Here is a 144,179-nt window from a genome sequence, read left to right as displayed (position 1 = left end):
CCTTGGTTTTTGGCTTGAGCCTCATCTAACTATGGAGCTCCAGTCTAAAAAGGTTTATTCTATGTGCTTTGGCCTTTTAAGATCTCTTAGGAAGATTTTTAATCTTCTACCTCCCATGGCTAGAAGAATCCTTATTCAGGCGCTGATTCTCTCTTGCCTTGACTATGGCAACTCTCTATTCCTTAGCTCTCCAGACTATGTAACAAAAAAACTTCAAGTTGTACAGAATGCCACAGCCAGATTGCTCACTAATCTACCTAGGCATCTTTCTGCGAAGCCAGCACTTGTAGCACTCCATTGGTTGCCTATAAAACAACGTATTCAATTTAAAGCCTTATGTCTGGTCCACAAAGCCCTACATGATAAGGGTTCCTTTTTTTCAGACATTGCTTTTTTATTTATGCCCCTGCCAGATTTTTACGTTCGTCTACCTCCCGGCAAGTCCACATAGCACGATTTAGGAGGCAACTCGTTCTTGGTCAGAGCTGCTCGGCTCTGGAACTCCCTTCCCTCAGAGCTTCGTCATGAACCCTCGGAACGTCAGTTTAGGAAGAATCGAAAAACGGTTCTTTTTGCTGCTAACTCTTTGCCCTAATTCCCCCTTTTCTCTTTTCTTTTTTCCTTCTTAGGAGTCTTCACGTATCTCAGCGGTGGGACGCCCTAGGGTAGCTACCCGCTTTATAAATTCATAAAACTAAACTAAACTAAGCTTAGCAAAGGAAGCCAGGCTATTCCTTAATTGTGACAGAGAGCAGAGATCTACATGGCCCAGATGATTTAACTCTTACCTAGAACATTGCAATCCTTGACTTGTGAAAGACAGCAGGGCTACTCCTCCCTCAGATGATTTACAATGAGTCATCAATCATTGACTGGAGAGCTACCTGTCACTTGTCACAGACAGCAGAGTTATCCTTTGCTCAGCTCATTAATCCCACATTCAGCACAGGCACCACAGATGTTGCCAACCTGCAAACGCAGCCGAGCAATCTATGGCTCAATGAAACCAGCAGAGCAGACGTTCACTTGACAAACAGCAAGACAATCCCTTTGTCTGCTGATTTATTTCAGTTAGGTTTGTATGTCCATCTTGCCTTTGTTTCTTCATATACACATCTTCCCTTTGTTTCCATTTGATTGTCTGCTGTCAATAAATATCCCTTAATCCATACAAGGTCCATGAGATGGCAAGTCCGATAGCTACACCTATTAAACCACCAACTTGGAGAACTGGAAAACTCACAGGCAAGAAACCAATGAGGAGGTAAGAGAGGGAGATGGGCCTGTCTATGGTCAGGGAACCCTGCGACATGACACTTCAGGGACAGGAATAATGAGGGACAAAGAACCAACAAACAGGAAGCCTTTTGATAAAAAACGTTTGATGTAAGCATTGCTGCGAAGAAAGGAAATAAAGAGACAGGGAGTCACAGTGACCAGGAACATGGGATCAAGATGACCTCATCACAGTGTAGCGCTAGCTCAAGAAATACCATACACAGGAGCTCAAGGTTTAGGGAGATGGAAACAAGAAAAACAGATTTACTTGAACCCAAAGAGTGAGGGCAATTAAGGGTTCATCAAAATGTTGCCAAACACCATAACAAGAACAGGAGAGTCTGAAAAACCACACTACAAACATATTAACACAAAGCCACTTTTTTGTGTGAAGGGTCACATGTCGTCATAAACAAACAGATCCAACGGAAGCGAAATTCCAAGGCTAACATGGGGTCGATGGAGGACTGCAAGACCTAAATGTCCTGTGTATTACCCCGGAGAAATCTCTCATTCCCTTCCATGCAAAAATCAGGTCCTCAACCCCCTCACTAAGCTGGGACCTTCTGCCAGGTCAGTCAGTGAGCCTCTGTTTAACCACAAAATTTCTGAGATAGCACCAGGCCCTTGTTAACATTTTCCCTATTAGAGGCAATGCGGAGATTTTAGAGAGGGGAGAAAGGTAGAAAACAGACTGAAGGCAGCTGGACACATGGCTATGGTCCAACAAGCATTCGCAAGAGAGGTGAATGCTGGTGGCAGACATCCTGGTAAGTGTAGCAATAGCAACGTCATCACAGCACATTGTCTACTAGTCTGCAATAGTTCTGTTATTTAATGTCAATGCATACTCTAACATCGGTGTCATATACACTGGTCAAGGAAATAAGGGCCAGATGTAGCAAAGGGTTTTTCCCATTCTGTGTCAATGGGAAAATGTGTTTGTACATATGGCCCTAAGAGTGTAACCAGAAAAGATAGCAAAACCCAGCAGCACAAGCTACTACTCTTAAAAAGGTTTAGCTTTCAACAGGTATGCAATTATTCCCGTGATTATTTCACAGCTTTGCCAAATCCAGGCAACAACTAATTATAATTACAGAAGGGTACCTTCCAACCTAGAATAGATCAAACACTGGTACTTTGAAGCAGTCCTATCAGAAAAGTATGCAACGTTTTGGGCACTTGTGGTAGAAAAACTGTGAACAAGCATTTAGAACTCTGACCAACATAATGGGGGTCATTCTGACCCTGGCGGTCATGGACCGCCAGGGACAACGACTGCGGAAGCACCGCCAATAGGCTGGCGGTGCTTCTGGGGCCATTCTGACCGCAGCGGTACAGCTGCGGTCAGAAAAGGGAAACCGGCAGTTTCCCGCCGGTTTCCCGCGGCCCCAGGGAATCCTCCACGGCGGGGGATTCCGACCCCCTTCCCGCCATCCTGTTTCTGGCGGTTTTCACTGCCAGAAACAGGATGGCGGGAACGGGTGTCGTGGGGCCCCTGGGGGCCCCTGCAGTGCCCATGCTACTGGCATGGGCACTGCAGGGGCGCCCTAATAGGGCCCCATTAAGATTTTCAGTGTCTGCTTGGCAGACACTGAAAATCGCGACGGGTGCAACTGCACCCGTCGAACACCAGCAACTCCACCGGCTCCATTCGGAGCCGGCTTCCTCGTTGCTGGGGCTTTCCCGCTGGGCGGGCGGGTGGCCTTTTGGCAGTCGCCCGCCAGCCCAGCGGGAAAGTCAGAATGACCTCTGCGGTCTTTTGACCGCGGTATGGTCTTCTGGCAGTTCACGCCAGGCGGGCGGCTTCCGCCGCCCGCGGGGGTCAGAATGACCCCCAATATCTGTTGGTCCTGCACTGGCATTCAAAGACCATAGCAGGCCCTGATTTCTGCACGGTTGTGCTTTATCAGAGAGAAAAGAAAATGGTCCTGATCAGTTTGCCCTGCTAGCTCACCTTGACAGGATAAGAAGAGAACTACTCAGAATGCAAGCTTGAATTGCACACTTTTAAGCGGGTAGTATCCACGAAATCCCACAGCAACATATACAAGTCAAATTTACTCTTTCAAAACAACCAACCACCGATAAAGATGGTTGCAAAGTTGTATACTATTGCCCACTGATGATGAGCTGTTTTGTCCACATATAAACCAAGCCATCCATACAGGCTAGGGAGGGTGCCCCGAGATGCTAAGACCCTCTGCTCAAGGTTCCAGAACTAACTTTGGTGAACACTATAAGCAGCATGAGTGAAAGACCTCTGCAGAGGCAGATACCACTCTACACATGTGGTGGCCAACCACCTCAAAACAGCAGAGAGCCTGGGTACCAGTCCTCATACCCTTCCATTGGCATACAACAAAACCTCCAATGTGGATCTGATATCTCTTCCTCATTTGCATCACAAAGACTTCCAAATGGGTAGGATAAGGAACCTCAGCATAACGGTAGCCCTGAGTGCCAAGAATCTAGGGAAACCTATGACAGCCATGTGCCACACTGAGACTTTCATCATTCTCTGTGTCCATGAAAAACTAACTTACCTGGGAAGGCCCTGCACAGAAAGTTATAGAATCATGTGTTCCCCAGATTTCAATGTCCTGTGCCTCTCCAGAAGAGGTGCTGTTCAAGAGACATTCATAGGTGTTTGGGTATGACATATTATATTATCCAGTCCATGGATAACTGTAAAAGCCTCATTGAGCCACGAATGTGGAGCAACGTTACAATCCTGCTCATGCTCCATTATCAGTTACACTCAACTCAAAAAAGCAAAAGAGCTGATGAAGACGCTTGAAAAGAGAGGTTGTGCTTAACCGACTGCCCAGAAGGTAACAATGATAGTATAGAAGGTAGAATCCATGTCTAATTGGTGGGTAGAGTTAGCAAAGATTGACATAAAACAGATAAGGACGATGCCACTTATGGTAATATATAATGCAACACTACCAAGATGGATTTTGTGATTAACTGCATTGAAAGTAAAGGGCAAATACTGTTGTATCAGGGCACGTTTGTTCTTGGTCTCAGGAATTGAGTAGCTATTCCCTGACCTCAGTAGTGTAGTTTCTCCTCACATTTGTGCCAGACGCATTCATGACTTGGTCATTGATCAGAAGCTTGTACACCTTTATGTGGCAGACCATTGTGCTGTTAGAGCCACAGGCAGTTGTGTTGCCAGTGCTTCTCTGATGCAAAGGAGTCAACAAGGAGCCCGTACTTAGACTGTTTATACAGGGTTTGCATATGTTTTTAGCAAATGGGTGATGATGGAATACTTTGGTTTACTGGGCCATCTCAGCTAGAAAGTACTTCACTGATGGGATCACTGATAATCAGCGCCAGACTCAGGGAGCCAGGTTGAAAATTCTTGTTTCAGATGTCATAAGGTGGGATTTAACATGTGACAGGGTCTTTATGGTTTCAGACATTAGGCTAGGAACAATGGTTACCAAGGTTAGATGATGGAGTTTTGGATTTGGAGAAACAGATGTTTTAATAGGGTTCTAGAACTGGAATAATTCTCTAGTAATCTTTTTCCTTGTAAGGACTGAGCCTGGAAACTGACCTTATTTGCTCTGGTTTGAGTTGCCTTCAAGACAGGACTATATATTCAGAACATTTTGACCTCTGACATTAATTCTGACTTGCTCCGGCACCGGTCAAGAGCAGTGCCCCTCAATTTTGTTGCGCTGGGTCCACTGTTGAACCAGGTATTTACTTTATTGTTCCATTTTATGGGTTTCTGGTTGTGACTGGACCAGTTGCTTGAGGGTGATCATCTCTGTCTTTTACAGTAATCTAGATTCATGCCTTTCAGCCAGGAGTTGTGGTTTAGAGTTAAAACAGCATTTTAGTCTGAAATTTGGTGGATTAGAGTTAGAAAGATCAGGCCTTCCAGGGTGTGATTGCGTTGAATGAGTAGACCTTAGTAGGAAACCCAAGGTGTTCTCATGCTCTATAACGAGCACAGGTGTTGGGCTGGTCAGGGACCCAGACATCCCAGTGCCCCAGACAGAAAGCACCCTTGTTAGCGTGTCAGACCTTAATAAGTGTACTTACGAGGGGACCCGAATAGGTTGATGAGCCCTTTCACTCGCAATTAAGAAGTTCTTACCATAGCTCCAGTACATAAACAATAAGCAATACACAATATTCAACAATCAATAGTAATCAATAAAATCAATAATCAATGGAGTCAGTAAATGTCACGCACCATGACCTTTCAGCCATGAATAACCATACCTTAAGTAAAAGTTTAGTATGTTAATTTCCCTATATTAACAATGCTAAGGTCATGTAGATTAATCTCAAAATCAGAGGAAACACATACAAAAACAGCACTGGTTGTCCAAAGCAGCAGAAGAAACGTAATCTAATCAAGGCTTGAACCACGATACATTCTAGATTTACAGTGCATATCAGTAGCAGAGTCATCTGCGTTAATGAAATGATATACATGTAGTTAAGCAGAGAAATCCATCAAACATCTGTCTTTTTCGTCATCAGTCAGAGTCCTCAACTAACATCAGATTAGCATCAGCATGCTAGACAATTTAGTTACACAAATTTGGAAAACATCTAGCTATGAATCTATTAAGGAAGCGCAGTTGGTACCTAGAAAGAAAAAGCAAAAATGCATAATAATCACATTTCATTCTTATACCAATTCTCGGTATGGGTCATCAAAGCAGAATCAGTCTTCGTCCTCAGGTCATCAGTCGATCAGCAAAGCATCAGTCTCTCAGTCAGCGAATATGAGCCCAATGTTGAAATGAATGTCTCTCTCCTAAAATCTCGAATTTCTCCTAAAGTTCTTCTTCTCTCAAAATCTGAATAAGTCGGAAGTCTTTTCTCTCTGCGGTGTTGTTATATCAAAGTCACCTAAACTATCCCCTAATTCCCTATTGATCAATCATATGATCATTCTTTGTCCAATAATATTTCTATACCAAATCTATGAATTCTAATATTTCACCATTCACATACAGTTGATTGGTCCACTTTACGATGTTCTCTTCATCTGGCTTGTCAGGTAACAATATTGTTGCAGCTTCCACTCCAGTCAGTATCTCCATTGTCCTTGTCCTGGGAAAGTCATTCTCAAACATATTACACATAAAATGTTACATTAGCAGGATCATCATCTCCTAGCAGTCGGTTCTCACGAAAAGCTTCTGTTAAGCACTTTTAACAAGACAATGGACATTTCACAGTTTAATTCACTCGGTCAGCATTTCTATTAAACGCTAAGAAATACAGCTTCTGCATGAGGCCTGGCAAAATAGGCCAAGACACTCGCTAAGTTGAGGCCTACAATTAATAAACTAAAGAATACTTCATAACCCTTTATGTGAAATATTATTGCATTAATACTTTACTTTTTAACATTTCATATGTATTAATCATTAATTAGTACAATTTGTTAAGATTGGTGGCCATTCTTAGAGGTCACATTTTCAAATGTATGCGTTATTTTTCTATGTTATTCATTTTCTATATAAACTCATTATTCAAACTACAGAAACACTCATTAATAAACTTTATTAAAGACACCTGCACTAGCATCCTTGACACAATTTGGATGCAATTGAGGACTGAAGGTCAGGTAGGATGGTGTTGAGGCACTGTTATTGGGAGGTGATTGACGAGTGGACCTATGAAGAATGTGTATGGTGTAAGTGTTGACCTTTGCCAGAATATATTCTAAGGATTTCAAAGGCAGACCTTGCATTTCCTTGCTGGGTGTGTTGTGATACATGATGGTTCACCCAACTATACTTTCAGTTTGGTTATGGGCAAAAAATGAATTTGCTTTTGGGAACGACTGCAGGGGCATGCATTGAGGGGTCACTGAGATGGCTGTCTGTGCCTTCCATTGGCTGATGGAAACTTCTGCACGAAAGATTTGGTGGTGGTGACCTCAGTGCGTCCTCAGAGTGGGAGATTACACCACTAAGGAAGTATTTAAGGATAGATTGCACTGGAGTACAACATAGTAACTCTTCTGAGCCAGGTCAGGTGATCCATTTTATGTGAACGAAATAGCCATTCAGGTGTTTTAGAAGATACTAGGAACCTTGCTGTAAAAAGATCTTGTGTTGAGGTGCAGACATTGTTGCCGAAAAAATAACTGAGCCCTGTTGTGTAAAACACAGTAGGCTGATCTGCTCCTCAGAGTTATCATAGCAGGGCCTCGAGTTACAAAAAACAGAAGGGTATTTAGGAACTATACTATTCGTGTAAGAATTTCCTTTTGAAAAAAAATACTCCATCATTACCTTGCTATATTGCTCTAGTGTACATTAGTGTAAAAACCTTCCTACTGTACAAACGTTCCATGTATTCAAATGCTGGGAAACCCCAACAAGAAGTGCAAAGAGATGGGGGGAGGAATAAAAATGCGTCCAGGCTCACATTACAAGAGGCCCATGATAATCGAGTAACAATAAATACGGGTCATATCAAGATTTACACATGACTCAGAGTTATAACCATGCACCCGTTTTTACCCAGACATTTCATCGGCTCAATGCAGGTGAAATATTGAGGTGAAATGGCCCACAAATGAGGACTAACATGCAAGAACCGAAGTTGTCCTTGCAAAGTGCCTGCATTCCCACAACCCAGAATTACTGTTACCTGTGGTATGAGTAATTCTGGTTGCAGGACTACCGATGCAGGTCCATTAATGGAGTCTTCTGATTATACGTTTAATGAATTCAAGTACCTTGCATGTTATTACAATGAGAATTAAAGCCAACACGTACCTGACCCTGCAATGGGAGTTGACGTGTTTCGGAAATTCATTAGGACCTGTGTACATTCATTAGGCCTTGAGGATGCTTATAATTTATTTGATGAACTAACCTGACTTTCAGTGCCTTGCTGATACTGTCAATGATTTAGGGTATGCACCAGTGTCATAAACAGAATTCTGTCTTTTTGACAGGAGGCTCACACTTGTGGAGAAAGTTTTAAAGTCATGGATCCATGGATTCGATTAAAATAATGTCTGGTCTCGCTGGCTGCTTGTCCCGCTGGAATGGCGTCAGGATAAATAGGCCTGTAAGAACTTTGTATGTCGGGAAGTACCCAGCAAAATACACAAAATTACCTGAAATGCGTTTTCAGCATTTTGCTCCTTTTTAAAAAAGTTCTGTTTATTATGTTTATTCTTATTGTTTCCGTGCTCCCAGGAAAGATTCAATCACGCGATGTGGTGGAATGGCGTAATGTTATGCATTTCACCCAACAACACCTGGAAATGCTAGAAATTACGCAAGATTACACAAGCATAATTGAACTTTTGCTTGGGCCTAGTGATGAGGTCATTGACATATGCAGCATGTGTGAGATCTGACTTCAATGTGCACTATAGGGAACCCACAAAACAATGTGGCGGAGGAGGTGACAGGTAGCCAACCCCGCTTTCAGTTGTTGGTTTTAAGGTAGTGGGCAGCGTGGTGGTAGGACAACAGCGGTAGGCCGCAGCAATCTGTGACTATGACAAGAAGCCTCTCAGGCAGAACCAACTGGATCCAGGCCTTCTGCCAATTTCAAACTCTGATGAAGTCACGAGCCAGTTCTAATCTGGCCATGCCAGTGGTTAGCCGCCAGCACAGATGCCAGTCATATAGTGGTCTGTCTCGGCTTTCAGCTTTGCGCAGTTATTAATCACGCTGCGAGGCCTGGAGAAATAATTTCCTAAATTGGGCACCGTTTTCAGCTCTTGGGTCATCATTTCATTCATCATTATTTATTGCTCTTCGTAATTTCAAGGTCTGGTGCTCTGTTTAGAAATTAATTAGCAGCAAATTACTGTAGGAGTGTAAACAGATTAAAACATCCACACGGACATGCATTTTGTGACCTCGGCTCTGAGTGTCTTGTTTTTTTCTCTGCAGCATCCTCGGGTTCAGTCCAACTATTGTTTAACATCTCTCAATAAGGTTTATCGGTGGCTGTCAACGCCTCTTATAAAGCAAAGTTGGTTTTACATTACGACAGCTTTAGGTTTTGTTTCGAATCATTGAAGCTAGAAAGTGGCAATTCATTAGTTAAACATGAAATGTGTTTTCCCACAGCTTCCATTTGTGTCTTGAATCTGGCTGAAATCGTTGGATAACTGCCAGAGATCGCAGTGCGAAAAGTGACTTTTCTGCCGCCAAGTAGGAGTATGTCACAGCTTTGTTTCCCTCGGATCCCTCCATATCACTGGCTCTTTTGAAGCCGTAAGAATGCAAAAACACAGAGACAGAAAGGCCCTCGGGATAAAATAAAACATTCCATTTCAATGGAGTGAGCAATGCCTTAGAAAACAGGAAGGAGATACCATGTCATTGCATGTATCATATATGCAGTAGTGTCACTAGCATGGATATGAAGCATCGTCACCAGGACCACGATGACGTACATGAGACTGCATATGTGGATGGCAAGAGTGCGGATGGTACAGCCTATGTGTGTTCAGCAGTGGTAACGCGTACTGAGCAGTCCAAGGCTTTTCAGGGTGCGGGCTGAGGTGGGAGCTGGGGGGATGCGTAGAGGGAGAGAGTGGTGAACACTGACAACTCAATATACTTATAGCAGCAGCAAGAAATGATTGTCGTGTCAAATATGTGCTTTTATGAAAAAAGGTGCATTTACATACCAACACAAAACAAAACAGGGAATTCACAGAAAATAAACAGTCCCCGAGATCACAGCTCTAGTGCTTTCAGAGGTGGGTTCGTAAGTCCCACTCTCCTCTCGATAGGGGTTATTCCCCATCAACTATAGCAGACATTCGGGTTAAGCCCCACTAATAGTCTGAGTCTCAGGGGTACCACTATAACTTTTACTAAAGTCAAAAGTAGTCCAGCACTCTACGGCATGCAAGTTCCCCCGGGGCCATCTGACCTGTAAATCTGTACTGAATCAGCAGGACCTCCATGACTGAAGTCTCCGAGCAAGGCCCCTTAGAGGGCACTAAAGCTGCTGTGGCTGTCTCTGGTGATTTCTTCATACACAACCCTGGAGAGGCAGTGGGTGGGTGTCCTCGAGTGCCTCACAGGCAGTTCTGCAGAGTCAGCGGCTGGGGTTTGGATCATCGATCTTCTCCAATGCTGGTAATTTTCCTGAGATTCTCCCAACATATGAAGGTGGGGATTTAACACTTCTGGCGCTGGTCGGGGTTTGGGCCTGTACTTCTCACCACAATGGGCTCCTCCTCCTTCTGATGACAGTCTCAAACAAACTACGTTCTTGATGGTACCCCCGGCATACAGGGCCACAGCCTCACTCTGTACACAGGCTATAACCCAATCGGCACAGCAGCAGTCTTCACTGCAGGCCCGCCTGGCATTCGGGGCCACCCACTTCACTCTGTACATGGGCTATGGCCCGATCGGCACAGGAATAAACTTCACAGTGGCCCCCTTGGCATACGGGGTTGACGACTTCAAATCTGCATAGGAACAATGACCCAATAGGTGCAGTAAGGTTCATGGTTCACTTCATGGTGGTCCACCTCTGGCATACAGGTGTCACTGACTTAAACCTGCACACGGCCACAACCAGATCCGTGCAGCAGCTCTCTCCTCATACAGTGCTACCAGTATCTAAGTCACCAGGACTCGCCAGTGGTCCAGCCCCCTCTAACACTCTCCTCTTCCTCACATGGCCCACTGGTCTTGGCAAGCAGCTAAGCACTGATGGTCCTGGCTCCAAGGGTGATGTCCCCTCACCCATCTGGGATACTGTCAGGCCTTGGCCCCCAGTCCTGGTCACAGGCAGGAGTCTTGCAGAGCTTCTCCTCCTCACATAGCCTGAATGGCTGCCTGACAGTTGACCGTTTTGGGGGGGCATCAAGCTCCAATTCTTTTTGTCCATTTCCAGCCACTAAATGTGATTTAGAGTCTGAGTCTCTGAAGTGTATGTACGTGGGAGGGGCAGAACTCACACTAGACACCATGGTTATACAAGGCCAAAATTGCAGCACCAAATTTACAAAGTGGCACAATGCCGTCCCCTTGTACCACATTTTGCCTGCACCAGGCATAATGTAAGCAAGGGGGGTATTCCCCTGTCTGGGGGACCAAAAAAATAGCGCAAAGAAACCTAAAAGGTTTCTTGGTGTCATTTTTTCGGCATTTTTAATGCCTGCTCAGAGCAACACATTTGAAAGAAGCAAAATGAAACATACATCTACACCTTAAGTACATTATTTTATCATCCCTTTCTTTTCTATATCCCTTGGTTTGTTAACCTTCCTTCCCTAACACATACTTCAAATGATTTTCTTCCTGATTTATCCTCATTTACTTCTTTTATCCATTAGACTGACTGTTGTTTAGGTTGGTATGATTTTATCTAAAGTAGAATCACCCTTCGCCCATGTTTCCTGAATCTTCCTGGAATTACCCCTATTACTCCTAACCATAGGTTAATCTCTAATCATCTCATTCAATGATGCCCAATAACTACGCATTGTTAGAAATGGGGGGTATAGTTGGCAGTGGTTTACACCCTGTCCCAGTAGTTGCTAGCTTAGCACAAGCAGTCAGGATTATCTCAAAGGCAACGTGTAAAGTATATGTACACACACACACACACACACACACACACACACACAGTAACACAGTGAAAACACTACAAAAGTTTAGAAAATTTATCAATATTTATCTAAATCAAACAAGACCAAACCATCAAAAGTTCAACAAACACATGCAAAGATATGAATGTTTATGTTAAAAAGAACCTTAATCCACAGAACTCAATAGATGCGCTGTTTCAGCACAAAGTACCTGGTATGCATCAAAAATAAAGCTGCACTTGCGTCAATTCCTTACTCGCAGCTGAGGCCATGTGTCAATTCTTTCTCCACCAGGTAAGCAATGCGTTGATTCTTTCCTCACAGAGATGACATGTGTCTATTTCCAGACAAGCAGCCCTCAGGTCTGTGCAGTGATGTTGCAGGTTTTGATGCCCGGGGACAATGCATGAAAAATCCGGATGTGCAGCAGTGATGAATCCATGCCGAGCTGGCGATGCATTGATTTCGCCAGTGTTGCGTTGATTTGTTCAGCTGTGGTGCAGGCACTGCGTTGATTTTTCTGCTGCTCGTCTCCAGTGCGTGGATTTTCATCTGGCACCACTTGGCAGGGTAGGGGTCTCAGCAAGAGAGCCCAGGTCCTGGTAGATGAAGTATTTGATGGCCCTGAGACTTCAGAACAGGGGGCAAACTTAGTCCAAGCCCTTGGAGAATATTCACAAGCAGGACACAGAGCAAATTCCAGTCTTTGTCCTCTCTAAGGCAGAAGCAGCAACTGCAGGCCAACCCAGCAAAGCACACAGAGCAAAGGGGCAGTAGTCCTACTCCAGTTCTTCAGCATTAGGGGAATGGTGTTGGGATGCTGGGGGGTTCTAATCAAAGCTTTGCATTCAATTATGGCGATTAGACTACACAGGCAGGCACTCCTCTGAAAGGAATACATGTCTGAGGAATGTACTACTTTGCTTCTCGGCCATGATAGAGTACTAAGAGAGTCTTGAGTTAAGTTTATTTATTTTAATGTCCTCCATGACTGGTACTGCTCTCACGTAAGTCTTACTGGGCACGCCTGTTGCCACACAATCAGTGTTGTACCTCTTTATGGCCTTTACCATATCCTGTGGGGCTCTAGGACTTTACAGTCCTATTGTACATCTGTATGGGCCCATCTACTCCACCACAGTTCCCTGTCACTGACACTGTCTTCTCACTTTTACGTGATACAACTGATGTTCCTAATATTGACCTGCATACTCTTCGGTGGGAGGGTATGGCTCTGACAGTAGCCAAGATATGTATTGTCTATTTCACTCCTTTGTTTGGCAATGGACTGGCTGTGCTAGTGCGGTTTTCCAACCTCTTCCAGTGGCTCATGGGGATTTCACCAGAAAATCTAGTTGAGATGCCTCACTTGGCTCTTGGCAGCGGTGTTCTACTTTTGTGACTCCACTGCGAGTTAGGGTGGAGGAGGCCCTGCCATATAATGGTGATGGCTTTTTTAGCGTTGGGATGCCTATGTGGCTGGGAAGAGGATCGTAGCCTTTCCCCAATCCCATCTTATTGTTTTTACCACCCTCTACTGTTCTGTTCCTCAGCTGCCAAATATTTACACACTCAGCTGTACACCTGCACTGACTTTGTCCATACTTTAGGTCAGTCTATCTGCCTTTTGAGCCCGGTCCATGCTGGGATATGTTCTATTTTGTACTACCTCTTGGATAATTTACCATGAGGGCCGATATCTGATTTTCCAGATGTATGATTACATTTCTAGATTGTCATATAGTTATTATGCTGCTGCTCCCATTTATCACATGGAGAAATATCTGTTTATTGCTAGTGGATTACCTATTCCTTGTTCACTCATTATCCTTCCTACACTTTCGCACTACCAGAAGCCCTCTCTCCTTTCAGTCCCTTCCCACTCCCTTCACCCCTTCCACTTCTCCTTCCTGAATCTTTGTTTAGGTCTCAGCTTAGATGGCAGGCGTACGCTGTCTCAAACCAAGAAATGCTGTATCTACATTTCTGGCTTCGGTATTCTACTATGTGGCTGGGGAGAGGGTTGTACCCTTGCCCCATTCCCATCTTATTTTTTTTACCATTCACTACCATTCCTCAGCTGCCAAATATTTACTCACTTGGCTGTACTCCTGCCCTGACTTTGCCCATAAAATAGGTCCCTCTTTAGCCCGGTCCATGCTTTTTATGTTCTGCTCTGTTTTGTACTACCTCATTGATAAATTACTATGGCGGCTGAAATCTGATTATCCAGTTGTCTGATTATATTCCTAGATTGATATACAGTTATTATATTGCTGTTCTCATTTGTCGTGTGGAGAAATATCTGCTTATTGCTAGTGGATTACCTATTCCTTGTTCTCTCATTATTATTCTTATCCTGTCTCATTACCAGATGCCCTCTCTTCTCTCCCTTCCATCCCTATCCACTCCTTTTGTCTCCCCACTTTCCCTTCCCTTTCCCCTTACTGTATCCTTGCTTAGGTCTCGGCTTAAACAGCGTGCATGCACTGTCTCGCAAGACAGTGCATGCTGTATCGACATTGTGTGCTTCAGCCCACCCATAGCCCTCCCATTTGCTGGCACCATTGTCAATCCATTTTTCAGTATCTCCATTCGTCAAAGGCATGCATAAGTCATGCCTTTTCTGGTGTTTAGCCCTCCCGAGAACATTCCCCAACCACTGTTAATGTTTGCAGTGGCCATTTTGTAACCAGACTACTTTTTTATTTTGTATTCAATGGGTGACTAAGCCCACCACACATGTTTCTGCCACTCGGTTTGTTTCATTTGGCTGCTTTTTTTTCATGGCTCTCTGCCAGCTTTCAGATTATTTCTTGCCCTCTGTTTGTGCCTCTCTGCCCTTTTTCTGCTTGTTTCTTGCCCTTTGTTTGTGCCTTTCTGCTTGTTTCTTGTCCTCTGTTTCTGCCTTTCTGCTCGTGATGTGGTTAAGGCAGTCTTCAACCATTGCTGGCTTCCAATTCATTACAAACCCCAGAATACCCATCAAGCCTGCAGCGCAGGCTGGTGAGGGGAAGCCAGGCAATTGCAACACCTGGCACCAGAGTCAGCACTCCCAGGAGCCACCTTCCACATCACTGAGCGCCAGGAATGGGGCTCTGTGCATTGCCTGGACAACGGGCTCTGGCTTTGCTGCTGCTTTTATTTAGTTTCACTTACTACAGGGAAATCTTCAGTTCCTTCAGTAAAATAGAGGCAAGCCTCCGCTCTGTGAGGGCCCTCATCCCTCCCTCTCCTAGAACCTTTCCCAGTCTGCACAAATGTAATCTCAGTCAGGGGCATAATGCAGGCCATTGCAGGTCAGGCACTGGGGCATTCCATCAAAGCCCTGTAAATATCTGTGAGGTATAGGGTTCTCAGGGGCCCCTTGCCACAACCTGGCACATTATGTGGTTGGGGGTCATCATTTTGTGTTACAACACTCTGGACTCATTCACCTATGTCTCCTCAGATTACACTGCACATGATTCAGGTTCTTGAGCTACTCAGCCCCGCCACCAACTCCACACACACACAAGAATGGCCTCACAGCAAACTTCACGCAAAACTGTTTCCCCCAGTATTCAAGTCTGCCCTCCGAACCCATCTCTTTAATCTGAAAGGCTTGTGCTGCTGGCATGCAGCCCTCCCACCCTCACTACACTGTTATGGAAACACACATTTAGTAATACACTGTTGCTGTCCAGGCCCTTTCATGCCCCTAGTCATGGTTCTGCGTAGCCTATGCTACCACTTTGGCCCCACTTTGATTTAACGTACTGCATTTCTGTTAAACATGCCTCATTACAGACAACATTCTCTAGAAACAGACATCCATTTCTTTCGCCCTCAACACTGCAGCATTGAAGGTCATGGGCCACCAGTTTCTAACTCCCCATCCGCCTTCCTATTCACCACCCCAACCCCCACCCCATTGCTAAAGGCAATAGGTCGCCCATTGCCGAGACCCGCTGGCTTTGCCAATGGTGGTTTTATGATGGCGGGTGGGCTGACTGAACTGTTTTGCTTCTACTCTTTAATCTGTTTGAAAGTCTTTTATGATGCGCCATGAATACAATTTTTTTACCCTGCCTGTTCTTCATTATTACCTGCTGTTTCCTCCTAGTTAAAATGAATAAACAAATGGCAAATAAGGGAAAGAGGAAAGAAAAGAGTGGCATTATGCAACATATGTTTAGGCAAGCAATTTATGGAAAACATCTGGCCCAAACTTGTTATCACCTGGGAAGAAGCCCATAGAGGGTAATATCAGCAGAATGCATATTAACAGGCAAGCAGCAGGTAATCCTACCACATCTACACTTCTGCCCATTTATGTGGAAAACTAGTGCCATGTGGTATTAATATGGGTGATGAAAGTGTGTGTTGTAGAGTGACTATAGGCTTTGACGATGAAGTTGAAGACTCTGAATTATAAAGCTAGTGGAGATGCCTATTAATTGCTTTTGTTGGTGTTGGACATAAAAATGTGAAGACCAGCAGGCACAAGAGGAGCTTGATCGACTTCAAAAAAGAAAAAATACTTGGACTGCATTCCAGTCCCTTGTTTATTTTGCCCACTATGCCATTCTATACGTAAAGGGACCAGTCAAACTGCGACTCGCTCAGATAAGAACAGTGGCACCCAAACTATAGGTGGGAACATAAGGAACCTCAGACGGGTTTCAATCTTGATGGGCCTCATCAGTGATGTGCTTTTTGAGCTCTATGGCACAGTGCACATGTGACTCAGATCTGGGTATTTTCATCTTACATACGGTATCTCTTTTAGGAAAATCAGACTTTCCCTTTCTCCACTAGGAAAGCCACAGCCCCAATTGTTGGTCCCAATACCCTCACAATGTGCCTGACCACCAGGCAAAGATGCTCTGAGTAGATGCAGCGTCACTATCTTAATTAGAAAACAGCTATGGTGTTGTCTGTGTGAACGAGCACCACTCTGCATCACATCACTGGTAAGAAGGGCTTTAGTGCTAGACAAGTCCTCTTCATCGCCATTACGTTTATGGAGGGGGATAAATCTGATGTCTGCCACAAGGCAAATATGAAATGTTGCCCACAATAAGCTGTCACTCATTCTATGAAGAATCAATTATTTTCACGTTGTGTGGGGGCAGGTGGACGTAACATCTCACCAAAAGGTTGGGACTGTGAGTTCACCCTTCCAATGATGGGACCAAGAACTGTAGTATTAAGGCATCTTTGGGTTTCTCATCTATTAACTGGTCCAGTGTTTTCGGCCAGACAGAACTGCACAATGCAGGTAAGGATCGGCATGTATGACCACATAATTGAAGGAAGCATGTAGCTTTGATAACGTGTCAGAACCTTGATAAGTAAACTTACAAGGAGACACGTCTTAGGCCAATGAACCTTTTGACCACGTATGGGGACTTCCCAGAACGAGATATCCATTTAGCATGGCAAACAATAGATCAATAACTTCATTAATATGCACAATGACTAATCAATAGAGCTAATCAATAACGTTAATATGGATCAATACAGCGGACGCACCATGACCTTTCAGCCATGAATAACCACAACAAATCTAGTAAGAGTTAGGATATTTATTCCCTATTATTTACAATCTAATATCATGTTTATTAGTTTCAACATCAACAAGCACATCAAAACCACTATAATTTGGCAATTTGAGCAAAACTTAATCAAAGCATAGATTATGAACATTAGAACAAAGCACGACGTTAACATGAATCAACCTTAGCAGAGTATCATTAGTACATTATTCAACAAAACAAGAATACAGTCATTTGTCCATCTGCATCCGTTACTCCTTAACTAACCTTGAATTAGCATCAGCATGTTGGGCTTCATGCAAAACAATTTAACATGAATTTGGAAAACATCTAACTATGGTCTCTATCAAAAGAGCAGTTGGTACCTAGATAGGAAAGGCACACAGACAATTACAATTTATCATTAGACAGTTACCCATCCGAATGGGTCAGCAAACAGCGTCAGTCTTCGCCTCAGGACATCAGTCAATTCACCATCTGCCAGGATAAAATAGGTAAGTCTCAGTAGGGCATAGTAAGAAAGGCTCTTCCCTCATAAGGAGGAGAAGTGCATATCGGACAAGGGGTAGGAAAAGGACGGTTTAAAGTATCAGACAGCTAAAGACAAAGTCTCTCAGAATGGCAAGGGATGATGAAGAATGGCTTCAAAAGTGGCAAAGTAATGGCTACTTTCTCCCCGGGTCACGCTGTTATATCAAACCTGTGGAACAAGTCTCTAATTTCCCATTGGGCAATATTTGGTGCATCATTATCTCTGTCCATTAATCCTTTACACACCTTACTAGAATTTTCACCTAACATGGTTCTCATGCTGTCGATTGGCTCCTGTGAATGACGTCTTCATCGGGTGGATTGTCAGGTAAGAAAAGTTACACTTGTCGCTCCAGTCAGTAGTTCCATTGTCTTCTCCTAGTCCAGGCAACCTTGCACCTGTTGCGAATTACACTGTTGCACTTGGCAAGAATGTCTCCTTGAGCAAGTCGGGTCCCATGAGAAATAATTTACTACGGCTACACACATATCTCTAGCTTCTGGAAAAGCACAGCTTTGTGTCCTTCAGGAAAGCAGCACATTGCACGTTAGAAAACACAGTTAATATGAGACCAGGCAGCTAGGCCCAGACCTTTGCTAACTAAGGCCTAGTGATTAGCTTAATAATTCATTATTAGTCAGTTTCATTAATCATCGTATAGATTGGTGGCCACTCCCCATGGGCACATTTCAAACGCGTACATTACTTTTTCTAGGTTGAGATATCTTCTATGCGACTTCATTACACATTATATTGCAAGCTTTTCATGTTCATATTAATTTTAAAGGTCACACTCCAACAGCTTCAACTGAGGCTATTGTTCTGTAAATGGCATATTCACTTTCTGGTTGGTTATATGTTACCTTTTGTGCTTTAAGAAAGGCATTCGTAGGACTGGAGTGCATAGTAACCCTGATATAAATTGCCTTAAAGACAATAAGGGAGATATTTAAGAAAAGTGGCACTGCACACAGTGCAGTGCCACTTTTCTTGTGCCCCTTAGCGCCCCCTAACGCCACCATGTGTGTGCTGTATTCAAAATATGGTGCACCATGGCAGTAGTTAGGGGAGTAGTGTCAGAATTTTTTACGTTAGTCCGCTGCGTTGCAGGATTAGCATAAAAAATGTTGACACTAATCCTGCAAAGCACCCAGAGGCCCATTGTAACCAATGGAAGCCTCCTTTTAACACCTGCCTTGAGCAGGCGTTGAAAGTGACAAAAAAGTGATGCAAAGAAATCTTTTAGATTTCTTTGCAGCATTGTTTTTGCACCCTAACGGGGAACGCCCCTTTGCCATTCATTATGATTGGCATGAGCATAATGTTCCACAAAGGGTTACAAAGTGGCACAATGCATGCATTGTGCCACTTTGTAAAAATGGCAAAGTGTTTTTGGCCTTCTAACGCCACATACCATCTATTCCCTTGCTGCTCCGATGTAACAACCTTCTTGGTTAGTATAACAGTGAACCTTCTGCATTGCTGTCAGACTCTTGGCAAAGACACCAAGGACAGTACTGATAGTGATGGTTTCACACCATGCATCAGAGGTTCATTTTCTCTCTTCACCTCAATTAAACAGATTACTTTGTTTCTCTCTTTGACAATCTGAAATACCCTGTCAGGTAACTTGTCGACATCCACTCAGCCCACTACATCAATGTGTAAATCAAAACTACCTAAAAATCAAACACACATACCTGCAGGATAGAGACATGAAAGTATGAATCACCATGAAGCAAGAACAAAGGCTGTCATTGTTGTGGATCTCAAATAAAGTTGTCTCCTTGACATTTTGTAGGAGGGGGTGACCAATTCAAAATTTAAAGCTCCAGAGTAGTGACGACCCTCTGCTCTTTTTTCCATTCATAGAAATAGTGGGTGTTATAATGCTACCACTGATGAGATGCAGCAAGTCTAAATCCTGTGTGGGGTTGCTTGTGTTCCTATTCAGTGTAGAAATTCAGAATAGACACTAACTGTTGAAGTAGGTCAGGTACTCATTTGGGGCCCTACAGTAATGAGCTAAAATGATGGAGTAATTATTAGTGATTCAGATTATTTCAAGTACTTTGTCAAGGACGTTTTTGCTCAGGCCTGTGAATCACAGAGCTGGGTAACAAGGGGGTCAGGCACACTTGAGCATAACATTAAAGCACACAAGTACAGAATGCAAACATATAGAATGGCATCCCCGCACAGATTTGTAATAAAGCATGGGGGGGTGCCAGTCCCCGAGGCTGCGGGGTGGGGTCCACGCTTGCTTTAAAAAAAAAAAAATGCCTCTAGTCTGCATATTTTGCATATTCATGGCAATTTTTTTTAAAATGCTTTTTCGCCCTAGCGGGGTCCCTCTGGGACCCCAGCACCAGAGCTGAGGGGTCAGGGTGTCTCAACCTTGGTCCCTTTTGGTTTTCTTCCCACATTGTCCTAACTATATCCACCTAGTAACAAATATATATTTATATATATTACCTAGTAACAGTCGCCACTAGGTAGTTATACTTAGTACCATGTTTCCATAGAAAAAGCATTTTTGACTTGCCCATATCTTTGTCACCGTTTGACAAATCTTCATGAAACGTTCCAAAAAAAGTGTCCCAGTGATTCTTGTTGTGCCCGGAAAGATTCTGGGTGATCTGTCAAGCGGGGGTGAGAAAAAGGGGGGTTATTCCCGTATGACCTTTGAACAAGTCTACAGTTTGAACCACTGGATGGAATAACACCAAATTTGTCAAAACGCTAGCTGTTGGTACACAGATTGTGCTTTTGCGGGTTTGTTGTAAAACCATTCAGTAGTTTTTGAGATATTACATGGAAAATACATTTGTATATATGAGGGCGCAAATAATTCACAAATACTCGCAAATTTTACAGAATGCGAGTGCAAATTTAAGTGCTGTAATTGGTTGGCTACAGCCTGAAAAGAAAGTTGCAGTTGCTATTTTATGGTCTCGGGACATGGTCCCTGAGGCTGAGAAACAAAATGAAAAGTAGCATAAGGGGTCATGGTGGAGGTACCCTGGCCTCGAGAGTGTGATATAGGGGCGTTTGAGGGTCAAATTATGGGTTTAAAAGGATTTTTCTTCATCATGCACAATATGGACAATTAATCAAGATTAATCAAGATTAAACATGAATAAGCAAAACAATTAAAAAACTTTCACAGACTCATTCACACACTAATTCATTCACACATACATACACTCAGAGACTCATGCGCCCACTCACACACCCACTCGAACCCACTCATAGACTCCCACACCCACTTTCAGACCTACTCAGACACTTCTGATCCCACTCACAAACCCACTCAGACCCTCGTGTACCAACTCGCACACCCACTCAGACACTGATGCACCCACCCACTCAGAGACCAACTCAGACACTGATGCACCCACTCACAGACCCACTCAGACCCTCATGCACCCACTCACAGACCCACTCAGACACTAATGTACCCACTCAGAAATCCACTCAGACACTCACGCACCCACTCACAGACCCACTCAGACACTCACACACCTACTCACAGACCCACTCAGACCCCCATGCACCCACTCACAGACCCACTCAGACACAGATGCACCCACTCACACACCCATTCAGACACTGACGCACCCACTCACAGACCCATTCAGATCCTCATGCACTCACTCACAAACCACTCAGACCCTCATGCACCCACTTTCACAGCCAGACAGACACTCTCACACTCAGAGACACCATATCACACCTATTCTCACAGGAAGAGAGACAGACTGTTTGGCTGTGTACGGTGCGGGGTTGGTGGTTATGGGGGTTGATTGCAGGTCCTGGTCGCAGGCCAGGCCCTGTGGTCAACCACCACTGCACATTGTTTTGGGTGGTTATAGGGGTAGGCCTGCTCGGCCCTGCAGCCAACTCCTGGTGTGCACAGCCAAAGGCTGTGCGCAGCATGGGGTTGATTTGTTACAGGGGTTGGTGGCCCGGCCCTGCGGCCATCCCCCTCTGTGCACAGCCGAAGGCTGTGCACGACAGTGGTTGGATTTACTTATAGTAATGCAAATTACTTTACATTAAAAAACCTTAGACATTCACTGAAAAAACAAAGGTTACAGGGATGTTATAGTTAGGAAATACAATTAAAACACCTTAGAAATATACTGAAAAAAACAAAGGTTGCAGGGACGTTATAGTTAGGAAATAGAATTTAAAAACTGTAAAAATACACTGAAAAAAACAAAGGTTACAGGGTCAATATATGTAGGGTCTGAATTTAGTCGTACAACACAATAGAAATCCAGCAGTTATAGTTAGAAACTGTAACTCGCGCCCTAAGGTAACTAGAACTCGTGCCCTCGCCATGCATTGTTAATTACCCCAAATATTACAGCGATCGTGACAACCTCTATAACATCCTTAAAACTATAAATGAAACATTAGCAGTCACATTTTTGAAGAAAAAGCTGTGCATGGCGAGGGTGCGATTTATAGTTACCGCAGGGTGTGAGTTATAGTTACTTGAAACAACTCTAACTGCTGAATTTCTATGGTTTTGTAAAAGTAAATTCAGAACCTAACTATAACTATAAGCACCCAACCTTGTGCTGTGCCTTTACCCATGCACAGCAAAGGTTGCCCACAAAAACTGGCCTGCAGCCAGACCCTGTGGCCAACCCCATAACCACCCAACACCATGTTATGCACGGCCTATTGACAATGAGCAGCTGGAGTTGGCCGCAGCCTCTTTGGGTGTGAGAAGAGATGTGAAAGGGTTATCTGCGGGTGAGAGTGGCTGTGAAAGTGTCTGAATGGGTGTGAGAGTGCGCACATCACTGTTTTAGTGGGTGCGTCAGTGTGTGCGTGGGCCTGTGAGTGGGTGCATGAGGCTGTCAGTAGGTCTGTGAGAGGGGTGTGTGAGACTGTCAGTGGGTCTGTGAGTGAGTGCATAAGTGTCTGCGTGTGTGAGTGGGAGAAATTGAGTGAAAGAGACAGAGAGAGAGAGAAAGAGAGAAAATGAGAGGGAGATAGCAAGTTTTTTAGGCTTTGATATATGATAGAGTTAGAATGAGATATTTCTGCACAATTTAAAATAAAAAAATATATCTGTCATTTTTTAAATTTAAAATGATTTGTACTTTAAAAAAAGAGGGAAGCAAATTTGCCTGTCCTCGAACCCTGAATGCTCAACATGAAGATCTGCGACCCACATACTGAGATATTGGTTTCTTTCTTTTCAGCTGTTTATGGGCTATCTGGGGCTGCGAGGGAGCTCTCAAGGGCTACCCTGCAGTCCCAACATATTTATTTATTTTGTATTTTTTAAAATATTTTCAAAATGCCCTTTACGGGTTATCTGGCACTGCAGGGGAAAGCTTAAGGCTTCTCTTGCGGTGCCATTGATTCAGTAAGCTGGGAGCTGCTTTAACAGGAACTCACTGCTTGCTAAAGCAGTTCATCTCTGTCCTCCTCACGCGTACAGGGGACAGAGATGAAAGCTCCACTGTTTGACAGCAGAACCTGCTTTACAGGTGTGGCTCCCTCACTCATGATTCAAAAAGCCCTGGGGAGGTGGTGGTCCCCGGGCTGTGGGGTAGGCCATCGGGCAGATACAATATTGCTCCCACACGGAGACCCACTTCATCCATCTCAAACTTCATAAAACCATACTGTCACCTTACAGATAACCCACATCAAGTAGGCAGGTATTTCTTCCGGGTTTGATTACTTAGAAACTTTAACAACGCAAAAAAAAAACCAATGATTCTAAATATTACTAAAATATGTCGAAAGATTAATGAATTAGCTCTCCACATCGCCACTGGCCCTTGCCATATAGAAAACTAAACCATAAAACCTCACAGTGGCCAAAGGGCAAAATGTAATCACATATCCCATTAACAGTGCACCATCAGTTAAAATAAAACTACCAGGTTAAAACCGTAATGCCATTCACAAGTGTTCAAAGAGGCATTACATCTAGTGATCATATCACAAGTTAGGGACCGACAAAAATGCATTAATTTGATATACTGTAAAAGTAGACAGTAAGTTTCAGCCATGTGAAAATCTACTGCCTCTGGGAATTTCTCCTATCTGTGGACACGTTTCACTGACTTCCCACTCATGTTAGCAAGCACTGCAGCCCTGCATCTGTCTACTCCAGCGTCGTCATACTCTGTCCATAACCAGAGCCTGAGGTCAACATTCAGAACTAAGCAGATGCATATAGCGTGGATTAATGACTAGCTGGCAGAGACAAAGGTAGCATTCTACTTTTCAGGAGAGACCTTTGGTTAATTTGCTTTCTAAATTCTCCTTGGTCAATTTGCACGGGCCACAGACATACACACTTGCTTTTGACCATGCGTGTTATAGACTTACCAAATGATCCTTACGATCCCACTGAATTATATGTACTTAGGGCCAGATATACGAGAAAGTGTTGCATCAGCTTTGATGAGACACTTTTCTTGCACCCACTAAACACCATATGTGTGCCGTATTTACAATACGGAGCACCATGGTGCACATTAGGACAATAGCGTCAAAGATTTGTTATGCTATTGTGGTACTTTTAAGGATTAGCACCAAAAATGATGATGCTAATCCTGCAGAGTAAAGGGAGGCCCATTGAATGTAATTGGTACACCATTTTAATACCTGCCTCAGGCAGGCGTTAAAAATGACGCACAAAATTGTGCAGTGAAATGTTGTAAATTTCACTACACCACTTTCATGGGCTTCCCTGCATAGGAACATCCCCTTTGCATACATTTTGCCTGACACAGGCATAACGTGGCACAAAGGGTTACAAAGTGGGGCAATGCATGCATTGCGCCACTTTGTAATTATGGCAAAGGAGAATAACTTCCTTAACGCCACATTAGCGTAAAAAAATATATAATTGCTGCATGCCAGCTACATCTTATTGGAAAATAAGGTGGTGGAATGGACAGGAAATATCAACCTAATGTTAGGCACCCAAGACAACTTCATCACTAAGGTACAGCTGCAGCAGTCACTCATATGTTATTCACTAAGGCAGATATAAGCGAGACCCAGACTGACGGATTAATGTCCCAGGCAAGAATTCCAAGCAATTTATAGATTTATAGATTCAAGGTGTGGAATGAACCGTAAACTCAAGAGTGACCTTTATCAATAGTTACATTTTAGCATAATACAAATATGAGATGCAATATCATTTTGCCAGTCTGATATGAATGTTTAGAGGTAGCTGATCACAGCAGATCAGTTCACCGCCGTTCAAACCACGCGCTTGAGCCTTTTGATACAGTGCTCTATGCAGAGAGGGAGCAGTGAAACGTATTATTCATATTGTAGATGTGAGCAGGCCAGCTGTGTGAGCATGTGTACATGCATCTCCTGATAGGGAAGGCTGCAGCAGATGTTGCGGGGGAGGACAGGCCGTTTCTTTATGAAGCTTTATTTATACAGCATGCTTTTCTAGAGGCACGTCGTAACAAAACATCATACGTTGGCATCACGAGAAAAAAAGCACTGCATGGGTTAGATGTCTCTCAGTACTTCTAAAAAGTGTCACTGGAATGAAACTGAGACACTTTGCAACATTTGTTTGTCTCTTATTCGTGCTTTTTCAGGCCCAATCCTGGTTAAAAGGCAGATTTTCCTGATGTTTACCTTATCTGCAAAGTAATTACAGACCTTTGGGGCCATCAGTACTGCCAGGTCCCAAATAAAAAGCCCCGTCTGCTCCCCACTTCTGAAGACCCTGAGGCCACCAGGTTGTTACACAGAGACAGACATCCTTCTCGCTTCTCCAAGAAGCACCTTCTCCTAGATAAGATGTTTTAAAGAGCCAGGGTAGGGAGGATCTTAAAGCATAGCTCATTGAATTGTGACTTATAAGCCAGTGTTTTTTCATAAACTTGAATTCCAATCCACTTTGGGCCTTTGAATTCGACTTTGAAGGCCAAAACAGAGACCGAAAAGCTGCGCATTGTGCAATTTAAGACTATCCCACTGGTCAAACCACAACCCCAACCAGTTGTAGAATGGCACCCTCTTAATTTACATTTTGTCTAATAAAAAGGAACCAGCTTTACAGGTTATTGGACCAAAATGTAGAATGTCTGTTTCATTAACGTTTACTGCAGGTCTGTTTTTCTCTATAATAATCTTCAAGACCAGCAATGATCTCCTTGGTCTGATTTAGGATAATCATATCATCAGCACACTGCAGGATACATAGGTGCCTCAGGACCGGCTTTGGTGGAAATGAACACGCTTTGCCCAGGCAAAGCACCAACATAACGAGATTGCAATATCTTTAGGGATAGATTTAGATTTAGGGACAGGGATAGGGTTAGGGTCAGTGCTAGGCTTAACTCAGGGTTAGATTTAGGGCTAGAGTAAACTTTAAGGTTGGCATTAGATTATGGTTAGACATCACTGTGCAGCCATATTTTCAGTGTTTTCTGTTTTAACATTACATTGTTTACAGTTGTATGGGACATCCATGTTAAAAACAATATGTGATATAAGTTATAAGTGTAAGTGATAAAGTGGTAAAATATATGGCATGTAATGAAGATAGAGTATTTTTCAGGCCAGAGTTCCCCAAAAGTGTACAAGGATATTCTGATACTCAATGCATGCATGTCCATTAACTACCTGCCTTGTGCAGGCTAAAATTAAGACGTGCCAAAATGTACCCTAATCCTAGGGTGCAATTAGTTGAAATCCTTTCAAAGTGGGATTAGTTATGTACGAACTTTACACTGACCCAAGTTTATTTTTTGTTATTGGAGATTCAATGGCTCACAACGAAGATTGAGATATACCCCATATTTCAAGCCTCTGCATAGAATGTCTCTGGCTATGCCATCGAAGGCACGTAGTCAGTAAAACAGGCATAAATGGGGGGTTCTAGTCAGGCGGACCAGCTGATAAACTTAAAAGGATTATAAATATTGTCAATTGTGTCAAATGCTGCTTGCAATCCTGTCTCACAACAGGGGCTCAAACCAGAGCGTGCTTCCTATTTTTCAAACTATCTCAGTAGGACCCCGGAAAGAGATTTGTGTTCATTGTCAACTGGCAATCAGACAGGGGTTGCATCATACAAAGGGGTTGTCCTTTTTTGAGGGGGGTGTGGAGAATTAATCCTCTCAGATTGTTTGAAAAACATAGAAAAAGACTGGAGAAAGCCAAGGAGCCCAGTTAAGTGATTCAAACAGCAAGTCATGAGCCCATTTCACCCAGGAGCCCCAGTGGTGCTAGTGGGTTTTTGCAGATTGATCACTGAATGCATTATTAGCACTGCTGCCTTATTACAAGCCTTAGAAGAAAGAAACATGATTGCGTTTTCATCAAAGTATGACGTCAATATATATTATGTTCTTGTTTAACAGGCATGTTATTCCCAGAGAATGTTATTAGGAAAAGAAAATAAGTTGATAATAAAGGTAAATAGCTTTTTTCTGGTCCTGGTATTTATGGTCTATGAACCCCTTTGACGTATAACAATCACACTTGGAGGCACCCACCCAGAAAACTGTCAGGCATTCCCTGGTCCAAGCAAGCTAGACTACAGGACCACCCTCACTGCAGGGAGAAACAAAAACTCACCTGAAGGCTGGAGAGCACTCAGAGCTTGACAGCCAGAATCACTCTCAACCTCCCACGCCACCCTCACATCACATGACACCTGAAGAAGCAAAAACTGGCTTTTCATTCACAAAACGAGTGCAATTCAAACTCCTCACCCACACTTTGAAGACACTACATAATACTATTCTAGCATACCTTAACAATCACATCTACTTTCACAAACCTTCCAGACGCATCCGCTCATCCAAACTCCTATTTGCCCAAATCCCATGCATACAAAAAAACAAATCTGGTGGGCGAGTCTTCTCTTTCATTGCTTGTAAGGCATGGAATGACCTGCCCCTGCACATAAGAGACACCTACTCACTACTTGAATTCCGCAAGAAGTTGAAGACCTGGCTTTTTGAGGATTCCCACTAGGCTGTAGGTATGGCTAGACGCATACCTGTGCAACGTCAAGACAAGATAGTTCACTCTACAGATCTACATAGCATAACACAACCTTCTTAGATTAATTTTATTAAGATTGTGGCCTCCATGTCAGAAAACAATCTTCCTTGGCCTAAAGACTCCTCTCTCTGGCGACATCCACTTCACCCGTTGCACAATTATGAGCAAGAAGACAAGTTTTATTGTCTTTTGCCTCTGCCACATAGAATAATAACTTCCTCCATGTGGGACTGCCCCTCTGACTCTAGTACTTCCAAAAAAGACCCAAGACTCTTTCAAGTCCACCTTCCCTCCTCCAGATCCTTTAGCGCTTATCCTTCTTCACATGACCAGCATTGAACTTTCGGACTATATCCTGGCATATATTGCTGATTCTCCTCATTCCTTATGATGGGGTGCTGTATAGATCCATTATGATGCATTATTTGTGTAAAAGTGATATAGCTGTTTTTCTGAACGTAAGCAAACTCATAATTTGGCTAACTTAAGGAAAACTCAGCCTCTGACTCCATCTTTACTGTGATGTTTCATTATACCACATGAATAAATTAGTATTTTCATGTCTGACTAGAATAAAAAAATTAAGGCCCTCATTATGACACTGGTGGTAAATCCCGCTTACCGCCGTGGTGACAGCCATCAACATACCACCATCCATTCGCCATATTATGACACACACACACCAATCCGAAAGAATACTGCCACATACAAAAGTCTCCAGCCCAAAGGTCAGTGCCAAAGTGGCGGTACGAACACCCATACCGTTACACCAACTGAACAACACCCATCACACTATGACCCACGAAACACCACAGCGGACATTCAACGGCGGTAAACCATTGGCGGTACATACCGCCATGCTCAAAATGGACACCAACATACAAAACACCACATTGACCAATACTAAACACACAAACCTAACACTCATACACACACCACACCCACACCACTATAAAACACACACCCACATTACCCACAGCCTTTTACGAATACAAATAATTGCCACCAGAGTGACACCAAGACCACTGCAACAACTAGACACACACACCACTTACACCCATACATCCCTCATGCCCCCCCACATCACACACCCCACCACAGTTCTCAACACACTCTCATCAACACACACCACACATCACCCATGTCCCCACAAAGGCACCCCTGTTTCACTGATGAGGAATTAAGGGTCATGGTGGAGGAAACTGTCAGGGTAGAGCCACAGCTGTCTGGAGCACAGGTACAGCAAATATCAATTGCAAGGAAGATGGAGCTATGGCGGAGAACCATGGACCGAGTGAACGCCGTGGGACAGCACTCAAGAACAAGGGATGACATCAGGAAGAGGTGGAACGACCTACGGGGGAAGGTACGTTCCATAGCAGCAAGGCACAGCTCGCCATAAAGAGGACTGCTGGGAAACCCCCACCTTCACCCTCACAGCTCACAGCATTGGAGGAGCAAGTCTTGGCATTACTGCATCCTGAGGGACTCGCTGGAGTAGCCGGAGGACTGGACACTGGTAAGTAAACATTTAACAACTTATCACCCGTCATGCCTGCATGCCATCTCACACCCTCACTCCCATCACTCCACCACATCCCACATACTGCACCTACACGTATGACTAACCCCAATGCCAAGCCCTGCATACTGTACCAATGCATGGAGAGCCCTCCGAGCCCTGCTTGGACACCCATCACAAAAGAATGCACAGCATAGGGAAACTAACAATCACACAATACGTCACCATACACAAGCAAAAGGTGTCAGGGTAACACCAACGATAAAGGGGAAGCCAGGGAGGTACAATACGTCACATACATGAAGCATAATGCGTCACTTACATCCCCACAGGTACCCCAGCCGATGTCAGCGGAGAGGAGGTGCCACGACTATCCAGTTCCCCAACAGAAGATGCCCTCAGTGATGACAGTAACTCTGGACTTCAAGATCTGGATGACCTACCTGGCCCATCTGGGACCATTGGACATCCGGTAACCCAAGCCCACTCACAGTCCACCACAGAGCCTCCCCCATTGGTATCCAAAACAACAGCACCCACCCAGCGTACCCACACCTCTGTCCCCAGGACACATAAATCAGCAGTGTGCCCACCTGTACAGGGGCCCCATGCCATACCTCGCCCCCAAGACAATCAGGGACCTGGGGTCAGTGGCAGTGAGCACATCATTCAGGGAACAAAGGCATAGGCCAACAGGGACACTGGGAGTACTGCTGTGTGCCAGGGGGAGGACAGAACCAGATCCTGGGAGCCTACCAACATTCTCAGGACACGATGGGCCAGATCCTTGACAATGTACAGGAGAATAGGCGGCTGCAGGAGGGACAGTAGCAGGGGATCAGGAAGGACTTGCAGGCCATTAACGCCACCCTGATCTCCATAGCACGGGTGCTGGCAGACATGGCCAATATCATGAGGGAGGCAACAGCACACCATCAGGCCCCTACCACTGGCCAGTCCATTGACCAGCCCCCCACTTCCACTGCAGCTAGTGGGCAGGAGGCCCCGCCACAGGACCCACAGGCCACCAGCACCCCTCTCCCTGCAGAAGGGGAACAACTCCGCAAACATTCCCTGCAAACCAGACAGAAGCCAGAGACACTTGCCAAGACCACCGCCAGGAAATTAGACTCTTCTGATTGTCCCCCTTGTGTCCCACACTGTCAACTTGTCCACTTTGAATTGCCTTTCCTCCCCGTCCTATAGCCACTTGGACACTGCACGAGTGCTACAAACAGACTGGAACAATACCCTGGACTTTCCTCCATCATCACCCCATTCCATTGCACTTTCCCCTCAATTTCTTAGCACTACAATAAACACCCTTCAACACAACTTGACTACTAGTGTTTTATATAATGAAAATGTGCATTTATGGAAACGGTCACATCTAGCCCAAATGAACTGTATACTGTGAGAGCATAGAAATAAGGACCTATAGCTGGCTGTAGTCAGCACATCAGTACACAGTTGTTATATCACCAACATCTGCAAAATGATAAGCCATAGGTAACAGTAAGTTGAGATAAGGACCTATAGCTGGCTGTAGTCAGCACATCAGTACACAGTTGTTATATCACCAACATCTGTAAAATGATAAGCCATAGGTAACAGTAAGTTGAGATGCAAAGGAAGTTAATGTCATCATGCTACAGCACACAGAATACACTAATAGTCATAGGAATGTGCAGTTGCACTGTCTCACCTGTGTGTCATTGGAAGTACTGACGGATAACTGATGTTCTGTTGTCCTCATCCTCATCCTTAGCCTCCTCATCCTCACTGTCCTCAGGGTCTACTGCTGCCACAGGGGCATCTCAAGTCTCCTCCTCCTGCAGAAAGGGTACATGCCATCTGAGGGCCAGGTTGTGCAACATGCAGCATTCCACTACTATCTGGCAGACCTTTCCGGGTGAGTAGCACAGGGATCCACTTGTTAGATGGAGGCACCTGAACCTGGCCTTCAGGAGGCCGAAGGTCCTCTCGATGATCTGTCTGTTTTGCCCATGTGTCTCATTATAAGGTTCCTCAGCCCCTGTCCTGGCATTCCACACAGGGGTCAGCACCCATGCTAGGTTTGGGTAGCCAGAGTCACCTGCAAGTGTTGAGGGATAACATTTAGCCTCACACAATCCTATGGGAGAAGACCTGAAGGCATACACTAACATACAGTGGGTGGGGACCAAGGCTCAAGGGTGCCTCTGTAGTTGGGCCATCACATTTGGGATACTGCTATTCCTCAGAACAAAGGCATCATGCACCTATGCAGAATACGCAGCAATAACGTGGGAGATGTACTGGTCCGCCAGACACACCATCTGCACATTCAGTGAGTGGAAACTCTTACGATTCCTGAACACTTGTTCATTCTGGTGGGGGGGACAAATGCAATGTGTGTCCCGTCAATTGCCCCAATAATATTGGGAATGTGTCCCATTGCATAGAATCCAGCTTTCACAGTGGCCAAATCTTCCACCTGGGGGAAAGAAATGTAGCTGCACATGTGTGTGACCAGGGGAGACAAGACTCTTGCCAGTACGTTTGAGAACATTGGCTGTGACATTCTTGCTGCCAAGCCCACTGTCACTTGGAAAGAACCAGTTGCCAAAAAATGGAGCACTGATAGCACATGCACAAGAGAGGGGATGCTCGTCGGATGACGGATAGATGAGATCAGGTCTGACTCCAATTGGGCAAAAGCTACGTGATTGTGGCCCCGTCCAGTCTATAGGTGAGTATAATGTGCTTGTCCTCCAGTGTAGCAAAGTCCACAAGAGGTCTGTACACAGGGGTAAGTTTCCACCTCCTATTCATCAGAAGCAGTAGGTATCTAAGGGACACAAGAGGGAGCAGGCTGTCACAATTGGAATGATGGAACCACAACTTCAGTATACTTGGTGCACTTCTGTACTGGGACAGTGGTGAGGTATGTGCCAATCTAATCTGTGACACAGTTAATGTCGATATGACTGTTGTCCCCCCTGAAATGGCGACCGCCTGTCCTGTATGTAGTGACAGGTGGAAGTGAGGTAATTCCGCCGATGTGTGTCATGGCAGAAGGCAGTATTGGTATGGGGCTCTATGGAGTACAGTGGCCAATGGGGATCTTTTCCGGTGTGACGGTGTACACTGTGGTGGACGTGACCACCATTTTCTATCTGATTCCTCACTTGTTTCCTGACCTTCAACGGGAGAACGCCTACACTGTGTGTGCTGCTGTGACCTATGTCTGGAACCCACCATGGCCCGTGTGACCGGGAAAAGGGCCACTGCCTTCACTTTGGAGGAGTTGGAGCGACTGGTGGATGGCGTCCTACTCCAGTACGGACTGCTGTATGGGCCTCCAAATCAACAGGTGAGTATACATTGGGCACGATGCATGTGGGAAGAATGCATGGGGATGTGTGTGCAAGCATCATGTCATCAGGGGGGCGGGGGATGTCTTGTGGTGGTGTACATGTTGTGCATCGGGCGATGTATGTGCCAATGGTGATGGAAACAGGTATGGTGAGCCATTTGTGTGGCAGGCTGGACTGTTTGCTAAATGGTGTTCTCCTGTCTGTATTGCCTCCACAGGTCAGCACCCATCAAAAGTAGGGATTATGGCGTGCTATTGCCAAGGACTAGGGGACCCTGGAGGTCTATGGCAGGTGGAGCACCCACTGTCGGAAACGGTGAAAGGACCTCATCTTGCCTTAGCATCTAGACATATCACTGGCAGTGCATGGCATAGTGCTCAAGCCTGTTCCCTGTGTGTGACAGTGCTGTGTATGCCAACTGTGGGGTTGGTGCAGTCATTGTCCCAGTGTTTCATTTGTCTCTCCCCCCCTTTTTTGTTCTGTCATCCTGTCCATGTGTGCATTAGCATCCTCTAGCGGAGGAGCAGTCGCAATGGCGACAGAGGGAGCTGCATCCCACAGGACCCAGGAGGCAGAGCCCTCGATGCCGAGAGAACCAGTGAGACGGAGGGCGAGGGGAGCACCATGGCAGAGGCAGGAGGTGACAACACAGACACAGACTCCTCTGTGGCCACCCCATCTGCAGGGACAGCCACCACCCCGTACCAGCACCGCCCTCCCAGTAGCCCCTTAGTTAGTTGCCCATGCCCGCTCACCCAAGAGGGTGGGCATCTCCTTTGCCCCAGGCACCTCAGGCCCTGCCCCAGTGAGCCCTGCTGCCCTGAGTGAGGAGGTTATTGACCTTCTGAGATCCATTTCTGTAGAGCAATCAACCACTGCAAGTGCCATCCAGGGGCTGGCATCCCTGATGCAGCAATGCAATGCATTCCTGGAGTGCATTTACGGTGGATTGGCGGCCCAACAGAGATCGATTCAGGCTCTGGCCTCCTCTCTGATGGCAGCCATTGTCCCTGTTTCTACCGTCCCCCCTCCAACTACCACTTCCCAGTCCCAGTCTCATCAACCCCAACCCATCCCAGGCACACATACTGATGAGCGTGCACACAAGACAACACCAAGAGTGGCACAGGCAAACACAAGCACCACACCATCCCACAAACGCACACGCAAACACCAGACAGCTGCAGACACAACAACATCCACTGCTTTCACTGTCTGCCCCTCCTCCTCCTCCTCTGCCTCTCTCCCAGTCACATCCACACTCACAACTGCACGCACTGCATCAACATCCACCACCAGCATCACCACAGCAAGCAGCACACACACCTAGCAGACACCTCCACAACATCCATGCATGCGTCCCAAGTGTCCTCTCCCACCCTGTCTGTCACCCCCTTAAAGGACACAAACGCAAGCTCTCACACACCCAACAGCTATCCACCCCACATCAGCATACTGCCCAGGCACCTGCACCCAAATCCAGCAGCCATACACCTCCTAAAACTCCTCCCTCAACCTCCACTCCCATCCCCCTCCACCCGCCCACCGCCCCTAAGAAGCTTTTCCTTGCCCAACTTGACCTCTTCCCTCCCCTTCCACCCACCGTAAGAGCAGGGTCCCAACAACTCAGCCCAGCACCTCAGCCAGACAGTCCGCACGGACAGTGGTGGCACCACCTAGTCGTGGTGGGAAGGATACCACACCTCCAGCCAAGAAGGGGAAGGATACTGCACCTCCAGCCAAGAAGGGGAAGGAACCTGCACCTCCTGCTTTGAAGGGGAAGAAGCCCTCGACTCCTGCCCAGAAGGCTAAGGACCACATACAACCTGCCATGAAGGGGAAGAAGCCGTCAACCCCTGCCAAGAAGGGTAAGTATTCCATGCCCCATGTCATGGAGACGATAAAGCCCTCTACTCCAGTGGAGGCTGTCAGGGTGACACCACCACCACCAGTCATGGGGCCCCCACTGCCAGCTGAGGAAGTGCAGCCATCACCACCTGCAGAGGCTGCCCAGGAGGCACCTCCATCTGCCACCACACTGCAGCCACCACCACCTGCAGAGGCTGCCCAGGAGGCACCTCCCTCTGCTGACACACTGCAGCCATCACCAGCAGTGGAAGCCATGTAGGCCACCCTCCAGGGGCGGCTGTACAAGGGGCCCCCTCCAGAACCAGTGGGAAAGTCACCCACTCCAGAGACTGTGGCCTTGCATTCCCCAGTTTAGAGAACTGGGCATGGAGCCCCCTCCAGAACTGGTGGGCTGTCACCACCTCCAGAGACTGTGGCCTTGCACTCCCCAGGACAGAATAATGGGCATGGACCCCCCTCCAGAACCAGTGGGGAAAGTCACCCACTCCATAGACTGTGGTCTTGCACTCCCCAGGACAGAATAAAGGGCATGGAGCCCCCTCCAGAACCAGTGGAAGAGTCACCCACTCCAGAGACTGTGGCCTTGCACTCCCCAGGACAGAATAATGGGCATGGAGCCCCCTCCAGAACCATTAGGCTTGTTCCCGACTTCGGCTGAGGTGCACCCCCATTCCTCTGAGGTCCCTGTCAACTTGCAAACTGATGCCCCTACAGAGTTCTATCTGGGTGAAGTCAGGATTCGAGTTGGGCCTTGGACTGTGGCCATGTGGGCCCTTTGAACATTGGACTGGGCAGTGTCCCTTTGTGTACATGTGTACATATCTGTTTCACGGACAATTAGATTATTTATTACCTGTTGATATCAATACATTCACCTCGGTGCATTTCTGTTGTCCTTGCATTATACTGCCGTGTATTGGGTGCAAATTGTTTTACATGTGCAGCTGTACATGTGTATGGTGTGTGTGTCAGGTGTGTGTTGTGCATGTGTGTTTATCACTCTTGTTTTACTCCCTCCCTCCCTTGCGTGCTAGGCAGCTGACCTTCTTCGTCGGAGTTGGTGTTCCAGGTAGAGCATAATGTAGAAGATCATCGGAAAAACTTGCAGTTCGTGTTCCATGGCGGCGTTGTTCTTCCCTGTGTCTCCGATGGTGAGTCTTTTCTCTTCAGTGATGTGTTTCCGCCAGGCTTTTGATGGTGTTGGGTCCGTCCTGGAAAACTTGGCGGATTGTAGGGTCTTAATATGGTGGGCTGTACTTTGTCTTCCGCCTGGCTGTTGATGGCAACCACTGGCATTCGTGGTGTTTCCACCCTGGCGGATGGTGTGGTACATTGGCTGTCTATGGGAGTTATCTCCGCCATGGTCATAATTTGGTGGTAATTACCTCCCCCTTTATCACTTACCGCCAGGGTCATAATGAGGGCCTAAGTGTGCTCCACAGAGAAGTATGTAGTCTTTCACAGACTATTCTGAATAACGTATAAACATTCATGGTTAAACCTAGCTTTTCCAGGGAGAATCACATACTATGTAACTTATTCTGTTTCTTGTGCAGATGTTGTGAGAAGCTCTTTTATGAGAACCTTGTTGAATACATTCAGTTGCAAACATTTCTCTTGTGCTTTATTTTGTCTGGTTAAGCCTGTGAACCATGTACTTCTGTAGCAGATGTATGACATCCATTGTTTAGAGCACATTATAAGAGTGTGATTTCTTGATGTAGAAGATTGCCCTTTGCCCTTACTTTAAAAGATGAATCTCTGCTGGATTTCCTCGCCATTCTTTACTCTACATTTTGCTTTTCTTAACTTTACTGAGTTCTTGATTGATTCTGTATATTAACCGAGCCCTGCACTCTGATTTATTGACTAAATGATTTTGTCTACATTGAATTATTTCCTGTATGATTATGATTACAATAGAGATTTCATTGTCTGTATTTCTGGTATTTCAGGTACTTGAAATTGCTCCCCTTTACTTCTCTAATTCAGAAAGGTCCAGCGGGGAACACCAAAGTCTGTCTAAGGACCACACGGCTCCCGAGCCATCGAGGTAATTTTTGGGGAAACGTTGAATGGGTTTTCCGTGCCCTGAAATGTCTACTTGTGCATTTGTAACTTGTACTACATCTAGTTACAAAAAACCATAACACAGGTAAAGAACTCCACTGGTCCCCGCGCCCCTTCGAGGGTAGGTCCGCACTCTTTCACTTCCCCGATAAAATGTAAACAAAAAAACAATAAAATAGCTTTCCAGAGCAGTTTCTTTCAAGGGATTATGCTGATGGTCACTTTAAAAAGAAGGCGACATTGAAGATGATTTGCATACCTACCCAGAAGGAGAGAGGTATTTTAATAAAGGGCCTTTATCCACCGTTTGACATGTTGGGGCTCTCCGCTCTTGGTAATGTGGAACCGGCATCGAATCCTCTGATGCCGAAGAACGTGGGACATCACAGACGTACACCTGCAACAACATCCTGTGCCTTTTCCTGAAGAAAATTGCAATCAAATTCTAGTTTTATGAGAGTTTTCAGATATGACTGCGCTTTGGTGCTTGCATAACTCACTATATTTTCTTTTACCCCTTATGGTCGCTAGAAACGCCAGCCCTCAAAGCAGACTTTCAAAGAGGCGACGTATCAATTGAAGCGCACAGATTTCCATTTCCAAATCTTCTAAAGAATGTATAACATTCTTTTCGCAAAAAGGGTGCTTAAAAGTGCAAGTGGATATTATAATCTGGTCAAGGTGAGTAAAATGTTCAAATTGAATTTTAAAAGTTCATTTGGGGTTTTTCTTTATACGGACCGAATCTTAATGTGCACTTATATTTCAGAGGATGCATACTTCTTTGGGAATCATTTATTGCAAAAGTTTAAAGAAATAAAAATGGCCATTTGTACATCGGAGCTCGGAAACACAGACTCTAAGGGATTCTTTACACTGCTGCTCTTTTTGCATATAAATGGTGATAGACTCGCCTATTTGGGAAATATAAAATATCCTTACACGACAGTGGTAGAAGTGTTTAAAATCTGCTTTATTTGCATATGCGTAATTATGCAAAATTTCAGAAAAATCATGTGGTGACACGATTACGCAAAATATAAAAAAAACGACTACTTCTATATCTTAGCATAAAATAGATCCTCATGTCCATTTTGAGGCTAAAATATAGCTCAAAAACACAAGTGCTGAAAATAGCAGCTGCTCGCGTTCTTGCTGTCCTTATGCCATTAGGCTACATTTTTGTTAGGAATGTCTGTAACCATTACTAGTGCCACGTTGGGAATTTCGCATAACAGGCAAAGCGCACAATTACCTAAACTAAGCAATATTATGTCGGCGTAACAAAAATTTTGCAAAGTATTAATGTTATGTTGAATTCCTCCAAAATTCTCGCTTGGCTGGGGAGAGCCTTTAGACTTACATTGCCCACTCCAAATTCTTCATGATATTTATCTGGTTCATCTCCTTTTGCATCAACCATGGTAGATTTAAGGCAAAGGATATGCATGCATCACAGAAGGCCTGATTAACAAGAGTAGGGCAGGTCTAAGGATCAACAGAATTTGGGTGATGGGGCTTCATTAATCCCCCGCTTTAGGAGCTTAAGTGATGGGAGAAGGGTGTGCGGAGCCACTGGGAAGTTCTGTGTAGAATAACGCATTTAAATTATTCATGTGACAATGATCAAGAACCCTGCCTCTAAACAGAAGCTCCTGAATACCACTACAAGGGGATAGTACAATGTAGCTGTGGGGTGTGAGAAGTCATCTAATATAAGAGAACAAAGGGAGGAAAAGGTGGAGAGGGGATGGATGGACGGATATGCAGAAGATGAATATACAGACAGAAGGATAAACAGACAGATGTATAAATGGATGGATGAATAGGAGGATGGAAAAAGGCATGGATGATAGAAGTATAGATTGATGGATCAAGCAATGGATAGGTGGAAGTATGGATGGACAAAAGAATGGATGGAGAGAAAGAAGGATGAAGAGAATGGAGGGTTGGAAGCAGGAAGGATGGGTGATGGAAAGAAGAAACAAAGAATGAATGGCAAGAAGAAGGGATGGGAGGATAGAGAGAACTGTTGATGGATGATAGAGAGAAAGAAGGATGGATGGATGAAACAAAGTTGTATTAACAATGGCTGGAGTGAAAGACAGAAGGGGAAGAATGCATAAGAATAAAGGATGATGTTTAAAAATGAAGGAAGGATAAAACCAAAAAGATAGATGGAGGGAAGGAAGGAAGGATAGATGAAAAACAAAGAAGTATGAAGGAAAATAAAAAGGAAAGAACAGTGGAAAAAAATTGAAAGATGGGCGAAAGAAGCAATGAATGTAAGAGCTAAAAAGATAAAAGCGAGGATGAGTGAAGGGGGAAAGATAGGATAAATACAGAAGGATGGAGAGAAGGAAAGAGGTGTAAAACAGGACAAAATAAAAAGGTAGAGACAAACATGAAAAGAAGAGTGGGAAACTAATGTAGAAAGACAAGGAAACAACAAAAGAGGGAAACAACAGAAGAAACGAAACAAACTAAGATGTAACGAAGAAACAAGATTGGCAGCAGCCAAGCTGGAAAGAAGATTGAAAGATGGACTGGAAACAAGAACAGAAATATGTCAAAAAGAAGGAAAGCTAGAAAGAAACAGTAAGAAAAAAGATGCAAAAAAGTAAGATAAAAAGGAAAAAAAATAAAAGAAGATTAAAACAAAAAGTTAAATAATGATGTGAAGAAGTAAATATATCAGAAAAGACAGATGAGAGAAAGAAAAAAAACAAAGAGACTGGGGAAGTAAGTCCCCCTCAGATCTCCTTAGGTGGATGAGTCATCTGTTCTGCACGTGCTCCCCTTCTCAACTGCCTGTATAATAGGAGTGGGCAATAAATTCCACTCCAGTGGTGGAGTTGGTGAAATTTTGGCCACTCCGTGTTACGCTTGGCCAAATTTCATCGAACACCGTGTGGTGGAGTTTTTTCTCATGCGTAGCTCATCAGCGGTAGGTTGGCAAGCAGGAGCAAAAATTGTCATCCTCTAGTGTGATTTTCAGGCACTAGGGGGACGCCCAGCAAGATTTCTCACTGCGAATGGCCATGGGCGATTCTGGCTGTTAACAGTGATAAAGCTGCCACTTGAGCAGTGTTAGAGGCTGGCTCTTTATGTAGTGCAAAATGTTGCATGCTGTGCAGAGGGTCCGGGCAACCACACGTTAGTTTACAGAGGTAAAAACTAGACCACTTAATGCTCTAATTTTTGTGGTAGCTTGGTCGATCAGTTAGGCTAATCTTGGAGAAGTGCAAAGCATATGTTGTACTCACAGTATCAATAAATTGAAACACACTCAAAAGAATAACTCAGGACAAATTTACAAAAACACTTCAGATTTTTATAACATTTTGAACACCAAGATCATCAAAATTGGGTAAGTACTTTTTAAGTTATGAATTTTCAAAGTTCAGAAGATATCTCAGTTCGTTATTGCGCACCATAGGAAACAATGGAGAAATACTTTAGAAATGCATATAAAATCAGGCAATATGTTTTCCCAATGTGTCCTCTTGGTTGTAGGTCAAGGTCATTGGTGGGCCCTGTGGACCAGCTGGAGAAGTTCAGACAGCACCCGATTTCAGTGGGAGCAGCTGCAGAAACTCTTTGGCACTTGTGCAAGGCCATTGCAGAGGACCACTTGAAAAATCACAGCACAGACGGACTTCAAAGTGAGTCCGGTGGGTCCTCTTGGAGTGTCAAGGTCACAAGGGGTGGTTGACCCTTAGAACACAGCTGGATTTTTGGTGCAGGGCACAGGGCGGCTGGGTGCAGAGTAAATCATTGAGCCAAGAGCTGTGCGCAAAGGTGCCCTTGAAGCAGGAGAAAGGTCACTTTGAGGGTCACTTGCAGGTCAGCAGGGTCACTTTGGTGGGAGGTCCTGGTGATTTCTAAAGTCCCTCGATTGGGGCTTCTTCCTTGTCCTTTTGCAGTCCGGAGTGGACTGTCCTTCTGAGTGTTCGATGTTGGGGGTCTACTACCACTGGCTATTGCATGGTTCAGCCACTGGAGGGCAAAGAGCCACCAAACTTGGCACACTTACAGGGTTCTCTCTCCGAGTCCACCCAAAAGTGGGGGTTTGCAGCAGAGGTGGCCATCTGCTGCTAGCAACAGGCCTGGGTTCGAGGCAGTAAGCCCTTTGAAGCTCACTAGCAAGGCAGTGCACATTTCTGAGTAGGGAGGTGTGACACCTTCCCCCAGGAAGGCCTTTGTTCTGTGACCCAGAGAGCAGGCGCTCTCACCCCAAGGTTCCAGAATCCTGTCTAGTTGTGGCAGACTGGTTGTGACTGGCCAGAAACCATGCCAGTGTTAGTTAGCTTTGCAGGGGTCACCTCTAAGGGGGCTCCTGGGTACATTTTGCAATAAATCTAATGTTGGTATCAAATTGGATTTATCATTCTGAGTTGTTTGATACCAAACAATCCAGGGTTCAGAGTAGCCATCAAGTAGCTGTGAAACTCGTACTGACCAGTGTCCAACACATGCATTTAAAATGGCTGCTTTGTTCAGTTACTATGTCCCAGGTTTGGCAAGGACGCAGTAGGGGCATGTTGCTCATTCATCTATGCCTACACATAGAGTATAGTGTTCACTGCATTGGGGCTGGAAGGCCTGCCAGAGGGGTGGCCTATCTATATTACATCCAGTGTGTAGTGGACAGGGTACAGAGGCTGTGGGCCATGTTGAGTTTGTAGTTTAGGCTTGCACCAGGACACTCAACCTGCAATGGCAGTGCTGGGTGCATCCGGATGCATGGCCCATGAGGGTGGAACAATCTGTGCTGCTGCTCTCAGAGGCTTACCCTTAGTACCCCATGCCCCGGGTAGTACCATTTACTAGGTACTTATAGTGGCAGCTAAAAGCGTTGCTAATTGGATCAGTACCTTTACAATTTTATGGAAAATACACTGGCACTGAGGACCTGGTTAGCAGGATTCCAGTGCACTCCAGTCCAAGTTGCATCCACAAACAAGGCAAAAAGTGGATGGGGGTACTGCAACAGGGCTCCAGTATTGCACAAGTAGAAATTCTATTCGAGTGGCAGCAAAAGCAACTCGAGCAGCAGCTCTTTTTAGCATGCTGCGGGTGCCATTTGTGCTGATTTTTCACCATGAGACGAGCTCCCAGCACTAAAAATCAGTGCACGTAGTGCAACTTGCTGATTTCTGCCCACTCGTGGAATTCCTTGGAATGTCGTGGAGTTTTCATGTAACTCTGCCGAATTCCACAGAGTGAAACTCTGCGAGTTCCGCCCACCTCTAACTTTTAACGTATAGCTTTTTTAGATTAATATGAGTATCCATAGAGAACTTCCAAGACAGGTTCTTCTTTTTGGCCACATTCTTTGCAAACTGAGGTGTAAAAATGCACCATTTGACCACATTTGTCTCAGAATTTACTCTCCTCTGTGTGCAACCCGCCGGACAACGTGCAAATTTGCTTGCCTCACTTGGTTGTTCTGTAGTAATTGAAATGAGTTTCAATTAGTACAAATATGTTATTTCTTTGGTTAATCCCTTGTTGGGTGGTCTTGGGTACTAGGGAGCGATTTCTTTTAATAAACTTAATATTGTCTTTTTTTAGGTCTTCCGTAAATAAATTTTTATTTATCTGGCAGAGCTTATGTAATGGATAAAAAACATACAGAGGAGGAATGGTTAAGTCCCTTTTGGCAATGAGTTACTTTTGGTCAGACTCCTCAACTGCTGCTTGCTGAATTTGTGAGTCAAAGTTTTCCTCTTTCTCCTCATGCTTCTATTTGATTGAGTATTGGTCTATGTGGGTAAGGGTGGAAACCATAAAGAGAGCAGTCTAATAAAGAAGTCCATTTATGGCAGGTTTGCCATGTCCTGAACCCTCTATGCTGTTGCTTTCAAATTCCTGGCTTCCTGCCTGTCTTATCCTCTGGATGGTTCATCACTTCTTCCCCTAGCGTTTTGGTGGGTTGTGGGTCTATGACCTAAGGGATTAACTGGTACACCGTGGAAAAGTGGAATCTGAGATCTCCACTAGTTCTGGGTGGATGTTGTTGCTTTGTCTGAGGTGTACAAGGGTTCCATACTATAAATGTGCATCAATAGGATGTGGCTGCCAAATAGACCAGCTCTAGAATCAATTTCTGTGTGAGTGAAAGTCCTACTTGCTAACCCATTGAGAGGCATTTTTTCTTGTGTTTCATCTTCTCTTGGTGCTGGGTATTGTGCCATGGGCCATGGTGTGCAGCGAGGCAGGGACTTGGGAGTTTGGCCATATTTAAGAATAGCCATTCGAGTGAAGTCATTAAGTTGCATATTTATTCCCCATTTGCACCGAATTTGCGTCATTTAATGCAAATTTGGTGCAAAACTAATTTCATATTTATATTTTGATGTTAGACCCATCTAACATCAAAATATTGGAGTTTGCACCATTTTTTAGATGTGTGAACCTGCCACGAGTCAATGAGATGCAAGGTTGGTGTTCCCATCTATAAAATGGTGCTAACCCCATAGCCTCATATTTATCCCCAGTGCTAAAATTATGCACGGGTGGGAGGAAGGGCTAAATAATAGTGCAAAGCTTGATTTGCACCATTATTTAACGCCTGGGTAAGACCAGGCGTTAGGGGACCAGTGGTCCCATTTCCATGATTACACACCATGGAATGGGTCCACAGGTACCCTCCTCAAGCCCCAGGAACACCCCCGCCCACACCAGAGGGACACCAGAGGATGTTTGAAGGCCTGCTAATACACACAAGTGCACATTTACAGTGTCTCACACACACATTCAGGATGAGCACAAACAGGAAGGCAGAGTAAACACTTTGTTTAAATTTAAAACAAGCGTTTGCAGTGCAATAGAACTCACATTTGTGAGAGTTAGAGCTATTGGCGTTGTAAATGCATAACTGGACTTTTCTTGCAACATAAATTGGTCAAACCTGCTGCATAATTGGGTCCTCTCGGCCACATAATTCGAGTGACCCTGCATATAACTAAAGCACTTCCATTTACCTTCTTCATTTATCTGCAGCTAAAAATGAAAATACCACCAAATATTGCCAAAGCATTCCCTTTGACAGATTTCATTATCTCAGATAAGAAAAATAAATGGGATATCAACTGCCCTTTAGTGAGGATGACACGGAATTTAAGAATAAAAATGATGCAATCTAGTAACGAACTGGACATCCAAAACTAAAAAACAAATACAAAACCAGCAGGTGATCTTGGAAAGCATAGGCACACAAATGCAAAGATCAAAATGTCCGATGGAGGGATTCAGATTAATACCTTCACAAGAAGGTGATGTTTTTCCTGTAATACAGTGACAAGAGAGCAAGGATGTGGCAGAATTCCACTCACTTTAAAAAAAAACTAGGGGAGACCTATCAATGGCTAAAAACGTTTCTCTATTGTAAAATGGCTGCTTGTGCCCCCTCCTCAAACAAACTACATGTCACGCAGTACGTTCTGAATGATGATGTAAATGGAAGACAAAAAACAGTCCCCAGGAAAACAGATACATTAGCTAAACAGGACCTTTTTTTACACCAAAATTCATATCAACGTAAATATTTGTTATTATGCCGTGTGGGCTTTTTGTATTTTCTTTTAAATTTAGCTTTTTTTCTCAAAGATAACATACACAATTCTTACTTTTCACTTACAATTGTGTTCTATTTGTTTTTTAACATAGGGATGGAATCTATATAGATTAATGTATTTGGAAACAGAACTGAAACGACTGAAGGGCTGTTTCTGTCTGCTTGATAACTTAATGAGCGCTTAAAGCAGGTTGGCTGGCGCGGGTCAGGGACATCGCATAACTGGTAGCATAAATGGTGTTTGTCTGTGCTTGCGCATTACTGTGTCCAAGATATGAGCTATCTGAAGGTGTGCTTCCCACCTGAATGGAAACTTTTTGTAACGTGATTTTTTTTTTATTCAGCCAACCCATAGAAAATCCGCACAGGTGGATGATAACTCGCACATTTCCCTTACTGACTGTCACAATTCCCAGCTGTATTGAAACTGAGTGGCTTGCTAGCAGAACATTGGAACAGTAAAAAAAACTGGCTAAAAGTATACATGGGGCGTTGACTGAATAAATGATTTTCATGAGATAAGTGTGCTTAAGTGTAGAGGCGAGCTCTATTAAATAACTGATACGCCTTAATAATCATGACTGTCATTGATTGTTGCTCCCCAGGTGGATGCAATTGTAATTGTGAACGACTAGCTGTTATGTTGAACCACTGCTTAAGAGATGGTTTATCAAACTATGAATTAGAGATGTATGTATATCTGTTGTGGTTGTCCTGACCTTTTACGTTCGTGCTCCAATTGGTCGTGACTAGGTTTTACTTAGAAAGCTACTCTGTGATTGGTGGGGAAGCAAGCAAGGAAAGAATGTCTGGACATGCTGCTCGCAGTGCTGTATATGACTTGGGTCCAGTCTCGGTTGTTAGCTTTTTGCCCCTCCCTCACAGTCCTTTTTTGCCTACATCTGTGTCCTCATTCCTCCAGTACCATGTTGCGTCCTCTGACTGACCTTATTTGGGCAACCTTAAAGGTAAAAAAGCAGCTGTTAGCCAAGTGGGGAAATAGTGAATTAAAACAGTGTGGGCCAAGATAATAAAAACAAGCAAGCAGTGGTAAATATCCACTGTGAGAGGTGATGGCATCAGCTTAGTCTGGAGGATGCTGTCTTGAGAACATGCTGGAGATTTCTACAGTTAACTCTGGCTCGTCAGAACGCTCGTTAGTGCTGCTGGCAGTCTCACTGTGTCATGAGAGTCAAAACAAGCAAACGGCTGCACGGCAAATGAAGCAGACACACGCCTTTCTGTAAACCACATGAAACCCAAAGTAAACAAAAAACACAAACACGGCACAGAAAGTGGAAAAACAAGAGATTACTGTGGCTGTGAAGATCAATCACAGCAAATGAAGTGGCTGCGAACCAGCACATTAAGTAAATAAAACAGGAACACTTATCCCTACAATCCAGTAACACAAGCAGAGGCAGGCAAACAAAAAAAAATGGAGGTGGGCGAGCCGTGCAGAACGAAAGAAAGGCGCGACTGCCATATGTCAACATAAAGCACAGAGTGCCGCACTGCAACAATTAAAGGAGCTGAAATGCCTCATATGCCCCACAGAAATCTGGTAGAACTGGGAGAAGGCGTGGCACAACAACTAGAGCTGCCAACTTTAGAACTGAGGACCGTGGTTCGACTCACAGCATGAGATCAACATCACATAATCTCCCCATGCCTACAAAAATAGAATATGTCCTTGTGTAATGGAGCTGGTACTCAGAAAAAGCTTCCAAAACCTTTGGGTCAAGTTTGACATGACAAAAAAAGTTCCCTAAAGAACAGATAAACAGGACAGAGCATAATTATACAGTAGTTGGTCCCTGCTCCCAAAGAGAAAAAGAAGGGACAAAGAGGCATGACTGACCACTCGCAAGCAAGGATTTTTAAATGTCACTGAAACAAGCTAATGAAATGGCTTTAAGCCCACAGAAGAAGTATACTTAAAAGTATACAATAGGCCGAATGCTTACGCTTGACCTAAAAATGCATCTTCAGATGGCTGTAGAAAGCTTAAATAGTTTTATTAGACTTAAATGTGTGTTTTTTATATGTGGCATTGACCAAGATCTCTTGATTTTACTAAAATGGTGTGTATAATATACTTAATTACAATGGCTTTTAGACAGCCCTTTTTGTCCTTTGGTCTGTTGTTGTCTCATTCACATTTTTCTCCAGCCCACTGCAGCCGTTTGCTAACTTCACTGCAAGCGATTACATTCTGTCCAATCACAAGGAGCATATCTGCACAAAGCACTTTAGTACCAGGGACTCCAAAGGCAATGTGGGCTTTTTGATACCAAAAAATGTTTTTCCTTATAGTCAGTGATGTTTTTAAACATTGATAAGGGCATAGAAGCTTTCACAACATTAAAGTTTTGCAAAACCCATGACAAAACATAACAAGCAATGACAAAGTCAAAAAGCTAGCAGTCAATACCAGACCTACTGACTTTGCCAATATGAGTTTTGATAATGTTTTTAAATTGCTGATGTCTTAGGAGAAGCTAGATATTTTATTGTCTTATGTTCCATGGTCCGCCCTTCTATCTAACTAGAGCCGTTTTCAAATCAGACATAACATATTAGCTGGAAAATGTTGTTGTATTATGCATACTGGTGCATTAAATAAATAAAAGTCACTACAGCTCGTATTACTTTAGACTGTATTGTTCTTATGCACAAGACATTCTAAAGGTGCATTCAGACATAGAATCCATGGGTGCAGGGATACAGAGACACTTTTTTGTCTCTCAGCTTTTGGGTTATCCTATAGTAATCTATCATTTCGTCAAAAAGGCTTGTGAGCTAATTCTACCGTCACACAGCAAGCATGTTTGCTCTAAGGCAGGGTCTGTTCTGAAGAGTTTTTTTCAGGGGCGGGAGTGTGGGGATAGCACTTGAAGAAGCAGCCATTATTTCCAACACAGCTGTGGACATCTTATAGGGAGGCAGATGCTTGAAATGAAGGGGCATTATAGTGAAAGAGGAGTATAGAGATAGCTGAGAAAGCCTCTCCCACTCTCCAGATCAATGCTCATAGTACTACTGAAGAACGCGTACTCCATGCTCTTGAAGGATCACCCTTTGCCTTCTTGACCTCCCTTCCCTGTTCCTTACAGGACCCTTTTATTAAACTTTTTGAGGTCGACCTCATGCTCTTCAGGACTTCCTCTTTCTGGCAGTCTTCAGAACCCGGTGCCAGAGTCCCATTGTTCGCACATCAGCACACTGGCCAGGGATGTCTGTCACAGATCCATCCAGCTTGCCAAACTGAGAGAGAAATAAGCTACTGCCACAGACACTTCATCCTCCCAGTCATCCATGACTAGCTACCACTTGCTCTCTCCCCCTTGGATGCCATATCTGGCAAGAAGAGACAGCACATCACCTGGGACCAGGGCCAGCTTTAGTGCTAGTGGTGCCCAGTGTGACCATCTTTTTTGACGCCCATGATCTCCTTCTCCACAGATTCCCTCACTACCCCCTTCAACACTGCCCATCATATTTCCATAGCCCCACTCTCACATACATTTTCTTTGTTTTATTGAGCTACTCATACCAGTGTAAGGCATCAGAGCATTTTACATCACACGCACACTATACAGAGACAATGAATGAAACTTGTGAAACTCAGAGCATGGCTCATAAAGGTAAACATACACTCTTGTGTACATTTCTGATAGTTTGCTGTTCACAAAGGTATTTTATGAGTAGTATCTTTACGACTGCAGAGGCAATGCATTTAAAAAGATAATGCAGTCCTACCATTTGAAGTGCGCCCACTCCACAGACAGAAAGGTACTACTAATAAAATACCTTTGTGAATAGTAAACAAGCAGCAACTTCCACAAAAGTGTAAGTCTCCCTTTGTGAATTAGTCTTTCAGTCTTTGAGGAAATGTCACATTAGACTATAATGATTAAAAGTTGTAGGAATCATGTCATCCAGTAGTCAGTGTATTTTAAGAGCGTTTGATCTGGAGAAGCACACACCCATGATTTAAAACATACCTCAGTGGTTAGGATTGGCTTTACTAATAAGACTTTATTTATAACTAAATAAATCCCTTTAGCAACATTATAATAATGAAAGGCTGGGGAAAGGCATAACGTTCTAACTTTTACTACGCATTTTGCATGCAGATTTTTTATGGCTGTTCATATTAGAAGTATAGCTCATGAACTGCAAGTAACAAGAGGATTTTTTGTGATAAAAGTAGTAACCCACTGAGCTATCTTCAGAAAATACTGTTTTGTGATCTGCAAGGTGCACGTTCTTCACAGTACGCATATTTACCTTCTGTGGTACTTTATGTTGAGCTACAACTCCCTCTAGACAAAACAATAATCTTTCTTTAGCAGGAACATTAATCACCAGCATTTTCTTGACATTTTTTTAAAACTACTGAACATGGAAGGAGGAAAGCAGCAGGGGCCATATTTATACTTTTTGACGCACAACTGCGCCAACGCAGTTGTGCGTCAAAAATGTTAACGCCGGCTAACGCCATTCCAAAGCACCATGCGGGCACCTTATTTATGGAATGACTTTAGCCGGCGCAGCTGACTGGTGTGCGTAAAAAAAAATGACCCACACCAGGCAGCGCCGGCATAGGGGAAAATGGAGCTTGGGCGTCAAAAAATGGGGCAAAATATTGGCCTCAACCCGATTTGCGCCATTTTTTTTGACTCCCAACCCCCATTGAAATGACTCCTGTCTTAGCACAGACAGGAGTCATGCCCCCTTGCCCAATGGCCATGCCCAGGGGACTTCTGCATAGTGGCATGTAGGGAGGCACAAATCAGGCCCCCCTATGCCACAAAAAAAATAATAATACTTACCTGAACTTACCTTAAGTTCCCTGGGATGGGTCCCTCCATCCTTGGGCGTCCTCCTGGGGTGGGCAAGGGTGGCAGGGGGTGTCCCTGGGGGCATGGGAGGGCATGGGAGGGCACCTCTGGGCTCCTTCCGAGCCCACAGGTCCCTTAACGCCTGCCCTGACCAGGCGTTAAAAAATGACGCAAAAGCGGCTGGACGTCATTTTTTTTGACCCGCCCACTCCCGTGCGTCATTTTTGCACGGGAGTTTAAATAAGGCGCACATGCCTTGGAGTCATTTTTTAGACGGGAACGCCTACCTTGCATATCATTAACGCAAGGTAGGTGTCCACGCTAAAAAATGACGCAAACTCCAAGATCTTTGGCGCTAGACGGGTCTAACGCAATTCCGGCGCAATCAGAGTATAAATATGCCCCCAGGTTTTTTAAACCCATCCGATTTCTAAACACAATCCTCCCTGCCCCCAAGGTCAGCGCCAGGTGTAGCTGTACTGGTTGCACCGCCCTAAAGCTGGCTCTGCCTGGAACAGCCTCTTAACATACTTCTTGATGCAAAACTGCACAACTGCATCAAAAAGTTTAGCACCGGCTTGTGCCATTCCTTAGCACCAGCCGGGCGCCATATTTATGGAATGGTGCAAGTTAGTGCAAAGGTTGGGCTAGTGTTTAAAAAAAAATGATGCTAGCCTGGTCGGGGTAGCGGTAAAGGAGAAGGGGATTTTGCACCAAAAAAATAACATTAAGCTGGTTAGAGGCAAATAAAATGCCTCTAACCAGCCTAGCGTCATTTTCTGACAATCCATACCACATGACTCCTGTCTTAGAAAAGACAGGAGTCATGCCTACCACCCCAATGGCCAGCACAGGGGACCAGGTCCCCTGAGCATGGCTATTGCGCCCTGTGCCATGCAGGGGGCCCCAGTTTGGGCCCTGATGGCACTTTAATTAAAAAAAAATACTTACCTTTACTTACCCTACATACCTGGATCATGCAGGGTCTCAAAACCATCAGTAGTTAAATTAAAAAACAACTTCAAAACTGGTTCCTATAGGACTCTATCCATATATCCTTAACTTTAACTCCAAATCTTAAGGTATTGGGAGGTTTATGACCGTGCAAGATTGCAAGATTGAGAGCTCTGGTGCTGAGGCTGAAGACAGTGCAGGTTTCTCCCGGTGACAGTGGGTCATACAGATGTCTATAGCATATGACATTCAGTCCTTGGCCTCTGCATAGCGATGGCTATTGTATTGTAATTGGGGCAAAATGTGAGATAAGCAGATGGAGGATTTCAGAATAAAGCAGGGAGAGTAAAAGTTTGCAAGTGTGAAGGGGAGAACTGGAGAGCTGAGACAATCTGAAGGCCACTACCCTTTCGCAAGACCTTGGTAATGTTAAATCACAGTGGCAATTTTCAAAATTGAAACATTCTGGTTTCTTATTCACAACAAATCATTGTTAGTTGTTTATCTAATACAACTAAAAAAGATTGTGAAGCCAAAAAGTTATGACTCATTTGAGGTATATACGTTGGATAATATAACATGTTTGGATGCAATAACAGACAACTCACATATAGGCACTCAAATACTATTTTAGGGGCACACTGTGTAATGTACAGGACCTTAGTTTACATGTTTTAAGACAGACCTCTTGGAACAGATTGCTAGTGACACCATCAGTAAAACGGAAAATGATTGGACCCACCTTTCAGAATATGGTGAGGAGTCCCCAAGACTCTCACAGATATTCAATTATTTTATGCTAAATGGGACACACCAGAAGGGAGTCCTTCCACCTGCACCACAAGGACTAAAGGCACATGCCTTACATCTCAGTGTTACGGTTCTTTGGCTGCACCCCTTTTAAAGACCCTCTACCCTTTTCAACCTACTTACAGCACTGTGCATTGGTGTTTGCATAATAGCTTTCAAAGTTGCTGTGTATTTGATGTGATGTGAATGTTCACCCTGCCTGTCTACAAAAGCATAGGGGAACCATTTGTTACCATGCTTGTGCTTCACAGCTGGGCCGGCTTTAAGGCAGTGTGAGTGGTGTGGCTGCACCGTGTGGTGACTTGGATTGGTGGGCGCTTAACTCAGGGGGGTGCTGTGTTTACCAAAGACTTATGAAACTTGCAATTTAAAAGCACCTGCTGAAATGTTCCTTGTGCGTCCAGCCTTCAGGAAACAATTAAAAAATGTCAAGATGCCTCTTATGATTAATGTTCTGCTAAGGAGAGAGATCGGAGTTTTGTCTAGAGGCAGCTTTGACTCACAATAAAGTAGCGTACAGGGTTAAAAAGCCTGCTGCAAAAAACAGAACTATATTTTATGTGGATAGCTGTGTGGATTAGTAAAGCCAGCTTTTAGAAGAGCTTTAAAACAAATGAATGCATGTAGAAGGGGGGCAATAGAGAGATGGCACATTTGCCGGGTGGTATTGAGTGAAACTGAGGAGGGGGTCATGGGATGGGGGGGCACCAAAAAAGACTGTCGGACAGGGTGCCACCAGCGCTAAAGCCAGCTCTGCTTCACAGTACTGTTACACAGAAATCCTCTTGATTTAGGAGAAGGTGTTCCTGTATTATCTTTTCACTATTTTGACCTCTACATGTTTTAATTTATTTAAAAATGTAGCTCTTTTATAGATACAATGGGTGAACGTAGTTCACAGTCCTTCACCTGCAGAATCTCATTCATTAATGTTCGGCAGAAAAATTGAGATGTGCATTTCTTGAGTTAGAAGTCTAGAGCTTCAGTAATAATATGGTTAGAGCTCCTAGAGCCAGACACAGAGCTTTAGTGACCACTAATGCCTAAAACAAAACCTCAGTGAAAGTCCATGGCGCATGTGTGGGTTGACTGACACAATAGTGTAAACATTAAATATCGAGTGATACAAATATCATGTAAAAAAAATCAATGGCAAAAACATTGTGGTCCTATACTTACAATGAAAACTACAAGAATATTGTGACAAAATATTGTTGATGAGATTATACACCAGAATCAGGTGAACGTATTGATTTCTTAATACATATCAACTTTAATGTAGTGTATTTAAAGTACTTCATTATTTAAAATTAAAATTAATGTTTATTTAAGAATGTTGACTATTTTTTAGAATTCTATCTATCTATCTATCTATCTAGATATTTGTATAGATAGAGCTAGGTAGATAGAAAGATAGATAGATAGATAGTGTTAAATACAATTCTCAACAATAACCATTTTTTAAATACTTCAATTTTAAATATTAAATGTAAAATAAATGAAAAATAAAAAACATATATGTATATATGCAACCCAAAAATATGTAACCTAATTAAAATATTAACAGAAACATAAAAAATAGTTTTATTTATACTGTAATCTAAATTTAGAAAACAGGTTTAACATATGTTAATAATATTTTTATGATTTTACACAATAATATCAAAAACAAGACAGTCAAGTGATAGACTACAGGGCATATTTATGAGTCCCTTGTGCTGCCATTGTATCAATTTTTGTGATGCAACAGTGGCGCAAATCTTGTAACCATATCTATGATGCAACCCACGTAAAGCCACTTTGCATGGCCTTGAGCGGCCTCATAAATGTGGAGTAAGGCAAGGCAGCACAAACCGTTGTCTTGCCTTACTCTGCGCAAGAAAGAAGTTCCATGGGTGTTGCGGTGGGTGTTCCCATGCAACACCCATGGATCTTGAAGCATCCCCAGATTTACCAACCCTGGTAAACCTGAGGATGTGCCAGAATCCTACTCCTCCCCATGTGAGGTGCAACAAGGAGAAATATCTCCTTGTTTCTTCCTCTTTCTATGTGTGCTGCATTAAGCAACACACATAGAAAGAGGAAAAAACCTCTGGGGATTGTTTTTGTGCAGGAAGGTGTCCCTTTCTGCACAAAATCAATCCTGCCTGCAACTAAGACACTCTTGCCCCATGGTGCAACACTGCATGCATTGGAATTAGGCAGCCAAAATGGTGCCAGCACAATGAGTGCCATATTGCTTAAATACAGCACATTCCTGCTTTTTGCCTCAGGGCAGCAAGTTGACTTGCTGTGCTGCCCTGTGCCAAAAATGGCATAAATATACCCCTACACATATAAGAAATGTTAACTAGACTGATATGGAAATATAAAAAATAATTAAAAAAACATTTTTGTAAAAAATAATATAAACATTTCTGAACCCAAAATATAAAAACATAGTAAAAACAATGATAAAAATATTAAAATTTCACTCTAAGCAACAGTAGGAAAAAGGTTGGACTTCAGAAGGATTAGATTTACACCTCCTAGTTCAGCCTAGGCCACAGTAGGGAAAACACTGTACTACAGAGGTGCTAGATTTGCTATTCATACTCCATTCTAAGCAACAGTAGGGAAAGCATTGGACTTCGGAGGAGTTACATTTACTATTTTGATTCCGGTCTAAGCAACAATTGGGAAAGTGCTGTACTTCAGAGAGATTTTAGTTACTATTCTGACTCCCTTCTATGCAACAGTGGGGAAAGTGTTAACCTTCAAAAGTATTACCAAAAATGTTTAAATTCCTAATAAACAAAAAGCAATACATGATCGTACGTAGAAAAAGTAAATACATTATTTAAGACAAATATGGAAAAATTAAAATATATCATACAGAACTAGGTATTCACTTGTCTAACTACAAAATAACGCAAACTTTGAAAATAAATACCACATTATTTAATTTAAATGAATACTAAAATCAACACAAATAAATTATAAAAAGAAACGTCATTGAACAGACAAAATTTCAAAAACAGTTACAATTGAATCAATTAATAATTTGAATAAAACACAAAAAATAACTGAAAATGTAAAACAGTAAAAATATACATAATCAATTCGCAATGAATCCTTTACACATAAAAATATGAATAAAAAGTATTGTAACTGTGATATCTTCCCATCTCATCTTCCTACACAAAATAACACAGTATTAAAAAATAAGTGCGAAATAAACATAAAAAAATTAAAAACTCATTAAAAAATTAAACAGCTAAAAAATTAATACAATGTGAAAAAGATAAACTGATTTACAGAATTAGGAATCAATAATACATTTATTTAACAAAAAATACATGATATTAAATTTAAAAACATTTTGTTTTAACTTACTATCCACCCTACTCCACTAGAAACCCACCAACCCACTACTAAAATATTTTTCGAAAATACTTTTCTGATAACAACACTAAAATACACATTAAAGGTATTTACATTGAACGAAAAAAGAACACTTACACAATAATCACAATTAGTAATCAATTAAATACGGCATTTCCAATAAAAAAGTAATCACTGTTAATTTAAATTATTTAAATAATTTATAATTCAACCAAGCTCCCTCCCTATTCCACTACATACCCAACAGCCTGCTGCTGCAATGTAAATAATTAATTGCATTTAAAAACAAAATTATTAAAACACTTAACATTACAAATTATATTTTAAGTAATTAATAACAAGTATACTAACAATACTAGCACCTAAAATTAGTATATTAACTAAAATATATAATTAAAACAATATGTTAAAACTACAGTATTCTTAAAAGCAATATTATGTACCAAAAAAAAAACTATCTTCTTGCCAGCAATATTCTATCCAACAAATTTTTATAGTACACTGATAGGGTAAGGCACAGAGTCACAGTGACAGCCAGAATCCACATGGTATCTTAGTGACAGCACAGAATTTCAGAGTGTGACAGTGCTTCAGTGACAAACCTGCCCCCAGAGCTGATACAAACGATAACACGAAATGACTGCATGAGACCCTGTTAACGCGTCCCTCTATGTAAATTTATACACATTAGGACTCGTTTTAGGCCGATGAATCTTTTGACCCAGTGGTGAGACACCGTAGAACGAGATAGCTGATCAATATATCAAGCAATATATCAATGATATTATCAACATATATCACCACAATATACTTCACTTTAGACATTGATTAAACTGTTGGTGCAACCATGACCTTTCAGTCATGAATAACCACACGTTTTGTGAATTTTATTCCCTATTGATTACAATCTAATAATAAGAGTATTAATCTCAAAACCAAGAAGCAAAGGAGCATAGTCACGATATGGCAACTGTGATAAGATTTTGACAATGCAAAGATCACAAACATAAAAGCACCAATGTAAGAGATACACAGATCAGAGTGCATAGAACATCATATACGTCTTAGTTCAGCATAGCACAAAGCCAGTCACGTCGGTTGCGTCAGTCAAGGTGAATGCCTAATCTGACCACTAATTGGCATCAGCATGTTGGACTTCATGCAAAACAATTTAGAACACTAATTTAGAAAACATCTGACTAGGGTCTCTATCCGAAAATACAGCAGTTGGTACCTAGAAAGGAAAAGCAGATAGACGAATTACAATAGCAATTGTCATAATTACCCTCCTCAGAATGAGTCAGCATACAGGATCAGTCTTCGTCTTCAGGACATCAGTTAGATCGCCGTCAAACTATTTCGTCTACGGGACAGGGAACACTTCCCTCATAAGGAGGAAAAGTGTAATGGGGCAGTCTATGGATAGGGATGGTTTATTCAAGTCTCAAATCACCAAACAGAGTGACAGAGTTTCTGGATGCAATTGATACCATTCCCTACCTAGTTCTCTCGAGTCTTCTGTGTCATGGGTTTTTATCCCTTTTTCGCAATACCTTCCCCCAAAATTCTATTGGATAGTCGCTACACCCCACTATCTTTAACCTATCAAATTATACATTAGGTAATGCAATTGTCACCCCACGATAATTTATAACACTTTGATTGGTTTTCATAATTGACGTCTTCGTAGGTGGCACATCCGGGGTTACTTCATTCTCTGGCACGTTCTTCGGGTCAAAAGTTCTCTTTTCCATGGTCGATTGTCCTTGGATGTTTCAAATTTTGTTGCAAAAACGCATAAAACTTATACTAAAACCGCTAGCATGCGGGTGAGAAAAATCCTAACTTTGCAACTTAAAGCAAAGAAAGAACACATGCTGGGTCATGGCCTTTTGCGAATCAGCACACTGGAGAAACAGAAAAATATGCTTTAATATGCGAGTTATACAGCTAAGTTTTTCAGCTCACGCTAACTTAGGACTTATGGATTCTAATAAACGCAATCTTCGTAGGTGTTAACGTATTCAATTAATTATAATGCAAGCAATTATTTCTTATAGTCGACATTAGTATATGTGTACAATAATTTCTTCACTTTTAGAATACATTCAGACGAATAATACTTTATGTTTTGTTATTGCAGTATTGGTAAGTATAAGCATTTCACATCTAAGGTATGTAATATTTAAACTACGCTCTCTACGCTCTCTGTACCAAAACAAAAACTATCTTCTTGCCAGCAATATTCTATCCAACATATTTTGATAGTACACTGATAGGGTAAGGCACAGAGTCACAGTGACAGTCAGAATCCACATGGTATCTTAGTGACAGCACAGGATTTCAGAGTGTGACAGTGCTTCAGTGACAAACCTGCCCCCAGAGCTGACACAAACGATAACACGAAATGACTGCATGAGACCCTAAGCACCAATCAGACTTTCAGAGCTTCGGTGACATTAAGAAGAGGAGCATTAGAGTATGACACGGTGGCAGCAATGGTCCCACAGCATTAGGGAGAGGTTTAGTGCAAACCAGATTACCAAAGCTTGATACAGCGACAAAGCCTCAGAGACATCCTTCAAGACTAGCATAGAGCCCCTGTGCATGGTTAGAGGTCTGTGACAGCCAGGACTTCATACAATCAAGGGCATCTTTGGCTCTGAAGGTCTCTTTGTTTTCATGTTATCTTTCCTCTGTGACTTTTCCTCTATGCCTTGATCTGTAAACAGTTTCCTTGTACAATTCACAGCCCTCTGGAGGTACAAAACAGGTCTGATGGGTTCTTGTAAGCTGCCAGGTGGCAAGCACATGAGGTTTGCTGCTATACGGAGCCAAAGTTGTTGCACCACCAACTCCTTCCTGAAGAAAGTAGGTTAACGCCCTGAAGAAACAGCTTTGTGTGCCATGAAACGTGCTGGCTGATGCAATTTTGGCTATGGTGGCCGTTGATTGAATGTAATCACAGTTATAATAAAAGGAACAGCAATTTGACTATAAATGTTTGACTAGGAATCTTTCTAGCTAGAGTAGTAGTATTTGATTAGAGTGTGCTGTCTATGATATCTCATCAATAAATAACAATTTGTTTATATATCATAATTGATGATTGTTTGCTTTATATTAATTGAAGATAAAAGTTCCCTACAAAACAAGTGTTTACCTTAAATCGCAATTTCTGGCGTGCAAGCCTCGTGGCTCCACTTAGAAAAGTCTGCAGTATTTCACAGTCATGAGCAACAGCTTACATAGGGCACATCATTTTCCCTACTTTGAATTGTTTTCGATGCTACTTATTCTTGGAGTAGTAACCTATATATTCTCTGTCAAAAATGTAAGCAGCATTTGAGTGCCTTATTTTACATTTCATCGCTAATAGGCAGTAGGTCCCCCTCTGTCCCTAGATATGTGTGTCATGAGGAACAGGGCATACCTTTTTAGCCTGCTTAAACCGTCTTTATTAATGACTGCCTACAATGTGAAAAGGGCCTCGTGGACTCCCTCATATTTTGCGTCTTACCCCTTCCTGCCGAGTGGAATAAGGCCCCCATGCTCCGGAACCAGTCACGCTCTCTCATCTGGGGGCCCGCTGTCCGTGTATAGTGCCTGGAGGGGGGCCCTGGAGTTTGGGGGCTAAGCGCACGGTGAAGCTATTCCCTACGATGCAAAAAAAGGCCTCAATATACCATGGCTTACATACGTGAACAGAGTTTTTGAAGACCCTGCGCTGTCTCACCTCTTTCATAAGCCTTCTGCCATTTGTAAATTACAGAGACTTTTGGTAAAATCTGCTTTCTTGGTGAAAAGAGGAGCTGAAAGAGAGCAGGACAGCATTAAATAATGTTTTGATTAGGGACTTAATTGTGCTCAAAATATCACCTGTTCCGGAACTGGATTTGCTTAGTTTTGCCTGGCATTGCAATAGGGCCCTGATGACACAGATAAGATTGGGGACTGTGGGGGTCATTACAACATTGGCGGTAAAAGGCGCTTACTGCCGTGCAGAAGACCGCCAATACACCGTTGCGGCGGTGGTAGTCCGCCACAGCTATTATGACACACATCTTGGAATCCGCCGAAATTCAGACACCCACACAACACTGCCACACCAAAGGTCAGTGATAAACTGGCGGAAACAAATCCTCCACCTCCACGCCAACAGAAACACGCCCATGCTATTACGACCCACGAATCCACGCAGTGGTCTTTCAACCGCGGTATTCCATTGGCGGTACACACCGCTGCGCTCAAAATACACACACATCTCCAAAACACCGCCACAATGGACAATTCCAAATACACACACCTGACACACATACAAACACCACTCCCACACACCCAACACTATATAAAGCACACACCCACATCACCCACCAACCCCTATGACCAAAAATCTATCACGAACGAAGGCAAGAGATATAGCACAGAACAGACAACCCCATCACACAGAGGCACACGACACCATCACCCACACAATATCCACGCACAAAGCACCACACACCACTACACTCACCACACTCATCACCACATACACCACCGCACACATCACACACACCACCCCATGGCACGGTAAAGACACCCCTGCTTCTCCGAGGAGGAGCTCAGGGTCATGGTGGAGGAAATCGTACGGGTAGAGCCACAGCTATTTGGCTCACAGGTACAGCACACATCAATAGCCAGGAAGATGGAGTTATGGCGCAGAATAGTGGACAGGGTGAACGCCGTGGGACAGCACCCAAGAAATAGGGAGGACATCAGAAAGAGGTGGAACGACCTACGGGGGAAGGTGCGTTCAACGGTCTCCAGGCACAACATCGCGGTGCAGCAGACTGGCGGCGGACCCCCACCTCCTCCCCCACAACTAACAACATGGGAGGAGCAAGTCCTGACCATCTTGCATCCTGAGGGCCTCGGAGGAGTCGGTGGAGGATGGGACACTGGTAAGTCAAATCTTAACTATCATATCCCCAACCCTACCTGCATGCTATCACACACCCCCACCCTCACCCCCTCCCCTATAACTCCAAATCCTCACTAATGTACCCATAACACAAACCACCCATCCCAACACCAAGCCCTGCATGACACAACTAAGCATGGACACCCATCACTAAAGCATGCCCACTGCACATACCCATAACACCCCCGAACCATCATCACACAAGCCCCCACACAGGAATGCTTGCACTGGGGTACACAAACACCCAACATTGCACACCATTACACACACACATGCAATAATCATGTTCTTATGCCCCTGCAGGAACCCAAAGGACCGTCACCACACCAGAGGGTCCAGACAACACCACTCCACCCCCAGAAGTGGCCCACAGTGACGAGAGCAGCTCTGCCCTACTGGATCCTGATGACCAGCCCGGACCATTGTGGGCCTCGGGACAGTCTGTTCCCCTCGCACAGGCACAGCCCAACACCGACCTTCTACCCTCTGGAAACACCGCACAGCACCCACCCAGCGGGCCCAAACCTCCCTACCCAGGACAGGTCAATCAGCGGTGTGTCCACCACCACAGGGAACCCAGGGTAACTCACCACCCCAACAACACCAGGGACCTGGGGGCAGTGGTAGTGGGCACACGGTCCAGGGGACGGAGGCACAGGAACACAGGGGAACTGGGAGAGCTGCTGTGCGACAGGGGGCGGACAGGCCAAGGGAACCCACTCTCCACGAGGCCCTCTCCTCCATCATGGGAGCATACCACCACTCTCAGGAGACGATGGCGACGGTCCTGGACCAGTTGCAGGAGACCCTGCGCCTGCAGGAGGAACAGTATTTGGGGTTCAGGGAGGAGCTCAGGGCCGTCAGCTCCACCCTGGGCACCATCATTGGGGAGCTGAAGGACATACAGCAGACCTTGAGGGACACCGTGGCACTCCAAGGGGCCCCTGACACTAGCCAGGACGATGAACTGCCCACCACCTCCGCCGGCGCTAGTGGACAGGACGCCCCACGACAGGACCACCACACCAGCACCCCACCCCCTGCAGACGGACAACCACCACGCAAGCGGTCCCTCAGATCCAGGAACAGGACAGAGCAAGATGGCAAGACCCCCGCCAGGAAATGACACCACCCTGATTGTCCTCCCACAGTCCCACTTTGTTAACCTGTCCATACTTTAACTGCCCCAGCTCCACTTCCTATGCCCAGATGGGCAGTGCACCTGAGACACTAATAGACTGGACTCTGCCATGGACATTCCTCCGCCATCACCCATCCTCATTTTACAACCCCCTCCCATTTCTGAGCACTTCAATAAACACCCTTGAAACACAAAACAATCTGGAGTCAGTCTGTGATATAGTAAATATGTATTATCAATTACAGTGTCATAATGGGTTTACCATTGTAAGGCTAACATACCTATGTCACACATCACAAGTCCTTGAAGGATGGAAGCAGTTGACACATAGGTAACCACACCTGTGAAACCGTAATGGAAGGGTACAACTCAGTCACCAAATAGTGATTGAAATCGACAAACATGACAGAGGTAGACGTGTGAAAGTTAATGTAATATGAAACCAGAAAATGTTCTCACCTGTGTCTCACTGGAAGAGTTGCTGTCTGACTGACTCCCTGTTGTCGTTGTCTTCTTCATCAGCTTCATCCTCATCACTGTCCACAGGCTCCACAGACTCCACATCTGCTACAACATCGTCATCTGGATCATCCTCCTGCAGAAAAGGCACCTGGCGTCGTAAAGCCAAATTATGGAGCATGGAGCAGGCGATGATGATCTCGCACACCTTCTTCGGTGAGTAGAATAGGGATCCACCTGTCATATGGAGGCACCTGAACCTGGCCTTCAGGAGGCCGAAGGTGCATTCGATCACCCTCCTAGTCCGCCCATGGGCCTCATTGTAGCATTCCTCTGCCCTGGTCCTGGGATTCCTCACTGGGGTCAATAGCCAGGAAAGATTGGGGTAACCAGAGTCCCCCAATAGCCATACACGGTGCCTCTGGAGTTGACCCATCATATCAGGGATGCTGCTATTCCGCAGGATGTAGGCGTCATGCACTGAGCCAGGGAACATAGCATTTACCTGCGCGATGTACTGGTCTGCCAAACAGACCATCTGGACATTCATCGAATGATAACTCTTCCTGTTCCTGTACACCTGTTCACTCCTGTGGGGGGGGGACCAGAGCTACATGGGTCCCATCAATGGCACCTATGACGTTGGGGATATGTCCAAGGGCATAGAAGTCACCTTTCACTGTAGGCAAATCCTCCACCTGAGGGAAAATGATGTATCTCCTTACGTGTTTCAGCAGGGCAGACAACACTCTGGACAACACGTTGGAAAACATAGGCTGGGACATCCCGGATGCCATGGCCACTGTTGTTTGAAATGACCCACTTGCAAGGAAATGGAGCACTGACAGCACCTGCACGTCAGGGGGGATTCCAGTCAGATGGCGGATTGGTGACATCAGGTCTGGCTCCAACTGGGTACACAGTTCCTGGATTGTGGCACGGTCAAACCGGTAGGTGACGATGACATGTCTCTCTTCCATTGTCAACAGGTCCACCAGCGGTCGGTACACCGGAGGATTCCTCCATCTTCTCAACTGTCCCAGCTGACGGTGCCTACAAAGGACAACTGCGAAGAATCAGTCATTATTCCTCCAGGTATGTACCCACAGTTACACACAAGACTACACCACTCACAAGACCCTTCCTGTATGTGTGTTGAGTGTAGGCCTAGCTATGTGTGACGCAGTAGTAAATTAAGCCATGTGGGCCCCTGAAATGGCGGCTGCCTGACCTCTAAACTGGGACAATGGGATTGTGGGCTAACTGCGCTGGCGTTGCACACCGTGGCGGTAGGCGGTCGTAGACCGCGGCGCAATGCTGCATTGGTTAACATTGGACCTTATGGGTCCCAGGAGCCAATGAACAGGTGCGCCGGCAGTGATGATGCGCACCGCCGCGGACGTCACCGCCTTTTTCTATCTGTTCAATCACTAGATACCTGACCTTCGACAGGAGAGGACCTACGCTGCAAGTGCTGCTTTGACCTCGGTCTGGAAGCGACAATGGCTGCTGCGTCTGGGGAAAGGGCCCCTGCCTTCACTGCACAGGAGTTGGAGAAACTGGTAGACCAGGTCCTCCCCCAGTACACGCTTCTTTACGGTCCTCCAGACCAACAGGTTAGTACACAGGGAGCACGTAGTATGGCCTATGCCTGGGTGGAGAGGGCTGGGTGGAAGAGGGAAGGGGGCAGAGTGAATAGAACAACAATGCATGGGAATGAATGGGCCACATGGCCAGAGTAGGGAGGGGGCCACTCACAACGACGGTGCAGTTGGTAATGACTGTTCCTCTTCCCCTGTGCATGTCATATAGGTCAGCGCCCACCAGAAGAGGGACATTTGGCGTGCCATCGCCAAGGACGTCCGGACCCTGGGGGCCCACCAGAGACAGGGCACCCACTGCCGTAAGAGATGGGAGGACATTCGCCGCTGCAGCAAGAAGACGGCGGAGGCTCAGCTGGGGATGGCCTCCCAACGTGGGAGGGGTGCTCGGCGCACCATGACCCCCCTGATGTTCCGGATCCTGGCGGTGGCCTACCCAGAGTTGGATGGGCGCTTGAGGGCATCACAGCAGACACAAGGGGGTGAGTACAACCTAATTATGCTGACTTTGCGTGTCTGGGTGGGGGAGATTGGCTGTGGGTGTCCCTAGGCCAGGGCGAGTTAGGTAGGCAAGGCCCCTCCGTAATGTAGGCCATGTGGCACTCTACCCCACCTCAGCAGAGTGCCAAGTCGAGGTACAGTTGTCCCTGTGGCATCCATGTGCGCAGATGTCCACCATAGCCATGTAGGCCATATCCCAGAAATTGCATGTGCAGAGGGCAGGAGCACGGCGTAATGCAGGGGGCTGCTGCGTCTGTCTTGTCCGCCAATGGTAGCAGTAATCCATGCACTAAAACTCTCTTTCTTCTGTCTACCCCCATTTTTCTGCTCTCCCTGTCCTTTTGTATATCAGCATCAACAGGCGGAGGAACAGTGGCACCGGAGCACAAGGGAGCTGCATCCCACATGGCCATGGAGGGCCACACCACGGACTCTGAATGCACCAGTGGGACGGAGGGCAAAGGGAGCTTCACGTCGGCCACCGGATCACCAAGAAGAGACACGGACTCGTTCACCGATGGGGTCTCCCTTGTGGTGGTGGCACCATCCGTGCACCCCACCTCTACAGGTACAGCCGCCACCTCCCCTACCAGCACCGCCCTCCCAGCAGCCCCTCAGTGTTCGCCCCGTGCCCGCTCACCCAGGAGGGTGGGCATCACCTTCGCCCAAGGCACCTCAGCCCTGCCCCAGTCACCCCTGCTGCCCTCAGTGAGGAGGCCATTGACCTCCTCAGGTCACTCACTGTTGGGCAGTCTACCATTGTGAATGCCATCCAGGGTGTAGAATGAGAGTTGCAACACGGTAATGCATTCCTGGAGGGCATTCATTCTGGTCAGGCTGTCCTTCAGCGAACCCTGCAATCTCTGGCCTCAGCACTGATGCCAGCCATTGTCCCTGTGTCCAGCCTCCCCCCTCCACCCTCCTCCACCCAGACCCAATCTCCTTTACCCCAGCCCATCCCAAGCACACCTACAGACCAGCATGCACACAAGTCAACACACACAAGTAGCTCAAGCAAACATAGGCACCACACACACCACAGGCACTCACGCAAGCTTCACCCACGTACAGACACAGCAACATCCACTGCCTCCACTGTGTCCCCCTCCTCCTCTTCTCCCTCCTCCCTCCCAGTGTCGTTCACACACACACCTGCATGCACCACATCTACAGGCACCATGAATCGCACAAGGAGACCCAGCACCACAAGCCGCTCACCTGCACTCACCACCTCCACTCCCATTTACACATCCCCTGTGTCCTCTCCCAGTGTGTCTGTGACGCCCCCTCCCAAAGTACACAAACGCAGGCAATCACTCACCCAACATCCATCCACCTCACGACAGCCTCCAGTACCTGCACCTGCACGCAAAACAGCTAAAGTGACACCTCCTACAACCACCTCCTCTTCCTCCACTCCCAGACACCCTCCAGCTACCCATCCCAGTGTTCGTCAGAAACTGTCCCTCTGTAAAGTTGAACTTTTTGCCCCCACCCCCCCTCCAATTCATCAGTCCCGTCGTAGCGTCTCAGCCAAAAAGCCTCCAATACCAGTGGTGCCTGTTCAAGGTTTGTGGAGTGCACTGGCCACCAGGGCAGGCAGTATGACCCGGAGCCAAGGCACTGGTAGCCCACCCCCTGTAAAGGCTCTAAAATTGGAGAGTGGACGACGGGACCGTGTTAAGACTCCTGGTGGGAAAACAACTGACATGGGTTCCAAGGAGATTGGAGAGTCAGCTGTGACTCCACCCAAGGTGGGGAAGGGCCAGAGGAAGTCTGCCCAGCCGGTTGTGAGTGTCACGGCAGAGAAGTGCGCCATCATTTCCGGCGGTCGAGACACAACCGCCAGCACCGTCGTCACTGGTCCAGAGACCACCGCTAGAGTCATAGCCCAGGAGGGCCCAAGTATCGTCACTGGTCCAGAGACCACCGCCAGAGTCACAGCCCAGGAGGGCCCAAGTATCGTCACTGGTCAGGAGACCACCGCCAGAGTCACAGTCCAGGAGGGCCCAAGTATCGTCACTGGTCAGGAGACCACCGCCAGAGTCACAGCCCAGGAGGGCCCAAGTATCGTCACTGGTCCAGAGACCACCACCAGAGTCACAGCCCAGGAGGGCCCAAGTACCATCACTGGTCCTGAGACCACAGCCGGAGTCACAGCCCAGGAGGGCCCAATTATCGTCACTGGTCCTGAGACCACCGCCAGAGTCACAGCCCAGGAGGGCCCAAGTATCGTCACTGGTCCTGAGACCACCGACACCGCCGGAGTCAGTGCCCTGGAGGGCCCCGGCTGCCACAGCCCCGCTGGCCAATGATGGAACGTCATGCCACACACCAATGCCCAGTGTAGAGAACGTCATGCCACACACCAATGCCCAGTGTAGGGAACGTCATGCCACACACCAATGTCCGTATCAGAACCGCCATGTAAAAGCACCGCTGAACAGTCCTGAACCGCCATGGCAAAGCACCGCTGAACAGGGCAAAGACCGCCATGGCAAAGCACCACTGAACAGGGCAAAGACCGCCATGTCAAAGCACCGCTGAACAGTCCTGAACCGCCATGGCAAAGCACCGCTGAACAGGGCAAACACCGCCATGGCAAAGCACCGCTGAACAGGGCAAAGACCGCCATGGCAAAGCACCGCTGAACAGGGCAAAGACCGCCATGTCAAAGCACTGCTGAACAGGGCAAAGACCGCCATGGCAAAGCACCGCTGAACAGGGCAAAGACCGCCATGGCAAAGCACCGCTGAACAGGGCAAAGACCGCCATGTCAAAGCACCGCTGAACAGGGCAAAGACCGCCATGGCAAAGCACCGCTGAACAGTCCTGAACCGCCATGGCAAAGCACCACTGAACAGGGCAAAGACCGCCATGGCAAAGCACCGCTGAACAGGGCAAAGACCGCCACGTCAAAGCACCGCTGAACAGTCCTGAACCGCCATGGCAAAGCACCGCTGAACAGGGCAAAGATCGCCATGTCAAAGCACCGCTGAACAGGGCAAAGACCGCCATGGCAAAGCACCGCTGAACAGGGCAAAGACCGCCATGGCAAAGCACCGCTGAACAGGGCAAAGACCGCCATGTCAAAGCACTGCTGAACAGGGCAAAGACCGCCATGGCAAAGCACCGCTGAACAGTCCTGAACCACCATGGCAAAGCACCGCTGAACAGGGCAAAGACCGCCATGGCAAAGCACCGCTGAACAGGGCAAAGACCGCCATGTCAAAGCACCGCTGAACAGGGCAAAGACCGCCATGGCAAAGCACCGCTGAACAGTCCTGAACCACCATGGCAAAGCACCGCTGAACAGGGCAAAGACCGCCATGTCAAAGCACCGCTGAACAGGGCAAACACCGCCATGGCAAAGCACCGTTGAACAGGGCAAAGACCGCCATGGCAAAGCACCAGTGAACAGGGCAAAGACCGCCATGTCAAAGCACCGCTGAACAGGGCAAAGACCGCCATGTCAAAGCCCCGCTGAACAGGGCAAAGACCGCCATGGCAAAGCACCGCTGAACAGGGCAAAGACCGCCATGGCAAAGCACCGCTGAACAGGGCAAAGACCGCCATGTCAAAGCACCACTGAACAGTCCTGAATCGCCATGGCAAAGCACCGCTGAACAGGGCAAAGACAGCCATGTCAAAGCACTGCTGAACAGGGCAAAGACCGCCATGGAAAAGCACTGATGAACAGGGCAAAGACCACCATGGCAAAGCACCGCTGAACAGGGCAAAGACCGCCATGGCAAAGCACCGCTGAACAGTCCTGAACCGCCAAGGCAAAGCACCTCTGAACAGGGCAAAGACAGCCATGGCAAAGCACCGTTGAACAGGGCAAAGACCGCCATGTCAAAGCACTGCTGAATAGTCCTGAACCGCCATGGCAAGGCACCGCTGAACAGGGCAAAGACCGCCATGGCAAAGCACTGCTGAACAGGGCATGCACCGGGTAGGAATGCATGGACCGCCACATCAGGCATCCTTATCCCATGTGCAGCTGGGACAGTGACAGGACAGGCACTTTCACGGGGAGACTTATCCAGTCTGGGCACCAGTCCCCCCCAGTACCAGTGGAGACCTGCATCTACTTGAGAGACTGTGGCTTTGCACTCCCCAGGATGTAACAGTGGGCAAGCCACCCACTGTAGAGACTTGAGAGTCTGTGGCTTTGCACTCCCCAGGATGGCACAGTGGGCAACCCAGCCACTGTAGAGACTTGTGAGACTGTGGCTTTGCACTCCCCAGGATACATCAATGGGCATGGTGCCCCATCGTGGATCTGGCTTTGCAGTCATCCGGCTGAGGTGCCCCCTTTCCCTTCCCCCTGAGGTGCCTGTAGTATTTCTATCTGATGCCCCGGCAGTGTTCTCTCCGATTGTGGTCAGGTATCCTTTGTGGGCCTCGCCCATGCATTTTTGGACTGTTGGTGCACGGACATTGTTATGTACATATCTGCACTACTTCTCGTATTGTATATAATTATGACTGATTTTCAAATATATATCTGTATATTTTTGTATGACATGTATATTGCCACATTACAATGTTTGACCAAATTTTGCATTGTCTTTTCATTCTTCCGGGGGGATTGTGGGTTGTTACTGTGTTTTTTTGTGAATGCATTGGTGTGTATGTTGTAATATGCGAGGGTGGGGGTGGGGGTGTTTGGTGTGTGTCCCCCTAACTTTTGCCTCCCCCCTCCCCCGTGTCATAGGTGCAGTACTCACCGCTGTCTTCTGCGCCTACGTAGCTGTTGGTCGTAGAGGAGCAGGAACACAAGGGCAGGGAGTATTTGCAGTTCCGGGTCCATTGAGTCCTCGTTCCTCGTGGGATGTGTTCAGGTGAGCGTTTTCCCATAGCAAAAGCTGTTTCCGCCGTGTTTTTATCCACGGTGAATCCGCCCCGGAAAAGGTGGCGGATTGGCGGGTTGTAATACTGTGGGCAGTACATTGTCTTCCGCCTGTCTGTTGGCGGTGACCGCCGCGCTGCTTGTCTGTACCGCCGTGGCAGTCGGAGTGTTAAAGTGGCTGTCTTTGTTGGCGGTTTCCGCCAGGGTCATAATTCCCTTTTTTTGGCCGCCGGCCTGTTTGCGGTATTTCCGCAGCTTTAACACCATCCGCCAGGGTTGTAATGACCACCTATATGCGCTCAACTGTGTTTTCCCTTGGGACTACACGAAAAGGCCTCAATCTGGCTTTGCCCCTGTGATCGACTTTCAACTCAATCCTTGTTGCACTTTGTCTTCTGCAGACTTTATTGTATGTTTTTGAAGCTCTTTTAATACCCTTGTGGAGGAAGCTCAACCTAAGGCAATGTACGCCTGCCCTTTCTTTTTTACAGCTGTTAAACGAGGATGAAGTACGTCACACATTAGGGGCCTTCTCAAAATCTCTTTTGAGATGTCAGGATCTTATGCTTTTTTAAACATATTTAATTGTATTTGCCAGTACTATTGCAGTACTATTGCACACACATTTTTATGACCTTGTAAGTTTATATTACCCATTCCTGAATTATTCGAGGTTCTATGTTTTCTAAAAACTTTTCAATTTGCACTTTTTAATTCTATTGTCTATTTATTGCTTTGTATTGTTCACACATACGATTACATCAATTAACTGAATAAAGTATTTATGACTAGTAAAATGTGACTGCATCTGTCTTCTGGCTTAATTGTCACAACGAGGCTGCATTTTAAAATATCTTGCTGGGTTAAGAGACCTGTTGCAGAAATCTGTGTGTGCCCACCAATTTCCAACCCATAATAACACTAAGAGAACTCTGGTTCTTAATGTACTAAAGAGATCTGTATTTTGTCTAGTCACAGTTTTGATTCACAACATAGCATTGCAGAATAATGTGCCTGCTGCAAAGTACACTGTGTAACATTAACATCTCAGATGTGTATTTTATGTAGAATGCTCAGTAGGTGACGACTTTTGACAGATATCACCTTATTACTTGCAGTTCCTAAACTGCAATCCTTCAAATGTAACATAGTGAACTATGAAGTGGCAGCAAGGAGCTGTATGCAAACTGCAAGGCTCAGGTTTAAAACCTTTTCTCCCTCACCCTTTCATAAAAAGAGTTCCTTTGGGTGGTAATACAGTATTTACACCACAAACAACCTCATCCACTGTGCTACATTTTAAACTATGGCTTTAAGTTTATCCAGACCATGCACTCATTAACCTATTATGCCTACAAGTATGAGCCACAAATGATTCCTACTCTTTGTAGCCCTAATTGCTTTAGCTAACATTTTCTTATATTGATTTTATGATTTATTGTACCTGTGTAATGTGTGATGTAAAGTGTAAAGTGTTTTACACCCTACCTTAGGATGAGTAGCAACAAAAAAGAATTAAATACATAAATAATGCTATTTAAATCATTATGTGTGTAATTACTCATACAGACAGATACATCTGACATTCTTACAATGCATTCATATCTCCAATATATGCTGAACAAACTAACAAATCTGCCTTGACATCATAGTTTCCCATAGGTAGTTGTGAATTGACAATAAGCTGCATTCCTTTGTTTCCTTTCATCGCATTGGCATCTACGTATTAGGGTCCAGATGCTCTAGTCAGGATGATACTCAAACAAAAAGAGCATTGTCTACCCTTTAGGTAAGGTCTTTGTTTTGTTTTGGGAAAATTAGAAACTCTCCTCGCCCTCCAGGTTGCTGCTCCGAATGGAAAGCAAGCAATGTGCAGACGCTTTTTTTTTTTTTTGTCCTCATACACTTCTGGCTCCTATTCAACTCCATGATTTCTCATACTCCGAGATGATCAATGCCAGGGAGCTCGAGCCTCTCTCAATTGCCCTTCGGCACACAAGGTCAACATCCAAGGCAAGAGAGTAAACAAGCTTGTAATCATAGGACATAAATGCCCATCCTAAATTACTCTCCCACAAATTTTCCTTCTAACAACCGTGACCATATTTTTACTTTCTTTTCCTTATAGAATTTATCCACCACGATATCCAATTTTGATATAACAGTCAAAGTATCCAACCAATCTGCATATGAAGGAGGGAGCACTGTTACCCATTTTCGACAAATTTCCCTCCTATCCAAAAGTATTGCATATAGCAACACTGTCTTCACAACTCTAGAACCTACTTCTCCTTGCTCCACCGTACCGAAAATAACTAAAGGAAGAGATAGTGTAAGATGTTGTAATAAAAGACTCGAAATCCTTTTGCATACTTTCCTCGAGAAACAATAAACTACTGGACATTCTAAAAACATATGAATATCAGATGCCTTCCGTAAGCCACATTTAGCACAACTAACTTCCTCTCCCCCTCTTATCTTAGTTAATTTCTCTGGGGAAAAAAAGACCCTATGCAGCGTAAAAAGATGATTTCGCCTTAATGGTGCTGATTTAATGGCCCTAAATATTATTCGCATAGATGGCCCCCACAATGCTTGTAATTGATCCACAGACATCTCTCCCCCCCATAGGGAGACAGGCAGTTTAAAGTCCCCATCTACCATATCTAACATACTCCAATACCAACTCGAGACCTTCCTTAATCCCCAATGCTTCTTAATTAAGTCACTCTCCAACTGATTAGCGGACCCCAACCTGCCTGCTACCCCTTGTATCCATTCCCTTAATTGAATATACTTTCATCTTGAGAGATTCCCTCCTGGCCACTCCGTAAGTTCCTCCCAGGACAACAAACTACCATCTCTAACTAAATCCCCCCAAAATTCAATCCTGTCCTTTTTAAGGGGTAAGGCCAACACATCTGTCAAGCACTCAGGGGTTTCCGGAGATTTCCAAACCGGAGCCCATTGACTGTAATAGTCTATTTTTGCAACTTGCCGCAACTGGAACCAAGCCCTAGCTGCATCTTGTAGTATTTTCAATCTTACTTTCTTAAAGAATTTCGGGTCGCCAAACTTATATAGAAAATATTTTGCTGCGCCTTTCTCTGTGGTTGCCATAAAACTAAACATATCTCCAATCGTTGAACGATCCGGGGAAGAAAATAACATTCTAACGTTCTTAAGGTGGAATGCCCATGCTAAATAATGGATATCAGGAAGAGTAAGGCCCCCCTTCTCCTTTCTCCTGCGCAGTTTCTTCCATGCAATTCTATGTCCCTTTTGTGCCCAAATAAAAGAATACATTTTCTTTTGAAGAATGGCCAAAAGTTTCTTATCCATTTAGAATCATAAAGGAAGTTCAACTTAGGCAAGATTATCATCTTAACCAAGTTGACCCTCCCTAATATTGTGAGGGGAAGATGTTGCCAACCTAACAATAACTTACTACAAGCCGCTACCATAATCCTCATATTAACCACTGTATTCGTTCCAAATCCTGCACAATTTCTACCCCTAAATACCTTATTGAATTAGTGGTACGCCAATGGTCAGGATTCAGATTCCATACCATTGTCTCTGTTTTTTCAGGATTAATGTGATAACCATATATCTTCCCAAATTGTTCTGTAATATCTAGTAAAGTAGGTAAGGTAGTAGATAAATTTGAAGTATGAACTAAAAGATCATCGGCAAACAAAGCAACTTTCTTCTCCCACCCCTTACTACTAAAGGGAGAAATTCTAGAGTCTTGCCTGATCCTCCTAGCTAAGGGCTCTAAATACAAGTCAAACAGCAAGGGAGAAAGAGGGCAACCCTGTCTGGTACCCTAGTAACCCTAAAGGTATTTGTTAACTTCCCATTTAGCAGGACCCGGGCCAATGGGGCCTGATAAATTCGTTGAATTGCTTTACAAAATTTGGTGCTCAAATTATTACGTTCAAGAACCTTATTCAAATAATTCCAATTGACTCTATCAAACGCTTTCATTGCATCGATCGCAATAACTGCCAAAGGTTCTCGATATGCAGTGGCTAAATCAATAGCCCCTAATAAATTAAATGTTTGTTCATGCAAGAACCTATTCTGAATAAAACCTTTCTGATCAGGGTGGATCAAATCCCTCATCACTCCACTTAACATATTTGGCAATACTTTAGCATACAACTTATAGTCACAATTTAATAATGATATTGGGCAATATGACTCACATTTCAATGGAGATTTTCCAGGTTTTAAAATCAGGGAAATAATTGCCTCATACCAAGAGGCAGGCAGAGGAGCTCCTTCCTCAAAAATCTCTGTAAATAGTTGACAAATTGACGGAACTATAGAATCACCCAATACCTTATAGAACTCTACAGGAATACCATCCGGCCCTGGGGCTTTCCCCCTCTTACACTCTTTTAAAACAGATCTCATTTCTCCCTCAGTAATTGGCCTAGTCAGGTAAGTTTGTTTACTCTCAATAAGACGTGGGAGCGTATCCATATCTAACCATTCACCAACTTCCTCATCCCTCACCTCCTTTTCCTCAGTGTAAAGCACAGAAAAGAACTTATAAAAAGCCTTTTCTATAGTCTCCGAGTCAATAAGGCTAAACCCCAGCTGGCTATCCACCAACTCCTTAATACAATTTCTCATCTTATCTTTCTTTGCCTTCCAGGCTAGTAATTTTCCCATATTTTCTCCATATTCAAAATGAGCTAGTTTGCTTGCCTCCCAATGCTTTACGATCCTTGCTTGCAATAGGGATTCCATCTGCAACTTCAACTGTCTTCTCCTATCATCTAAACCCTTTTTATCACCTCTCTCTACCCATTGTGTATTACATGCCAAAATATACTGCTCTATCCACTCCAGTTCCTCCCTATATATCCTTCTTTGATGACTAGCCAAACTTATAATTCTTCCCCTCATCACTGCCTTGAAGGTGTCCCATATTACTATTTTAGAGGCTGATCCCTGATTCAACCTGAAAAAGGCCTCTGTCTCCTTACGAAGATATCTAACAACCTCCTCCTCTAATAACAAAGCTTGATCCAAAGTCCATCTCATCCCTCCTCGCTCCTGGGGACACCTCATTTTTTAAATCACTGCAGCGTGATCGGACATGTGGGCCGGTGAATACTCAATATTGTCAACCAGATCACACACCAAATAATCAACTAAAAAGTAGTCAATCCGAGAAGCATGCCCATACTTCCTATTATACAGCAATGTGCAGGCACTTCTGAATGTATCCCAGTGTCAGCACATTAAACTGGGACAAATTCAGCATATTTCACTTGGGCCAGCCCGGACCCTGGATTTGACACAATAACAATGCTGGTTCTGGGATTCCACTGGACCCTTTCCATTTCCTGCTTATGAGAATGTTCTAGGTTCACCACAAACCAGCTCATTCTGACTCCAGCAACATCCTTGAAATAGGTAATATGTGTTTTTTGTGCCTGATTTGACATCCTGAAATGGGTACAAATTGTGCTTGGACCAGATTAAACTGGAGGAATTTGCATTTGTTTATGGAATAGAGGTTTTACTGACCGTCAACAGTAAAGCCGCTTGTTATCCTCAGTTTTGATCCCCAAAACTGTAATCGCCTAATAAAACTGCCAGGGGTAACGTCACAACTGTGTGGTAATAGTATTTCCCATCCGCAGTACTACCAAGAAGTTTCACAACCACATTGAAATAATGGGCATATGGTTTTATTCAGTAATCCTTTGTGAAGGGTACTAACAGAAATCCATGCTCTGGATCAGACTTATCGGTAAAGTTCTGGGCTTTTGTTATCACCACAGATGGCGCTAAAAAGCAAAACCTTCATTGTGAGTTTGTCCCACAATCCTCCCACTATTCTGTAAAGGATAAATGGCTTGCTGATTACTCTAAGGTCACCTAAACGTGGGTGGTGCTAACAGATACCTTCTGGCATTATTTCCAGGGGAATTTAGGGCCACAAATGGTAACATTCCATTTTGCATGGAACTCACCAGGTTGTCGCACCTGAGCTCCATTTAAGTGTCATGTTTGATAAGAATTTCATAAGGCACCAGAACGTGCGTGAAGGGTATCTTAGCAGAAAATACAGAAGCCATCAAATGAACAATGAGGGGTGCTTACATGCTGCAAAGAGACCTGTAAAATACATAGGGGGTCATTACAACATTGGCGGTATAAGGCGCTTACTGCCGTGCAGAAGACCGCCAATACACCGCCGCGGTAGACCGCCACAGCTATTATGACAAACATCACGGAATCTGCCGAAATTCAGACACCCACACAACACCGCCACACCAAAGGTCAGCGATAAACTGGCGGAAACAAATCCACCACCTCCACGGCAACAGAAACACGCCCATGATATTACGACCCACGAATCCACGCGGCGGTCTTTCAACCACGGTATTCCATTGGCGGTACACACCGCCGCGCTCAAAATACACACACATCTCTAAAAACGCCTCCACATTGGACAATTCCAAATACACACACCTGATACACATACACACACCACTCCCACACACCCAACACAATATAAAATACACACCCACATCACACACAAACCACTACAACCAGAAATTCTGAGAGAAGGCCCTGTGGTCCAGCACAGCTATTGACAACCCCATCACACAGAGGCACACAACACCATCACCCACACAACATCCACGCACAAAACACCACATACCACTACACTCACCACACTCATCAACACATACACCACCCCACACATCACACATAACACCCCATGTCACGCCAAAGACACCCCCGCTTCTCCGAGGAGGAGCTCAGGGTCATGGTGGAGGAAATCGTACGGGTAGAGCCACAGCTATTTGGCTCACAGGTACAGCACACATCAATAGCCAGGAAGATGGAGCTATGGCGCAGAATAGTCAACAGGGTCAACGCCGTGGGACAGCACCCAAGAAATAGGGAGGACATCAGGAAGAGGTGGAACAACCTACGGGGGAAGGTGCGTTCAACGGTCTCCAGGCACAACATCGCGGTGCAGCGGACTGGGGGCGGACCCCCACCTCCTCCCCCACAACTAACAACATGGGAGGAGCAAGTCCTGACCATCTTGCATCCTGAGGGCCTCGGAGGAGTCGGTGGAGGATGGGACACTGGTAAGTCAAATCTTAACTATCACATCCCCCACCCTACCTGCATGCTATCACACACCCCCACCCTCACACCCTCCCCTATCACCCCAAATCCTCACCAATCTACACATGACACCAAGCACCCATCCCAACACCAAGCCCTGCATGACACAACTAAGCATGGGCACCCCTCACTAAAGCATGCCCACTGCACATACCCAGAACACCCCCCCAACCATCACCACACAAGCCCCCATACAGGAATGCCTGCACTGGGGATCACGCACACCCAACCATTGCACACCATTACACACATAGATGCAATAATCATGTTCTTATACCCCTGCAGGAACCCGAAGGAACGTCACCACACCAGAGAGTCCAGACAACACCACTCCACCCCCAAAAGAGGCCCACAGTGACGACAGCAGCTCTGCCCCACTGGATCCTGATGACCAGCCCGGACCATCGTGGGCCTCAGGACAGTCGGTTCCCCTTGCCCAGCCACAGCCCAACACGAGCTGCCACCCTGTGGTAACACCAGCACAGCACCCACCCAGCGGGCCCAAACCTCCCTACCCAGGACAGGTCAGTCAGCGGTGTGTCCACCACTACAGGGCACCCAGGCTAACCCACCACCCCAACAACAACAGGGACCTGGGGGCAGTGGTAGTGGGCACACGGTCCAGGGGACGGAGGTACAGGAACACCGGGGAACTGGGAGGGCTGCTGTGCGGCAGAGGGAGGACAGGCCAAGGGAACCAACTCTCCACGAGGCCCTATCCTCCATCATGGGAGCATACCACCACTCCCAGGAGACGATGGCCACGGTCCTGGACAAGTTGCAGGAGACCCTGCGTCTGCAGGACGAACTGTATTTGGGGTTCAAGGAGGAACTCAGGACCATCAGCTCCGCCCTGGGCACCATCGTAGGGGTGCTGACGGACATTCAAAAGACCTTGAGGGACACCGTGGCACTCCAAGGGGCCCCTGACACTAGCCAGGATGACAAACTGCCCACCACCTCCGCCGGCGCTAGTGGACAGGAAGCCCCGCCACAGGACCAACACACCAGCACCCCATCCCCTGCAGACGGACAACCACCACGCAAGCGGTCCCTGAGATCCAGGAACAGGACAGAGCAAGATGGCAAGACCCCCGCCAGGAAATAAGACCACCCTGATTGTCCCCCCACTGTCCCACTTTGTTACCCTGTCCAGATTGGAACTGCCCCAGCACCACTTCCAATGCCCAGATGGGCAGTGCACCTGTGAGACTAATAGACTGGACTCTGCCATGGACATTCCTCCACCATCACCCATCACCATGTTACAACCTTCCTTGATTTTTTTAGCACTTAAATAAACATCCTTGAAAGCCAAAAAAATCTTGAGTCAGTCTATGATTTGGAACTTTGTATTATCAATTACAGTGTCATAATGGGTTACCCATTGTAAGGCTAACATACCAATGTCACACATCACAAGGCCTTGAAGGATGCAAGCAGTTGACACGTAGGTTACCACACTTGTGAAACTGAAATGGAAGGGTACAACTCAATTAACAAATAGTGAGTGAAATGTAGGTACAGGATAGAGGTAGACGTGTGAACGTTAATGTAATGTTAAACCAGAAAATGTTCTCACCTGTGTGTCACTAGAAATATTGCTGTATGACTGACTCCCTGTTGCCGTTTTATTCATCCTCAGCTTCATCCTCATCACTGTCCACTGGCTCCACAGGCTCCACAGCTGCCACAACACCGTCATCTGGATCATCCTACTGCAGAAAAGGCACCTGGCGTCGCAATGCCAAATTATGGAGCATGGAGCAGGCGATGATGATGTCGCACACCTTCTTCGGTGAGTAGAAAAGGGATCCACCTGTCATATGGAGGCACCTGAACCTGGCCTTAAGAAGGCCGAAGGTGCGTTCGATTACCCTCCTAGTCCACCCATGGGCATCATTGTACCGTTCCTCTGCCCTGGTCCTGGGATTCCTCACTGGGGTCAATAGCCAGGAAAGGTTGGGGTAACCAAAGTCCCCCAATAGCCATACACAGTGCCTCTGGAGTTGACCCATCATATCAGGGATGCTGCTATTCCGCAGGATGTAGGCGTCATGCACAGAGCCAGGGAACATTGCATTTACCTGTGAGATGTACTGGTCTGCCAAACAGACCATCTGGACATTCATGGAATGAGAACTCTTCCGGTTTCTGTACACCTGTTCACTCCTGCGGGGGGGACCAGAGCTACATGGGTCCCATCAATGGCACCTATGACGTTGGGGATATGTCCAAGGGCATTGAAGTCACCTTTCACTGTAGGTAAATCCTCCACCTGAGGGAATATGATTTATCTCCTTACGTGTTTCAGCAGGGCAGACAACACTCTGGACAGCACGTTGGAAAACATAGGCTGGGACATCCCTGATGCCATGGCCACTGTTGTCTGAAATGACCCACTTGCAAGGAAATGGAGCACTGACAGCACCTGCACGTCAGGGGGGATTCCAGTCGGATGGCGGATTGGTGACATCAGGTCTGGCCCCAACTGGGTACATAGTTCGTGGATTATGGCACGGTCAAACCGGTAGGTGACGATGATATGTCTTTCTTCCATTGTCAACAGGTCCACCAGCGGTCGGTACACTGGAGGATTCCGCCATCTTCTCATATGTCGCAGCTGACGGTGCCTAAGAAGGACAACAGCGAAGAACCAGTCACTATTCATCCAGGTATGTACCCACAGTTACACACAAGACTACACCAGACAAAAAAGCCTTCCTGTATGTGTGTTGAGTATAGGCTTAGCTATGTGTGACACAGTAGTAAATGAAGCCATGTGGGCCCCTGAAATGGCGGCTGCCTGACCTCTAAACTGGGACAATGGGATTGTGGAGTAACTGCGCTGGCGTTGCACACCGTCGCGGTAGACGGTCGTAGACCGCGGCGCAATGCTGCATTGGTTAACATTGGACCCTATGGGTCCCAGGAGCCAATGAACAGGTACGCCGGCAGTGATGATGCGCACCGCCGCAGACGTCACCGCCGCGGACGTGATCGCCATTTTCTATCTGTTACCTCACTAGATACCTGACCTTCGACAGGAGAGGACCTACACTGCTAGTGCTGCTGTGACCTCGGTCTGGAAGCAACAATGGCTGCTCCGTCTGGGGAAAGGGCCCCTGCCTTCACTGCACAGGAGTTGGAGAAACTTGTGGATGGGGTCCTCCCCCAGTACACGCTACTCTACGGTCCTCCAGACCAACAGGTTAGTACACAGGGAGCACGTTGTATGGGCTAGGCCTGGGTGGAGAGGGCTGGGTGGAAGAGGGAAGGGGGCAGAGTACATAGAACAGTTATGCATGGGAATGAATGGGCCACATGGCCAGAGTAGGGAGGGGGCCACTCACATTGACGGTGCAGTTGGCAATGACTGTTCCTCTTTCCTTGTGCATGTCATGTAGGTCAGCGCCCACCAGAAGAGGGACATTTGGCGTGCCATCGCCAAGGAGGTCCGGACCCTGGGGGCCCACCAGAGATGGGGCACCCACTGCCGTAAGAGATGGGAGGACATTCGCTGCCGCAGCAAGAAGACGGCGGCGGCTCAGCTGGGGATGGCCTCCCAACGTGGGAGGGGTGCCCGTCGCACCATGACCCCCCTGATGTTCCGGATCCCAGGGTGGCCTACCCGGAGTTGGATGGGCGCTTGAGGACATCACAGCAGACACAAGGGGGTGAGTACAACCTCATTCTGCGGAGTTTGCGTGCAGTGGAGGGGTCTGGGTGGGGGAGGAGGGCTCTGGGTGTCCCTCGGCCAGAGCGAGTTAGGTAGGCAAGGCCCCTCTGTTATGTAGGCTATGTGGCACTCAACCCCACCTCAGCAGAGTGCCAAGTTGAGGTATAGTTGCCCCTGTGGCATCCATGTGTGCAGATTCCCACCATTGCCATGTAGGCCATGTCCCAGAAATTGCATGTGCAGAGGTCAGGAGCACGGCATAATGCAGGGGGCTGCTGCGTCTGTCTTGTCCGCCAACGGTAGCGGCATGCCATGCACTAAAACTCTCTTTGTTCTGTCTCCCCCCCTTTTCCTGCTCTCCCTGTCCTTTTGTACATCAGCATCATCAGGCGGAGGTACAGTGTCACCGGAGCACGAGGGAGCTGCATCCCACATGGCCATGGAGGGCCACACCACAGACTCTGAATGCACCAGTGGGACAGAGGGCGAGGGGAGCTTCACGTCGGCCACCGGATCACCAACCAGCGACACGGACTCGTCCGCCATTGGGAGCTCCCCTGTGGTGGTGGCACCACCTGTGCGCCCCACTTCTACAGGTACAGCCGCCACCCCCCCACCAGCACCGTCCTCCCAGCAGCCCCTCAGCGTTCGCCCCGTGCCCGCTCACCCAGGAGGGTGGGCATCACCTTCGCCCAAGACACCTCAGGCCCTGCCCCAGTCACCCCTGCTGCCCTCAGTGAGGAGGCCATTGACCTCCTCAGGTCACTCACTGTTGGGCAGTCTACCATTGTGAATGCCATCCAGGGTGTAGAAAGGGAGTTGCAACACAGTAATGCATTCCTGGAGGGTATTCATTCTGGTCAGGCTGTCCTTCAGCGAACCCTGCAATCTCTGGCCTCAGCACTGATGTCAGCCATTGTCCCTGTGTCTAGCCTCCCCCCTCCAACTTCCTCCTCCCAGACCCAATCTCCTGTACCCCAGCCCATCCCAAGCACACCTACAGACCAGCATGCACACAAGTCAACACACACAAGTAGCTCAAGCAAACATAGGCACCACACACACCACAGGCACTCACGCAAGCCTCACCCACATACAGACACAGCAACATCCGCTGTCTCCACTGTGTCCCCCTCCTCCTCTTCTGCCTCCTCCCTACCAGTCTCGTCTACACACACACCTGCATGCACCACATCTACAGGCACTAGGACTCGCACCAGGACACCCAGCACCACAAGCTGCTCACCTGCACTCACCACCTCCACTGCCATTTACACGTCCCCTGTGTCCTCTCCCAATGTGTCTGTGACGCCCCCTCCCAAAGTACCCAAACGCCGGCAATCACTCACCCAACATCCATCCACCTCACGACAGCCTCCAGTACCTGCACCTGCACCCAAAACACCTAAAGTGACACCTCCTACAACCACCTCCTCTTCCTCCACTCCCAGACTCCCTCCAGCTACCCATCCCAGTGTTCGTCAGAAACTGTCCCTTTGTCAAATTGACCTTTTTGCCCCCACCCCGTCCTCCAATTCATCAGTCCCGTAGTAGCGCCTCAGCCAAAAAGCCTCCAGTACCAGTGGTGCGTGTTCCAGGTTTTTGGAGTGCACCGTCCACCAGGGCAGGCAGTAGGACCCGGAGCCAAGGCAGTGGCAGCCCACCCCCTGTAAAGGCTCCGAAAATGGAGAGTGGCCGACGGGACCGTCTTAAGACTCCTGGTGGGACAACAAGTGACATGGGATCGAAGGCGATTGGTGAGTCAGCTGTAACTCCAACAAAGGTGGGGAAGGTCCAGAGGAAGTCTGCCCAGCCTGTTGTGAGTGTCACAGCGGAGAAGTGCGCCATCATATCCGGCGGTCCAGACACAACCGCCAGCACCGTCGTCAGTGGTCAGGAGACCACCACCAGAGTCACAGCCCAGGAGGGCCCAAGTATCGTCACTGGTCCGGAGACCACCGCCAGAGTCACAGCCCACGAGGGCCCAAGTATCGTCACTGGTCCGGAGACCACCGCCAGAGTCACAGCTCAGGAGGGCCCAAGTATCGTCACTGGTCCGGAGACCACCGCCAGAGTCACAGCCCAGGAGGGCCCAAGTATCGTCACTGGTCCGGAGACAACCGCCAGAGTCACAGCCCAGGAGGGCCCAAGTATCGTCACTGGTCCGGAGACCACCGCCAGAGTCACAGCCCAGGAGGGCCCAAGTATCGTCACTGGTCAGGAGACCACCGCCAGAGTCACAGCCCAGGAGGGCCCAAGTATCGTCACTGGTCAGGGGACCACCGCCAGAGTCACAGCCCAGGAGGGCCCAAGTATCGTCACTGGTCAGGAGACCACCGCCAGAGTCACAGCCCAGGAGGGCCCAAGTATCGTCACTGGTCAGGAGACCACCGCCAGAGTCACAGCCCATGAGGGGCCAGGATGCCAGAGCCCAGCTGGGCAATGAGGGAACGTCATGCCACACACCAATGCCCATTGTAGAGATCGTCATGCCACACACCAATGCCCAGTGTAGAGATCGTCATGCCACACACCAATGCCCAGTGTAGAGATCGTCATGCCACACACCAATGTCCATATCAGAACGGCCATGTCAAAGCACCGCTGAACAGGGCAAAGACCGCCATGGCAAAGCACCGCTGAACAGTCCTGAAACGCCATGGTAAAGCACCGCTGAACAGGGCAAAGACCGCCATGGCAAAGCACCGCTGAACAGGGCAAAGACCGCCATGTCAAAGCACCGCTGAACAGGGCAAAGACCGCCATGGCAAAGAACCGCTGAACAGTCCTGAAACGCCATGGCAAAGCACCGCTGAACAGGGCAAAGACCGCCATGGCAAAGCACCGCTGAACCGGGCAAAGACCGCCATGGCAAAGAACCGCTGAACAGTCCTGAAACGCCATGGCAAAGCACTGCTGAACAGGGCAAAGACTGCCATGGCAAAGCACCGCTGAACAGGGCAAAGACCGCCATGGCAAGGCACCGCTGAACAGGGCAAAGACGGCCATGGCAAAGCACCGCTGAACAGGGCAAAGACGGCCATGGCAAAGCACCGCTGAACAGGGCAAAGACCGCCATGGCAAAGCACCGCTGAACAGGGCATGCACCGTGTAGGAATGAATGGACCGCCACATCAGGCATCCTTATCCCATGTGCAGCTGGGACAGTGACAGGACAGGTACTTTCACGTGGAGACTCATCCAGTCTGGGCACCAGTCCCCCTCCACAACCAGTGGAGACCTGCATCTACTTGAGAGACTGTGGCTTTGCACTCCCCAGGATGGCACAGTGGGCAAACCACACACTGTAGTGACTTGAGAGACTGTGGCTTTGCACTCCCCAGGATGGCACAGTGGGCAACCCACCCACTGTAGTGACTTGTGAGACTGTGGCTTTGCACTCCCCAGGATGGCACAGTGGGCAAACCACCCACTGTAGTGACTTGAGAGACTGTGACTTTGCACTCCCCAGGATGGCACAGTGGGAAAACCACCCACTGTAGTGACTTGAGAGACTGTGGCTTTGCACTCCCCAGGATACATCAATGGGCATGGAGCCCCGTCGTGGATCTGGCTTCGCATTCATCTGGCTGAGGTGCCCCCACTTCCATTCCCCCTGAGGTGCCTGTAGTGTTTCTATCTGCTGCTCCGGCAGTGTTCTCTCCGATTTTGGTCAGGTATCTCTTGTGGGCCTCGCCCATGCTTTTTTGGACTGTTAGTGCACGGACATTGTTGTGTACATATCTGCACTACTCCTCGGATTGTATGTGTAAATAAGAGTGATTTTGAGATATGTATAACTGTATATTTTTGTATGACATGTATATTGGCACATTACAATGTTTGCCCGATTTTCGCATTGTCTTTGCATTCTTCCGGGAGGATTGTGGGTTGTTACTGTGATTTTTGTGACTGCATTGGTGTGTATGTTGTGATATGCGAGGGTGGGGGTGTTTTGTGGGTGTCCCCCTAACTTTTACCTCACCCCTCCCCTGTGTCGTAGGTGCAGTACTCACCGGTATCTTCTGCACCTACGTAGCTGTTGGTCGTAAAGGAGCAGAAAAACAAGGGCAGGTAGGATTTGTAATTCGGGCTCCATGGTGTCCTCCTTCCTCGTGGGATGTGTTCAGGTGAGCGTTTTCCCATAGCAAAAGCTGTTTCCGCCGTGTTTTTATCCACGGTGAATCCGCCCTGGAAAAGGTGGCGGATTGGCGGGTTGTAATAGTGTGGGCGGTACATTGTCTCCCGACTGTCTGTTGGCGGTAACCGCCGCGCTGCTTGTCTGTACCGCCGTGGCGGGCGGTGTGTTAAAGTGGCTGTCTTTGTTGGCGGTTTCCGCCAGGGTCATGATTCCCTTTTTTTGTCCGCCGGCCTGTTTGCGGTATTACCGCACCTTTAACACCGTCCGCCAGGGTTGTAATGACCCCCATAATCCACAATAGGGTCAGTGAGCAAAACAAATAATAAACTATGAAATGCAATGTGGCTAAGTGACTGCAATTAGCTGAGACTTTTACAAGCATGCCACCCATCATCTTTTGTTATTTTGATAGGAAACCCATAGTTGTACGGTTGTGTCCAGGTGTGGGCCCCTTGCTTCCCAGGGCAAAGGGTCCAAGTTGTACCTTAAAGAATTATTTAAGGAAGGCCTTTTGAGACTTAAACTAACTGGGGATGTAGCCTGGTTGTTCAAGCTGTAAATTCCTGTTAGTGAGAAATTGGGTTGTTGGTTGACTGGAGTGTGAGGTCTGGTCAAGCAGCAATCTTAATCCTTGTAAGAGTGAGGCACAAGCCAACTCCATATCAACCTGTGCACAACCCTATGGTAGCTTAGTACAGAGCTGTTGGGTTAAACTTGGAGACAAATCTGTAAAGTAATTGTACAACACTTCAAGGAGTAATTAAGTGAAAACACCACTCAAAAAGGATCTCAAGGACCTAGTTAGGCCCGTTGAACAAAGTAGCTTATGTTGTTTTGCGGAGCATTGCAAGGATCTGTGTTGAAGATGCATTGCGCAGCCTAAGCAATGTATGCGTTCCGAGATGCAGTGAGGCTGCAATGCAAGGGCCTGCGTCATCATTTAGCATCCCCTCCACAGGGCTTGTAATGCAAAGTCTGGCATTGAGGATGCAGCACACAGTCAAGGTGATTGGATCAGTTTCAAAGAGCTGCAAGGTTGCAATACAGAGTCCGACATCGTTGTGGAGGATGCCTTCAATGAGGGATGTGAGGGCCTGTGCCGAGGATGCAGAGTACAAATGCTAGGATAAGAGGCTAGGCTTTGCGATGGGTCTAACACACACAGCAGCAGCAATGCGTCTGTTCTACTTGGGTTTGTGCCATGCAGCAGAGATGTGGTGGATCCACAGAGGCTGGCAAACCACCTTAAGCCCACTCTGAAAGGTCCAGGACTGCGGTGGCACAACTTCACAGGGTAGACTTACAGGCGGTAGAATCCAGGTCCAAAAAACATGTTGTCAAAAGCTATTTATGTCCCTCAGATCAAGAGGCCAGCTAACTAGCACCTGAAGTCACTCTAGGTTTCTGGGTTCAAGAGATCCAGGTCCAGTCCCTCTCACCTAGGCAAGAGGTCAGCAGATAGCAGATCAGAGCAACAGGGCACCAGTTCCTTCTGATCAGCAATCCAGCAAAGTGGCAGTCCTCTCAGCAGCATATCAGTCTTTCTTCCTGGCAGGGTATCAGCAGGTCCAGAAGTGTATTGAAGTGGTGGTATCTGCGGTCCAATATATATACCCAATTGGTACTTTGAAGCTGGAAGAAGCTTCTAGAGGCACTCCTTCACATTGCACAGGTGTATTGCTTTCCTGTCCCTGGCTCCAGACTGGCTACATGTGTTATACAGCCCTTTATATGTACATAGGACACAGTCTATTTAAGTGTAAGCGGGGCTAGGACCAGCTCCTCCCTCCCACTCTGCCAGTGATGGCCCATCCAGTCACATCTAAGTTCCCCATTGTGTGTGGCTGTCTAGAAGGAATATACAAAGCTCAACTGATACCCACATCCAGACATGTAACCCAGAGACAGTCTGCAGGCACCAAATGGCTAAGGCAAGTAAATGCTGACTTTCTAAATGTGACAATTTTAGAACTGTAATTTACAATCCGACTTTGCCATAGGTTAGGACTTTAAATTACAATTCCAAAGACGCCAAACATGAAGGGGTTACCAAATCCCATTTAGAAACTACACTAATAAAATGCAGTAAAGTAATTCCAGTGTTATTCTATGGGAAAAGGAGTTATTGAAGTAGGAAAAAATGAATTTAAGATTTAAGACCTTAAAGTACATGTCCTACTTTTTAAATACATTGCACCCTGCACTCTGGGCTGTTCAGGACCTACCCTGATGGTGACTAAAATGTATTAAAAAGGAAATTTGGGTATGACAAAAAGTATATTTTGGCAGGTCAAAATGTCAGTATAAAACTGCACCCACAGGCTGTTTACAGTGCTACTTAAGTGGGTAGGACAACCAGCACTGCATGCTTACTGGTGGTATTTAATTTACATGTTCTGGGCACAGGAAAGACAATTTTACTAGGACTTACAATTACATTGACAATGCCAATTGGGTATAAGCCAATCTAACATGTTTTAAGGAGAGTGTACAAGCACTTTAGTACTGTTAGCAGTGCTAAAGTATGCAGAGTCCTAAGGCCAATAAAAACAAATTCAGCAAAAATAGAGGAGTGAAGGCAACAATTCTGGGAATGGCCCTACAGAAGGGCCAAGTTCAACAATATTGGCCCAGGGACAAAATTAATTTGGATAGGGTTGCTCATAATCTGGAAATGCACAGTAGCCAACAAACAAGGGGCTGGAATGAGGCCTCCTGTCGGATCAATTGCTAACTGCTGATACTTCAGCAAGCATTCCACACATCACCTTTTGCTGTTTTAATATGACACCCTAAGTGCAAGTGGTATGGCCAGATATAGGCCCTATGTTCACTGTGAAATAGGATCCAAGCTATGCTGCTGCCAGGACTGCCTCTTTGCTGAGCTGCTACTCTGCTAGACTCCTGCTTTGCTGAGATGACCTTCTACCGGCTGCCCTTTTGTCTGGGGAAGGACAACTGGGCCAGCAACTCTCCATCTTGAACCCAGGACTCCAAGGTGATTCAAAGGGCTAGTCTTCTGGCTTCCTGATCCGAGCTTCGGGACGTAATAGGCTCCTCACAGCTCCTGGACCCATTTCCAACAAGCTCCTGGCCCCAAAGAGGCACCCCCACAGGTCCTGGGCCCTTGGAAGTGTTTTTGTGGCTCCTAAAAGCAAACTTTTGGGCTCTTTGTGACTGCCAATGGGCCAGCTCGCACCTTAACAGCACTGCTCACCTGAAGAATCAGTGTAAACTACCACAAGATACTCTCATTGCACAGCAAGTACATCAGGGGTGTTCATAGGAGACATCAGGGTTTTTAACCACATTTTGTTTTTATTTTTTACTTTTCTATATAAATAGCACTGACACACTTTGTTAATACAAAATTCACTTACACTGCCACATTACTATAGATGAGCACCTATACTATTCTGCTTTAAGTTGTTGAATTAAAGTTTTTCTAATAAATGTGATATATTACTAAATGAACCTCATTGATTGAGAAGTGTTTTTGTGGTACAACCACTGCTGTGGAAGTTGAAGAGTACTCTTCCGCCGGAGGGACCATTGTTTGTTGTTATATTATTTATGTACCCAGGCCCCAGGGCCACTGGAATGCCCCATTTTGCTAGGGCAAACTTTCTAAAAGTGGCATTTTCACATTTTTAAAAATAAATCCAATTTTACCATTAAAGAGGATTCATCATTACAGTTCCAAGGGTAGTAAACATGACCGATCTATCCTTTCCCAATCAGGAATTACAGCTTAGTAAATGCAATAAGTGGTTCCCAATGTTATCCCATGAGAGGGGTAGACCTCATAGTAGTGAAAAACAGATTGGAACCTTTTTCACTATTGGGTCATGAATAACGTAAAAGTATATGCCCTGCATTTCAATTACATAGCACGTTGCCTTATGGGCTGCTTAGGACCTACCTTGGGGGTCACATATATGTAATTGGGGGAATTTAAGGCTTGGCAAGGGGTTTTAAATGCCCAGTCAACATGGTAGTTTAAACTGTACACACAGGCTCTGCAATGGTAGCCCTGAGACATGTTTAAAGAGCTGCTTAAGTGGGAGGTACAATCAGAGCTGCAGGCTCACTAGTAGCATTTAATTTACAGGCCCTGTGCACATCTGGCGCACTTTACTAGGGACTTATAAGTAAATTAAATATGCCAATTGTGGGTATGCCAATTTTAGCATGTTTTCGGCAAAAAACACATGCACTTTAGTACTGGTTAATAGTGGTAAAGGGCCTAGAGTTCTAAAGCCATAAAAACAGGTCCAGATAAAATGGAGGAGGACAGGCAAAAGGTCTGGGCAAAGATGACCCTAAGACTGACAGATCTAACATTTGCCCCCCTCCAGCTGAAAGTGGGGAGAACTACCCAACCATTTGGGAGTTTTCATCACTAAGACGAAAAACCTGAATAGACCATTTGCATTGGTGTGATCTGATTAGGACAGCTTTCCATTGTAAAGTCCAGTCCCTGTAGGAAAATGGACCTCCTCTAAAATTTTGTATTTTCACCACTCATTTGCATTGGCCACCTGAGAGGCCTGTGGTCTATCTGAACCTGGAAGTGAGTCCTAAGCACGTATGGTCTCAGCTTCTTCAGTGACCAGAGCACAAGAAAGACTTATTTCTCAATAGCACTTTACCTTTGTTCCCAGGGAAGTAGCCTCATAGAGATGAATGCTGCAGGCTGAGCTAGGATCTCCTCATTTAGCTGTGATAGAACTGTCACTATCCCAGTCTCCAGGGCATCTGTTTAAACAATGAACTCCTGAGAAATGTCATGGGCTGTGCACCTGGCTTGTTTTAGGCAGTCAAAAGCTTTTTACAGCACTTCATCCATAATTCCATCATGGGCTGCTTCCTAGAAGCCAGCTCAGTCAAGAAGCAACAATAGTGCCTTGCCACATGTCAAACCTGTAGTATCCAGTGAGGCCCAGAAAGGCACTTGCTTCTGTCTATGTTTTTGAGGGTTCGTAGGCCAGGACAGTCCCTTTTTTGGCCTGGAGGGGCTGCACCTTACCCTAACCCTCCAGGTGTCCCAAATACACCACAGACGCCTGCCCCATCTGGCACTTACTGGCCTTGATAGTCAAGCAACCTGCTGCAGGACCTGAAGCACTTCCTGACAGGGAAACAGTTGGTCCTTTCTTTTGCTGCTGAAGACAGCTATGTCATCTAAGTAAGTAGCACTGAAGGCCTCCATCCCAGCCAGGACCTCGTTCAAAAGCCTCTGAAAAGCGGCAGGGGCATTCTTGAGCCCAAAGAGTATCACTGTACATTGGAAATGGCCTTCTTGGGTAGAGAAGGCAGACCTTTCTTTAACCACCTTGGTTAGGGCAATATGCCAGTACCCTGAAGGTAGCTCAAAAGTGCTCAGAAATTGGGCAGCCCCTAACTGATCAATAAGCTCATCAGTTCGGGGTTGGGGTGTGCATCACTCTTAGTGACTGAGATGAGTCCTCAGTAGTCAACACAGATCCTGAGTTCTGGGGCAGTGCCTGGAGGGGCTGCCTTGGGCACAAGCACTAGTGAGCTGGACCAAGGACTACTGGAGGACTCAATGACCTCCAATTCCAGCATCTTAGCAATGTCTGCTTTGATTCTGGCCCTAACTTTGTCAGACTGTCTGTACATTTTCTTTTTGACAGGCAGGCTGTCCCCATTGTCTATATCATGGGTACACAACTGTGTACGCCAGGGAGTGAGGGAAAATAGAAGGAAAACTGTCCCAGCAACTGGCAACAGTCCCCCTGCTGCTCTAGAGTCAGGGTAGGAGAGAGGTTCTCACCATCCAGTGACGTATTCTTTTCTTTGGATGACAGATCACTCACCTTCTCCTCCCCATAATATGTCACCAGCAGCATTGTGACTTCAGACCTCTTATAGTAGGGTTTCAGGCTGCTGAGATGGAGTGCCCTTAGGGAGTTCCTGGGAGTCTTGAGGTCTGCCAGGTAGGTGATCTCCCTCTTCCCTTCCACCACCTCATATGGACCAGTCCAGCAACCCTGGGAGCCGTTGCCTCCACTGGCTCCATTACCCATACTTTCTGTCCAAGTTCCACAGGGGTAGCTGTTTGGTCATACCACTGCTTCATAACCTCCCGGCCAGCCTCCAAGCTCTTTGAAGCTTTATTCCACAATTTGGTCACCTGGTTCCAGAGGGTCAACTTGTAACTGACCGCATTCTGTCGGGGTTTCTTGGGAGCTTGCTTCCGCCCTACTTTGACCAGTCTGATAGGTCCTTGACAGGATGACCATACAAAAGTTCAAATGGGCTAAAGCCTACTTTCTTCTGTGGCACCTCTCTGTAGGCAAAGAGCAGGCATAGTAAGAGGGCCTCCTTCTTCCTCCTCAAGGGCGGGCTCAGGTAGGCCTTCAATCATGCCTTTAGGTGTCTTGTTGAATCACTGAACAACCCCATTTGTTTGTGGATGGTAGGGTGTGGAGAACCTATAAGTAACCCCATATTCTTTCCACATGAACTTCATACAGGAAAACATGAACTTGGTGCCCCTGTCTGACACCACTTCAATGGGGAAACCCACTCTAGTGAAAATCCCCATTAGGGCTTTGGATTCTACAGGTGCATGATAGTCCTCAGAGGGATTACCTCTGGGTATCCACTGGCATGGTCCACCAAGACTATGATAAACCTATTGCCTAAGGCTATGTTGTGGTCCACGGGTCCTATAAGATCAATTCCCACCCCCTCAAAGTGTGTGTCAACAACAGGCATGGGAGTCATGGGAGCCTTCTGCTTTTTCCCAGTCTTCCCACTTGCCTGGCAGGTAAGACAGTTCTTACAGAATGTATCAGAGGCTGTCCTCATCAGGGGCCAATAGAAGTGGGAAACAAGCCTGGTAAAGGTCTTGTCATGCCCTAGATGTACTCCCAAGGATATCTCATGAGCGAGTTTCAGCATGAAGGCCCAGTGTCACTGGTGGATTATGAACACACAAGTTGCCCCATGCTGCGAAACCTTAGACTCACTACACAGGAGGGCATTTTCCCAGTATGTAAGGTGATCTCTACTGGTGTCACTAGCTGACTTGGCTTCAGCTTGCTGCCTTATGCCCTCTAGGGTTGTATGCTCCTTCTGTGCCTTGCAGAGCATCTCCTTCATGGGCCCCCTTCAACTTGCTATTCAGCAAGTTCAAGCAAGGTACCAAAGAATGCAAATTGTCTTTCCCAGTGGGCTCCTTGGTGTCCTCCTCCGACACCCCATCTACCTGGTCTGGGGACATACAGGGACCGACTTCCCATACCCCTTGCCCTTCCATTCCCTGGAAGCTATCTGAAACATTCTTCCAGGCCTCAGAATTTGCTGACTCATCTCTTGGGCAGCCATGGACCTGATGGTCACACAGTCCCACTCAGGCAGCCCTGACATTTCCAAGTGTGACCTGAGCTCCACTTCCTTCTAGGCAGTGTGCTCCAAGTCATTCCCCAACAGAGAGTAAATGGGCAAAGCGGGACTCACTTTAACCTTCACAAGACATCAGACCCCACCCCCATTGAAAGGGAACAAGAGACACGGAATAATGGCTCTCCTGGTTGTCTTCTACTACTACCTGGTGAAATGTATTGGGTATCACCTACTCTGAGGATACCGATAGATAGCTGACAGTAGTCATACTGGCTCCTATGTCTCTTCACCTTTAGCCCATTAATGGTGACCCACTGCCTATACTTTGGAGTATTGTAGGGCATGGGCGATTGAAGCACCATCTCTGCATAACCCAGGGACACTAGGGTTACCTGAACAGTCTAATCTACACCGTGGCCATCTCCTACCCAAGTGCTACACTTGCTATCCCTTGTGACTGTCAATCCCTGGGGGGCAGTGCCCTCTTGAAGCACTTGGCATCTCAGTTGACATGCCCATACTCATAGCACCCATAAGTTTTGGGGACATGCCCATACTCATAGCACCCATAAGTTTTGGGGACAAACTTTCCAGGATTCTTATTTATGAAGCCTTTCTTCTGGTGGCCAGATTGGTTTTGGGACCCTTTCCTCTCTGAACTTTTTTGGGGGCCTTAAGAGAACTCCTTGGATTTATTTGTATTTTCTCCCTCTTTCTTCTGTTGGGAATCCTGATCACCCTTTTGTGAGTCCCCATCCAAACACTTTTGTTGACACTCTGGTGCTGGCCCAGAAGTCTGCCTCTTCAGCAAGCTTCCTGTGATCAGTCAGTTTTCTATCAAGTAGTGGTTGACACACTTCTGGAAAACGAGTATTGAGCATATGCTCTCTCAGCATTTGGTTACACAGCTCATTAAAATCATCCACTTTGCTGCCCCTCACCCAGTCCTTTAGTGCCTTGCTGGCATAATGTAAGGCATCTACCCAGGTCTCATTTGGGAGCTTGTGGCTTATACCTGAAACTATGACAGTACATTTCAGAGGACAGTCCAAACTTAGCAACAAGGATTGCCTTCATAGGGGCGTACTTTGTCTGGTCCTCTGCATCTAGTGCTAAGAGTAAGTCCTCCTCACTGTGGACATGTATGTCCGTAGGCTACCCCACTTAGTACTCCACTGAACCTTATTTATCCTGGGAGCAACTTCATAAGCAGCAAACCACTTGTCTATATAATCTCCCACCACATAGTTAGCCATCAGCTCCTAGGGAATGCAGAGACAACTCACTAGCAGACACTGTTGGTAATCTACCACCATCACTGTTGGGCCCTGGGACTGCTTTCCTTTTGGCTCCAGCTCCCACATGTGTTTATTATGCTCATCATGCTTCAGCAATAGTTTTTTCTCAGCCAAAACCCTCTTGGTCTCAGCCTGCCTGACCTCGCTTTCCATCTTTCGTTTGGCCAGCTCCAGCCTGAATTTTCTTTCTTACCTCCTGTTCTCCAACTTCTCTGGGGTCAGGCCCCTGGAAGACACGTTGATCCCTGCACAGAAGGGAACATTCAGTCATGTGATTAGGTTGCCCCACTCCTCATCCAGCTACATTCCGAGACCCTCCTGTAAGTCTTGGTCCATTTCCTCCTCAGTATCCAGCTCCTCCTCCACATTGCCTGTGGTGGCCTGATGGACCTCTGCCCATGACCTAAAGCCTTTTGGAGTTTTGCCTTCTTGGTGCGCCTCCTGGCAGGCAACCCCTTCTCCTGACAAAACTCCTTGAGCTGGGCCACTGTTACTGTCCATTTTGCCAGCTCAAATTCCATCTTTGCAGGTGAAATAACAGATCCAACAGGTAGGCTGACAGAGGTTAACTTTGGAAAAGTGAAAAATGCCAATAAGAGATAACTGACTCAAATTGTTCTTAGATGTGCAATGATAGTGTATACTAAATTACTCTAAGGCACTATACAAACACATGTCCTATCCTCACTGCTGATCATCAATGTTAGAAATGGGTATCTTGTTGGCAGAGGTATGCTCCCTGTCTAAGCAGAAACCACAAACCTAGCTAGGGTAAGTCAGATATGCACTAAAAGTTAACCTGTGCTCACACCCTGGTAGCTTGCACAGTGCAGTCTGGCTTAACTTTAGAGGCAATGGGTAAAGTATTTGTGCAACATTTCAAACTGTAAAACAGTGTAAACACCACACAAAAAGAATACAACAGTTACAAAAATATATATTAATTTAATGAACACAACAGGACCAAATGACAAAAATTCAATAAGTAGAAGTCAAGGTTTGAATTTTTAAAGATTAAACTTAGTTGTTGTGTCTAAAAGCATAAAGTGCCGACCTGGGCTATCTGGTTGAGCTGGACCTGGTTAAATACAAAGGTTCAGGCCAACCACAATGGAGAGCAGGTCGGATACAGTCCCAATCAAGTCCCGCTGAAGTTTTAACCTTCTCGATAATTGAGCCAAGTTTGTGGGAAAACAATTGTCGGGAGCAAAGAGAGTGTTGCTGGCAGTGGTATGTGGGCATGAAGATTTGGCCAGGCATCGCTGAGAGGTGGTTTGGGGCCTTGCGGTAGCAAGCAGTGATACTTGCTGTGCGAGAAGACAAACTTGTGGTGTCTTGTGGAGGTTCTTTTGGCGAGCGGCACTGTCCTAGTGCGGGCAGACCCCTTCATGGTCGTGAAGAGCCCAAAACCTTTATTTCAGCAGCCACAAACCACTTTCAAGGGCCCAGTACCTGAGAGGTGTTTCTTGGATATCCGAGGCTTGTTGAAATGGATCCAGGAGCTGTGGGGAACCTGTTATGTCCCTGAGGCTCAGATCAGGAGGCCAGCAGACTAATGTTTGAGTCACTCTGGGGTCCTGGGTTAAAGATGGAGGGTTGCAGGTCCAGTCCTCCTTCCCCAGGCAAGAGGGCACCAGGTTAGCTCAGAAAAACAGGAGTCCAGCAGAGTAGCAGCTCAGCAGAGTGGCAGGCTTTGCAGCAGCACAGCTTGGATCCTATTTCACAGTGAACATAGGGCCGATATCTGGCCGTACAACTTGCACTTAGGGTGTCATATTAAAACAGCAAAAGGTGATGTGTGGAATGCTTGCTGAAGTATCAGCAGTTAGCAATTGATCCGAAAGGATGCCACATTCCAGCCCCTTGTTTGTTGGCTACTGTGCATATCCAGATTATGAGTTAAAGATGGAGGGTTGCAGGTCCAGTCCTCCTTCCCCAGGCAAGAGGGCGCCAGGTTAGCTCAGAAAAACAGGAGTCCAGCAGAGTAGCACCTCAGCAGAGTGGCAGGCTTTGCAGCAGCACAGCAGTCCTCCCTGGAAGAGTACCCAGAGGTCCAGAAGTGTACTGAGTTGGTGTTGTTTGGGGTTCAGTATTTATACTTTGGTGCCCTGGTTCTGGAAGGAGGGAGAATCTTCTAGACAGTGGCTTTGAAGAGCAGGGACTACCCTTCCTCCCCTGGCTCCAAGCTAGCTGGAGTAACAATAAAGGTTTTAGGCCTATTGTGTGTGGACAGGTGTAACCATGAACCTGTGGCCAACACCTCCCTCTCATCCTGCCCAGGATAACCCACCAGGATGTTAGTTGCCCATTACTCACATCTAAGCTCCCTTTGTTTGAGGCTGGCTAGAAGGAATGCACACGCCCAGCTGTCACCCCACCCCGGATGTGTATTGAATACAGGCGGTAGGCGCACAGAGCTAAGAGCAGGAAAATACCAACTTGGCATTTTCAAAATTGTAACAATAAATCTGACTTTACCATTAGAGAGGATTTATCATTACAATTCCAAAGGTACTAAACATGACAGAGCTACTCCTTCCCAATCAGGAATTACAGCTTATGTAATCAAGGATTCCCCATGTTCTACTATGAGAGGAATAGGGCTCACAGTAGTGAAAAATTATTTTTTGAGTTACAACATACAACTAAAAGGTCTGGTAAGGCACCAGGAGCAAAATTCTGTTATGCGGCAAATCAGTTACCTGTCTATGGAAAACTGTGTTGGCAGTTGTGAAGATGGAACCCCATGACTGCTGTCACAAAGTGCCATGTGAGAAAGGTAGAGAGCTGTGAGGGAAGGTTAGGTCGAGAGACAGTCAGTGGGAGAGGTAGGGAGTGGGAGAGAGGTTGAAACATAGAAAGGGACAGATGGGGGAAACAGAGAGATAACTTTACCAGGCTCCTTGCAACCAGTAGCAGAACACAAAATGATGCAACCCCATTTCCTCTTTCCTCTCCCCCTCTATTTCCCCCTCTATTTCTCCCTCTTCCCTCTCTGTTGCTGATCTGTCTGTTGCGTCCTCTTCTTCCAAACCATATCTGTCTCCTCTGGTCTATTTTCTCCTTTATCTCTCTCTTTGTTTCTCTTTCATTATTTCTCTCACTCATCGTACTTTTCTCTCTCTCACACACACACACAGTTATCTCTCTTGTGCGTCCGCCCTCATTTTCCTGTCCTCTCTTTTTCTTGTTTTTTCTCTCGCCCCCTTTTGTCTTTTCTCTCTCCCCATCTTCTCCCTCTTTCTCTGTCGCCTCCTTTTACTTTCTTGTCTCCTGGTTTTCCCCACTTCCCTTGTAGTTTTTACTCGATCTTGCAACTGTAGTATTTCTGTCTTTCTCATTGATCTTGCACTCTGTGACAGCGCTAAGGGTCCCCTTTCCATTTGCATCAATAAATGATTTTTTTTTTAAGACTGCTACTTTGTTCTGGGGAGGATACCGTCTAGGAAACAAGAAAGAGCTCAGTGTTTGCATGTTTAAGCATCACTCGCACCCGGCAAATGTAACTCAAAGTACCCTGTCTTCTTTGCCCCTTGTCGTTGCCCCTTGTTTTCTTACTCTCATGGAGCACCATCCACCCACCCCAGACGAGCCATAGGATGTGGGAAACCATGGGCGAAATACTTTTAATTACACTTGATAGTTTCTGTGGATTTGGGTTGGCAAGTTTCTTCAGTAAACTACTGAATTCCGGAATTTCACATGACAGAGAACTTTTCTCTCTACATGCGTATTTCCAGAATGGAGTATGTGGGAGAATAGGAAGACAACCAATGGAAATACGACATGCAAAGCAGGGGAGAGGAAGAGAACCCTGCAGAGGTAGGTGCGAGACAGAGAGTACAAGGAAAAGACAAAGGGTACGACAGAAGCAGGAGACACAGGGAGACAAAAGAGGGAGAGAGAAGAAAAAGAGAAAGAGAAGGAGAAAGAGAAAAATAACAAAAAGAGCAAGTGAGGGACGGAGGTGAAAATACCGTTCCCACCACTCCCAGTAACAATTTATATTACTCTCTACTAATCCACCTGTGTTAGAAATGGGGTCTTTGGTTGACAGTCAGGTTACCCCCTGTTCAAGCAGGGGCCCTCACTCTAGTCAGGGTAAAAAAATAATCACCCTCAGCTAACCCCTGCTTACCCTCTTGGTAGCTTGGCAGAGCAGTAGGCTTAACTTCAGACTGCTAGGTGTAAAGTATTTGTACCAACACACACTGTACCTTAATGAAAAAGCTACAAAATGACACAACACAGGTTTATAAGAATAGGAAATATTTCTCTAAACAAAACAAGACTAAAACGACAAAAATCCACAATACACAAGTCAAGTTATCAATTAAAAAGCAAAAAGAGTCTTTATGTAGTTTAAAACACACACTAACACTGTTAGTGTGAAAATTTACCTTGGGTGTGTCAAAAATAATCACGTACGGGCGAGTGTGCGTCAAAAAGGGCTTGCGATGCGTCGTTTTCACTCATGAGCGAGACCTCGCGTTGTTTCTCTTTCCTTGAGTTGGGGCGCATCGGTTCTTCTCTCCACAGGAGAGCGATGCGTTGATCCGGTCAGCACTCTCGGGTCCGGGCAGGCCTTGCATTGTTTTTACATGCCCAGCGGTACTTGCATCGGGAATCCAGCCGCACAATGATCCAAAAACCACGCAGCGCGGGTTGTGATCTCCCAGCCTCCATCAGCGATGCTGCACGTCATTTCTCCTGCTCCGTGCGTCGATTCTTCAGTCGGGTTTCCGGCGAGCGTCGATTTTCAGCTGCAGAGCCGGCGGCGTGTCGTCTCTTCAGCCGCAGATCGGAGTTGCGTCGATCATTTCCCCGCACAGCACTCTGTGCGTGGATTTCCTCCTCTTAGGCTGCCAGCTTCTCCTTTCAGGGTCCCAGGAACTGGATTGGCACCACAGGGCAGAGTAGGAGTCTCTCCAGAGACTCCAGCTGCTGGCAGAGAGAGTCTTTGCTGTCCCTGAGATTTCAAACAACAGGAGGCAAGCTTTAAGTCAAGCCCTTGGAGAGTTCTTCTCAAGATGGAAGGCACACAAAGTCTAGTCTTTGCCCTCTTACTCTGGCAGAAGCAGTAAGTGCAGGATCGCTCCACAAAGCACAGTCACAGGCAGGGCAGCTCTTCTTCCTCAGCTCTTTAGCTCTTCTCCAGGCAGAGGTTCCTCTTGTTTCCAGAAGTGTTCTAAAGTCTGTAGTTTTGGGTGCCCTTTGTATACCCAATTTCTCCTTTGAAGTAGGCCTATTTCAAAGTAAAGTCTCTTTTGAATGTGAAATCCTGCCTTGCCCAGGCCAGGCCCAAACACTCACCAGGGGGATGGAGACTGCATTGTGTGAGGGCAGGCACAACCCTTTCAGGTGTGTGACCACTCCTCCCCTCCCTCCTAACACAGATGGCTCATCAGGAAATGCTGACTACACCCCAGCTCCCTTTGTGTCACTGTCTAGTGTGAGGTGCAACCAGCCCAACTGTCAAACTTGCCCAGACAGAGAATCCACAAACAGACAGAGTCACAGAAAGGGTAAAAGCAAGAAAATGCCCACTTTCTAAAAGTGGCATTTTCAAACACACAATCTATAAATCAACTTTACTAAAAGATGTATTTTTTAATTGTGAGCTCAGAGACCCCAAACTCCACATGTCCATCCTCTCCCAAAGGGAATCTACACTTTAATCAGATTTAAAGGTAGCCCCCATGTTAACCTATGAGAGGGACAGGCCTTGCAACAGTGAAAAATGAATTTAGCAATATTTCACTGTCAGGACATATAAAACACATTACTATGTGTCCTACCTTAACCATACACGGCACCCTGCCCTTGGGGATACCTAGGGCCTACCTTAGGGATGTCTGACATGTAAGAAAAGGGAAGGTTTAGGCCTGACAAGTGGGTACACTTGCCAAGTCGATTTTACAGTTAAAACTGCACACACAGACACTGCAATGGCAGGTCTGAGACATGATTACAGAGCTACTGATGTGGGTGGCACAACCAATGCTGCAGGCTCGCTAGTTGCATTTGATTTACAGGCCCTGGCACCTGTAGTGCACTTTACTAGGGACTTACTAGTAAACCAAATATAGTAATCATAGCTAAACCAATTAACTACACATTTTGTAAAGGAGCACTTGCACTTTGGCACTGGTTAGCAGTAGTAAAATGCTCAGAGTAACAAAAACAGCAAAATCAGAGTCCAGCACACATCAACAATCTGGGGAACAGAGGCAAAAAGTTAAGGGAGACCACGCCAAGGATGAAAAGTAACAACCTGTAATCCACCTTTGGGTTCCAGAGTAACGTGCTACTTGCCGAGAGTGCTTCAACACCTCCTCAGGGATAGTAAGCCCCATTTAAATTCAAATACAATTACAATTACAAAGAGGCATGGAAAGACAGGTAGGTTGAAAAGGAGGTAAGATGGAGACAGGAATGTGTGTGTTGTGGGGTTGTATGATTTTGAGTGTACTTTTCAAGGCAGATGAAGGAATGGACATCTAAGACAATCTCTCTTAGTCTGATTTCTAAGCTTATAAATGTTATTTTAAAAGAGGGACAATATAGCAGTTTGAATCTGTAGCCTGTGGGTCTGTGTAACCTGCGGGATAGTTCACCCCTGTGAGGTTTCATGAGGATAGGAAGTGAATAGGCAAGATGAGATGGAGTATGTTGTAGCTGCCTCATGGGATCTTACAGGAGGGCACCCTAATATTTTGTTATACCACTCTTGAAAGGAGAACTTGGAGAGATATTTTCCAGGCACAGCCTAATTCTGCTAGAGGCACCTTATACTTGGCTCTTGGATGGGCTCTGGGTCCATTTAAAGACAATGTTGAAAATAGGAGGAACTCAAAGGGAGGTAAAAACAAATACATCTCAACAGGCACTTTGTGGCAGCAGTCATGGTGTTCCATCTTCACAACTGCCCACACAGTTTTACATAGACAGGTAACTGATTTGCCACATAACAGAATTTTGCTCCTGGTGCCTTGCCAGACCTTTTAGTTGTGATTGCATTGTATAATGCTTCATAACCCTAAATGGAGTCCAAAGGCTCACTATTGAACAGTTGGAAACGCATGAGGCAGTGCTTCATTGGAGGGGTGTTGTTGTGCACTGAAGTTAGTGTGGGGGGTGTTTTGGTGCCATATGTGAATGACCAGATTGGCACTTTTATTCTGTGTTGGTCACTGTGCTTGATGTATGGTGGTGGGAAGACGGTTAAGGGTGTGTCGTGTGAATTTTACATTATCACTCAGCACTCTTACAGGTCACTAGCGTTAAAAAACAATCACGTCCTTTTCATTGTAGATGAAATAGAAAAGGAGATGGTCATTTTCCATCATTATTTCTCCTTCTCTGACATAGGGATTGGAGACAGTCATATAGAGTGGTGTGCTCTCAGTGAGAAAAAAATTACTGACCACAAGTTACATATGGTGAACCAGATCTTTTACATGCATCTGGACAGAGAGGGAGGTGTTACACATTCAAAAGCCCTGAAGAATCGAATGAAACATGTTGACTACTGAATATAACTGTTCAGGCTACAATCAGGTTTGACTATAAAGGAATTACAAAGGAATTGTAACATACCAGCTTCGGACCATCTGGTATTCTCATTTATCTCAATTAGAAGGCTTTGATTGTTTTACATGCAACTTGATGTTTTCCTCCATCACTTACCTTCTTTCAACGTGAGTGACCAGCAAGTGTGCTGAGGTCCCTTTCGGAATTCTTGGCTGACATCTTACCCACCAACCCCCCTTTCTGCCATGGATGCAGCAATCAAGAATGAAGCGGAGTATACATTTGTCAGGACTAGTGAGGGACTGTAGAGACAAGAACGGGGATGAAATGTATTTACCTCGTCTATGACGAATGCCGCTACTGTGACAAGAGTTTATAATACTTTATATTGTGCAATTGAGAGGCTGGTGACGAACAGGAGGGACCCACAGGACAGGGGTGGACTACATATTAAAGTCATCCAGGGTACAAGTACTTATTGCAGAGAGAGATTTTGTCATGCTTCGAAAGTCTATCATGCTATGAAGCAGTGTTTAATTTGTAAATAAAAAGGTGCCAGTGCTCAAACCCTCCTCTTAAACATGCGGCTGCTGCAATTAAAAGTGACAGCACATAATACTGAGGCAGCGTAATCCTGAAGCCACCTCGGGCCTCTTCAGTCCATTTATAGCCACTCCCTGCCCCTTCAGCTCACTCTTGCAGCTTCCTGCTTTTCCCCTTTCTGACGCTTTTTCATTTTTCTCTTCCTCCGTCTTTTCCACGTGTCTACTGCTGGCAGTAAATGCTTGAGTCAGAAAACTAAGCGCCGGCCCTCAGAAATAAGTGCCGGTGCTCAGCCCCGGAAATAACAAGCACAAATTAAGCACTGCTTTTAAGTATGAGTTCTTAGTGACGAATGGCAGAACTCTTCAGCCATGAGTTGCCTGTTCTTTTAGTAATGGGCTTGATTAGTTTAGGATGGTTGCTTGTGGATACATTTATGAAAAAAACAAATATTTTGCTTGGTCCTGCTGCAGATTCCCATCATATAAAAGCTGTATAGGTTAATACCTGGGGACAGAAGCAATCTTCGGTCCACAGTGGTTATAGGCAGCGAGGGTTATTGTCCTACTGGGACTGTCAGGATATATGGCATGTACTGGCTGAAGTCAGCTGTGGAAGTGCCCTATTTCAGTCATTCCTGTATCTTTTCTGTACCTAACCTTGTTCCCTCTTGTCTCTGGAACGTTTTTAGAATGTAGCATACAGAAAGAAACAAAACCTTGCTGTTATGTTGAATTGTTTCAAGTTGCCTAATTTATTGTTTGTTAAATGTTCACTGTGCTGCTATATGTCCAAACTAATTCTTGTGGAAGGTTCGAAATATTCTCTGGGTAGGTAATGCAGTGACACAGGATTAAAGGCATCATTTTCACACATTCCTGGAAACTATTTCATGAACGTGTGCACCCTCCCGCACCATACATGCGGACAGTATGACCTAGTATTGTAGCAGACGTTAATCCTTTACCAGAGTGCAACAGGTCGTTATAATATGATTTATCAGAAAGTTGCTGCGAGAAAGATTTTGGTATTAGGAGTGATTCCAAGCCTACAGGTATCCAAGTAACTAAAAGGTAAGGTGACCAGATGTTGATAAAGAAAAGCACGTACACTTACAGACACAGTAGTATGTCTACAATTTGGCCATAATGCGGTGAAATGAAACACAGGTCTCGCCAAGATAGAAAACTGACAACCATGAGGCATTGGGGTGCCCACATTGGTATTTTGGCATAATAACAAGGGGGGGACTGAGTATAACTTTGAAGTACCTTATCGGTGTCAATAAAAGCTGTTCTTAGTCGAGCCTCTTTTAAATCCATGACATCGGATATACTTACAAAAATATATATTTATAAAAATAAAAAAGTAGCAGGACAGACGTTGGAAAACCAGGTTTTTCATGGCAAATCAGGAAGTCCTGATCGCCCTATCATATGATCGCCGTATTATAATTTTGAATACGTAGCTATTAGCAACTCGTCTCTTCACATAATGCAAACACTGGCATTAAGATAGCATAAACAATGATGATGTTAAATGCGATTTTGACACTTGTCTGGTTATTGGTATAAAAATGCTTTTCATAAGTGAATTACAAGGGAATTGTCACATAAAAACATCGGACAATCTCGTATTCGGATTAATCTGCAATTAGAAGACTTTGGCGGTTTTACATTCAACTTGAATGTTTCCTTCATTACTACTTTCGACTGGAGTGACCAGCAAGAGTGCTGAGGCCTCTTACAGAATTCTTGGGTGACGTCCTACCCACCAACCCCCTTCCTGCACTGGATGCATTCATAGGTCGCTGTGATATTTTAGAAGCCCTGCAAAAGAATGAACTGCAAGTAAATAGAAGATAGATCTTGGACTCAAAAGCAGCAACCAACTAACGTATGTGCATAAAGTACACATTTTGGATCTGCATGTTACACCACGCGCTTTGCAGCAGGAATAGCAGGTTCCAGATCTGACAACTGAAAAAGGGATGATGCCGCCTACACTATCTCCGTGCCGGCCACTGGATTGGCTGAGGCAGCGCGCCAAGGACCGACCAGCTGCCCAGAATCAGTGAAGGCTGGAACGAGACCTCGGAACCAGCACGAGCATCTGGAAACAAGTCGTAAGGTACGTCGAGAACACGCCGTCTGAGAGACGAGCGGCGGAGAAGCTCCTAGATCCGAGACACGCCGCAATCATGTGGAGGACGTGTACAGAGCAAATGGAAACAAATAGCAATTAAGAGGAACATGGGCTGCAATTAGCCCACTAACACAGGATTCGCACGCTCGGTCTGTGGGTTGTTGCGCAGTAATTGGCATTTGTGTCTACTGGTTATTTACACATTACTTTGTGTAGGTTTCACACGCTCGACTTTCGCAATTATTTCAGAGCCCCTGGGGTTTGCCAATTACGTCTCTGTAAAAGGAAGTGTCTGCCGCTGGTTCTGAGGCACAGTGGCGACCAAGTGAATCTAGGGCAAAAAAAACCCAGTTCTCGCGAATTGAACTTTGTGTGCAGAGCTACTAAACCACTCAGTGCTGGAATTGAAAAAAATATTTTTGGAACCCATAAAATTGGGGGTCAAGCCAGGTATGGTTGCGGAAAGAGGGCATGGTAACCAGGGATAGAGTAATGAAAAGCGGAGTAAGGACAGTCGACTTATGGATTTATTTTTTCCAAGCACTACCATAAAAAAAATGTCAATAAGGGAAAACGTGAAAGAATAGCTGTACAGGCTTACTTTTGTCACAAATAGAACATTTAAAACTATCTTGTGGGTTAAGTAATGTGCTTTGTGTGCCCATGGATTTTTAGGGAATAATAATAACGGTAAGGCAACTCTGGTGGTTAATTTACTCGCTAGAGGGATCTGTATTTTGTCCAGCCATCGTTTTGACAGTAGCTTGAAGGTAGCTCTGAGGGTTAATGTGCCTGCTGCAAAGCACGTAGTGTAACATGCAGATCAAGTATTTGTACTTTATGTATATATGTGAGTGGGTTGCTGCTTCTGACTCCAAGATCTTTTAGTTACTTGCAGTTTATAAGTTGCAGGCCTTCTAATATATCACAGTGACCTATGAATCAACGACAAGGAGATGAAACGCCTTAAAGGCATGGGTTGAGAACTTAATCTTTTTTTCTCTATCGGTTGTTATTATAAGCCTGCTAAAAATAATTCCTTTTAATAGTCAAAAAGTCTTCTTAGTGCAGACAACAACAACCACTTTGTTCCCTTTTAAATCCTGACTTTGTGTTTCTCTGGAGCATGCACTCTTAACAGTTAGAGCAATATGTGACTCCTACTACCAATTACACTCATTGTCTTAACAGTGCTTAATTTGTAGAAGAACAAGCATTGGCGCCCAACGTTTTCTTCAGAAGCCCACGGCCAGTGCTACCAAGATTGATTAATCTTGATTCAAAACTCAGCATATTTCACCGAAGCCAGTCCAAAGCCATGGTCAGGCTCATTAACAGCTACTGGATCAGGTTGGATCACCCTCATTTTCTAAGTTACACCACATCCTATTTTGTAAATCACTATTTCAATTAATTTCGATTCAACAGACTTAGGGCCTGATTTACACAATGGAAGGCGAGCAGTCTGCCACACATTAGGGCAGCAGAAGTAATTTCCTTTGCCTCTCTGGCTTGAGTACCCACCTGCCTTATTTTGAGATCTATGCCAGCCCTATGGAAATCTCAGTACCTTCACAGGAGCCACCATCATAGCACTGGAAGTTTGGTGAGTACCTGCCATGTCTTAGGTGGCAGATTATCAATCTTTTTGTTTTCCAAAGCAACAAAGCGGGAGTTTGTTTTTTTAAACACAAAATATTACCCTGACAGTTTTCTCCAAGGATGTGCAGGACATTTTTTTTCTATTTTTTTCAGTTCTGGACTGCAGGGGTCTGACTCTACCCCACGTTACTTTTAAATGGTTGAATATTTGCTGCTAAAATTCCTATCTCTGAAATTGGTGTGTGTATCACAGTACCTGAACACCAGTATAGAAGCATTTACATATAAAAAGTGCAGATTCATGCCTGGTGAGTTTGCTGTGCATTTTGAAAGATTCTCAAAAGGTGCAATCAAATTTAAAGGCATTACGAGTTGCTCTGAATGGCCAGTTGTTTGGGGATATTTTTCTACTCTACAGGCCTAAAAAAATCCTAAACATGTTGCCCAACACGCAGGTTTAGTGACTTCAATAATCTACTCAACCTAAATGTAATGCTCTTGACCCATAAACTTGTTTCAAATTATGTAATCCTAGGCAAAGATTTTAATTCACTGAGCCCCCATTTTCTTTATTATAATATAGCCACAGACTTACCAAGTGTCATGCATTTGTACTGATAAAATTATATACAGTACAACAATAATGTTAGAAAATGGGGCTTCTGCAAATATTTGTTATTTGGACATCATCAAGTAAAGTGTTCGGATTTGTTTTGCTCCTATTTAAATCTTTGCATCACACTTTGCACACTTCTGAATTATAAAAAGGTGCATTTGTAATTCCAGATATATTTTGACATATTTGTACTATTTATTTACAAGCTATTTAAATTTTCGGTATTAGGAAAAAAACTGACATCCTATAGCCCTTTGTTTCACAGTGAGTGTCAGTCAGCTCACTTCTCTTTTTGTTCTCTTATTACAGTTAGATGCTTTTGTAAACACCCTTTTTCAGGATAAGATAAGCAGCACTCAGTGAAAAAGACAAACTGACATTTGACCTGTGTCCTTAAACAGATAGTAACAAAGCACAAAGCAGAGCATACCCAAGCTCACCAAACACGGCCTTCAGAACCCCTGAAACTTTTCATAACCAAAGCACAAAAAATGGGCTTGCACCAGCCATTTAGTAACCCATAAATGATTTATTCAGCATAGTAAAAAACACACACACAAAACTTAAGAACAAACTGCCCCTAGAACCACCCGACCAAAATTAGGCTCACCACTCAAGACATTTTGCAAACAATAATGTTTGACAAAACTATTCACAGAATCCCAGGTAGCTGCCCTGCAAATTTCCTGAATGGACACCCCCGAAGCTCAGCCCAGGAGGCCCCCACACCCCCTGGTGGACCTACCATGAGCACCCACTGGAGGTGGCACCCCTGACACTGAATACGCCAGCTCAATAGTATGCTTGATCCATCTACTGAGAGAAACCCCGGAGGCCTGTTCCCCCTTAGCAGGTGCCCCAAAGGAGACAAAGAGAGACTCTGACTTAGGGAAAGATCTGGTATGGACCAGATACAATTGCAAAGCTTATTTGACATCCAATAAAGAACAATACAGGTCCTAAGTCTTCCCCTCACCCAACACCAAGGCTGGCATAAGGAGTTCCTGATATCAATGGGATTTGGAAGAAACCTTAGGCACAAAGGAAGAGTCCAGTCATAAAACAACCCCATCCTCAGTAAAGGACAGAAAAGGATCCCTGGCCATAAGGGAACTCAAGTCCCCGAGATGCCGTGCTGAGATTGCAACCACCAAGAATACCACCTTGAAGGTAGCAAATTTAATATCAGCTGATTCCAGCAGCTCAAAATAAGCCATAACCAAAGATCTCAGGACCAGTGGTAAGTCACAAAAGGAAAGTCAGGCTTCTGGACCCGTCACTTCAAGAAAAACTACACAGCAACCGAACCACCAAATCATCCAAATCTTGCAGATTTCCCCAAGGAGCATGGAAGGCCTTGATAGCAGCCCACTGGGTGTGTAAAGTGGGCACCACCAGACCCTTCTCAAACGTCTCCCACACATACTGAAGAACCAATGGAAGAGAACACTCCAGGGGAGACACCCCAACAAGTTAACACCATTTCCTGAAATTATTCCAATGGTGATTATAAGACTAAAACGTGGCAGGCTTTCTAGATTGTTGCACCACCACTGCTAAATGTCTTGACAGCCCCTTCTGTTGCAATCCTCTCCTCTCAATTTTCATGCCAATCGGTGGAGACACCTGAGATCCAGAGAGGGGAAAGACCCAAGAGGACATGGGAAAACAGGATCAATCAGTGATCCCTGATCGTCATTCCCCTGAGGGTGGGAAACCACGACCTCCGAGGCCAAAAAGGAACTACCACAATCATAACCTGGGCCTCTCCCCTCAGCCTAGAGAGAAACTTGGTAATCAAAGCCACTGGAGTGAACGCATACAGCAGGCGATTGGGCTAGGGAATTGTTAAAGCAAGCACCCCCATGCCCTCACCTGAGGAAACCGGGCACAAAACCTGGGAACCTGGGCATTGAGACAAGAAGCAAATAGATCCAGGAAGGGAACACCAAACCTCCCACACACCTGTCGAAACACATCCTCCCTCAGAGACAACTCCTGAAAAGAAGGGAAAATCCGACTGAGGGCATCCACCACCCCATTGTCTATCTCCCGCACATAAATTGCTTTCAAAGAAAGAAGATGCAACTCACCCCACTAAAACAGCTGCAGAGCCACTGCATTGAGGGGCTGGTTGTTGGATGTTGATGTATGCCACTGCCATTTGATAGTCCGACCTCACCACCAGATAATGACCCTCCAGAAGATGATGGAACCTCTGGACAGCCCGACATACAGCCATCAATTCCCTCCAATTGGAAGACTTACAGCTCTCCTGAAATGACCATGAGGCTTTGGAAAGAAAGTTCCCCCAGAGTAGCCCCTCACCCCAGGAAACTGCCATCCGTAGTAAGAATTAACAGAGGGCCAAGCTGCAAAGGCACCCCTTTTAGGAGACTGTCCAAAATCGTCCACCAAAGCAGGTCCTCCAGAATAGCTAGTGACACTGGAACCAGAAGGTCGAAGTCCTCCGACAGAGGATCTCAGAAAGCCAAAAGATGTATCCATAGTGGCTGGAGGTGAAACCGAGCCCATGGCACTATGAATACTGCTGCTGCCATGAAGCTCAAAAGACGAGGCCAGATGCAAATTGGGACTGCAGTGTTGAGGAACACTTGCTGGACCCGCAAAGTCCCTGCCCTGAGGGGGGCAGGAACACCCGGTTGATGTCTGTATGGAAACGGGCCCCTATGAAAATCAGGTCTTGGGAAGGAAGCAACTGACACTTGTCCCAATTTATTGAGAACCCATGGGACTGAAGGGCAGCGCACACTTTCCGTAAATCCACCAGAAGGTCTTCCTGTGAGGGAGAATGCAGAAGCCAGTCGTCTAGTTAGGGATACAGATGACAACCCTGGAGATGAAGATAGGCAACAAGCTGAGCTACTACCTTGGTGAATACTCGTGGTGCAGAGCGGAGACCGAAAGGTAGTACTGTAAAGTGGTAATGGATTCCCAAGAGACAGAATCTAAGAAACCGCTGTGAAAATGGATGAACTGGCACATGGCGGAAACCCTCTGTCACTTTTGCCACCAAAAAATTATCGAGTAGAACCTCAGACCTTGTTCCAGAGGGGGAACCACTAGCACCGCCTGCTTCTGCAATAGACAAAGAATGTTGAGAGAGAGGGCTTCCTGCTTGGCTGGAAGCAAGGCCCACAGGGTTGGATGAGCCCCAGAGGAAGGAGGAATCTCCCCAAATTCTATCATGTAGTCTGACTGAACAATGTCCAACACCCAAGCATCTAAAGTAGATCCCAGCCAGGCCTGAACAAACCTCTGCAGATGTCCCCCTACCACAACATCCTTCATCACCATCATACAGTCAGAAACACAGCTTGGGCAGTGGAGACTTCACTTTCTGTTCCCGACCCTTTCGAGCTGGAAACCTCCCCTGAGATCTCTTGAGTTTAGAGAAATACCTCTACCCATGCCCTGACTTCAAAGAAGAAGAATATTTATTTTCCTTGACAAGTTTATGACAAGCAAGTTTCCAGTTCAGGCCAAAACAAGACAGAACCCTGAAAAGGCAACTTCAACACTGAACTTTTCTGAGCAGCATCAGTCCTCCAGTCTCATGATACAATATTACAATGGGCTGCCACGCAGGCCCCTTCTGCCAGGGCTGATTCCCTAATGACATCAAAGGAAATATCCTAAAGAAATTCCACTTGTCTCCCAATCAACTCCAGAACCCCTGAACAATCAGAGAATTCATCCAAGGCCCTATACAAAGTCTTTACATCCAAGATCAGAGATTGAGCCACGTAAGTTCCATAGATCCCAGCTCTAAGGGCCAGATAAGCCCCTGAGGGAGGCATCCACCTTTTTGTCTTCTGGATCTTTGAAAACTGCTTCCTTCCCCAAAGAAGTGCACTCCGCAAGGCTGGCCACAAAGGAATCCACCAGAATGGAGTCCAGCAAGTCACCATGCATATTATGTAGTGGATAGAGTATAGCCATAAACTGTGCCAATAACATTTTATCAGGATCCCTCTATTGCCTCTGCATCACATCTCTAGTACAGGAATGAACTGGGACAACCACAGGGGTGGAACTTTGAAACAGGCGCAAATGTGCTGATGAAGAAATCTCTGGAATATCGTCAACTTGAAAGCACATATTACATTTCACATGGCAAACCAGTCCTGGCACTTGAAATTTACTTCCCAGTTAACTCTTCCGGGGTAGGACGTTCCTCATCAGAACTAGAAGAAGGTGACACAGCGATCTGAGGAATCCTTTTCTTCCCATCAGCCCCATCTCAAACAAAGTCTATGAAGGGGAGCATGAACAGGGAGGACGAAAGAGGTTGATGAAGAAGAGGACATGTCCAGGTGCCTCTGTTCATGGGAGTGTTTCCCCATGACAGCCAGCACTCACCAATGCCACATAGACCAAAGCCCCAGAGAGAAGTGTAAGAAATGGGTAAAAAAGACAAAGCTACCGCCAAGTGGTAGTCAACCCCGGGGGTACCTGCTCTTGGATACCCCACCAAGGCACTCAGCAACCAGCCTCAGCGAAGGTCAGGCAGCGCACTTGGCGTGTATGCCTATAGACAAATGCAGCAACAGGACGTCAGGCAAGCTCCAGGCTTCCTGCTTCCTTTTAGAGTCAAAATGGCACCATGGGGATGAGAACTCCAAAAACAAACCAAAGAAAAACAAAATACCGGCCCAGGTAAAAAATGTGGCACACCCAACAGCCGCTCCCTGGCTGTCAGACGCAATCCCCATCTGGCAGAGGGGCGCGCAGCCAACCCCAGTGAGCCCCGCAGGTTGATGTGCGCATCTCCGACCCTCCCCAAGCCCAGCAGGCTGAGGGTTGAACCAGGGAACACTGAGGAATCCATGACCGGCAACTGTCCCAGCCCAGCAGGAACGTCTCCCTCAGTCCTCAGTTCATTCTGTTGTAAGATAGAAAAAAGAACAGAAGGAATGCTGGCTAAGTACACTACATGGGAGAGGGGAGGGGGTCCAGCATTCCTCGTGTTGTTTTTTTGGTCGTGGAGATAGTCAAACTCCACTTTGTGAGGAATGGAACGTGGTCTAGAGGGACCTGGAGGTAATGTATTACCCTACCAAGTAATGAAGTAATAAAGCACATACACAAAGTGTGGCAAAAACCTATGGGAAACAAGAAAAGTGTCATTACCATAGTGTCTTCCACAGCCTGGATACCTGCCAATGCCTACACCACACACAGAACTATGTATTACACATCTTTATTCTTAAGTGTGTAACTACAAACAGCATTCTAAAATTGCATTCACTGCACCACATTCTAACACTTACGTCATCATGCTACAGAGTCATTCAGGATCCAAAAAGGTTCCATCATTTACAACCACAAGACACAACATCTACCCCACTGTTAGATGAAAAGTTATAATTTTATTACAACGTATACATATTATAGTTCTTTAATGAGTCTTCTTGGTGCTTTTACAATTCGTCTGGATTGTGTCTTGTGAAACTAGGAGTCAATAATCAGGTTGTCCATAATCTGCTTTGGAGATGTAGGAGGAATGATGGTCTCGGTTTTGCCACAGGTTTCCTCTGATCCAGACTCTACATTGATATTTGCGTGTGAGGAGCGTGGTATGAGAAATCTCATGTGATAGATTTTTATGGACGTTGGGCAGTTATCATGTGCTCTTTGTTAGCTTCGCATCAAAAGGAGCATCAGATTTGCATCATTGTGGCTGATGTATGAGCACTCAAACTTCTCACTTGAAAACAATGCTCTTTGCATGCCACCTTTTGTAGCATAGGCCTTCATATTCTATTTACTACTCAAGTTGGTTGTGCTTGTCTCAGCATCAGTTTTGGATCTGACGTTGGTCCACTCTGGCAACTTGGTCGTTATGGCTCTCCCAAACATCAGTGTACCAGGACTTTCACCTGTGGTCAAGTGAGGAGTTAAACACTAATTTCATAGAGTAGAATTCTAGACAGTCTTGAAGTTGAGCTTCTCTAACCTAGCATGCTGAACAGGTTTCTTTAAAGTACTTATGAAACATTCAATGAGGCCATTAGCCTGTGGCCAAAGAGAAGTGCTTTTCGGATGCTTCACATGAGGGAGATTGAGGAAGACTCTGAATTTTCTGCTACTAAAAGGTGGGCCGTTGTCAATTTTCAAAATCATAGGAATGCCCCAGGTTGCAAAGATACCATCCACTCTCTCAATGACTGTGTTCTGAGTGATAGACAAGAGATCTTCAACTAATGGGAAGCGAGGGTATTCATCCACAGTCATCGGTGATGTCCATTATCATGTATACCAAAAAAGTAAACAGCAATCTTTTACCAGACATGCTTGGGCATATCTGACATGTTCAAAGGGTGTGGAGCAGTTTTTGATGTTACGCAATTACATAGATGATAGGTTTTTATTTCTTTTTCAACACGTTCATCAAGATGAGGAAACAAAACGTGATAATGGAGAGCCCGCTTAGTGGCAACAATTCCACAATGTCCTTAATAAGCCACTTTAACCACTTGCTGTTGAAGACTCTCTGGAATGACAATCGTGAACCCCTCATGATAATTCCTTCTTCTGTCACTGATAGTTCATCTTAGGCCTTTTTGTATTTCTGATACCCGCTGCCACTGGTAAGAGCTCGAGTATGTTGTGTCCATGACTGATGTGTAATAAAGTCCTTCAACTTCAACATGTCACTATCTTGACTCCTGGTAGTGACGATTTCTTCCAACGAAATGGCAGCTGGTCTGTTCGATTTAGGAATAAAATGTATGTAGACTTTAGCAGTCTTAGATGGGGTACCATAATATTGTATGGGCACTTTTGAGAAGTAGTCTGCAGGGTTTTGATTTTTCCCTTTCTGATGCATAGTTGTGTAGTTGTACTCTTGAACTCGGAGTCCCTATTGTTCAATTCATGGAGGTATCTTGGTTTTTGGGTTGCCAAATATAGTCAGTAATGCTTGGTGATCTGTCACAAGCGTGAACGGTTCTCTGTACAGGAAAACATAGAAATGTTCACAAGCCCACACCACTGATAAACTTTCTTTTTCTGATGGTGAATAAGCACATTCAGCCTGAAGACAAACTTTTTCTTGCATAAGCCACAATATGTCTTCAAGCATTTGGCTGTCCTCTGGGTTGTGCAAGGATAGTGTGCAACCCGACTGGGCTACTGTCAACAAAAACTCCAGTATGTAGGTTTGGATCAAAAGATGCCATTTCAGTAGCGTTTTCAATAGATTGTTTAATGCTCTGCTCGCATTCATGTGACCAGAGAACTAAACATTTTTTTTCATCAACTCTCAGTGGAGCACTCCCCATGTCAACATATTGTATATATCATAAACAGTAACCGGCCATGCCAAGGAATGAATGCAATATGGAAACATCGTGTGGGGGAGTGGCAGTTGACAACACTTGTACTTTAGCTGAGTCTGGTGCCATGGCCCATTCAGGAAAGGTATGGCCAAAGAACTTTAACTTTATCTTATTGAATTGCCATTTCCCAGCATTTAGCATTAAAACAGCATCAACAAGTAAACAACAACACACTTGCAATTAAGCTTTGTCATGTTCATTCTGTGTAGTTCTGAAAAAAATATGTCATCCCTATAGTTAAAACCATTTACTACAGGTTGTATGATAAGTCTAATGACAGCTTGAAAAACCTATGCAGCTGATGACATATCAAAACTTAGTCTCGTATCCAAACAGGCCAATATGTGCAGAAAAAGTTGTGATGTACCTGCAGCTCTCCTTGAGTTCCATCTAATGATATCCTTTGTTTAAATCAAGGCAAGAGAAGACATTTGCACAATTCAATTGTGTTATCATATCAGCAATGTGCAGACCTGGATGCCAATCTCTGCCAAATTGCCTTGTTGGCTTTGTGCAAACCCTTCATTGATGTAATTTGCAGGCAAAAAACAGACACTTTTTCTACAACACCTTTTCTCGATTTTTCCCCCCAAAAAACAAAATTTAGCAGTATTTTTGATATTTTCTTGGTCCCGTCCTGAGGAATTCTGGGGATGCTGGACAAAAAGGACACACATATAGAGTGGGTACCTTATCTGCACAAAAAGGTATGGGAACATAAGGATGGCCATCTCCACATAGCCAAAAAAAGGCTTAGTATGGGGAATGAAGGAATAGCACCGAAGGGGTTAACGAGAAGTAATGATTTGAGTTCCTTTTCAACAGCTGCTGGTAAATGAAAAGGAATCATTCTATGTCTCTGAGCAACTTTTTGAACATGTTCATTCATATGCAATTGTTCTTGCATCGTCTTAGGTTTTCCTAACCCATGAAATAATGACAGAAACTGACTTACTATTTAGTGATGAGTATTCATATTGTAATTCAGCCCAATAATAGCAGCCATGATGAAACTTAGTAAACAATCACAAACAGGAGGTTGCCCACATGACCCTCTCAAGCCCTGGGTCATATTACCATGGAAAAAAACATCAATGGCTTGTAAGGGATAGATATCTAGAGTCAAACCTTCAACAATTATACGTAAATTATTATTGGACAACAGACTTTATTTTTCTTATCAGTTATTTTGCATTAAATTTATCAGTAACTCTTTTCTTCCATTCATTGCAAACAGATATGTACATTATGTGTACATCACACTGCTCTTGTTGTATTTATATACACTGTGTAATACACTCTACACTCCACACTCACATTCACATTTCAGTACAATACATAGAAACATGTGTCCGCTAATACAATACCAAACACTTCCGAAAACAATGTAGGGGGTACAAACTCCTCAAAGTCTTTTGTATCAGATTGAGTGGTCTAATCCAACATATGTGTCAAAATGCGCCCCAAGGTAGTCTGAACCAAAAGAGCAGACACTAAAGTTGACAATCACATTGTGGTTGAGTAATTCAATCTGATCTCTTCCTTGCTTGTCTTTATTCCTTATTTAAGAGTTGGACTCCTTGTTGTTCAAGTGTCATCTCATTTTGGCCATATTATTGTGGCCTCCTCAGGACAAAATGATGGGTGTGGGCCTAACTATCATTCACAGGGCACAGTCTAGTGCCTATATCAATATTCATGACGAAAGTGGCACCTACAGCATCAAATGCCTTCAAGGGCCTACTCCAATATTTGAAACTTGTGTTGGTATAAACTGTCCTTTGGTCATTCTGATTCGAATGCCAAACACCAGCTCATCTGAGAAGTGCTAACGCTTCAGGTGCGTTTGGTATCTGGTCTTTGGATTCAGACTGCCTTGAGGCAGATTTAAATGAGATATGGAACTAGAACAGTAGAATGAAAGAGGTGATGAATCGGGCATCCTTGGCAACTGCCCAAGAAGGGCATTTAGCGTCACTCGATGTAGAAGAAAGGGATATGAACTGGATATTAGCAGACATTGGGCAGAGGCTGACTTTTATGAAAGTTAAAAAGCAATTGCACTGTGCAAGTCAAAACGAACATTTTACCATCCTCACAGCAATAAGGCCCGCCTGAGGGAACAGGTTTTGGTACAGTGGCAGGAGTCAAAATCTACTCTGCATCTTTGCATACAGCAATGGCAGAAGAGTGGGGTGGCACAATACCATTGAGGGGTGAGGCTGGAGGATGAGTTGGCTAACCACAGGGTATTGCAGAAGATGTCCAGCACTGTCAATAACATAGCCTCCAAACTGGCCCAGGGATATCTGCCAACCAGCCAGCACTGAATTCTGAAGATACATTTTCTTTTCTGTACCCCACTTGACAGATCAGGCCAAAAACTCCAAGAAGAATCTGAGGCAGATTAACTTTTCTTTTTGGAAAGTTTTATTAAGATTTGTCGAACGATGCCAAGGCAAAACAAAAAATGCTCTTCCTATGGAAACTTAACTAACTATAACGCACAAAGGCATCTGTTTTGGGGGATAGTGTAGTAAGAGTAGACGTTAGGAGAAAAGTAGCATTAAGATTAGGTGTAAATGACAGGTTAGTTGGGGATGGGGTGAGTAGGTTAGTGCTGCCTCAGGGCATGTATTGAAGGAGTCAGGAGGGAGCCTAGAGGCTGGAAGTAGGGATTTGGGGAGTGCTGCAGCCCCGAGAAATAATCATTCTGGAGTTCAGAAGTTGAATGAGCAATAAAGACGGCTTTAAATTTTGTATGTATCCTGTCACATTTGATTTAAAAAAACAGGGTCAACTATCAGGCTATATCTTCTGACAAATTGCTGCTTATTAATAAACTTAAGTTTACTTTTACTTCTCTGACTGTAAAGGGAGATAATTTTGTAAAAGTGATTTAGGTGACAATGCTGATGGGGTACAGGAAAGAAAAGAGTGCAGCATGTCAGTTTTTAATTACACACAACAATATATAAATATTGGGAAATTAAGCATACACATATTTCATTTTATATCAGCAATTAGAAAGCACAAATGAATCACTTTTTTGTAATTCTGAAGTGTGATGGAAATGAATAGGATGAAAAGAAACCAAGACACTTTACATGGTGATGCGCAAGTGTTAAATATTCACTGAAAGCCGATTTCCACACTTTCAGTTTTGTGCTATATCTTTTTTTCAGTAAAACTGTATGTCTATGCAAATTTAGAGGCAATTTCTCTAGAAAATGTGCTGTCTGCAAATGATAATGGGCTACCTCACCAGTGCTCCAAAAAGCACCACTAGCTGCATACCTCACCCTTATCGCTCACCTGCTGAGTGGAAAGGGCACATTTGCTTTGCTTGTTTCTTTGCACAATGCTTGTATCTCGACAATCCCTAGGACTTAAGTGATATAACATTAATGGCCACACCCATACACTAAAAGTTGTTCCAGCACCACTGGTTGGGAGGTAGTATAGTGCAGCATGTTTTCACCATATCCGATCACTCTTGACAAAAGTGTGGAATCATAGATGAATGTCCTTGACTGCATTTCGACTGTTATATTTCTGTCCCTATTACTCTATGCTCTGCATTCTTTTATGGCATTGAGGATCTCACTTATGCTCTATCTTTTGTGGTATCCTCTGTGGTTCATTCTGTAGCCATGTACTCTGAAAGTGGAGTATATCTTGATCAACACATTGTCTGGGTTACTATTGGAAGCACACTACTTTGGGACAAATTAGACAAGGACACTGATGACCTGCTTAATTTCCTTACAAATCGTTTGGTGTGGCATGTGGTATAGAACTGAACAATATGGCCTGCATGCCCAATTGACAAATTTAGGTAGCACAGCTCCTAGTTTCATGAGGGGCAAATGGCAGTTCTTATACACTGTTGGAATGCACTATATCCGGTTACAGTTAAGAGGGTCAGAATACTGGTCGTATACATTCAATATGTGGTGATTATGTTGGCTCTGGACATGATGAATGGGTTATGTTATGTTGTGTGTATTTTTAAAGTGCACTATCACCTGGGAAAGTGTCCTGAAGCAGGTGCAAGTCTGGTCTGGCCTAGTAACTTCTCAGGTTTTGGGCTAGCAGTTCAGCTTGGACTGTTCCTATGAGAGTTGGGTCAAGACTGATTTGCATATGGCTGGGTCCACACAGAAGTGGCATAGTGGGCAAAAGAATGATGGGTTGCAATGCTGTCCCGAGCGATTGCCAGTGGTCAGACGTATTGCAGGCATTCCTCCCATCACCTTTTGTGTGTTTGGTGTTACACCCTAGGTGGCATGGGTATGCCTAGACGTGAGTCTCCTACTCACTGTGTCACTGAAACTAAGCTACACCAGACTGATGAGCCACAGTCAGAGTGAAACAAGTATTGTGTTACTTGTGTTCTGGTTTGGCAAAGGACTTGGCCTGGCAGTTTGGATTGGACTGTTCCTATAGGAGCAGGGTCAAGACTGGTTTGAATATGGCTAGGTCCAAACTGAGGTGGCACAGTGGGATAAGAAACAATGGGTTGGAATGCTACCCAGGGCTATTTCCAAAGGTTGGGCTTATTGCAGGCATTCCTCCCACCACCTGTTGTGTGTTTGATGTACCTCAATAAGTGGAAAGCATATGCACAGACGAGGGTCTCCTGATCAATGTGTCACTGTAATCAAGCTACACAGACTAAAGAACCCTAATCATAGTGAAATTGGCCTTGGGTTGCTTATGTTCTAGGTTCATGGAGGGCCTGGCAGTTTGGGCTGGATTGTTCCTATAGAAGCAGGGTCAAGGCTGATTTACATATGGCTGAGTCCAAAAAAAGGTGGCACGTGAGCAACAAGTGATGGGTTCAGATGCAACCCTGTGCAACTGCCAGTGGTTAGACTTTATTGCAATCATCCTCCCCATCATCTCTTGTGTGTTTGATCATTTTGTGTTACACCACTGGCAGAATCCCACCCAGTGTTACAGTGTGCAACACAGAAGCTGGACAATACCAGGTGTGATTTCACATCTGGTAAAGCTTGCAAATGTATCACTTGAATTATCACATGCAAGACCCACTTTGATATTGATGTGCTGGGCTGAGGCCCAATGCACCAAGGCCCAGATTTACGAGAAAGTGGCACAGTGCAGCGCAGAAAGTCACCTTGTTGCAATGCACTGCACCACATGGAAGGGCAGGAATGTGTTGTATTTAAGGAATATAGTGCATTTGTGTCCTTTCCTCCTGTGTTGGCGCATAAAAGGGCTGCCTAGTGCACATGCAGGGACCCTTTGCCCATGGTGCAGGGTGTTTGCGTTGCATTCAGGATTGTTTTTGCGCAGAAAGGGACACCTTCCTGCATGAAAACAATCCTGGGAGGCTACTTTCTCTTTCTATATGTGCTTTGATGCATCCCCAGGTTTGCAAGTACTTGTACAATTCTGAATGTGTCAAAATCCATGGGTGTTGCATGGGAACACCCACTGCAACGCCCATGAAATGCCACTGTAGTGCAGAATAAGGCAATGCAGAGATATGCTCTGCTTTGCCTTACTCCATATCTATGAGGCCACACATAGCGATGCAAAGTGTCTTCATGTGGCCTTATAGATATGGTTCAAAGGTTTGCACCGCTACACGTAGTGATGCAGCGGCGGCGCAAGCCACTTATAAATATGCCTCCAAATTTCAGAGGGGCACATGGAGCGGTCCTCATATGTTATGTTATGTTATGTTATGTTATTTTTATTTGTACCGCGCACAGCTGCCCCAGCAAAGGGGCGTCCCGGCGCTTTGAGAAGGTAAACACAACACAGCACTAAAAGCGGGCAAAAGAAGACAAACCACAACAGATAAGCTTAGACAAATAAAAAGGTCTTAATAGCCCACCTAAACTGAAGGAGCTCATCAATGGCCCGGATTTGTGGAGGAAGAGAATTCCACCAACTCGCTGCCAGGACTCGAAAAGAGCGGCCCCCAATTCTGCTCAGCTTAAAGCGCGGAACCACTGCTAAGTTCTGGCCTAACGATCTAAGAGTGCGAGAGGGAACATAAGGAATCAGCAATTTCTCCATGATTTGCGGGGAAGTACCCTTTAAGATATTAAATGCAAAACAGAGAACCTTAAATCTAATCCTCTGCTGCACAGGGAGCCAGTGGAGAGAGCGCAGAGTATTGGACACCGAACATCGCCTGGGGAGACCAGTCACCAGTCGGGCCGCAGCGTTTTGAACCCGCTGGAGCCGCCGAAATTCTGACTGGTTTATCCCCGCCAGTAGGGAGTTGGCATAGTCCAACCTAGACAGCACTGATGCTTGAACCACCAGCTGTCTTGTAGGTGCATCAAAGAATTTGAGGATAGGTCGAAGTCCTCTGATGATGCCATAGCAAGAAGCCGCCACCTTCTTGGTATGACAGATGAAACTCAGAGAAGAATCAAACCATACCCCCAAATTTTTTATCTCTGCCGCTTGGAGGGGAGTCACACCCAACTCCGAAGGCCACCATTTATCATCCCACAAAACCACCTGTTTACCAACCACCATAATCTCCATCTTTTTGGTGTTTAACTGGAGACAGTTGGATTTCATCCAGTTAGCCACTTCCCGCAGACCATCACAAAACCTGGGAGCCTCCAGGTCTGAGTCCCCACTCAGTGTGACCGCCATGCAAACAGCAATATCCCTCGCACTTTGTTCCATGTTTCCATTTAAAGTGCTTTTATTTAACATGTTGCTGATGCTTTTTAGCACCCTTTCAATCTTCTCTGATCTTCCATCTCCCTCTCAGCCCCTGCTGCCACACACGCACTAACTCTCCCCACCCCTTAAACAACAACCTGTCACCAGAGTGAGGGAGCTAAGCTATGGGTGGTGCAGGTGAAATGGGAGAATGTGGAGCTATTTGTGTTCAGAGGCTAGCCACCCCTTTGATGTGATCAGCAAGCGAATGGCCTGTGAGCAAAAAAGAGGACCCCTGCAGCTTCGGTATATTCTCTCGCAGCAAGACCATACAAGTTATTCTCACCCAGGGCATTATCCTAGCAAAAGCCAACTCTGAGTGCATCGACGCATGCAGCGACTCCCGGCCAAAGATACTATGAGGGCCCTGGGGCTCTGCATTCCACCCTGCAACCAAAATACGTTAAAACAGGCCCCTGCCTATTGTGTGTTCTCCGAACTTTCCTATAGGCAGGTGCTTCTTTGGGCACCCTCCCAAGAGGTACCGTCCCTATGCCCTAAGCCACTCTCACAGGCTGCAGTAAACTGGCAGCGCTCAGCAGTCTGGGACCGATGAAAAGCAGGCGGCTTATGGCCACTTTTCAAAGCATTCTCTGGACTCCCTTCTTCAGCTGCCCAACAAGCAGCATCTTGACATCAAAATGAATCTCAGAGGGAGCCGCAGCCCTTTCTTCTCTTTCTCAAACTTCTCATTCTAAGACTTATACAGTATCCGAGATATATACATGAATCGCTTTACAAAAAAACCCGAAGCCAGATTTCTGAGAGTTGGAAAGTGCGCCTGCTCTATCTAGCGGTCACAGATGGAACAACAATACGTCAACCAAGACAAGCCAGCTCCGTCTCTTTGAAGGCATCTGTAGAAAATCCTACATAACATTTCTTCGCTCGCGGTACTTACTCACTCAGTGCACTGAATAATAAACAGATCATTGAATGCAGATCGCTAGAGGAAGGCGCATTCAACAAAGGTACAAGAGCAAGCCCAGAGGAAATGAAAATGGCGGAAGAGAACTGAATTGATATAGAGGGCTGCTGGGTAACGCAGTAGGATTTGGAATATTTGTATATTATTTACAGATATGTTTATAGCACCAGCGTACATAAGAAGCAACTGTATATGAGCCGGGTAGTGCATTTAAAAACGAAATTGCACGTATCACTGTACAGAGTAGCCTACAAAAACATGACGACCCTCTAAAAGAGACATACACTCCTAGGAATGTTTTGTTGTTTAATATTATAGCATTACAGCCCACTGCTGAGACCAATAACGAGTATAGCGAGTAATAGACACGAGCCACAAAGGAGGTACTATAAAGAGGGAGAAACTTATTCAAGGGCTGTGTTGGCTAGCACAGCTAAGACATCCAAGTTTCTTATTTTTACTCGGTGATTCAGTGCTTTTTGTTTAGACTTGGAGGGAGATGGAACAAGCTTGTGAGCGCTGAGCAGTAAATTCAACTGTTGTCGTTTGTCTCTAGAAGCTCCCAGAGCCTCTGCTGCATCAGGTGTTGAAGTGATGACAGACAATAAGCATTATTTGGATTAGTCTTTGACATACTGGATCTGCTCAGAAGATGCATGTGTATTTCTCCTTTCTAGGTTGTTTGGCCCGTTCCTGAATTTTGGCTGCTTAATGGCAAATTTAAATCTTACAAAAACACACAAGGTTAGACCACAGCAACAAGAGAATAGATTGCTACTAAATAAAGCAAATTAGGACATCTGTGGGTAACATGCTACATACATCCTCACTATGTCAGTACATAGGCAGGAATGGGAGGAGAGAGTAGCCTGTTGGGTGTATTACCGGGGCTATCCAGTGAACATATAAAAACAGACCTCTATGGCCATTTTTATGTCGAGCGTTAGCGTTCGGCCTGCTGTATACTAAAGTATACAATATAGTGAGTTCCAGCGTTTTGATTTGTTAGTTGCAGTGTCCTTCAAAAATCCTTGCTTGCTAGTGGTCAGTTCTGCCTCTTTGTCATGCCTTTTTAGGGTCGAGCCTGCGTTGCATGCGCTCGCGCATGCGTATTGCAGCGAAACGCTTTAGGGTTTAGAAAAGGGCTCGGATCCCAGTCCACGTCACGTCAGTGTTTTTCATTGGTTCGTGGGCTTGCTTTCATTAGTCAAAGGCATGCATACGTCATGCCTTTTCCGGTGGCTAGCCCTCCTCGAGCGCATCGACCAAGTACAGAAAACATGCAAGGCTTGCTGTTTTCTGTCCGGCTCGTGGACTACTTTTTCTCCAATTTACTAGCGCGATTCCGCTTGGCAGAAGTCGAGCGCTTTACATAGTTAATTGCACTTTTTCGGGTTGCGCACATAAATGCACTTTTGCCGATAGGTGAAAAGTCGGGTTAGGAGTTTACAACGCTATCAGCTCTAACATGAGCAAACGCAAGACTCGTTGCATTGCAAATGCTAGTTTCACTTTGGGAGCAGCACAAAGTACTGTGTAATTACGCTATGTCCTGTTTATCTCTTCTGTAAGGGACTTTTTTTTGGCATTTGCCTGTTTCACCTCAACAGTGTGGGTGCTTGTTCAGTCTCTCCTCCCCACCAGCTCCCTCTGCAAAAATAATAAAAACAAAGGGGGACTTTTCCAGGGCCAGCTCGCTCTAGCTCTCTCCCTCTTGTTATTTTCAATCTGTCTGGCAATAAAAGTCCAGTCAGTAATTTACCGCGCTAAGAGTTCTAACTAGAGCAAACATGACACCATTGCATTCCAAATGCTTGTTATTTTGTGCCCTCACAGCCGAACAGTTTTTCCAACAGGAACTGCAAACACTGCTCCTCCTTCTCACCCCTCCATACACCACATTCCCACTACCACCCTTGTTTCACATATGTGGGATCTGAGGGACACAGGAGATGGTGTAATTTGCCTAAGATCACACAACACTATAAATCTTGGCTCCACAAGGTCGGCATGCCAGCCACAAGACCACCTCTCACCCCGTCTTTGGATGTCTCTGTTTCAAAAATAATCACCTTTCCCCCTGGTTCACCCTCCCTTGGCGCACATGTGATTTGTTGCTGTGGAGAGGTAACACGCCTTCATGTTTCTCCAGTTACTAAAGCGCAGCAGTAGCTCATAGTTCAGATTCAGGCATATCTGACTGTTAAAGCCCTACACCCTCCTAACGGTAGCGGCCAGCATGGATTGGAGTTAATAATTTAAAAAACCTGCTTTTAGCTCTCAGCCCTGCCTAGCCTCCACCCATTACCTTCCTCCAGATCCCCAGGTATTCAATAAGTAAGCCCTGTTTCTGTTCATAAAAAATGCACCATTCATTCTTGAAAATGGAGCGCTGACCCGCCCACGAAAGGAGTCTTCCCAGGCCTTGCAGGAGAGATTAGAAACCGCATCAAATGCTCCCGTGGCGCTTTATTTTGCTTCTGTAATTACCAGCATAATTATAGCCATGCAAGCCGGTGGGGCAGCCGTTGGTGCAGGTTCGGGCTTTTCCCAAGCGAAAAAACACTGGTGGATGCTCTGAGAATCTGGAAACACATAGTAGGAGGAGCGACACAAGAAACAGGCTTTAATGCGCTCTAGCGCCTTGCACCAGTTCACAGCGGGATTCACAGGTCTGAGCGGTCTGAACTGTATAGCTATCTATGCGCAGCCTGTGCTCTTTGGGGAACTGGGACTTCCAAAATTATATGGATAATGCCATGACCACAATATGCAATATCTAGCTATATGAGTAGCTTCCTATGTAATGTCAGGTCACTACCCAAACTCTCAGTCGACCTTAGGGATTTCCTCCTCTCCAGCGCCCCAGGCATTGCTTTCCTGACAGAAACCTGGATGTGTCCATCGTATGTTCCAGCTATCAACTTAGCCATTCGAGATAATTACCAAATGCTAAGGCTTGATAGGGAGGGTAAGAAAGGTGATGGGATCGCTATTGCCAACAAAGACTCATTAAAGGTTTTGATAATAGAAAAACTAAATTCTGATTGGGCTGAATCTGCATTTTTAAAGTACTTTTTTTCTCAGAAAGTCTATTGGAAAGGAGCATTACTTTACAGAACCCCTGGCCCTAAAAGGAATTTCTCTTAAGTTAACTGAATTTATCATCCACCATGTACTTACCTCACAGCATTTTCTCCTACTAGGCAACTTCACCCATCATGGGGATAATCCTTTTGAGCCAGTGGTCTCTCGACTTCTGTCTGACCTTAAGATCTTAGGTCTATTGCAGAAAACAACTGGGCCTACACATGCAGCCGGCCAAATAATCTCTCTGTTGGCTTTTTTCCACACCCACTGTTGCTATTCATTCTTTTTTGTGCTTGTCTTAAATGCTTCATTTTTTTGGTCGAGCTCGCAAGCGTTCTAGCCTGTTGTAATCTATCTGTGGGCTTTTAACCACTCCCACCCTTGCTATTCATTCTCTGTTGTGCTTGTCTTAAATGCTTCATTTTTATTGGGTTTTTTTTGTGAAATGTCCCTCCTTTGTGTGCTGGGTTCCCTACCCAAGCGTTTTAAGTGAACATTTCTGTTGGCTATCACACTATGTCATGCTTCCCCCTGTTATAGCGTGTGATACCCTCCTCCCATTTCAGTTTGCCTTTTATCCTAGCCACGATCCTTTAAAGACGTTCACGCAGGGAGCCAATAACTCTTGCACTCACGGCGGCGTTATAACTTTGAATCAGCTTGCTTCTGTCAACTGTTTTACTTTTAATTTTCAATGTATGTGGCAAGAAAAGTCCAGTTAGGAATTTACAATGCTAATAGCTCTAACTCAAGCAAATGCGAGACCCATTGCGTTGCAAACGCTTGTTTTATGTAGCTACTGCTAATTAGTAAACATTGGGAAGCACATAACACAGTGCTCCGTGGTTTTAATAGAATAGAGACTTTCTTTACCAATGTTTAGAAAATCTACATTGATACTAGTTTGTTAAAATGACAAATAGTTGTTTTTCTATGAGCACGGTTCCCCACCACCGGGAAGGCTGAGTTTTTAATCACGCATTGAAAAAAGATAACCTAGACAGGTTTTCAGTGAAACATTACTGGACTATTACAATAGTATCAGCTCTTGGCAAGCTGACAAAAAACATTGGCCATGATTTATATTTTTTGGTGCAAAACTGCACCAACTCAGTTTATTTATGGAATGGTGCAAGCCGGTGCAAAGGGTAGGCTAGCGGCAAAAAAATGACTTTAGTCAGGTTGGGCTGGCAGTATGGAAGAAGGGGTTTCTGCACCAAAAAATGACTTTAGGCAGGTTAGTGTAAAAAAAAAAATCACTCTAACCTTCCTAGAGTCATTTTCTGATGCAAAACCATCCAAACTACATGAGTCCTGTCTTAGAAAAGACAGGAATCATGCTCACCACCCCAATGGCCAGCACAGGTGGCCAATGCACCCAGTGCCATGCAGGGGGGGCCTATTTCTGGCCCCTGATGGCACTTTAAAAAATGAAATAAAATACTTACCTGTACTTATCTGTACTTACCTGGGATGGGGTCCTCCATCCTCCGCTGTGCCTCTGGTGTTGGGTAGGGACGTCCCTGGTGCCTGGGGATGGCACCTGTGGGCTTATTGCATGGTGTTCCACCATGGAAATAGGCCCACAGGTCTCCATAACGCCTGCCCTGACGCAGGTGTTAAAAAATGGGGCAAAGCAAGCTGTGCACCATTTTTTGACCCCTCCTCCCTCCCGTGCACCATTTTTGCACGGGTGCATAAATATGGCATTAAGGCCATAGAGTCATTTTTTGCACAGGAACACCTACCTTGCATCTCATTAAGGCAAGGTAGGTTTCCACTTCCAAAAAATGACTTTAACTCCATAAATTTGGCGCTAGATGGGTCCGGCACGAAAATATAAATATGGAGTTAGTTTTGCACCGAATTAGAGTAAAAGAAATTACGCTAATTTGGTGCAAACATAGTATAAATATGCCCCATAGTTACTAAATAAATAGGTAGCTCTATATAGAACACATTGCTAGCCTGGATCCAGGGCAACTGGGATTAAGACCAGGGAATACCGAGTACTGATGCAGCCCTGGTAGTCACTCTTGGTGAGCTTTAACTAATTACAGACCAGGGGATTCTTCCAACTTTATTTTATTTGAGCTCTATTGACAAGATAAATCATTCATTTCGACTGAGGTGGCAGGCTGAACTGTGAATATTGGTGGTATTAACACCCTATTGGTCCTCAACCTCCATGATCAAGTGGATGCTGTTCACGGAATTTATGGAACCCCTAACTCGCTTTTTTAGATCTTCTGGCTGTCCAGCTGTGTTATATGCCTGTCACACTCATTAGGTCATCAAGTTGAATCACTTAACTCACAGATCTACCTCAAACCTGATTAAGTCTTTTCCCATAGGTCAGGTCTGGATATCCCAAAATGTCCTAAATTCAATGCCAGTGTGTTAGAAATGGGGTTGGTAGTTGGCAGAGGAATTCACCTGTGTCCAAATAGGAACCACAATCCTAGTTAGGGTAAGTCACACACAAATCAAATCATCCTGTGCCCACCCTCTGGTAGCTTGGCACTGAGTAGTCAAGCTTAACACAGGAGGCAAGGTGTAAAGTATTTGTGCAGTAAATTGTGCAATAACACAGACAAAACACCACAAAAATACACCACACAGCTTTAGAAAAATATGTGATATTTATCTAGTTAAATTAATGCGATAAAGATTCATAAAGAACAATCTGAAATATCACTTTTGCAATGCTAAAAAGATTCTTAACCCCTTAGCTGTTGCCCCCCTCCAACCCCCCATGTTGAGCCCATTTTTGGCTATTTAGGGTAGTTTGAGCTTAGGCATTCAAAACTGTTTGTCCACATAAGCTATCCATGCCAAATTTGCGTCCTTTTTTTCCAACATCCTAGGGATTCTAAAGGTTCCCAGAGTTTGTGGGTTTCCCTGGAGGAGACTAAGAAATTAGCCAAAATGCAGCTACATTTTCTTTTTTTTTTTCAGAAAAATTTGAAAAAAAGGCTGCAGAAAAAAGAATGTGGTTTTCCCCTGAAAATGGCATCAACAAAGGGTTTGCGGTGCTAATATCACCTTCTTCCCAGCTTTCAGGAACAGGCAAACTTGAATCAGCCAACCAAACCTTTCAACACAATTTTGGCATTTTACTGGGACATACCCCAATTGTACTATTTTTTGTGCTTTTAGCCTCCTCCCAATTAGTGACAGAAATAGTTGTGAAACCAGTGCTGGACCCCGGACAGCTAAAGATTTTTGAAAAGTAGACAAAATTCTGAATTCAGCAAGGGGTCATTTGTGTATATCCTACAAATAAAAAAAATATTGAAATTGAGGTAAAAAACATCGATTATTCTCCACTTTTTACTCTATAAATGTTTCTTGTGATGTCATATTTTCAAAAGTAATATACCGTGATGTTTGCTGGACTCTTCTGGTTGCAGGGATATATTGGGCTTGTAGGTTCATCAAGAACCCTAGGTACCCGGACCCAATAAATGAGCTGCACCTTGCAATGGGTTTTCATTGTATACCGGGTATACAGCAATTCATTTGGTGAAATATAAAGAGTGAAAAATAGGTATAAAGGAAACCTTTGTATTTCCAAAATGAGCACAAGATAAGGTGTTGAGAAGCAGTGGTTATTTGCACATCTCTGAACTCCGGGGTGCCCATACTAGCATGTGAATTACAGGGCATGTCTCAAGAAGACATCTTTTTTACACACTGTCTTACATTTGGAAGAAAAAAATGTAGGGACAGACAAGGGGTAATAACACTTGTTCTGCTATTCTGTGTTCCCCCAAGTCTTTTGATAAAAATGGTACCTCACTTGCATGGGTGGGCCTAATTCACGGGTCAGAAAACGCAATGTGGACACATCACATTTTCACATTGAAAACTGATGTGTTTCTTGGAAAGTGCCTAGCTGTGGATTTTGGCCTCAAGCTCAGCCGGCACCTAGGGAAATCTACCAAACCTGTGCATGTTTGAAAACTAGACACATGGGGGAATCCAGGATGTCGTGACTTGTGGGGTTCTCACCAGGTTCTATTACCCAGAATCCTTTGCAAACCTCAAAAGTTGGCAAAACAAAACACTTTTCCCTCAGAATTCAGTGCTGCAAAGTTCTGGAATCTGAGAGGAGCCACAAACTTCCTTCCACCCAGCATTTCCCTAAGTCTCTCAATAAAAATGGTACCTCACTTGTGTGGGTAAGCCTAGTGTCCGCGACAGGAAATGCCCCAAAACACAACGTGGACACATCACATTTTTCCAATGAAAACGGACGTGTTTTTTGCAAAGTGCCTAGCTGTGGGTTGAGGACTTCAGCTCAGCCAACACCTAGAGAAGCCTAGCAAACCTATATATCTTTGGAAACTATACACCTAGGGGAATTCAGAATGGGGTGACTTGTGGGGCTATCACCAGGTTCTGTTACCCAGAATCGTTTTCAAACCTCAAAATTTGGCAAAAAATCACTTTTCCCTCAGATATCGGTGCTGCAAAGTTTTGGAATCTGAGAGGAGCCACGAGATTTCTTCCACCCAGCATTCCCCCAAGTGTCCCGATAAAAATGGCGCCTCACTTGTGTGTGTAGGCCTAGTTCCCGTGACAGGAAATGCCCCAAAACACAAAATGGACACATCAAATTTTCCCAAAGAAAACTGCTGTTTTTTGCAAAGTGCCTAGCTGTGGTCTTAGGCCTCTAGCTCAGCTGGCACCTATGGAAACCTAGCAAACCTATACATTTTTGAAAACTAGATATCTAGGGGAATTCAGAATGAGTTGACTTGTGGGGCTCTCACTAAGTTCTGTTACCCAGAATCCTTTGCAAACCTCAAAAATTTGCAAAAAAACACTTTGTCCTCACATTACAGTGATGGAAAGTTCTGGAATCTGAGGGGAGCTGCCAATTTCCTTCTATCCAGCATTCCCCTAAGTCTCCGATAAAATTGGTACCTCACTTGTGTGGGTAGGCCTAGTGGCCGCGACAGGAACGCCCCAAAACGCAACCTGGACACATCACATTTTTTCATTGAACACTGACGTGTTTTTTGGAAGGTGCCTAACGGTAGATTTTGGCGTCTAGCTCCGCCGGTACCTAGGAAAACCTACCAAACCTGTGCATTTTTAAAAACTAGACACCTCAGGGAACATAGGATGGGGTAACTTGTGGGGCTCTCACCAGGATTTTTTACCAAGAATCCTTTGCAAACCTCAATATTTGGCAAAACAAAACTCCTTTTTATCAAATTTCGGTGATAGAAAGTTCGGGAATCTGAGAGGAGCCACAAATTTCCTTCCACACAGCATTCCCCCAAGTCTCCCAATAAAAATGGTACCTCACTTGTGTGGGTAGGCTTAGTGGCCGCAACAGGCATAGATCACACAATGGTCAATGTTGGTCCTCACATGAGGGCAACTGTTGACCCTGGGGTGATCCATTCCTGATGCAGGCACTAGGTACAGGCACTCAAGTGGGGTAGCGTTATAATCAGGACAGGTGGGGAAACACTGGGTGGTAGGAATTGTGTAGTTCCCAGCATATTCCTGTAGTTTGTGTGACAGAAATGCATGAAACAATCGAGTTTTTATTCAACATTTCACCTTTGCAGGGTATTCTGGGTAAGAAAACTTTGGGGAATCCACACAAGTCACCCCTCTGTGGAGTCCCCCGGATGTCTCGATTCCATAAATGTCTGGGATTGGTAGGTTTCCCTATATGGCCGCCGAGCCCAGGACCAAAAACACAGGTGCCCACCTAACAAAACCAGGTTGTTTTGTGATAGATAATTTTGATGTCTCCACAATATGATATGGGCGGTGGAATTTGGGGCTTAACTAAATTGGGGAGCTCCCAAGAGAGCACTCTCTCTGTGCTTGCCGCCACATGCACCTGCTCTCTGCGTTGGGCTAACCCGCTATTGTCCCGCTGCACAGACTGTGCTTGTGAAGGGACAGCAGGACTGTCCTCATCACCTCCCTCATAATCATTGTAAGATGAGTTATCGAACGGGACTCCTCTGACTGAAAAATCACTCCCAGAGTCTGCCCCATATTCTTATCCCTCAGATGCTGTCTCAGTATCTGCTGTCTCAGTCTCTGATCCTAGACCAGAGCTGTCCTCTATACCTGAGTGAGGGCTTGAGCAGCAGTCATCCAACAAGATGCCATCTCTGCTACTGGCTAAACTGTTGCTCTAAAACACTATCCTATGTAGAGAGTCACAAAATTGCTGGTGAGTTTGTGTCTGATATGTGCAACAGTAGAGGTCACATTAACTTTGCTTCTTCCCTCAATCAGCACATTCTTTCAAGACACTAAAAAAAGACACACTATTACTTCACCTTGTCACTTACCAATCGTCACAGGCTTTAGCACCTCTAGCGCCCAGTCCAACAATAATTCCCTCACTACCACCTAGCAAAAGTGTCCTCAGCTATTTACATAAAATACAGATTTGATCTTTGCAGTAGGCCTATAAACCTTCTACACTACTTTATGGCATCAGAACTGCCACTAGCAACTGGAAGAGAACTTGTGGTGAATATATATATATATATTTATATATATATATATATATATATATATATATAAAAAAATCACTTTTACATGTGGGTGTGGTTTTCCTGGGGGGCGATCCCAGCCCCCAGGGAAACAACACACGCGTTGACAAAAGTGATCGCATTATATATATACATATATATATATAGATCCATATATAGACATCTATATATATATACATATCTATATATATATATATATAACTATATAGACAGAAATATCTACTTACATATGTGTGTATATATAGATGTATTTATATAGATCAATATATTTTTTTAATAGCTGTATGGTTTCCTTGGGGGCCATAGTGGTCCCCAGGAAAACCGTACAACTGTTTTTTTTTTAATTTTTAAACCGTTGGGGGCATGACTTCCCCAAGTGAAATCCCGGGTGTCTTGTGGAGTTCCCTGGCAGCTGTGCTGCGATCGAGGGCCAGGAAACCAGTTCAGGAAGGCCTCATTTGAAAGGGGAGAATCATTTTTCAAATGAGGCCTTCCCGAACATCGGTGGAGGCAGTTTGGGCCTGTTTTCCCCAATGCCGCAAGGCTGCTTCCTGCTCCGGTGGAGAAAACAAACAGTGACGTCAGCACGCCTTGTGGCACACTGATGTCATAAAGGGGCGGGAGGGGGGTTGCGGGAGACACAGAAGATATTCCGTGTCTCCTGCGTTTTTTTAACCCCCCTCCCTCTGTCAGCCACTGGTCGTGACCCGCACCAGGAAGGTAGTGTGGGTGTCGGCCAGTGGCTGACCCCTGCACTGAAGCAGTTAAATCTTAAAAATCAACAGTTGTTTCTTGTGTGCACAAAGTACTTGGTTTGCGTCAGAATTACACTCACGGAGACCACAGAGGAGGAGATGCGTGAAAAAATAAGGTGTGCATCAGATTTTCTGATGCAGCACAAATGATGCATTGTTTCTTTTCACAATGCAAGGGGCTTTGTGTCAATTTCTGGGGTGCAGTCTTGGGTCCTCACTGCGATGCCAGGTTTATTTGAGGCCCAGGGATGATGCGTGGAAATCCTGGAAGTGTGGGATAAAGTCACACGCATTGCATCGATCTGGTAGGTGTTACATCAAATTTTCTGTCTCACAGCAGGCGCTGAATCGATCCCTCACTCAAGAAGTCGGGCGGCGTCATTCAGGCTTGGCTGTGCGTTGATCCGGTAGGGTTGTGTGTTGAATTTCCAGTCGCTATGTTGATCTTCCCTCAGGAAGGCGGGCTTCATCGTTCTGGTTGGGCTGTGCGGCGATTTTCTCATCGCAAGGCAGGCAGTGCGTCGTTTCCAGTAGGCTGTGCATCGATTTTCAGCGCACAAGGAATTTCCTTGAAGAGATAAAGGCCCTCATTATGACATTGGTGGTAAACCCCACTTACTGCCACGCTGACAGCCACCAACTTACCACCTCAGCTGCGGAAATCCATTCACCATATTTTGACATACACACACCAATCCGACAGAATATAGCCACACACACAAATCTGACAGACCAAAGGTCAATGATAAAGTGGCTGTATCAAAACCCACACCGTTACGCCAACAGAACAACGCCCACCACACTGTGACCCACGAATCACCACGGCGGACATTTGATGGCGGTAAACCATTGGCAGTACATACTGCTGCGCTCACAATGGACACCTACAAACAAAACAGCACTACATTGGCCAGTTCAAACAACACACACCTGACACCCATACACACACCGCACCCACACACCCATACCACTATAAAACACACACCCACATTACCCACAACCTTTTATGACCTCAAACCATTGCCACCAGAGGGACACCTAGACCACTGACACAACTAGAGCCACATACTACTCACACCTATACACCACTCACCCACTCCACATCACACACCCCAACACATTACCCAACACACCCTCACCAACACACCTCACAGAACACCGATGGCACCACAAAGACACCCCTGTTTCACAGAGAAGAAGCTAAGGGTCATGGTGGAGGAAATCTTCAGGGTAGAGCCACAGCTATTTAGAGCACAGGAGCAGCAGAAATCAATAGCCAGGAAGATGGAGCTATGGCGGAGAATCGTGGACAGGGTCAACTCCATGGGACAGCACCCAAGAGCTATGGATGACATCAGGAAGAGGTGGAATGACCTACGGGGAAAAGTACGTTCCATAGCAGCAAGACACCAACTCCCTATCCAGAGGACTATTGGTGGAGCCCCACCTCCTCCCCCACAACTCACAGCATGGGAGGAGCAAGTCTTGGCAATACTGCATCCTGAGGGCCTGGTTGGAGTCGGAGGAGGACTGGACTCTAGTAAGTCAACTCTCCACTGTTATCACCCCCTATCTGCATGCCATCACATACCCTCACCCTCAACCCATCACTCCACTACATCCCACACACCCCACCATCACATCTCACTCATCCCAATACCAAGCCCTACATGCTGTATCAATGCATGGACACCCCTCCAAGCCCTACATGGACACTCATCACTAAAGCATGCACACCATGGAGAACTAACAATCCCACCATATCCTAACATACACAAGTGAAAGCTGGCATGGCAAATCCAACCATACAGGGGAAACCACGGATGTACAATATGTCAGAATGTCAGACACATAAACCTTAACACATCATTTACATCCCCACAGGTACCCCAGCCAATGTCACTGGAGAGGAGGTGCAAGTACTATCCAGTCCCCCAACTGAAGAGGCCCACAGTGATGACAGCAACTCTGGTCCTCAGGATCTGGATGACCTACCTGGCCCATCAGGGACCACTGGACAGCCGGTTACCCAGGCCCAGTCACACACCACCACAGAGCCTACCCCATCAGGAAACACCACCACAGCACCCACCCAGCTTACCCACACCTCTGTCCCCAGGACACGACAGTCAGCAGTGTGTCCTCTTCTATAGGGACCCCAGGCCACACCTCGCACACAAGACAATCAGATACTTGGGGTCAGTGGCAGTGGGCACACGGTTCAGGGGACTGAGGCACAGGCCACCAAGGACACTGGGAGGACTGCTGTGCGCCAGGGGGAGGACAGGCCCAGGGAACTGACTCTCCAGGAGGCACTCGTCTAGATCCTAGGAGCCTATCAACATTCTAAGGACACAATGGGACAGATCCTGGACAACGTGCAGTAGAACAGGCAGCTGCAAGAGGGACAGTACCAGGGGATCAGGGAGGACTTGCAGGCCATCAACCACACCCTGTTCTTCATAGCAGGGGTGCTGGCAGACATAGCCAACATTATGAGGGAGATAGTCTCACACCAGCAGGCCCCTGCCACTAACCAGACATCTGAACAGCCTTCCACCTCCGCTGCCGCTAGTGGCCAGGAGGCCCCACCACAGGACTCACAGGCCATCAGCACCCCTTCCCCTACAGAAGGTGAACCACCCCGCAAAGGTTCCCTGCAATCCAGACAGAAGCCAGAGACACTTGCCAAGACCCCCGCCAGGAAATTAGACTCTCCTGATTGTCACCCTTGTGTCCCAATCAGTCACCCTGTCCACCTTGAACTGCCATTGCTCCCCTTCCTATGTCCCCACGGACATTGCATCTGTGCTACAATCAGACTGGAACAATACCCTGGACTCTCATCCATCATCACCCTGTCCCATTGCACTTTCTCCCTATATGTTAGCACTTCAATAAATACCCTTAGAAAAAAATGTATATCAAATATGTATTAATTGAAGCAGGTACAAACATTGCAAATTAGCTGTACATAGAATGAGCATAGATTAATGACCTGTAGCTGGCTGTATTGATCACACCAGGAGTATTTGTCAGGTCACCAACATCTGCAAAATGAATTGCCAGAGGGAACAGTAAGTGGGCATAGAAGTGGGAAATATCAGCATGCCATTGCCACACAGATTCCAACCAAAATCATTGAAATGTAAAGTTACACTGTCCTACCTGTGTGTCATTGGAAGTATTGACGGATCACAGATGTTCTGTTGTCCTCATCCCCATCCTCTGCCTCTTCATCCTCACTGCCCACAGGGTCTACTGCTGGCACACAGGCATCTCCAGTTTCCTCCTCCTGCAGAAAAGGGACATGGCGTCTGAGGACCAGGTTATGCAACATGCAGCATGCCACTACTATCTGGCAGACCTTCTTGGGTGAGTAGCACAGGGATCCACCTGTTAGATGGAGGCACTGGAACATGGCCTTCAGGAAGCCAAAGGTCCTTTCAATGATCCTTCTGGTTCACCCATGTGCCTCATTATAATGTTCTTCTGCCCTTGTCCTGGCATTCTTCACAGGGGTCAGCAGCCATGATAGGTTTGGGTAGCCAGAGTCACCTGCAAATATTGAGGGACAACATTTAGCCACACAGTTTCTGATATAGCCCACACCATACCCACACACCAACATATACTGGGTGGGAACCAGGGCTCACCTATTAGCCACACCCTGTGCCTCTGTAGTAGGGCCATCACATTTGGGATGCTTCTATTCTTCAGTGCAAAGGCATCATGCACGACCCAGGATACTTAGCATTGACGTGGGAGATGTACTGGTCCGCCGAGCACACCATCTGAACATTCATGGAGTGGAAACTCTTACAATTCCTGAACACCTGTTCATTCTGCTGGGGTGGGGGGGAAAATGCAATATGTGTTCCATCAATTGCCCCAATTATGTTGGGGATATGTCCCATTGCATAAAACTCGTCCTTCACTGTGGTCAAATCCTCAATCAGGGGGAAAACAATGTAGCTGCGCATGTGCTTTTATCAGGGCAGACAACACTCGTCAGCATGTTTGAGAACATTGGCTGTGACATTCCTGCTGCCAAGCCTACTGCCACTTGAAAAGAAACAGTTGTCAGGAAATGGAGTACTAATAGAACTTGCACAAGAGGGGGTATCCCAGTGGGGTGATGGATAACAGATTTCAGGTCAGGCTCCAATTGGGCACACAGCTCTGTGATTGTGTCCCTGTCAAGTCCATGGGTGTGGATAATGTGCTTGTGCTCCAGTGTTGCCAAGTCCACCAGTGGTCTGTACACGGGGGTATGTCTCCGTCTTCTATTCATCTACAGCGGTAGGAATCTAAGGGACAAAAAGAGTGAGGAGCCGGTCACAACCTGAACAATGGAGCTACAAGAGTAGTTTGCATTCTGTAAACATGTAATAGGTCAGTTTGAATTGTCCAGTATGTCTTGTGATGCAGCATTATTCCAGAGGCCTGCCCCTCCCCTGAAATGGCATCCGCCTGTCCTATGTGGAGGGACAGGTGGAAGTGAGGTAATTCCTCTGATGTTGTGCGCCATTGTGGGAAGCGGTCAGGAACAGCTGTGCAACTCCTCATTGGTTAACATTGGGCCCTATGGGGTTCAGTGGCCAATGGTGATCTACGCCGGTGGTGACGGCATGCACTGCCGTGGACGTGACTGCCATTTTCTATCATATTCCTCACTTGCTACCTGACCTTCCATAGGAGAGGACCTACACTGCATGTGCTGCTAGAGCTGTGTCTGGAACCTAACAAGGCCCGTGTGACTGGGGAAAGGGCCCCAGCCATCACTTCGGAGGAGTTGGAGAGACTACCCCAGTGGATGAGGTCCTACTCCAGTTGGGACTGCTGTATGGGCCTCCAGACCAACAGGTGAGTAAGTGGGCACGATGCATGTCGGAAGGATGCATGGAGTGGTGTGTGTGAAGGCCTAGTGTAAGGGAGGTGGGTGGATGTCCTCTTGGTGGCATACAGGTTGTGTGCTGGGCTATGTGTGTGCCAATAGTGATGGAAATGGGTACGGTGGGCCATATGTGTAACAGGCTGAACTTGTTGTCTAATGGTATTTCCCTGTGTGTATTGCCTCTGCAGGTCAGCGCCCATCAAAAGAAGGGTATATTGTGTGCCATTGCCAAGGATGTGCGGTCCCTGGGGGTCTATGGCAGGCGGAGCACCCACTGTCGCAAACGGTTGGAGGAACCAAGACGCTGGGCAGGGAAGACGGCAGAGACCCATCTGGGGATGGCCTGCCAATGAGGAAGGGTTGTCTGTCGAACCCTGACACCCCTGATGGCCCGCACACTGGCGGTGGCCTATCCAGAGGTGGATGGGCACTTGAGGGCATCACAGCAGCCACAAGGGGGTGAGTACAGTGCCCATCATTACAACTTATGCATGGTAGGGTGGTATCTGGGTGGTGGATGTGTGTCTGTGAGTGCCCCTAGACCAGGCCTGACATTGCAGTGTGGGTCCCCTGGTGGCTAGGGTTCTGAAGGGATAATCCTACTACCTAGCTCGTAGGCGTCCACTACTGGTCAGGGCTGCGTTGGTCCCAGGTGTGCTGCATTTGCCGGTGTGTACCCCTCCCCATGACTTGGTGGCTAGCAATATCACGGTAGTGCAATGCATAGTGCATAGGCCTGTTCCCTGTGTGTGAGGGCGCTGTGTACACCAGCGGTAATGTTGGTGCAGCCATTGAACCAGTGTATTCTTTGTCTCCCCCCCCCTTTCTTCGTTTGTCATCCTGTCCATATGTGAATTAGCATCATCTGGTGGAGGAAGCTGCATACCACTTGACTCTTGAGGCAGAGTCCACCGACGCTGAGGGCACCAGTGGGATGAAGGGCGAAGGTAGCACCACGGTGGAGACTGGAAGGGACACTTTAGACACAGATACCTCCTCCGATGGAAGCTCCCTGGTGGTGGCGGACACTTCTGTGACTACCCCAGCTACAGGTACATCCGCCACTAAAAGCACTGCCCTCCCAGCAGCCCCTCATCGAGTTGCTTGTCCCCGCTCACACATAAGGGTGGGCATCTCCTTCGTCCCAGGCACTCAGGCCCCGCCCCATTAAGCCCTGCTGCCCTGAATGATGAGGCTATTGACCTCCTGAGATCCATATCTGTAGGGCAGTCAACCATGGTGAATGCCATCCAGGGGCTGGCAGCCCTGATGCAACAATCTAATGCATTCCTGGAGGGCATTCACACTGGATTGGTGGCCCAACAGAGATCGATTCCGGCTCTGGCCTCCTCTCTGATGGCAGCCATTGTCCCTCTTTCTACTGCCCAGCCCCATTTTCCTCAACCCCAACCCATCCCAGGCATACATACAGACGAGCATACACACAAGACAACACCCATGAGTGTCACAGGCAAACACAAGCACCACACTTCATCCCACAGACACTCACACAAACAGCATCCAGTTGCAGACACTACAACATCGACTATTTCCACTGTCTCCCCCTCTTCCTCCTCCTCCATCTCCCACTCCAACCTAGTTACGTCCACACTCACACCTGTATGCACTACATCATCATCCACTACCACCATCATTACCACACCAAGCAGAACACACACCTCAATGGCAGACACCTCCACATCATCAATGCACACGTCCCCTGTGTCATCTCGCACTGTGTCTGTCCTCCCTCCTAAAGTACACAAACACAAGCACTCAGACACCGAACAGCCATCCACCTCACAACAGCATACAGCCCATGCACCTGCACCCAAATCCAGTAGACAGACACCTCCAACAACCACTCCCTCATCCTCCACTCCCATTCCTTCTCCCTCTTCCCACCCCAATGTCCCTAAAAAACTGTTCCTATCCACCATAGCCTTCTTTCTTCCCCCTCACCCCTCCATCTTGCACGTATGGCCAGGTTATCACAAACCCAACCAAGCACCTCAGCCACACAGTCCACGGGCCCAGTTCCATCCGCAACCACTCGTGGTGGAAAGGAATCCAGGTCACATTTACTGAAGGAGCCTGCACCAGCCAGCCTAAAGGGGAAGGAGCCTGCACCAGCAGGCAAGAAGAGCAAGGAGCCCGCACCTGCCACCCGAAAAGCCAAGGAGCCTGCACCAGCAAGCAGGAAGACCAAGGAGTCTGCACCAGCAGGTAGGAAGGCCAAGGAGCCTGCACCAGCAGGCAAGAAGGGCAAGGAGCCTGGGCCAGCAGCTGTGACAGAGCCCCCACCACCAAGCATGGTTGTGCATCCATCCGAGGGTGCAGGGATGTGTAGGAGCCTCCCACCACCAGCAGCGCCACCACAGTGCATTCGTCCGAGGGTGCAGGGGATGTGCCAGAGCCTCCCACCACCACCAACACAGTGCAGCTGTTACTGCCGGCAGACATAATGTAATCCTGCGTCCATGGGCTGCTGTGTGGCCTGTTCACTCTAGAACCATTGGACAAGTCACCTACTTGAGAGACTGTGGCCTCACACTCTCCAGGACCAAGCACAGGGCATATTGCCCCCTCCAGGACCAGTGGGCAAGTCACCCACTCTAGAGACTGTTGCCTTGAACTCCCCAGGACCAAGCAGAGGGCATGTTGCTCCCTCCAGAAGCATTTGGCAAGTCACCCACTCGAGAGACTGTGGCCTTGCACTCCACGGGACCAAGTATAGGGCATGGTGCCCCCTCCAGAACCAGCAGGGGATTCATCCACTCAAGAGACTGTGGCCTTGCAGTCCGCAGGACCAAGCACGGGGCATGTTGCCCCCTCTACAACCAGTGGTCTTGTTTCAGCTCCCGGCTGAGGTGACCCCCCACTCCCCTGAGGTGCCTGCCTATTTACCAACTCATGCCCCTGCAGTATTCTCTCTGTGTTGATGCCGTTGAAGTGGGGCCTTGGACTTTGGCCTGTGGCCTTGTGGCCCACACAAAATGAGGACTGGGCTGTGTCCCTTGTTCTGTACATTTCTATTTATCTGTTGCATTGCCTAAATTATTATTTATACTGTGTTGATCTTATTACATTCACTTTGGTAAATTATTTTTGTCCTTGCATTATCCAGCCGATTTAGGGGGATTAACTTGTTTTGTTGTGCAGCTAGTTGTATGTATGGTGTGTGTGTGTGTGTGTGTGTGTGTGGGGTGTGTATGGTGCGTGTGGGTGTCACTGTCGTTTTCCTCCCCTCCTCCCTTGTGTGCTAGGCAGCTGTACTCACCGTCATCGTCTTCGCCTGCATTGGTGTTCGTGGTGGAGCAGTACGTAGAATATCATCTGAAAAACATGCAGCTCAGTTTCCATTGTGGTGTGGTTCTTTCCTGTGTAACCAAAGGTGAGTTCTTTCACTTCTGAGGTCTGTTTCCACCAGCCTTTTGATGTCGTTGGTACCGCCCTGGAAAAGGTGGCGGATTGTGTTGTTGTAATATGGTGGGCGGAACTTTAACTTCCACATGGCTGTAGGTGGCTACTGCCGTGGTGCCTCTTGTTTCTGCCCCGACGGTCGGTGTGGTACATTGGCTGTCTTTCGGAGATCTTTCCCCCATGGTCATACTTTGGCGGTAGTTACTGCCAGCCTGTTGGCAGTATTACCACCACTTTATCACCGACTGACAGGGTCGTAATAAGGCCCTAGGTCTTTTCGGCACTGAGACATCAGAAACCAGGAGGCAAGCTCAATCCTAGCCCTTGGAGAGCACTTCTCAGTAAAGTCAGAGGTCAGCAAGGCAGCAGGGCAATAGCAAGGCATCAGTATTTCTCAGCAAAGTGGTCCAGGTGAGTCCTTTGGGCAACCAGGCATTTCCTCTTGACAGGTTGCAGGTTCAGGTCCAGAAGTGTCTGAGTTGGTGGGGTCACTGACCCAGTTTATATACCCATAAAATGCCTTTGAAGTGGGGGAGAGTGGTTTTGAAGTGCACAAGGTCCCCTTTCAGTACAGGTCTGTCTGCCAGGGTCCCAGTAGGAGGTTTGGCAGTTCATTGTATGAGGGCAGGCCCCTAGCCTTTGAAATGTAACTGTTTGGCCCTCCACCCTTCCAGCCCAGGAAGACCCATTCAGTATTCAGATGATTGCAGGTGTGACTGAGTGGCCTGTGTTTGTGGTTGTCTGGGTGGAATGCATAAGGGAGCTGTCAACCAGCCCAGCCCAGACGTGGATTGGAGACAGGCTGTAAGGCACAGATGGATGTTAGGTGCAGAGAAATGCTCATTTTCTAAAAGTGGCATTTCTAAAATAGTAATATAAAATCCAACTTCACAAATAAACAGGATTTTGTATTACCATTCTGGCCATGACCGGTTTACCCCTTTCCGATCAGAATCTACCACTCAAACAGTATATGAGGGTAGCTCTAATACTATCCTCCGAAAGGAGCAGGCCTCACAGTAGTGGAAAACCAATTTAGGAGTTTTCCACTACCAGGACATATAGTACACAAAGGTACATGTCCTGCCCTTTACTTACATAGCACCTACCCTATCGGTTACCTAGGGCCTACCTTAGGGGTGACTTATATGTAGAAAAAGGGAAGTTTAAGGCTTGACAAGTACTTTTAAATGCCAATTCGAAGTGGCAGTGAAACTGCACACACAGGCTTTGCAGTGGCAGGCCTGAGACATGGTTAAAGGGCTTCTTACGTGGGTGGCACAACGAGTGCTGTAGCCCACTAGTCGCATTCAATTTACAGACCCTGGGCACATGTAGTCCACTTTACTAGGGATTTACAAGTAAATCAAATGTGCCAATTGGGTATGAACCAATGTTAAATTGTTTTAGGGAGAGAGCCCAACCACTTTAGCACTGGTTAGCAGTGGTTAAGTATCCAGAGTCCTAAAGCAGGAAAAAATGAGGTCAGAAAAGGAAGAGGAGGACGGCAAAAAGTTTGGGGTGACTCTGCAGAGGGGCCATTTCTAACACAGTGAGACTGAACTTTTGCTGATGTGTAACAGCTCTGCACGTTGGCATGATAGTATGTGGCTGTTATCTCTACGGGAACACTTCTACCCTGTAGGAGTAGTCAAATTTGTCTCAAGAATGCTTCTGCTTGCATTCTACCCAGATTATTGTAACCACTTATATCTTGGTCTGACTGACATAAGTCTACACTCACTGCAGAGGACCCAGAAATTAGAATTTTGTAGTACTAAAAAGTACATCAGAGTTTTGCAGACCAGAATTCAACTGTAAAGGCTTTCAGCTCAGCAAAGGTATCTTTTTAGACATCATAGTACGAACTTAAGAAGGGCCTAACACCATATATTGCCACATTAGTGTATTGTGCCACTTTGTAACCCCTTGTGCCACATTATGCCTGTGCCAGGCATAATGTATGCAAGGGTGGCATTCCCCCGTTAGGGGGGCCGAAAATAATGGCACAATGAAATCGAAAATATTTCTTTGTGCCATTTTTAGCCGCATTTTTAACACCTGCACAGAGCAGGCATTAGAAAGACACACACCATTGTTTTTAATGGGCCTCAATGTGCTTTGCAGGATTATCGTCAACATTTTTGGGGGCTAATCCTGCAAAGCATCAAACTAGCATCAAACATTTTGATGCTAGGTGCCTAACTACCGCCATGGTGCGCCGTATGTTAAATACATCTTACATATGGTGGTGTTAGGAGGACCCTAAGGGTTGCAAGAAAATGGAACTGCACTGGATGCAGCGCCACTTTTCTTAAATTCGGCCCTATGTCTGATGAACAAACTTTTCATTTATACAGAGAAATCATGTATACAAGATACCTTTATACATTACTTTCTAGTGAGAAACCTGCTCATACACTCCAAATTATTGTTCGCAGTGCCCAGATTTAAGAAGTTGGAGTTTGGGAGGATATCCAAGTGTTCTGGGGCCCTCCACGCTGGAATAATCTGTCTTTTAATCTCAGAACTATTCACTGTCATCTGCCTTTCAGCAAAGCCTTGAATCCTTTTAAATAATTTAGTTATATTTCGCTCTACCTGCTTGTATTCTTGCCAGATGCTACTGTTACACCAATCTTTTCTGTTTCCTTTTCCAGTCATATGTTTGGTCCCAGCACCAACATGCCTCTCAAAATGAAAGTGTGTTCTAAAAATAATAAAACATATCAACTGTCTAGTCCTGCAGCACTACTGTGTGACACTGTCCCCTTAACCCACTATTTGTGTCCCATCCACACTGACAAGTGGTATCCAATTGCACCCATTGGCCGTCTGTGTGCCTCTCCGCACCCTATCTAGCCCCTCAGTGCCTCCATCCTCTTCACACAGTGTCTGCCATCCTGCCTCGTCCCTGCATCCCCTCAAAATGCCCACTCCTGCAGTCCGTCTTTGTGTGCCGGCTCCTGTCCATGTTTCCCTTGCCCTTTTCAGTTCTTCCGTCTGCCCCCGACTCACTGCAGCATTGTGTGCCACACTGTTAGCCTCTGTAGGCGCTCGTTGTGCCTATGCACCACACTGCAACACATTTGTGAGATCTACACCTCACCAACATGCACATGTTGTGCTCAGCCTCCCAGCAGTCCTATGTGTGTTCTCATCCTGCTTGCAGCCCATAGTGCCCCTACTGGCACTATGTGTACTCTTCCACACACTGTAGTCCTTTTTTCTGCTTCCAGCTTTTCCAAGTGCCCCACATCTTGTGTTAGTCTAACGCATGATAGAGCTTGCACCCGCATCACGGCACTTATGCAATGCCATACATAAATCATTAGCTTCAATATCACTCTGAGGACCTCTGCTCATTTGGGGTGGCCCAGTGCAACTCCAGGTGTACAGCAGATGCATGCTCCTGGCAGAGAGAGAGCCTTGGCCTGGGGTCAAGCTTAGGTGATGGTTGTCATGGATACACCATCACAGCTTTCCCTGGGCCCAGCTTGTTTACATTATGTGTGATGACTGCATGGCAGTAAAGTCAAAGGGGGCAGCTTTATATGCATGCTGTATTCCTGCCCAGGACACCAGATTTGACTGAGCGCTACGATCATCACTTGGAACGCTGCACTCCCTGCCATTCCCACAGCCCACACAATGGCGAGTGACATCCCATTAATGCATAGCACCTGTATTGTACAGACATTGGCTTTTGGCCTCCAGGAGAGATCCACTTTAAGAGGTTTACGTGTCTGTACCCTTAAACACAGCTGGACTGGTACAAAAAATAGGCCCAGGCACTAAAATCAAAGTGGCCCCATTAACAGTTCAGATAGCTAAACCAAACTGGTCCACATTTGTGCAAATAGGGCAGTTTTTATATTGTGTTTGTGATTGCTACAGGCAATGCTTGTGGAAACATCAGGGAAATCAACAGTACAAACTTTCCCACCAGACTACAAAACAGGCCCAGAAACCTAAAAAAACTTGTCCCACACTCAAATTATCTGACCAGTCCCTTGGGCACATCCTGATTGACCAATAGGCCAGTCCAACCTTGGCCTCATAGTAATCATAAGTGTTAGAGTACAGGAGTCACTCAGCAACAGACTGCGTCATACAATGTGCACATGCAGAACATGCAATTCAGTAAGTTTGGCAATGATACCAAATTATGTACCTTTCATTTCAGTGAGGTAAAGTCATCCTTTGTGCCCTTATCACCTACTTTTGTTTGACTGATAAGGTCGGTTCCTGACTCTGAAAGTGCCCTGCGCTCTCCTAACCAGGCCCAGGGCCACTGGTCTGTCCTTAAAAGTATATGGTGTTTGGTATAATTATAATTGAGCAAGACACTCTACTTTAAGTCCCTAGTATATAATGGAGCAGGGAGATTTAGAGACCCCAGTGGACTTAATGCATGCATTTAAATGTGCACTGCTGTTGTGTCTAGTGTCATTTTAAAGCCAGACATGCCTTGCCGGCTGGTTTCAAAATACAACTATGTCTAAATTTGACTGTGTAATTAAAAGTCCTTCCAAAGTAAAAATAAAAAAAAACATTTTTATTACATATAAGTCACCCTAAGGTCTTGTCTAGGTGCCCCAAGGTTAGGGTGCCTTGTTACAAAAAGCAGGGATGATATAAATGTGTTTTATACGCCCTGGTGGGGAAAAATAGCCAAAGTCATTTTCCCCAGTGTAGTGCTGGTAGCCCCATAGACTAATATGGATAGGCTTTATCCAACATTAATAAAGTCTAACGTTTGATTGGCGTTTGCTAGAAGGATGATTGAAAGTATCAAAATAATATTTACAATAAATCCAACAACCTGCCTAAGTTAGATGTATTATAACTATTACAGAAAATTTGTTTCAGAACTTACTCTCCTTAGGTTACCTAAAACAGCCCTGTAGCAGCCTTTTCTGGTTGGTCAGCTTTTTTTTCTAGCCTGAGCCAAGCTGTTAACTGAGTAGGCATGAAGAGGCCTGGGGATGAAACATAAAGCCATTTGGTGGGAGTGGATCTGTGTCCTGGAGATGCCAGGACAGGAAGGAGCTGGGGAGATAAACTAGACTTCAACGGTAGAAATAAAGATGTCACAGGACCCAGGTCAGACCCCACTTCCTTGATCACCAGCCAGATGGGAGCCCCTGGTGGTAGTCAAGGGGCAGAGAAGCCATTAGAGATTTAAGAGACTGGCTCTCTATATAGTGTATGAAAAAGACCTGCATTATGAAGAGAGTGCAAACAACCCCACTTTGGTATCCAGAGGTAAAAAGCAGACCACCTTTTACTCTGTTTTTGTGGAACTGTGGGCAAGCAGTTAGGCTTATCTTGGAGATGTGCTAAGCATTTGTTTCTACTCACAGTATCAATAAATGTGGACACACACTCGGAAGAATAACTCAAAACCAATTAAAAAAATACTTCAGATTTCTATAAAATCTTTAAGACCAAGATCATCAATATAGAGTAAGCACTTCTTTCGTTATGATTTTTCAAAGTTTAGCAAAAATAGTCTTTTTGTGCGTAATTACGCACCAAATGAATGAATTGGGAAAAAATGTAGAAATGCATATACATTCAGGCAATGCTCTCACAAGTGTCACCTTCTAAATTTAGGTCGAGGTCGCTGAGATGTCCAGTGGGCCAGCCAGAGAAGTTCAGGTGGTTCTTTGTTCAAGCGGGAGCAGCGGCTGAACGTCTTGGAGCTGGTGCACAACGGAGAAGGGGACCACTTGGAAACACACTGCTCAGGTGGACTTAAAGGTAATTCCGGTGGGTCCCCTTGGAGTGTTGAGGTCCCAAGGGGTTAGGGGCCCCCTAGAGCGTAGCTGGTTTTGTGTTACAGGGACCAACGAGGCTGAATGCAGTGCAGATTGGTTAGCCAAGAGCTGTGCTTCAGGGAGTTCTTGGAGACAGTGCAGGTCACTTTGAGGGTAGATTGCAAGTCAGCAGGGCGATTCTTGGAGGTGGTTCTTGGGTGTCCTAGAGTGCCTTGACTGCTGCTTGCTTCTGGTCCTCGGAGAGTCCGGAATGGACTTTTCTTCCTGATGTCTGACATTGGGGGCCCAGTAACCCGGGCAATGGTATGTCTCAGCCCCTGGTGGTTGCAGTGCCACAAAACTTGGCACACTGACAGGGTTTGCCCTCTGGGTCTGTTGGGTGGAATTGGATCTGGCTGCTAGGTCCGGTTCATTGGTCAGCGGCTGGTCAGTGAACTGGACTTCACAGATTTTTTGCTTGCCGGTTGCAGGAGAGTCATACTTTCACTCCGAGGGAGGGGCTTGGTAAGTTGCAGAAGGCTGGAGGTGCTCTGGGGGTTTTTAGAGTCCTTCAGGTTTCCAGGAAACATCTCAGTGGCGATTGTCGAGTCCTTGGAGCAGCAGGCAGTGTTTGGTGCCTTTTTCTTCTTGAGCAGGACTTCTATTCTCGTGCCTCAGGTCTTCTTTCGTCCTGGACTTCTTGCGGTCATTAAATCTGATCCGCA

This window comes from Pleurodeles waltl, chromosome 3_1, assembly GCF_031143425.1.
Source record: "Pleurodeles waltl isolate 20211129_DDA chromosome 3_1, aPleWal1.hap1.20221129, whole genome shotgun sequence".
Taxonomy (NCBI): Eukaryota; Metazoa; Chordata; class Amphibia; order Caudata; family Salamandridae; genus Pleurodeles; species Pleurodeles waltl.
The sequence above is the reverse complement of the archived record's forward strand: the minus strand, read 5'-3'. Positions refer to the sequence as shown.